A 144,179-nucleotide genomic window follows, 5' to 3' on the forward strand; every position below is an offset into this window, starting at 1 on the left:
ATGACAGAGTCTGATTGTCCCAGTTAAAGTCACTGCCTATTGGGTAAAATCAACGTTGTTTCCACGTCATTTAAAACCCAAAATTAAATGTGATGATGTTGAATCAACGTAGATACTGATTGGATATTAAAAAAAGTCATCAACTTTAAGGGAATTTTGTATTTTTTTCATCAACGTTGTTTCCACGTCATTTAAAACCCAAAATTAAATGTGATGATGTTGAATCAACGTAGATACTGATTGGATATTTAAAAAAGTCATCAACTTAAGGGAATTTTGTATTTTTTTCACCTAACTTTTAACCTAAATCCAATGACATGTTTAATTCACATTAGTTACCAAATGTAAGTCAAACTGACATCTGTGCCCAGTGGGTGGTCCCTGAGGACAGGTTAAAACAGGATATTCATGTGACTGGGCAGAGCCAGAGTTTAACAGGCTTTTAAAGTACTCTCTGGGTTGTATTTGGGAAGGTTCCCTGGGGAGTGAGGGAGGTGAAGATTTAGCCTAATCTAACTGACTCTGATGGGAACACATATTTTCACATGCACAGACTAAAAAACATCAACTCTCAGCATCAAATGCCATAATAATAACTCCCAGTTGCTGGAATTCTTCTCAGAGCTCTCTGACCAAAAGTCATCCTGGCTTTCATGGAAAGTGTATTAATCTATCCGTTCAATTTTGCTCTCAAATTAGAGAAATAAATAAGCCAATCAAACTGAACTTTCAGTCAAATCATTCTCAGGATGTTTTCTGTTACAGTTTCATGTTTGTAATCAACACAATCAAAAACATTTTATTCTGTTTTGTGGTATAGTGTTGACTGTATGAGAATAGTGTCACAAGCCACATATGCTTCAGAGTGCTTCCTTTAGAAGGTTATCTCAACCTTGACCCTCTCCACTTCACGTGTACCGCATGTGCTCTAAATTGAGTTCACCCTGCCGTTGGAAAGGGGTCTCTGTCTGCTTTTTTTGTTTCCATGTTTTTTTCTCCCCACCAACTCAGGGTGGAGGACTTAGTACCTACTCAGTGTGGGTTCGCTGCATTGTTGTTGTTGTCCTGCCAGGTTGTAAATACCCCAGACCAGCAGAAGTAGTGCTTTGACCTCTGTGAAGTAACCTTCTATCCCAGAGGGTCCTCGTCATACTCATCTCACTGTTGGCAGTTAGCATGGGGCTTTCTAATGTAGTGATATGGACTTAATGGGCCTCTGATCATAGTGGAATTATCTCCAGATTTCAAAACACATTAGAAATTTCACTTTGGGGTGATTTTGTAAAAACATTTTTGAGGCATCACGTGGTATTGACAGTTTTTTCATGATTGTTTGGGGCGATGGATCGAGTAGGTACAGTTTATAATCCAGGATATACAATGCAATTGTATAGTTAGTTGTGAACGCCTCTCCAGACATCTTATTGGCATGTGAAAAGTTTTGTGTCTGTAATGGCCATCAACACTGGTACTGGTACTCCCTGTATATAGCTCCACATTGATCTGGTACTGGTACTCCCTGTATATAGCTCCACATTGATCTGGTACTTGTACTCCCTGTATATAGCTCCACATTGATCTGGTACTGGTACTCCCTGTATATAGCTCCACATTGATCTGGTACTGGTACTCCCTGTATATAGCTCCACATTGATCTGGTACTGGTACTCCCTGTATATAGCTCCACATTGATCTGGTACTGGTACTCCCTGTATATAGCTCCACATTGATCTGGTACTGGTACTCCCTGTATATAGCTCCACATTGATCTAGTACTGGTACTCCCTGTATATAGCTCCACATTGATCTGGTACTGGTACTCCCTGTATATAGCTCCACATTGATCTGGTACTGGTACTCCCTGTATATAGCTCCACATTGATCTGGTACTGGTACTCCCTGTATATAGCTCCACATTGATCTGGTACTGGTACTCCCTGTAAATAGCTCCACATTGATCTGGTACTGGTACTCCCTGTATATAGCTCCACATAGATCTGGTACTGGTACTCCCTGTATATAGCTTCATTATTGTGTATTTTATTCCTCTTGTGTTACTATTTTTTTTTATTCTAATTTTTCTACTCGGTTAAGTCTACACCCATTGTATTCGGCACATGTGACAAATAAAATGTGTTTTGATTTGAACAGTCATTACCTCAGCGCCCAGTAAACCCTGGAGTTAACCCTGTCTGTCAGCAGCTCAATATCTCTACCTCAGCTGACTATTATATACTGGCAACGAATAGGAATGAGGCACATTGCAGGATATGCAGGATGTTTAGAAGAGGATCGTAGTAAACACATTTTTAAAATTCTACTTGTCCACTGGATGTCTACTGGAGTCATAAAGTATGCATGGCACTGCATACACTGTGTATCCTTCTGGCTGGTGAAGTCTATTAGGAGTGTGTGTTAATGTGCTTCTCGTGTATTTTGCTAGTCATAAAAGGTAGCCTCTTTCCTTTCACAAGGACAGTTATGATAGGGTTTATAGACTACTGTCATTTAAAGATGCACTATGCAGAAATCGCTCCGGTTTTTCCTGGTTGCTAAAATTCAAATGGTTCGCCTAATTTCAGTTTATGTGACAAAACAAGAAAGTGTAGTGTAGAAAATCATAGTACATCTGAATTGCTGTGAACTATCTTTTCCATAACCAAAAATATTGTCTTTTCAGCTGTTTGAAGCTGGGGTACGAAACCAAAAGTAAAAGACACAAAAACAAAACTTAAGAACGGGAAGCATAGAAATAACGCAAATAGCCTTTATTCACTGTATATAATACATACATTTTGAAAGCTTTTATTTGTATCTAAACTGTGCTACTTTAACGGCAATCAATTAGGTCACACACAAGCATTCAGAAATAGAACTAAGCAAAGTCTGGTCTCACGTGCGACAGAGAGCTCCTGCTTTTGAGTAGGCCATTTTACGCCAGGCTATATGTCTGTGTTTATTTTAAGCAAATTTTCCTTGTCAAGCAATGCTTTTTAAATTCACCTGTCAAGTGTTAACGGGGTCAACATACAAAGGGATGCATTTATTTCAGTATGAAGAATGCCTTTGACAAAGTGAACCAACTCGGCTCCTGAGTCTATTTTTAGGGATGGCACACATATTTGGTGCCTTAGGGACAGATCTAAATTTATTGGAGGGAGGGGTGGTCCAAAATAGGGGAGTGTTGTCAAGCTTTTTTTTTTTTTGCTTTGGGGAGGGTTGTGTGTGTTTTTTTATTGGGCACAGGGGAGGGTAGCGCATTTTTTCCCTGATTTACATTTGCTCTTCTGCTCATATTTTCCCTTTAAACAATGGCTTGACTTTTGATATTACCCTATTAAAGTTTAGAAACATTTGTGAAGGTTTGGTATGGTGTGGCTATTATTAAGCTTTAGCTACTGAAGGCCTATAATACTGTAAGTCCCTGACTTTATTGTGCAAACCCGGTCACTTAAAATCTTTGGGTATAAATGTATTTTTTTTAACTGACAAAATCAATAAATTCAAACTGTGCAGTGGCCAATTGATGAATGGAGAGAGACATCGTTTACAAAACACCAAAAAGTTTAATGACATTCGGAGATTGTCAAGCCAAGCCTTCGATACTGGGTAAACCTAAAATAGGGAAGAATGTATTTTCTTTTTGTTGAGATCGACAGTCTATTTGTGGTTTTGATAACACAAACCATGATATTGAAGTGCCCAAAGTTGGTATGCTTTGTTTATTGGTTGTGTGGTGCATTGGCACAGAAACCGGTTGGTGGACACCTTGAGTTGGAACAGCCCCCCCCCCCCCAGTAAATTTAAATCCATCCCTTACAGAATCAGATACCCAAAATAACTGACACATCAACAGACAAAAAGACTGCAGTAGAATGCCCAGATATTATAACCCAAAATAACTGACACAACATTGACAAACAAAAGACTGCAGTAGAATACCCAGATATTATAGTCCAAGCCTTCACAGAGACTATGATTTGAGCTATCTGTTTAGAATGTTGGTGATGAGCCTGTTACTTGCTGAGGTCACATTCAGGAGCCATAAAAAAAATAAAACACATTGCAGTTAAGCCTGGCGACAACAACATTTCTGACGCTACAACTGACTTAATACCTTTGACAACTGAGCCTGATCCTTCACCTATATAAATAGACAGCAAGGCCCTGCAGTTCATTCAGGCTGAGAAGATGTTCTACGAGGTTTCTCTAATTGAGCTCACTGCTGTTCAGGGGAGAACAGGCAAGTATATTTACATCTGTAAAATGGGGGCATTAAGGTGGCATCCACAAGTTCAGCTTCTCACCATCTGACAAAAATGTCAGAAGGGGGTAATCGTCAGTAGAGTTCGGTCATGGATAGTAGTCGTGGATCTGGGTTGGCCGCCCACTCATCGCCCACCATTGTGCATAGGTACAAGGAGTGACGAAGGATGCCGTTTAAGTACTATGAGGGTGGTTGATGAAGCAATTGGACTCAGGTGAGTGAGGCAGGCTTGTGGCTAATGAAGATTGGATGCAGGTGAGCAAATTGGCATGGGTACTGCTCTACGTCCATATATGGATTTCCTTGCCGCTCTGCCGCCTTCCATTGTGGATGTCTGGACCCATATATGGAGTTCCTGCTACAGGGCCGCATTCCAATATGAATGTCGTTACCCATGTATGGAATTCTGCATTCCAATATGGAAGTCTGAGTCCATATATGGAGTTCCTGCTCTAAGGCTGCATTCCAATACCGAAGAACAAGCCCATATATGGAAGTTCCTGTTGTGGATTAGGTATGTCATCTGAAGCCTAAAGCTGTCCTCCCAAAACTGTGTTATAAACTACACTTAGCACTCTAACTGGGTGATTAGGGGGTGCCCTAACGAAATGCCATTGCTGTAAGCTATCAATTGTGCTATACAGTATGGTATGCAGTGTATTTTTAGGACCTTTTTATTGTAATATACCAATCTGAAATGATACCAGTGCAATGTGTGATTCTGTACAATAGAGAAACAAACCTCAGCCAGAGAGCCTGGTGTATCCCTTACAACCCAACAGGGTTGGCCAGTCATCTATCACCTGCTGCCTCTCCTCTCCAGACGTCTGTCTGTCTGTCTGTCTGTCTGTCTGTCTGTCTGTCTGTCTGTCTGTCTGTCTGTCTGTCTGTGTCTGTCTGTCTGTCTGTCTGTCTGTCTGTCTGTCTGTCTGTCTGTCTGTCTGTCTGTCTGTCTGTCTGTCTGTCTGTCTGGAGGCTGCTGATTCAGCAGCAGTTCAGTGTCGCATGGGCAGGAGGTAGCAGGAGTTATGGGATGGACAGGGAAGACAAATGGCCATGTTAGGCATTATCTCATAAGGAGTTGTGTGGCGCCATGGAATACCGAGGCCCCTGATTCAGCACTGTGCCAGCTGCTTTGTTTCTCTCTCCTGGGTCAATGCTGGCATCACAATCACTCCACCAGCCTTCTCTCTCTCTTCAATCTCCTGTTTAAACCTCGGCCCATTTCCATCTCATTTTGATTATCTGACAGATATTGGACCTATCCTATTTTCTATGCTTTCTATTCTTTTCCCTCATCCTGTTAAAAGTTTCTGTCCCCTTATTGCCATTTCTGAACCACTTTACTTTTCAGTTTACCTCTCTCCAACGTTAGGCTGGAAAAGCTTTTATGGAGGCTAATCTCCACTCCCACCAGGGTCAGCTCAGGTGTTTGTGTCTGTGTGAACAGGTAGCTGTGCCACTGCTCTTGTGGGTGTGGTGAGTGCGCTGTTTGCACTCACAGTATCCTCTCCCTTCCCTTTTCCCTCTGCTCTCTATCTGACGTCTCTTGCTCACTATCCTGTTGGCTCCACTGTACCCTGCTGTTCAGACTCCACTCTCATCTCCACACTGCCAGCCCTGCCAGAGACCACATCGCCAGCATTTTGGATTCTGTTTACTTGCTATGTAGAGAGACAGAGGGAGTTAAAGGGATATAAAGAGCGAGAGAAGGATAGAGCATGAGCAAGATGGATCGAGACAGACGTTAGCGGGCGGCTGATTACATGCCCTGTGTGTGTGTAACAGGCCCCCAGGAGGAGGCTTTGCTGGGCTCGTCTGGGACAGGATGGGCATCCCCAGAGGAGCTATCGGATCAGGCCTCCCAGGCACAGCATTTTGAGCGGCTGGCCCAGCTTTGCATCATGAGTAAAAGGTACGTAGAGTTAACAAGAATAACGCTAATGTCCTCTCTTGCAGTAAGGGCAGTGCTGTTTAGTATTGTTGGTCTTCCTCTCATTAAATGAGACATCTTTGCTGTTTCTGTTCTGCTGGCTTTTCTGAACTGGTGTTGGTAATTACTGGGTTTGAAGTAAGGATGGGATGAGAAAGTAGATATTAATATTATGCCTGATATAGACAGCATAATATATACTGATACTGTAGGTGTTTTTGTTTGCTGTTAAAGGCTCCAAAAGGCTGTAGTTATATTTAATAGATGCTGTATTTTGATATTTTGGCTAGCTCTGTTCCCCAGTAAATTACTTTTGAAAGGATGTATGAGTGTATAATATCTTTACAAAATGAAAAACAGTGATACTGTCATTCAGACATGAGGCTATTTCATTGAGGCATTGTATTTCAACTGTATGCTGTCTCACATCTTAAAGTGATACTCAGTTCCATATTGCCCCTCCCCCAGATTGTTAGTGAAAGATGGGTTTATATGTTCATAGTGCTTTGAAAATATGTCATCAGGATGAAAATGTACCTCGCCCAATAAACCAGTGCAGGAAGAAGTGTTTGCATCTGTGGCCCTCATGCAAAAACCACCGAGGTGAATTTACCTGTGGATATGGAGCAAAGGGACAACATCCCTAATGGGAGTTTCAAGTGTTACCAGAACACATTGATCTGATGTCCTTGATGCTGGGGTATTCTGGTAGGCCACAAAGACAGGAACATACACATTTATTTGCCCCTCCTGTCAATGTTTGGAAGATTAGAGAATTTAGCCTGATTGGCTTGAGAGGGTGGAAGGGGGTAACAGGTATCCTGACTACTCAAGCTAAAGTCTTCTGCTGCTCCGTCGATCACTACATACTAGTCTGAGACTGCCGTCATTGAAGTCGTTTTTGGTGATGAGGTGCACGAGGGGTGTTGTTCAAAACAAAGTAATCAGCGATTGAATCGTCTCTAACCAATCACAGTATCAAAGCCAATGACTAATTTTCAAACCATCGCTTTACCCACGTGCGTTCTGGCTCTGGCCTAACCCATCGATTTCTGGACCAATCAGACGGCCCCGAATGTGTTCACATTTTTGGTAACCTAACCTAGCAGGCTACAAATATGGCTGACTGGAGTACCCAAATCCATTTTGCAGGGGAAACTGAAGTTAGGTTGAAAATACTGTATCCTTGAAAACCGGAAACATCCGCTTTCTTGGTTTCTGCTGTTTGATGTCTCATTCTTCTACAATACTTTTAGTTTAAGGTATCTCTTGTACTCTACTTTTAGTTTAGTTGTCACGACTTCCTCCGAAGTCGGCTCCTCTCCTTGTTCGGGCGGCATTCGGCGATCAACGTCACCGGCTTTCTAGCCATCACCGCTCCATTTTTCATATATCCATTTGTCTTGTCTTGTTTCCATACACACCTGGGTTTCATTTCCCCAATCAATCTACTTGTGTTTAACCCTCTGTTTCCCATCATGCTTTGTGTGAAATTGTTTCATGTTATGTGGTGTTAGTTTATGCGCTTCACTTTTATGTTCCGTTTTTTGAGCGCGTTTGATTTATGTAGTGCTCTCGTTTTTGGAACTTTAAAAGTGCCCCTGTTCATTACACGGACCCCAAACTGGCTGCGTGTGTGCGCTATCGTGCATACATTTATTTTGTCCCCCCACACCAAACGCGATCATGACACGCAGGTTAAAATATCAAAACAAACTATGAACCAATGACATTCATTTGGAGACAGGTCGAAAAGCATTAAACATGTATGGCAATTTAGCTAGTTAGCTTGCACTTGCTAGCTAATGTTAATTTGTCCTATTTAGCTAGCTTGCTGTTGCTAGCTAATTTGTCCTGGGATATAAACATTGAGTTGTTATTTTACCTGAAATGCACAAGGACCTCTACTCCGACAATTAATCCACACATAAAACGGCCAACCGACTCGTTTCTAGTCATCTCTCCTCCTTCCAGGCTTTTTCATCTTTGAACTTATATGGTGATCGCATCTAAACTTTCATTGTATTACCACGACAACCGGCAACAAAGTTCGTCTTTCAATCACCCACGTGGGTATAACCAATGAGGAGATGGCATGTGGGTACCTGCTTCTGTAAACCAATGAGGAGATGGGAGAGGCAGGACTCAGCGCGATCTGCATCAGAAATAGGAATGACTTCTACTTTAGCCCTTGTCATCGCAGACGCTCGCGAGCAGTGTGGGTGCAATAATTGAATAACATGGATTTCTAAATTTATTTTGCGATGATCGCGCACGCGACGTCCGGTCTGGTCAGCATGTTATACTCTGCTCTCCTGCACCTGACTTCGCCTCTAATACACCAATGACCTTAGTGTGTCTCTAGTACTATAATTTTAGTTTAGTGTGTCACTAGTAGTATACTTTTAGTTTAGGCTGTCTCTAGTAGTATACTTTTAGTTTAGGGTGTCTCTAGTACTATACGTTTAGTGTAGCGTGTCTCTAGTACTATATGTTTAGTGTAGCGTGTCTCTAGTACTATTTGTTTAGTTTAGGGTGTCTCTAGTACTATACGTTTAGTTTAGCGTGTCTCTAGTACTATACGTTTAGTTTAGCGTGTCTCTAGTACTATATGTTTAGTGTAGCGTGTCTCTAGTACTATATGTTTAGTGTAGCGTGTCTCTAGTACTATTTGTTTAGTTTAGTGTGTCTCTAGTACTATATGTTTAGTGTAGCGTGTCTCTAGTACTATTTGTTTAGTTTAGGGTGTCTCTAGTACTATACTTTTAGTTTAGGGTGTCTCTAGTACTATACTTTTAGTTTAGGGTGTCTCTAGTACCATACTTTTAGTTTAGGGTGTCTCTAGTACTATACTTTTAGTTTAGGGTGTCTCTAGTACTATACTTTTAGTTTAGGGTGTCTCTAGTACTATTTGTTTAGTTTAGCGTGTCTCTAGTACTATATGTTTAGTTTAGCGTGTCTCTAGTACTATACGTTTAGTTTAGGGTGTCTCTAGTACTATACTTTTAGTTTAGGGTGTCTCTAGTACCATATGTTTAGTTTAGGGTGTCTCTAGTACTATACATAATGTTTAGGGTGTCTCTAGTACCATTTATTTAGTTTAGGGTGTCTCTAGTACCATTTGTTTAGTTTAGGGTGTCTCTAGTACTATGCATAATGTTTAGGGTGTCTCTAGTACTATACGTTTAGTTTAGCGTGTCTCTAGTACTATACGTTTAGTTTAGCGTGTCTCTAGTACTATACATAATGTTTAGGGTGTCTCAAGTACTATATGTTTAGTTTAGCGTGTCTCTAGTACTATACGTTTAGTTTAGCGTGTCTCTAGTACTATACATAATGTTTAGGGTGTCTCAAGTACTATACGTTTAGTTTAGCGTGTCTCTAGTACTATACTTTTTGTTTAGTGTGTCTCTAGTACTATACGTTTAGTTTAGCGTGTCTCTAGTACTATACGTTTAGTTTAGCGTGTCTCTAGTACTATACATAATGTTTAGGGTGTCTCAAGTACTATACGTTTAGTTTAGCGTGTCTCTAGTACTATACTTTTTGTTTAGTGTGTCTCTAGTACTATACGTTTAGTTTAGCGTGTCTCTAGTACTATACGTTTAGTTTAGCGTGTCTCTAGTACTATACATAATGTTTAGGGTGTCTCAAGTACTATACGTTTAGTTTAGCGTGTCTCTAGTACTATACTTTTTGTTTAGTGTGTCTCTAGTACTATACGTTTAGTTTAGCGTGTCTCTAGTACTATACGTTTAGTTTAGCATGTCTCTAGTACTATACATAATGTTCAGGGTGTCTCAAGTACTATACGTTTAGTTTAGCGTGTCTCTAGTACTATACTTTTTGTTTAGTGTGTCTCTAGTACTATTTGTTTAGTTTAGCGTGTCTCTAGTACTATACGTTTAGTTTAGCGTGTCTCTAGTACTATACATAATGTTTAGGGTGTCTCAAGTACTATACGTTTAGTTTAGCGTGTCTCTAGTACTATACGTTTAGTTTAGCGTGTCTCTAGTACTATACATAATGTTTAGGGTGTCTCAAGTACTATACGTTTAGTTTAGTGTGTCTCTAGTACTATACGTTTAGTTTAGCGTGTCTCTAGTACTATACATAATGTTTAGGGTGTCTCAAGTACTATACGTTTAGTTTAGCGTGTCTCTAGTACTATACTTTTTGTTTAGTGTGTCTGTAGCAATATAATTTTAGTTTAGTGTGTCTGTAGTACTTTTAGTTTAGCGTGTCTCTAGAACCATTCGTTTAGTTTAGTGTGTCTCTAATACTATGCTTTTCACCCTAAAGAAATGTACAGAATGCCCCAAATTCATCCACCCATTAGAGGCCTCCCAATCCAATGGACTTGTTTGGGTGCAATATTTTATTTACAGGGTTTTAGAAGACTCACATCCTACTACAGCACTAGAGCACTGGAGCTTGTGGCAGTTTGGAATTGGGAGGATGGCAGCCTCTTCATCTTTACTGGGTCATAGACATTTTTGTAGGTGTTTATGAACGGTCTACGAGATGAACGTTAACCTTGGACACTGATGGAGTAATGAGGACTACCAAGAGAAAACTGGAAGTGATGGACTCATATAACTGTCTTTAGTAGTCAGTGCTAAGTCAATGCCAGCCCCCGTCTTCTCTCTTGGACAGAAAGTTATGGTGCTTCCTGAATCTTTCAGGGCTGTGGCAGGAAGTCCTTCGGCCGTTGAAGGGCTTCGCTGTACTTTGGCGACCGGATGTCCTCAAGTTACATTCTAAAACAGTGCAAACAGACACCTGGCCATTACTAATTGAAGGGAAGCGTGGTTTTGGAACAGCGATCGTGACATCTGTGACACTACACAGGACTTGCTCTACATCTATTGGCACACGTAAGGGCCGGAATCTGCTTGCCATGCTATGAACACCTAGCTCCATGCCAGAGCAGTATAGCTGTGGAAGGGTGCACAGTAATCCAACCGGTGGGAGCCATGGCAAAATGGAAAATAAAATATATTTTATTTGTATGTTCGTTTGAGGTTGCTTTCTATGGGTTGGAGGTTGTTTTAATTGGTGTTGGTTGTTTGTCTGGATTTTCTATTGACACAGCCCACTGGGGAAAATGACTTTTCCACGTCATTTCAACAACATCAATCTGATGACGTTGAATCAACATGGAAAACGGATTTCATTTGCAAAAAGTTTTGTCTTTCTTTCACCCTCCTTTAACCTAAATCCAATGACATGGTGACATTTTTTGTTGATTTCACATTGAATTTACGTTAGTTTAAATCTCAACCAAATGTAAATCCAACTAGACATTTAAATGTCGTCTGTGCCCAGTGGGAGAAATAATCCATAAAATGTTAATTATCTCTGCGTTCCTGTCCTTCGTCTTTTAGACCTCATCTCGCTTTAGAGTACAGTGGGAAAGCCACTAAGATCCATCAGAGAGCCTTTGGCAACGACCACCCCATCACAGACAAGAGTCTGGAGCTGCTGGCCACCGTCTACGCAGAAATTGGAAAAACAGAATACTCAGGTAAAACCCCTGAATAAAGACAGAACACTTTAAAAGCCAGTGTCATGCTGAAATAAACATGGATGAATACTTACAGTAGATTAACTCAATAGTCGTGAGTGTTCCATCATGGCTGAGTGTGTCAGCATGTTCTTCTCAGTGTGACAGGCGTGCACAGGCAGCGGAGAGTTTATAGTTGACAGTTTGTAGTTAAACTGGACCCTGAGAGGTGATTTGGTGTAGACCTTGTCACTAGGTTGACATAAAGCACTCTCTTGTGGCATGACAAACCGGAAAACAGCTGTTAAGCCCAAGAACAACTTAACTGCTTTGCTTCAGCGCACACATCGCACTATAAGTGGCTTACATAATTCCAGTTAGCCCTCCTACTGTATGATGTCTGCTCAATGAATTGTTAAATGAATAAACACACCCACTCAGAGTGGTTTTATATAGAGCTGAACAGAAAATACTTATTGTGAAATTGACAGTTTGAGGCCACTGTATTGGTGTGCTCATACTTCACTCGCATGAAGAGGAAGTGATTTTCTACTGTTTTCCAAAGTTGCCGTTTTTTGGGTAGAGAGGTCTGCTGAAGAAGGCACGGGGTAAAATGTGCCCTAGATGTTGAGAACAGCTGTTGAGTCAGTGTTCACAGACAGGGGTGCTCAGTAGAGCAGGCTATGTGTAGGACCTGGGGTGCTAAGAGAACGGTTCCTATTCATGCCAGTTGACCTTCTTGGCCATATCCTTGGTAAAATGATTGTCAATAAGTAAAGAGAACAGCTGAAGCATGGACACAGTTTGTCCTTGCAATAGAAGCCTGTCAGGGTACACATTTCATTCACGTGCTTCTGCAAGCGGTACCAGAGCACCAAGTCTAGGTCCAAAAGGCTCCTTAACAGCTTCTACCCCCAAGCCGTAAGACCGCTGAACAATTAATCAAATGGCCACCCGGACTATTTGCATTGACCCCCTCCTTCCCCCTTGTTTTTACACTGCTGCTACTCACTGTTTATTATCTATGCATAGTCACTTTACCCCTACCTACATGTACAAATTGCCTCGACTAAACTGTACCCCCGCATATTGACTCGGTACCGGTACCCCCTGTATATAGCCTCATTATTGTTATTTAATTGTGTTCTTTAAAAAAAAATAGCTTTAGTTTATTTAGTAAATATTTTCTTAACCCTATTTTCTTAACTTCTTTGTTGGTTAAGGGCTTGTAAAGCGTTTCACTGTATTCGGCGCATGTGACAAATAAGATTAGATTTTATTTGATTTATTTTGTACACAAAGCGTGATTCCTCTGTGACCTAAAATGGCTGTCATAGAGTTATCATTGTGGGTGTGAGCTGCACGCCTCCTATAAACCCATGTATTGATAGTTGGACGGTCTACATGTTGCTTGTGCAGTCTATTCCACATCTTTCATAGTACAAAGCCAGTGCAGTGCTTTTGTGATCTGGAAATGTGTGTGTTGTAAGTACCACTGCACTGTAACTGTGTATATAGTAAATGGCCATGATGGAGTCAACCCTGATGTTTTTCACAGAAATGTTTGTTTTTGTATTTTGAACTTTCATCTTCAACTCTATCTACACAGTAGTTGTCTGCATGTTTATTGGTACCTTGGATCCAGGTTCCATCTGTGGTCAGAGACTAATGTTTACTCATGGTTAATCCCTTAGATTCCCTAGGCCAGTGTGTGTCAGCGCTTTCCAAGAGGTTTGCTGCTGCCGAGTCCTTCAGAGACACACTCAACAACGGTCTTTCCCACTCCCATTCCCACCGGGATAAACGCTCCGAGGTCCGGCACAGGAAAGACCCCCGCCCACTGGTGGACACACCAAAACCCAAGGTGACACTTTTATTTCAATGACTGAAATGTCCTCAAAACTGGTGTCCATTGTGTCCTCACTTCTAATGATATCTCACCCTCTCCTCAGGTCATCAACGGTAAAACCCCCATGTCCATACTGAAGAGGTCTGGCTCAGGATCAGACTCAGAGCCCAGCCACAGACGGAAAGGCGAGCGGCGGGTCCGGTTCAGGGAGCCTGAAACCACTGTGCATGGTGAGAGACATCAGGATCAGAGATCAAATACCAAACATATGGAGGCCATGAGGACTAGATCTTTCCAAACGTTCAAAGTTTGAGCCCCTTCAGTGCATGTAACGAGCCAAGGAGAGATGGCGTTGCCCTCTGGTGCATTCTCACCTCTACCCAGTCACTCTCACTCCTCTCTACTGCACTGGAAGGCCTTGGTCTGCAGAAACAAGAAACACATTTGTTATTGGACTGACTCAGCTCTATACCACTGGGTTTAAGAGAATTAAACACTCACTATATCAAAACGTATTAAACAATGCTTAGTAATACATTGGTGAGTTATACTGCTAAATCTACTGTTCTCCTAATTCTCTATGGGCCACTACTACTGAACCTTACACAGGGATCTGCGTTGTTATGGCTTAGCTGTAAAAGAAAATGAACAAGATACAGTAAAATCCTGTGATTAGATTGTAAAACATTGTCCCTTGTGGATACTGTAGTATTTAATGTAACGCTGAATTTACAAAAAGAACAAACATGAGCAAGCTATTTACACTTCATGATTAATTATGCATGCAAATAAGGTAGCCTTTTCTTTCTTTATTTACTTGCTTCTTGTCTATCGGTTTCGCAGACATTCCATACTATGACCGTTTAGTTGGTAAGTCTGTCTGACAGTTGTCCCACATAATAGCACACTAAGAACATGGAGCAAGTGTCACCCTCATTGACTGGTCATTACTGAATTGTTATACTAAATCTGTGTAAGGAAGACTGTTGAGTGGTGCTTAATATGAGAATTTGCAATCATAGACATTTTAATATTGTACTGTGATGCATGGGTATTCCTCCCTCAATTGTACCCACTTTTGATATTGCATATTCCAGTCCAGTATCTGGTGTATGGCACTTTTTATACTGTTAATAAAGAGACTGAAAATCAGGCCTTTAACTACAATGGGGTGGAGAAAAGTGATTTTGGCATCAGGAAAACGACATGCCCCTCACTCCTGAACATGCAGACTGGATGAGCCTTTACAAATCATAAATAATTCAACAGTTTGTTGTTGGTCTCTTTTGGTTCACAGCCTATGACACGTCACCGCCCAGCCCCCACCTGGCCCTGTTCACCTGCCTGTTCCTGCTGATGTCACTGCTGGGCGTGGCCATGTTCTGCACGGACCGCCGGCGCCCACAGCGTGTCTGTGAGGAGCTGGAGGCCTCGCTGGCTGTCTACCTGATACACATAAAACAGCTGCTGTGGGGCTGCTGGATCTGGCTAACCATGCAGTGACTGGGTCCCACCAGAGGGGGAGACGTGGAGGACTGCATTCACTCTCTTCATTACATGTCCCTTGAGGTGCCCTACCTAGCCTGGTCCACGAGCACCTCAGTCATACACACTGACTATCTATCTATGGTGTTGAGATGTGCACCCCTAATGCTATGCTCACACCCATATATGGAGAAATGTGTAATCCCAGAGATATTTAGCCTCCATGCCTGTATACTGTATGTACCTAGGTGGTGGGTATGCTACCATGTTCGTTTTGTTGATAAGACATTTTGCACATCAGCAATGTCGATGCTCACTGGTATGCTCACTTAATTGCTACAATAATTTACATGTTCCTTTCTTGGCACAATCTATTGTGAGTGAATGTTTCATGGAATGCCAAATTAATTATATTTATTGAATTACAATGCTATGTCATTTGTGTACTTAAAAGCTAACTACAGATATGAATGTGTATATACCGTATACTAAGGACTATCACAATATTACGCCTTGTTATTGCACATAATTGAATGTATAAAGTGTGAAAAACTGCTTAGAGTTGGCACAAAACACCCTTACCGTCTAAAATAAGGATTATGGATTGAGTCAAGCACAATGTGACCACCTTCTGAAAAGGATTGCTGACACAGGCACAGGACTGCTTCACTTCACAGTGCCAGGTTAAACTAGCAAATTGACAAAGCCATCTTTCTTTTACAGCATAAATACTGCAGTCCGGTGTTTCCTACCTCGGTCCTCGGGACCCCAAGGGGTGCACGTTTAGTTTTTTGCCCTAGCACTACACAGCTGATTCAAATAATCAGAGCTTGGTGATTAGTTGATTATTTGAATCAGCTGTGTAGTGCTAGGGCAACAACCAAAACGTGCACCCCTTGGGATCCCGAGGACCGAGTTTGGAAAACCCTGCTGTAGTCAGACTATTTTTAGGTCAGATCAATTTTGGGTTCCAAGTTGGACAATGATGATAAAACCTTCACCACAATAATATGAATACTCACTTTCCTGGGAATGTACTCAAATTCAATGAGTGCTTATGATTTTGACAGTGTACCTCTTGGTAAATGCTAAAATGCCTCAAATAATATCCTCTATCCTCTAAATTGTATTTATTCTTCCATACTGCATATCTGCATCTACTCAAATATCAAATACTTTTATTTTCTTTAGAGTACATTTTGTAAGGGCTTTTGTTACATTTCTATTTTTTGATTGTGCCAATATTCAGATTTTAATCTTGATGTCAAATGCTTTTAAAGTTAAGGATTATTTGGGAATTGAAAAGTACCTTAAATTAGAGCAAATGTTAATGATGCAAAGTAAAGAAAGGAATCTACATTAATTGTACGGTCCAATGGTCTGTGGTAAGATGCAGCAACATTATGACACTAATTGAATCATCACTGTGGGACCTTCAGTAATTGGAACCATTCAAATATAGAAATTAAAGTCTCTTCTATAAAAAGGTCGAGCTTTAAAGGACAATTTGATGCTTATCATATACCTCTTGATCCGAGCAATAAAACACAAGACGTTGTTTCCACTAATACATATTCTTTAAACAGTATAACAGGTTTCAGGGAACACAACTATAAGAAAGAGTCGGTGTTGGAAAAATCTGAGCAATATGATGCAACCAATGTCTGAATGGAGGAGCTACTGAGACTGAAGGTTCCCTTTGCACCATCAAACGGAACTATTGTCATTAGCAATACAAATACCCAGCAAGTCAACATGGCCTGTTTCTGCACATTTTGGTTAGTAGCTGCATTTCACTGCTGACAATATGCCTGTGGTCACTTTGAAAGAAGTGCCTTTTAGAAGGATTTTGTAGTTTCTATATTTCGTTATTTATTTGAATTATTTGAAATAAAACTGTCATTGCATACCAAAATCTGTGAGGGTGGTTAGTAGTGAGGGTGGTGGGTAGTGAGGGTGATGAGTAGTGTGTGTGTGTGTGTGTGTGTGTGTGTGTGTGTGTGTGTGTGTGTGTGTGTGTGTGTGTGTGTGTGTGTGTGTGTGTGTGTGTGTGTGTGTGTGTGTGTGTGTGTGTGTGTGTGTGTGTGTGTGTGTGTGTGTGTGTGTGTGTGTGTGGACGGACATGGAGACACTCAGGAACACCATGGAGCAGATCTCACAGGTATGTAGATGCTTTTGGTGTGTGTGCGTGTGTGGGCACCATGGAGCAGGTGTGTGTGTGTGATAAGGTGATTATCCTTCTTTCCACACTGCGGACTACATTTCCTCACACACAACAGCACAGAACTGGCCTTGGATAATGAGTTATCCCATCTATGTTACTTATAATTTGTTCACTCACTGTCAATGTTTTTTGGGGGCGTGAGGGTTGAGGAATATCGGACCCTGTGCCTCATGACCAGCCTGAACTTTTATGATTATCAGGATGATCAGGTAGACTGATTTATCTAGCTATGTGACTCTCAGGCATTTCCTCCTGAGTTCTGTCCCAGTCAACTTAAGTTCATTGACCATACATGTCTCTTACATAGTACAGTTTTCATTTTTACAAAATACTGTTTGGTAATTGTAGATACTGTATAATACACCGCAAAATCACACATCATAGTCTGTTGCTGCATGTAGGCAAGGAAGTCACACATTACTGAAAGCCTGCACAATCTGAATGTATTGGATTGTTACAAAAAATATATTGCCCAACATCAACAACTACATCCTGCTCACACCGTCTAACGTTACATGCACACAGTAAAAATTTAAATAAAATAAAAAAGATCAATTTTCACCATCCTTTAACCACCCTGTGTTGAGTCATCATCTAAGTGCAGCTAAATAGGAAGTCATTTAAAAAAGAAGTCTCTATGTTCCATTTCTATCCTCATTAAATGGCCTTGATTCTCTGAGCCAATTTACGCTCCAGTGAGTGCCTTGAAGGGGAAGACATGTCAGCAGTAACTCATTAACAAATATAAATATAGCAAGTGGACAAGTGGATTGAATCAGCTCCACAATACAGCTGGAAACTCTTTACCCTACGCTTTGCTGTCAACAGCAGCGTTTTCAACTGGTAAATCAGACAGCATATATCTGAGGAGGAGTATATGTAAGCAAGGCATAACAATGCACTCTAATCACAGTTAATGGAATTTCAGTTGATGGTATATAGGTTGTCAGGGGCTGGCCTATCTATGATGGCAGTAAGGGTAGGATAAGAGGATATGTTTCAGTGATGTGCATGTGTCCTCTGGGTGTTAGACCATGCCACTCTTCATCTGATTGGCATCAGAACCCCGGCGGGACGAGCGTCCCAGCAGCAGCTCCTTCTCGTGGATCAGACTGTCCAGAAGGTCCTCCTGGCGGTAGTTGTGGTAGACCTTGAGGAAGGCCATGACCGTGATACCCATCCACGTCAGCCACGCTGCCCACAGACCAAACTGCAGGTAGGAGACATGTTTAACATATATAATATAGCCACAGGGTTCAACCGTGATACCCAGTCACGTCAACCACGCTGCCCACAGACCAAACTTCAGGCAGTAGACAGGTTTAACATATATAATATAGCCACAGGGTTCAACCAGAGCTGGGTCAAATTTGGACAGAAGACTCTGGTACAGTCTCAAGTATCAACACAGTGTATGAGTCTACACATTCGTCTGACCCTTACCTGAGCAATGGCAAACTGGTCATAGAACGAGGAGTTGTCAAGGCCCAACTCCAGATCAGTGTCCTGCAGGTCCTCACAGCTGAAATACAAGTAAAGAGTAAGGTGTGATCTTAGGAGAAGAACTGCTCATACTGTTACTTTGGTCACTAAGATTAGGGGACACGGCTAGTCACATGATCATAGGTATACGATTGGAACTCAATAGTATTTCTAAATCTTGCCACAGACAATTGAAGAGCTTGGGAGACATGTAAGACAGTGTGAGGTATAGACAGGGTGTTTTGAGTCTCACCTGCTGGACATGCTCCCTCCCTCTGTGATGGCGTCACACCACAAGTTGAAACCCACACTGACAATGGTGCTGGAGAGGAACACTGTGAACACCACCAGGGAGCTGATCACCAGATTCAGGAAGGCATTGAACAGGGAACTACACTCAGAGAGAGAGAATATACACTGAGTGTACAAAACATTAGATTGACCATGACAATTTTGAACATGAAAAGTTATTAATAAACAAATTAGGCACATTTGGGCAGTCTTGATACCAAATTTTGTACAGGAATGCAATGGTTCATTGGACCAGTCTAAAACTTTGCACATGCACCGCTGCCATCTAGTGGCCAAAATCCAAATTGCACTTGGGCTGGAATAATACATTCTGTTCTTTCTCTTGCATTTCAAAGATGATGGTACAAAAAAATACAAAAGAAAGGTTGTTTTTTTCTTTGTATTATCTTCTACCAGATCTATTGTTTTATATTCTCCTACATTCCATTCACATTTCCACAAACTTCAAAGGGTTTCCTTTCAAATGGTACCAAGAATATGCATATCCTTGCTTCATGGCCTGAGCTACAGGCAGTTAGATTTTCGCATGTCATTTTAGGTGAAAATTGAAAAAAAGTGGCAGATCCTTAAGAGCCTTGAGACAATTGAGACATGGATTGTGTATGTGTGCCATTCAGAGGGTGAATGGGCAAGACAAAAGATTTAAGTGCCTTTGAACGGGGTATGTTAGTAGGTGCCAGGCGCACCGGTTTGAGTGTGTCAAGAATTGCAATGCTGCTGTGTTTTTCACGCTCAACAATTTCCCGTGTGTATCAAGAATTACCCACTACCCAAAGGACATCCAACCAACTTGACACAACTGTGGGAAGCATTGGAGTCAACATGGGCCAGCATCCCTGTGCAACGCTTTTGACACCTTGTAGAGTCCATGCCCTGACGAATTGAGGCTGTTCTGAGGGCAAAAGGGGGTGCAACTCATTAGGAAGGTGTAGATTGTGATTTCTTTAATACCATCCTTGTCACATTTCCTTAGTGTTGAATTGGATTTGAATTGAAGATGTCAGTGGAGATTGTGGTGTTTTTTTCTTTTCTTATTCCAACCATCTTGTCAAATGATTGAGTGGTGGGCTTTAGTTTTATTGTGGCTATATTGCGTTTTTTTAATGGATGCTATGACCAATATAAAGAGATTGGTGGTGTAGCTGTATCACAATAATTCATTAATTCTTAGTTTTAGATAGGCCTTCATGTTTTTTTAAGTGGATGGTCTGTCACTGTTTCATTCTGACACCTAATGTCAGACCAATGAAATCGTCTGCATTGCACAGTAGTAAAACATGTTATTATAAAGATTGCAGACACATCTCTTTCAGATAGAGTAGCCTAATCCATAAATGCAGTTTATATGATTGCAAATCTGTTGAAAAGGCAGAAAATGGCATTTCTTCCCTCGGGCTGATTAAACATATTGATTATGGAGCTACGCAGGGTGATGGGCAAATTGTGCCATAGCAAAAACCTTTTTATAATTCTATGGGGCCTAGATCTGTAGAAAAGACTCCGAAAATATATTAAATGAATGGCTAGCGGGTTTTGTTTTTGCTGTATTTAGTCAAGCAGCATCACTGATCATTCGGGCGTGGGAGTGGATGGGCTGCTTGAAACACACCCCATCTCTTTATCTCTCTTTAAAAATAATTAAGATAAAATACACACGAAGAAAACATGCAAAGTAATGCAGAACAACCACAAATTATTAGGACACTCACTCGTCGTGACCTTTGCAAAGAAAGAACAGCAGTCTCCATGCCTGCACTGCGGAGAGGACGAGAGATGCTATCCCGACAAAAGTGATGAAACTGCAGGAAGACTCCGGTCCCCACTCCTCAACGATGAAGCGCTGCTTTGAGACTGTGATGTTCTCATTCTGCCACATACCACGCGTGAAAAGCAAGCATTTTCCATGAAAATCCTCCGTGTTTTCGGAGAGAGGCACTACGGAAATAAAGCCAAACACAAACGCCAAAAAATAGAGGATGCATTGCGCGAAAAGTACATTATCGAGGGCCATTTTCCCATATATTTTATCTTACTGCGTCCGTTGCATCGGCGACTGCGCAGTAGACACTTGAGCGTGGGCGCAGCATCAGCACCATTCACGCTGGAGCAGGCAGGAGTCTCAATGAGCCTAATTTATCTCATATTATACTAATCGGGTAATTCCATAAAACTGGTACGATTTGAGTCCCTCTGACCTTTTTAAGTATATTTTAAGTATTGGGTCACCAAAATCCAATGTAATATAATTTGAAATGTACCCTGTAAACATTACATTCATTTCAATTTTAATGTCAGAAAATTGCTTGTTTTCAACTGACACCAAGCATTTGTCATGTCCTCTGTAGCCTATAACTATTACAGTTGAATGTTTTAACTGCATGATTATTTATTAAAATCACCAACATTTTTTGCATACCTCAGTCTACCCCGTTACACCAACCATTGCCCTCAATGCACATTCCATGCCCGAACATTCCAAGCTCTCTTTACCTGGGAGCTGGTTTCCAGTGCGTTGTCAGGCATTGCCAACATGGAGGAGATCTCTTAAATATGTATCAAATTCGTTAAATTACAAATTACATTCTTATAATTTAAAAGCTACAGCAATGCAGTTGTGAGAAAAATTTAAGAACATTTGAAGACAAGTGTTTCAACATAGTATAACCACTACAAAGCTGATGCCTCTTCCATAGACTTGACTGCAGCTAGCTATCATCAGAGCCTTCTGGCTAATATCATAGACTGGATATAGCTTTGTTTTATAGAGAAGGTCTATGTACTTGTAATGTTAGTTGAAGCTAACATTAGTTTACAAAGTGATTGTTTGCTAAGATGTGTATTTGGTTGGCTTTGCTATCGCTCAAGTTGGTCCAATGTTTTGGAAACAGCTTGCAAGCCCCATCCACTACATAACATACTGTATGTATCTTGTGAGGGAAAAAATTATGTATTCACCTTATTTGTTGGCTATGTAACAATTATTTACTTAACGAACAGTAAGATATTTCTGTCCTGCTAATGCTGTGTTTTATGGTCTCCACTCTAGCACCCTGCAGCTAGTCTGGGTGTTGAGGACATGGGTTCTACTAGAGATAGCTTGAAGCTGACAATTGATTTGTGTTAGTGATAAAAACCTAAAAGCCGGCATTCTATAGACAAGATGTGGTGGTGTGTGACTCGAGATAGAGAGCCTGGAAGAGTTAAGAACAATGCCTCATTGTCTCATATTCATGGCATCTGGGAAACTAAGTAAAATACCATCCTGTGTAGATAACCAAGGTGGCTTATGGGAAGGTTAGAAGTGACTGACTAAGCAATCTTGGTATCAGCTATATAAAAACGGTGCATCGTCTGTAAAGGTCAGTCAGTCAAGACTGGTGGGTTGGCGGTCTCATTATTGCATTAATTAATCAATATTAAATAAAGATAATTGTTTGAAGAAATGACCAAGACCAAGTCTCTCTCAGTACTGAATTTCCACTACATTTTATCTACACTGAATACAAATATAAATGTTATATGTAAAGTGGTGGTCCCATGTCCATGAACTGAAATAAAAGATCCACAAAAAGCTTATGTCTCTCAAATTTTGCACACACATTTGTTTACATCCCTATTAGTGAGCATTTCTCCTTTGCCACCTGACAGGTGTGGAATATCAAGAAGCTGATTAAACAGCATAATCATTACATAGGTGCACCTTGTGCTGGGGACAATAAAAGGCCACTCTAAAATGTGCAGTTTTGTCACACAACACAATGCCACAGATGTCTCATTTTTGAGGGAACATGCAGTACAAGATAGTGCCAGCCACGTTCCGGCCCAGACGACATCCCTAGCTGCATCCTCAGAGCATGCACAGACCAGCTGGCTGGAGTGTTTACTATGCACATATTCAATCTCTCCCAATCCCAGTCTGCTGTCCCCACATGCTTCAAGATGTCCACCATTGTTCCTTTACCCCAGAAAGCAAAGGTAACTAAATGACTATCGCCCCGTAGCACTCACTTCTGACATTGTGGCTAATTAAGGATCATATCACCTCTACCTTACCTGACACTCTAGACCCACCACAATTTGCATACCGCCCCAATAGATCCTGACAGGCCGCCCCCAAGTGGTGAAGGTAGGAAACAACACCTCCACTTCGCTGATTCTCAACACAGGGGGCCCACAAGGGTGCATGTTCAGCTCCTTCCTGTACTCCCTGTTCACCCATGACTGCATGGCCACGCACACCTCCAACTCAATCAAGTTTGCAGACGACAGAACAGTAGCAGGCTTTACTACCAACAATGAAGAGACAGCCTACAGGGAGGAGGTGAGGGCCCTGGAGGAGTGGTTCCAGGAAAGTAACCTCTCCCTCAATGTCAACAAAACGTTGAGGGAGCTAATCGTGTATTTCAGGAAACAGCAAAGAGAGCACGCCCCTGTCCACATCGAAGGGGACCGTAGTGGAGAAGGTGAAAAGCTTCAAGTTCCTCAGCGTACACATCACTGACAAACTGAAATGGTCCACCCGCACAGACAGTGTGGTGAAGAAGGCGCAACAGCGCCTCTTCAACCTCAGGGGGCTGAAGAAATTTGGCTTGGACCCTAAGACCTTCACAAACTTTTACAGATGCACAATTGAGAGCATCCTGTCGGGCTGTATCACCGCCTGGTATTGCAACTGGTCTGCCCAACGCATCACCGGTGGCACACTGCCTGCCCTCCTGGACACCTACAGCACCCGATGTCACAGGAAGGCCAAAAAGATTATCAAAAACATCAACCACCCAAGCCACGGCTTATTCACCCTGCTACCATCCAGAAGGCGAGGTCAGTACAGGTGCATCAAAGCTGGGACCGAGAGACTGAAAAACAGCTTCTATCTCAAAGCCATCACTAGCCGGCTACCACCCGGTTGCTCAACCCTGCACCTTAGAGGCTGCTGCCCTGAGCTGACAAGGTAAAAAGCTGTAGTTCAGCCCCTGAGCAAGGCAGTTAACCCACTCTTCCCCGGGCGCCGATGACGTGGATGTCGATTAAGGCAGCCCCCCTCACTTCTCTGATTCAGAGGGGTTGGGTTGAATGCATTCAGTTGTACAACTAACTAGATATCCCCCTTTCCCTTTCCCCATATACATAGACATGGAATCACTGGTCACTTTAATAATGGAACACTAGTCATTTTAATAATGTTTACATACTGCTTTACTCATTTCATATGTATATACTGTATTCTATTCCACTGTATTTGAGTCAATACCACTCTGACATTGCTCGTCCTAATATGTATAGATTTCTTAATTCCATTATTTTACTTTTAGATTTGTGTGTGTTGTTGTGAATTGTTAGATACTACTGCACTGTTGGAGCTAGGAACACAAGCATTTCGCTACAACCGCAATAACATCGGCTAAATATGTGTATGTAACCAATACATTTGATTTTCAATTGGCATGCTGAATGCAGGAATGTCCAACAGAACTGTTGCCAGATAATTTAATGTTAATTTCTCTACTATAAGCCGCCTCCAACGTAATTTTAGAGAATTTCGCAGTATATCCAACCGGCCTCACAACCGCAGACCACGTGTATGGCTTTGTGTGACCGAGCGGTTTGCTGATGTCAGTGTTGTGAACAGAGTGCCCCATGGTGGCGGTGGGGTTATGGTATGGGTAGGCATAAGCAACGACAACGAACACAAATGCATTTTATCGATGGGAATTTGAATGCTTAGAGATACCGTGATGAGATCCTGAGGCCCATTGTCATGCCATTTCAGCATGGTAATGCACAGCCTCATGTCACAAGGATCTGTACACAATTCCTGGAAGCTGAAAATGTCCCAGTTCTTCCATGGCCTGCATACTCACCAAACACACATGGAGCATGTTTGGGATGCTCTGGATTGACGTGTACGACAGCGTGTTCCAGTTCCCACCAATATCCAGAAACTTCACACAGCCATTGAAGAGGAATGGGGACAACATTCCAAAAGGCCACAATCAACAGTCTGATCAACTCTATGCGAAGGAGATGTGCCGCGCTGCATGAGGCAAATGGTGGTCACACCAGATACTGACTGGTAATTTCACTCAACAACTAGTTTTAAAGGGTAGTAGACATTTACAGATCATAGTCTAGCACAAAACTAATGAGACCGTTTCAGAATCTACAAAGTAACAATACATAATTTTAGCAAACATTTAAAAAGGCAACATGTGTCGGAATATATATTTAATAAACATTCCAAAACAATACATTATTGACCTGCTAAATTACAGTAGAAACAAAATTAATTCTGTATTTATTTTAGAAGATGAAACAATTGTTCATGTAGCAAACATTGGATGACTTGGTGAAGGTGTGGTAGAGAGAAGCTGTCTGTTTTCCTCCCCTTCCTTCATGCGTGGTGCTCGTTCAACATAAGATTTGGAGAGTCCTGTGAACATCAACAGTTATGAACATGTCATTCTGAACAACACCATCTTCCTAATTGAGAACTTTGACATGTTGTCATTATAGGATGTTGTGTGTAGATTGATGAGGGGAAAAAACTATTGAATCACTTTTAGAATACGCTGTAATGTAACAAAATGTGGAAATAGTCAAGGGGTCTGAATACTTCCTAATGCATTGTACATGTTTGACATTAGAGAAGCTTCCATTAAAGAAAACCCCATGAGTTCTATTAGATAGATAGCTCTGAATCCACTATATGGCAGAGGTTGAAAAGCCATAACATATATGTTTTTTCAATAACAGGTTGAGGCGCACACACCTGCTCCATGGTGCCCACACACGCACACACACACACACCAAAAGCATCTACATACCTGTGAGATCTGCTCCATGGTGTTCCTGAGTGTCTACATGTCCGTCCACACACACACACACACACACACACACACACACACACACACACACACACACACACACACACACACACACACACACACACACACACACACACACACACACACACACACACACACACACACACACACACACACACAAAAAAAAAAAACTCAGGCTGCCAATAGGAAGTGTACACAGTGGGAACTCAGCCTGTGGTGTTTCTACAGGCAGGCCCAGGTCTCTTCAATGTTATTGATGTCTGCTATGTTAATTTTTTCATTTTTTTACTGCAGTTGGGTTAATAAATCTCAAATTCAACTTGATATCTATTGTCTTCATTACATGGTTATATCTATGAAATACAATGTGTATTGAAAATCTTGGAGTGAATTTGAGTAAACAAAACCAATTGTCACGTCCACTCCTCCTCCCCCTCTCCGGCGCTCGAAGTTGCCGGTCTACTAACCACCGGTCCTGGCAACCCATCCTTACGCACACCTGGCAACCTTCATTACGCACACCTACGCCTCATTAGGCCCACCTGGACTTTACCACCTCCCTGATTACTTCTCCTTAATATAGCACTCCGTTGTTATCACCCACCAGGCAATATTGTTTATGTTTCCATGTTTAGACGGTTTTCTTGTTTTGTATCGGTCAATGTTCTTCGTTGTTAAACTCACTAAATGCACTTGCTTCCTGACTCCCTGCGTCTACTTTACAGAATATTGCCTCACAGAATGGAAGCAAGCAGCCAACCGAGACATCTTCCAGATGGTCGGCGAACAGGGAGACCTACTTCGCCAACACCATAATCAGCAGGCGCAACTGCGGACGAAGATGAATGAGGTCCTCCGTGTTCGTCAATGTCTAAATATTCCGCAAGGGCATCACCCACAACGAGCGGAGGATCCTCTACTATGAGTCGACCTAGCATCCCAGCCCATTCAGCAGTCTGCCCAGGTCAGCGATGCCCGTTTGTACCTTCCAGACAAATATGACGGGAATCCATCCAACTGCCATGGCTTCCTCCTCCAGTGCTCCCTCGATTTTGCTCATCAAACGGGAACCCCCACCACCGAGAGGTCCAAGCTTGCCACGGTTATTTCCTTGTTGACCGGGCGGGCATTAGAATGGGCTATGGCCGTCTGGGAGAGAGGAGAGGAGGAGCTGGGTTCCTATGGGAGGTTCATGTTCAGAGGAGTCTTTGATAATCCAACAGAGGGCAGAAAGGGGGGTGAACGCCTACTCCAACTACAGAGGAAGGACCAGACCGCTGCAGAGTACGCATTCACCTTTCTTACAGTGGCAGCATCCAGCGGAAGGAATGAGCCGGCACTCCGCACCTTATTCAGAAGAGGATTGCGTGAGGAGGTCCAGATGGACTGGCGTGCCGAGACGACCCCCTCTCATTGGACACACTCATTCATCGCGTTGGCCATCCGTCTGGATAACCTCCTTCGGGAGTGTCGGCACTCCCATCGCCTCTTACCCTCCTTCGTTGACCAATCTGAGTCAGAGCCTCAACCCATGGAGATAGGGGCCACATGTCTCCCCGCGGCTGAGCAACACCGTTTGAGACAACCAGCTTCAACGGTGTCCACTACGTTCTAACCAGGGATTCACTAGATCAGAGGGACGATTCAGTGATCATCCGTCTCCTGGGGCAAGTGTAAGTATTCCATCTTCACTCTCCACTAAGCCTTTCTTAGTACCGATTTCACTAGCTGGCTGTCCCTCGTGTTTCCACAGCTCTAGTGGTGCTGTGATGTGTGTGTGTCTGTGCCAGATCCCAGTGGTCGGTTATCCAGTGCTCCCGGAGATCTGCTTTCCCTTACCTTGTGGTTCCACGTCAATTGAGGGTCCTTTGGTTGCCCTCCAGGCCGACATCCCGGAGGGTTACCAGGATCTCCGGGAGGTTTTCTCAAAGACTCGCGGCATCTGTCTCCCTCCTCATCGCCCCTGGGACTGTGCCATCGACCTGCTAACAGACTCTGCACCTCTGCGCAGCCAGATCTACCGCGTGTCAGTGGCTGAAACCAAGGCTATGGAGGAGTACATCCAGGAAGCTCTTCAACAGGGTTTCATCCACTCATCTACCTCCCATGCGTCGGCTGGTTTCTTTGTAGCCAAGAAGGAAGGGGGTCTTCGTTGTGTATTGGCTACAGAGGTCTCAGTGCTCCGTATGCGCCCAAACCAAGTCTCCCCGGAACGCACAAGCAGGGAAACTTCTTCCCCTCCCCGTGCCTCAGCGGCCTTGGACCCATCAGTTGATAGATTTTGTCACTGATCTTCCCGTCTGATGGTTTCACCACTGTTATGGTTGTTGTAGACAGATTCTCCCAATCCTGCCATTTTATCCCTCTCTATGGTCTCCCTACGGCTCTCCAGGTCACTGAGGCACTGTTTCAGCAGGTTTTCTGACACTATGGCCTACCGGAGGATATTGTCTCCGACCGTGGTCCCCGATTCAAGTCACATGTATGAAGAGCCTTCATGGAGGAGCTGGGGGTAACAGTTAGTCTCACATCCGGGTACCAGCCTCAGTCCAATGGGCATGTGAAGAGGACCAACCAGGAGCCGGGGAGATTCCTGAGGAGTCCCTGTCAGGACCGGCAGAGGGAGTGGGCCTGGTTTATTCCCTGGGCGGAGTACGCCCAGAACTCACTTCATCACTCCTCCACCGGGTTGTCTCCCTTCCAGTGCATCCTGGGGTACCCCGAGCCAGACCAAAGCCCCTGCGGTGGATGAGTGGTTCCGGCGTGCAGGGGAGGTTTGGGACGCTGCCCATGTGAGGCTCAAACGCGCTGTCCAGCTCCAGAAGGAGCAGGCGGACCACCACCGCAGTGAGGCACCCGTTTTTCATTCTGATGATCGCGTCTGGCTCTCCACCAGGAACCTCCCGCTCCACCTACCCTACCGGGAGCTGAGCCCCAGGTTTATGGAGACATTCAAAGTCCTCCAGAGGATCAATGAGGTAACTTACCAATTACAGCTTCCCAATGACTACCGGATACGGATCTCACCCTCTTTTCCCATTTCCCTCAGGCCGGTGGTTCCTAGTCCCCTGGCTGATGCCGTCCCCCACCGCCTCCCCTGGACATCGAGGGTAGTCCCGCCTATGCCGTCAGGTCCCTCCTGAACTCCAGACGTCGTGGGGGTCGGCTCCAGTACCTGGTGGACTGGGAGGGGTACAGTCCAGAGTAGCGGTGTTGGGTTCATCACCCACCAGGCAATATTGTTTATGTTTCCATGTTTAGACGCTTTTCTTGTTTTGTATCATTCTTCGTCATTAAACTCAATAACTGCACTTGCTTCCTGCGTCTACGTTACACCAATTTATATGGAAGCCTCTTCAATGTCTCTTCAACCGTTACCCTAGTCTCAATCCTGTTACGTGACAATTTTGTGAATTTGAGGGAAAGGTCAGCAAATATGAATTTTATGTTTGTTGAACTTTGAAGTGAACTCATACTTTTGATCAAAAAGGATGATGCCACTGACAGTGTCCATTTAATGCGTTAGAATAGCAAGTGTGAGATTTTAAATACATTTAATATTAGCAATTATTGAATTAGTTTGAGGGACACATGATTCATAGGGAAACGTTGCTTTTATTACAGGTGTCTGAATATGATTATAAAAGAGCTCCATAGTGTCCATAAGAAAACGGGCGATAACAGGGCTTTGATAACTGACATGGGAGAATGTTTTCTTGGAGGTTAAATATGTACTTCATATCGTGGGGTGTGCAGAAAAATAATTCATTTAAATAAATGTCAGTCCAAATCGTACCAGTTTGGCGAAGGACACAATCATCGATGTGCATCCACTTGATAATTATCGCTTTTATAATTGTTTTCCATTAGAATGAAGTAGCCTACGGAAATTGCATACAAGGCCGTCTTCAAGTCATACCTACCATTTGCGTTCATGTGGTATGCTTGGTTACCTAAATGTATGTACCTCTAACACACACACAAAATAGTTTCCTGATACATGGTGACAGCTCTCAAGTAGGTACAGGTAACTGTCTGACTCATTGGTCAACAGTGATGCCATCTGGTAAACAGTAAACCCACAGGCAGCCCAGCGAAACCCAGGTACTGCTCTGTCCTCATCTCCTTGTCAGCCACCAACCCAGCTCCATGTCCCTGCTTAGACATTGCCCTCCAGTGGGCATGGTACACTCTTAGACATTGCCCTCCAGTGGGCATGGTACACTCTTAGACAAAAGAGTTCTTCAGCTGTCCCCACAGAACCCTTTTTGGTTCCAGGTAAAACCCTTTTGGGTTCCATGTAGAACACTCTGTGGAAAGAGTTTTATATGGAATCCAAACATATTCTACCCAGAACCAAAAATGATTATTCAAAGGGTTCTCCTATGGGGACAGCCAAAGAACCCTTTTAGGTTCCAGCACTTTATTTCTAAGATTGTATCTGACGATTTGCCTCCTCTCTGACCCTAACCACTGCTTTGCCTTTGCCTTTACTGTACTCCACTAAACATCAAGTAGGATGCCCATAAAACTGTACTGTTTACTCTCCCCTCTACCTAGGCTACTGTTGAGGATGATTTCAAGCCCTTGATGACATATGAAGAGTTTCATTCCAGAAATGTTCAATTAGCTTTTATTGTTGAATGAAATTCTAAGCGATCGCTGTGTTTTGTTCACTATCTAACTATGGCATGGGGTTGTTCAATGACAGACATGTCTTTGTTAAAAATCTATCACTTGACGGTTTCATTTCAGAGATTGTTTTTTGATAAATGCTATATATCTGCCTCACTCAGAGAAATAAGTGGTACTGCTAGGTTTTACAGTCAAATGTAACAAATAACTACATTTTTAATAAAGACATTTACAAATTATACATTTGACATTAATATTATATATATATTGTTTAAAGTAATTCAACACAGTAATATGAGATCTATGTAAAACACTTACGTTTGGCATTTTAGTGATTTAGCAGATGCTCCAGAGCGACTTACAGTAAGTGCATTCATCTTAAGATAGCTAGGTGAGACAACCACATTTCAGTCAAATATACAGGATATATAATTGATATACAGCATTTTGTAAAACAAACTCATTTTCATACACATCTAAAATCGATGAATAAAAACATCTGAGAACAGTAACATTTTACACACACATGAAGGTACCCATAAGAAATCATTTCTGATGAAAAAACACCAAAATTGGTGGATATAGTGTTTTGAAAATAAGCTGCAAATTATTTCCATATTATGGAAAGTAGCAGCTGTTATATCTGCATTATTTTGTTTTATTCTTCTAAATCGATGGAATATTCTATATTAACCCCCTACAAAGATGGGGCTTACTGTGGCCTATATGAATCTACACTGGGGAAGGTTAAGGACGCTCGTTTTGAAGATGAAGAATAAGCAATAAAAAGTACATTATAGGGGTCAGAAGGGACCTCACATGGAGAGTTTTGCAATAGCAAGTATTAATCGCCCTGAATTTTCCAGAGCGTGCCTCCAGTCGCACACAGACAATTATTTATAAGAATGATTTACAAACATCAGACAGCAATTTATATCCATCATGTTTGGTTGGGATTTTTAACCTTGTCTGCTTTGCACATGATTTATGTGTAATTTTGTTGCAGTGCAGAGCCCAGGTTTCCACGATTGTTATCAGTATTCAAATTAGTGTGAGTTATTGGATGTGTGTGGTCAGAACATGTATTTATTTTCCAGACCGCGTGTCCTGATATGTTTTCGAGCATCATTACTTCCAGACAGGTTTTCGTCCCTTGAATATTTCCATTTGGAAGATCTTTATTTGTGCTCAAATCATGAATTACTATACTGCGCTGTAAGATGTGGATCACATTTATTTAGCCTTTATTTAACTAGGATGAAGATATTCTACTGTATGAAAGGTTCTTTGGATTCGAAAAACAAACTGTGCAGCCAATCCCAGTCATGATTGTTGAGGTGTAAACTAAAGCATCCAAAACACTGGCTGGTCCTGTTCCTCCAGCCCCATGCACCAACTGGGTATCAGAGGTGTTGTCACACCGGGTGAGGTCATGCAGGGAGGCCTAACAACTCCAGAAGATGACACACATATCTTTCGTAATAATGCAGTATGTGTGTGGGCCTGGCTCATGGACGGGAGACCCCAAGCAGAAATGTCATGCTGAAATGTGTTTTAAGTTATTCAACCCCCTCCACCTCCCAAATCGAGAGAGGGGGAGGGATGCTAACAGAAATGCAATCCCAGGGTACTGTGCAAATGTGAGGAGAGAAGGCATCAGCAGCTAGCATTGGGAGGTCATCCATTTTTCATGAGTTGGAATAGCAGCAAGGCAAATCCTTTTTAAAAAGGGGGAAAACTGACAGATAGATATCCAAGGACACCATATGGTGCTTTTAGAATGAGTTAGTCCAGAGTTGATCTGTATCCTTATAGTCAATCCAAATGACCTTGCGTCTATTCAGATCATTGAGACTATACGCAAATGACCCAGAATCCACTATTCTTAATCTCGACTGGGTTCGTGAAGTATTAAATAATTCAACCCATGTCAATAATTACTGAGAGATTAACTATTGATGAGCTGTTCCTGGTGTGTGTGTGTGTGTGTGGGTGTGTGTGTGTGTGTGTGTGTGTGTGTGCGTGTTGTATAACTGTATAAGGAGGAGGATGTGTCCACAGAACACACCAGCAGCCTATAGGAGCGGAGAGGTCGCCAAAGGAATCAGGAGCTGTCACAACAAATCTGACTAGTCAGATGAAGAGCTCAGAGAGGTGACAGGAGAGGTGATGATGTGAGGTGACCGTATAGGTGATGTGGTGTAGTAAGGTCACTGCACCAAAGGTCATCCATGACAGCCATGGTGACGATCACCTCCATGCTCAAAATTGAATATTTTTTTAGATAAAAAGAGAAACGTCATGTGTTTAGATGCAACCACACCATTTGGATCATCTGTCCATGCATACTGTGGAGCCATTACTGTGACAAATCAACAAATCTTTTCTGTGAGAAATATTTATTTGTATCTGCCAAGTAAAAAACATTTAATAACAGTCTGCACCTGACTAGATTTACAGTGGTTTGAAGTGTAGCACAACAGTAATACCATACAGGATTTTGTCAATTTAGATCTTACACACATACACTGATTGTTCGTCACTCTACAGAACGACAGTATAGATGTGTAACGGGATGTCCTCATGCCTTCTTCACCCGTTTGCCCTTCTTCACTCTGGCTCCCCTATGGCTCGCCACGCCCTGCTCCACTCGCTGGTGGGGCAACTTCCCAGAGCCCCTGCGTTCCATCAGCTCCTCTTTCTCCGCCTGGAACACAGGGAACAGAACACCAGACAACAGACACAATTAGGCCCTCATATCCTGAGTTGGGAAATGGAGGGTGTGATGAAATATCCTGTGGTGATTATTCATTCCCCGGGGGTTGAGGGGGACTGAAACCACAGGGCTCAGGCATTGATGAAATGTTCCTAATAGAGGCCATTCATCTCCATGTGTCACCACAACCCAACAAGCTATCTTCATTCAGACTGCCTCTCTCCATACAAACATCAAGATTTTCAGAAAGATCCACACAAGTTGATCAACAAGCTAAAATCTTCCAGTAATGTCTTTACATCTGTGAGTAGTACCAGTGTCATCCACATTGTTTGATGAGCATCCCTTTCAATGAACATCGCAACCTTACTTCACCAAAACCAATCTGATCATGAGGTCACATGGGACAAAAACAGTGAAAATGTATAGTAGTCAACCTAATATCCGGCACTCTGATTATCCATAGCTGCTGTGTTTTAATTGGAGATGTTTGGATAATATGCTACTTAGTGTGACTTTTATTTTCACACATTTGTCATCAATATCTCCCAATCTGCCAATTTATCAAATCCCAACCACTTTGTTCTCTTTGAAATACAGATGTGGGTTGGTCATACATAGTGAAAAAATTGGATAAAACATTGAATAAATCCTCCAGGTAATCATATCTTTATAACATCAATCTAAGCAGTGTTTTAACAAGTTAATGTAATGGAATAAATCAGTATCTTTCATGATGGGTGCTAATTTAGAATTGTGCAATATCAGCATTCAATGCGCCAAAGAACATCAACCATTCCCACTGACGGTCCATCCACCAGTCAGCATCCCAAAGGTATAATTATCAACTACGTCATCATGAATTAGCTTTGTGTAATTACATTTCACCTGCCAGGCTCCATATGGTTCCCTTGACTCCAACCAAACAATAAGATAATTACATCCCAATTAAACAATTACATAATTACATCTCAATTGAACAACTGCCTAATCGTATCAGTGCAGCAACATTGCAGTACACATGCTGTACATCCACTGCTGACATCATGGTGTCAAACGCACCAACTGTTAGATCCGTCAATGCATTAGACAAAAGCAACTTTATACCTTGTTTTAACATACACCCGTTGTCCTGATCTTGTCCTCATTCTGTTTGTGCACACATTTTTACACGGGTGTAGATAATTAAAAGACACGTTGTGAAAGTGTAAAGTATCAGAGGAAGGCCCAAAGAATTGTCAAAGACTCCAGGCACCCAATTCATAGACTGTTCTCTCTGCTACCACATGGCAAGCGTTACCGGAGCGCCAAGTCTAGGTCCAAAAGTCTCCTTAACAGCTTCTACCCCCAAGCCATAAGACTGCTGAACAACTAATCAAATGGCCACCGGACTATTTACATTGACACCCCCCCTCCATTTGTTTTATACACTGCTGCTACTCGCTGTTTATTATCTATGCATAGTCACTTTATCCCTTCCTACTGTACGTGTACAAATGACCTCGATTAACCTGTACCCCCGCACATTGACTCGGTACCGGTACCCCCTGTATATAGCCTCGTTATTGTTATTCTTATTGTGTTACTTTTTATTATATTTTTTTTAACTTTAGTCTATTTGGTAAATCTTTTCTTAACTCTATTTCTTGAACTGCATTGTTGGTTTAAGGGCTCGTAAGTATTGTATTTGGCACATGTGACAAATAACATTTGATTTGATTTTAAACTGGCAAGCTCAGCGCAAGATCAGGACAAGATCAGGACAAAGGACCCATGTAAGCGACAGGTATAAACGGGGCTAGAGAGATTAGAAGGAGCCAAGAAAGCAGTCTACAACTTTTGTCAGAGAAACACAAAGTGAATGTAGTACCTATAGCATGCATGTCGCATCAAAGTAGTCCGGAAATCATTTAGTCATTATCTCTATTCATTACCAATTAAATGTAAAAAACGTATAAAAAAATGTTTTATCAAAGCCCGAATATGATTCCACCATGTTTTTATATGACATTACTGAGTCTGATGAGGAAGATGTGTAGGTTGTGACAGGGGGAAGGGAGAAGGAGAGGAGAGGGTACCTGCTGGGATGGGATGGGCTGGCTCTTTGGGGTAGGTATGAGGTCATTCAAATCAGAGACAAAATAAAAAACTTCCAAGTTGGGACAACACTGCCCCCCATTGGCCAACCATAGCATATTTCCCCCTATACTGACACTCTCCATGTGAGGCCAAATCAAATCAAATGTATTTGTCACATACACGTGTTTAGCAGATGTTATTGTGGGTGTAGTAAAATAGGGACCACAGAGAGAGAAATTACCTGTACCTGTTTGACCTCCCACTTGTCTCCTCGCTGCTTGGCCGGAGACTCCTGGAAGTTGATCGTACTGTGGGAGTAGAGTTGCCCTGGGATGAGAGAGGCCCTCTTTTCTGTGGATGAAGAGAGAGGGGACAGGGAGGACAGGAAAGGATTCAAACTAGATCACTCAGAGGTGTTACAACTGTCAGGGTGTAACATTAAAACATCACAGAGACCTCCTATGTCAATATGGCCAGCCACTTGAACGGTCTCTGCCACTTCCTCATTGGCAGGCTAACAAACGCACTTCATTTTCTGAGAAGCACGAAAAAAAATATCAAGGTCACCTGTTTTCTGAAACTATTGATTTTATTTAACAAACGGAGCTTTAATTAAATGTCACATTTGGCCCCTGCTGTGTGTTGGTCTCCTAAGCCCTGGTCCCAGTGATGAGGTAGGGAATTAGTGTGGTGTGTGGGGCTGTGAGGCGTGGTTCCCCCAGGCCCAGCGGTGATCAGCAAGGCCCAGCAGAGCTCCATCTGCTCTGGGTAACATCAGTGGAAGGCCCCTACCACGGAGAGCAGGGGGTGGTGGTCACAGATGAGTAACTGTGGCAAGGTTGAGAGAGTACTAGTCTGACACTACAGTACACAACCTCCTCTCTGTACTTCATCACCCCTCTCTGAGCAGTACCTGGGTCCCATTCCGGACATAGACTCCTCACTGGGTGACAGCAACAGGCCAGCTATGGCCCCACACACACACACACACACACACACACAAACATTCACATTCACACACACTACAGTCTCCAGCCAGCTGCTGTTTCTAATGCTCCATCGGTGTAAAGTTCCAAAGAAAAGGCTCTCTCAACATTCCCCATCACAATGACAAAGGGAGATAATATAGTATAGCCTCTAATATCAAGTAATAATATTAATATTGTTATACAGGCAAATCGGAGCAAAATTACCAACTTTGGTAGCTGTGACACTAAATGGGTTTTCTAAACGCAAGATAGAGTACGTTGTCATTTCTATCCAACACACACACAAACACACTACCTCGTGAGATGGTGGACACCTGCTCTATGGCAGGGAGTAGGCCAGTGGATGCCCTCCGGGTCTCCAGGGCTTGTTTCCACCAGCTGCCCAGCTTACAGTGGCCTAGCCTATCCTCTGGGGTGCTTCTGAAGCATGATGCGTCCTCCTTGTGCGAGGCCTTCCCCCCTCCAGGTAACCTGTCCCTGGATGTCTCTAGGGCCGAGGAGGGGCTGAGCTGGGGGGTGCAGCTGGGGCTAGTCCTAGAGGACAAAGACACTCCAGGAACATGTAGCTGTCTGGAGCGTGTGGACCTCCGCAGGGGGATGAGCAGAGAGGAGTCCTGGAGAGAGAAGGGCCTGATGTACCTCCCGGAAGCACCACTGTCTTGCTCCCCCACCAGGGTAGAGCCTCTCTCTGTCTCTGGGCCACTGGACCCTGTGTCTCCCAGCTCCTCCAGGAAGCAGAAGGTCTGGTGAAGCTCAGAGAGCAGATCCTGGGTGGTCTCAGTGAGGGCACAGGAGGTCAGGATCTCCGGTTGGTCCACTGCATCCTGGGAGTCCCGGCGGAAACATTCCACTGAATCCTCAAGCGGTGGAGGGTCGAATGCCCTCTGAACAAACACAGATATACAGAAACCCAGTTGAGTTGGCAAATACTGTAGGTTGTCTGCATAGTATGTACAGTATGTATGTAATTGGACAGTAGAGAGGTCTGTCACCTGTAAGGGCTCCAGCTCCAGGAAGCAGTGAGATGAGGCAGCAACAGCCCCAGAGAAGGTGGAGGTCTGGGGGAGGATGTTCCCTGATTTGTCCCCTCCAGGCATGATGCTCCACACGTCACTCACACTTGGTGCATGCATGATTTTGTCAGTAACCTCCTTGTAGTAGTCCATTTTCTCTGGATTAACATAAACAAAAGCAGTTAGTTAAAGGGCCAATTATTACATTATTTCTCAGTCAAATCATACAGTAGATATAGTGAAAACACAGCCACAACACTGAGATTGTATTAACAGTTGAAACACACCATAGTCAGGTGTCAGGAAGTTGTGACTCTCCACTTGGATCTCAGGTACAGAGGGCACTGATTGGTTGTCCTCATTACTGTAGAACTGAGGATGGAGGTTCAGTCTGCTCAGACTATGCCTGACAAACAAATGATCACATAAAGAACATGTCCTTTATCTTATTGTACTGCATAACACAATGCTGGCCACAGCAAAGAGTGGAATTATGGTCTGTTAATGAAATTATAAAGTAAACATTGAGGATTGAGAAGGGTCACCTTCTGTCGAACGTTACATCTACAGGAGGAACTGCCTCCTCTTCCACATTGAAGACGTCGTCTCCTGGTATATCACAGGTCATTATGTCCTCCACTCCCCCTAAAGGAAACAGAAAACACTTTCAACAACAGATGACCAGAACATGGATTTCCGTTGGGTTAATACTCAAGAACATTACTTCAAAAGGAGCCGACAACTTAAATGTTGAGTATAAAACACCTCTAGTCTGTGCATCTGAACTCACACTCAGTGGAGAACACCAGCTCCTCCACCTCCATGCTGTCTTTACTGAGGCTGTTGAAGGAGACAGGGTCTGTGGCACCCTCTAGTGTCAGAGTCCGGTCAGGGTAGTCTGGGAGGAGTATGTCTGCTGGGGGGGAAGGGCTGTCGCCCTGACTGTTCTGGTACCGTCCTCTATCACTGAGCAGGGATGAGATCCGCTGCAGCATTACTGTGCTCCCATACACATATGGGATGCCCGGTCTCAGGCAGGGCAGTGAGGGGGGAGATGTGAAAGAGAACATAGATTCAGAGCTCTCCTTGGACAGGGATTGAGAGGAGAGGTGTGCCGGGGTCCAGGGTTTCTCCTGCATTGAGACAACGAAATTCATTATTTTCATATTCATCAATGCCAAAGTATTATTCCTCAGCACACTCACTCTCAGACAGAGCCACAGTAGTAAAGTACCGCAGCTATAAGAGGCAGGTCATGATCAGGTGGCTCTGTGTCTCCCTGCTCTCCCAGCCTGTCAGTCATCATACCCGCTGGGGAGGGTCTAGGGAGGTGGTGCCTAAGGGCCTGGATGGTCAGACTCAGGTTCCGACAGCTCCCTCTCCTCTCTTGGTGCTCCCCTGGCCATGTCACCTCCTCACTGGGCCAGGGAAAAACAGATTATACCAAAAACACACTTACATTGGGTATTTTTGTAAACAACATTTTAGTCATTTTGTATTGAATAATGTACCTTGCTGTTGGCTGGGGTTGTCTCAGTTCAACCATAGATTCCCTGAGGAGTCTGATGAAATCCTCTGAAGAGAGCGTGTTGATGTTCTGAGACTGATACAGCAGAGCAGATAACGGATGAATGGGACCCCCTGCAATTCACAACACTTCACTGACTTTCAGAATACTTGATAGTGGTGATATTTCTCAAATCAGTATGAGTCACAATCAGTGATCCATACCTGGCTCTTTCACTGCCATAGAGATCCCTGTGGTCCTCCTACGCTGAGGAAGCCCCTCTACTCCACACTGACCCTCAGCCTCTTCCGACTGAGTAGTACAATGGCCCACATCCTAATAAAGGTACCGTTGTTCAATAGAAAATGTGATTACTGACAACAAACAACCTGCATGTACATGCCTAAGTATTTACATGTATTTTATGATAGTGTTACAAAGAGGTTCACCTTCCATATTGCTTCCATGCAGTCGGAAGCCGCCACACATAGGCCAAGCCTCTCACATCCATGGAGGAAGTACCTGACCATGTCATTACTTCCTGTGTGACCTTTCTTCAGAAGGGCCCAGGCGTCTGAGACATGGCTTAGGGGCAGAGAAAACAAGATGCAATATGAAAACCGTGAGCCATACAGAGCCAGAGTACATGGTATATATACAGTAGTCCGTTTGATATAGCACATGCTAGTGTATTTAACCCGACCTGTTCTGTAGGAGTATGTCCACACAGAGCTTAAGGTCGTGGGGGGTGTCTGTGGCTAGTCTGGTCCAGTAGATGTACTTCAGCGCCAAGCGGAGCTGCTTTCTCCTCAGCAGGCTGTGGATGATGCAGCGGTGCTGCCAGGAGAACCAGGGTGGTTCAGACCTGGGGCTAAGCAGCAGCTCCATGGAGCCCTACACAGAGGCAATGACAGCCATAGGAAAACCTGCTAAATCCAGGAAGACATACACATCGATAGACTAAACGTTATAGTGAGAGCAAAGGTACCGATAAGTGTCCATGGTCGAGGAGCCAGAAGGCCCGGATCTGCTGGGAGAAGCTGGGAGGGATGATGAAGGCGTGGCAAAAGGACTGCAGGAGGTCATCTTTGCACTGCAGGAAATGTGCCATGTCCAGGATGAAGTACATGAGCTGTGCACAGGCTGTGTTAAGTGTAGTGTACATAATCAAGAATACTGTATATTCAGTTCAGTTCACATGACAGTCATATTAACACAGTCATATCTTTGAGGACACTTTATGGATTCTCCATGTTCGGATACAATGGCCTGAACAGACATGTGTTTGATGCAAGGCACCAGCACCAGCTTCAGAAGAGCCTGCAGGTTAGGGGGCGGATAGCCCTGGTCTGTGCAGTCCTCAGAAGTCCATATGGGCCCATGTTGTTTGTCCAACTGAGCCACCATACCCTGGATCAGTGAATTCCACCTTTCCCTTCCCTCCTCCTCCCATCTAATCAAATAAAGAGAAAGAAGATGTGGAGAATAGATTTTTAAAAGATTGATTAGGGAGTAAAGGAAGAAAACAGAAATAGAGCAAGAGAGACCTATCAGTGATTTAAGAGTTACCCAAAAGTGTGGAGGGAAGCCCTGCGGTGGTTCTGATCCATCTCTCTCCACATCTGAGAGATCCGCTTCATTTCTTGAGCCTCTGCGAGGAGGAGAGGAAAAGTCAGTGTACCTATAAATACTAGTCCAGGGATCATCAACTAGATTCAGACGCGGGCCGATTTTTTCTGGAGCGGATGGAGGCCGGAACAAAATTACAAATAATTTGTAGACTGCAAATTGACCACAAGAAGCCAAAACAGATATGTTTGACTAAAACAAACCATTTCAAACCTTGCTTACATTTGTATACTATCACGCTTCTCTCTATTATGCATGGGAATACTTGGGAATAGATTTATTTTTCAAAATCACTTGGAGCTGATTTCCTGGTGTTTTTACAGTCTTATGCCCAAAAATGTAAATAAATAATAAATAATTGTCTTAAAAAAATGTTGCTTAGAAAACTTGGGGGCGAAATAAAACAACCCGCGGGACAAATTTGGCCCGCAGGCCGCCAGTTGGGGAACCCTGTACTGGACTAACCCTAACTTCAACCCTAACACTACAATAATACTACAACATACAACACTTGTTACACTGTATTTATAAGAATAGTTACACAGTAGTAACAACTCTGTGATGCAAAGAGTGACCGGTTTGTACAGTTTGACTGTTTGTCCTTCTATAACGTTAACGTATGCATCCTTACCAGGGTACTTGGGCAGGAGTCCAGTGATGCCCCACCACTGTACAAGCCGACCCAGCCAGATGTGTTGCTTCAGAGCTCTGTGTTCCCGATTCCAGTAGTCCTGCCTCACAGCTGAGGATCCACACCCGGCCCTGCAGACCACACACGGGATCCCCAATCCTACATACAGATGGAGGACAGACAGCCACCATTTAATCATGATCAGAAAACAGCTCTCTTGATAGAAACTACAATTCCAATCCTGTTTTTACCTATATTGTTACAACCATACCAAATGCTAGCACTAGGTGTCTAGGTAAGATCATTGTGTTAAACAAACTAGCCAGTTGATATCATTCATGCAACAATCTGATCATTGTGAGAGGGGGGCCATTGTTGGAATAGTACTGTACCATGCCAGAAGTGTGTCAGGCCGCTCTGCCTCCTCCCCCACTGGGCCAGGGTAAGCAGGTTCCTCAGCCGCTGCAGCAGCAGGTGCACCCTGGTGAAGCAGCTGTGGTCCAGGAACATCCACAGGCCCTGGCAACGGCTGAAGCCTAGAAACAGGGGAAGGGTGGGGGAGAGGGGGACCCAGAGAGAGGCGACAGTGGAAGACCTTTGTAATAAAGCTGTGGAAAGAGCTGGGATCGATAGCCTTTGGCTCTGTTTGGGATAGCTGGTGCTGTGGTGCATCTCTCCTTACAAAGGGTGAGTAACTCCTTCTTTGAAACTTCAGCCGTCCTCTGGACCCAGCTGCTGAAAGTAGCAAGGCTGTCCTCCACATCAGCATTTCCCACTGAGAGACAAACAAATTAATGGAATGAGACAAATTCATGCAGTTACATAATGGGTCATAATCAAAAGCAGCATGAACTGAGAAGAAATGTTACTAATGATGATCACATATTATAATCATTGAATCATTACAGTATGTTAAAGTATCCAACCATTCTTAGACACAGTAAGTGGCTGTAAGTACTGTATGCTGCATGTGATTTTAATCTTGCCAGTCCAGTGATCTGACCTTCAGCTGAAAGGCTACATATCCAGCGCAGGATGGCCTTCACGTTGTTGCTAGCCAAGTCCTGTGTCCACTGGTCCTCCGTGTCCATCATAGTCCTGCTGTTGCACCCTCTCACACCCTGAGGATGTTAACAGTGAATGTACCAAACACATACAGTACATTTGGAAAGTATTTAGACCCTTTGACTTTTTCCACATTTTGTGACGTTACAGCCTTTTTCTAAAATTAATTAAATAGTTTCCCCCCCCCCATCAATCTACACATAATACCTCATAATGACAAAGCAAAAACAGGTCTAAAAAATGTTTTGCAAAAAAAATTACAAATACAAATGAAATATCACATTTACATAAACATTCAGACCTTTAACACAGTACTTTGTTGAAGCATCTTTGGCAGCGATTACAGCCTCAAGTCTTCTTGGGTATGACGCTACAAGCTTGGCACACCTGTATTTGGGGAGTTTCTCCCATTCTTCTCTGCAGATCCTCTCAAGCTCTGTCAGGTTGGATGGGGAGCATCGCTGCACAGCTATTTTCAGGTCTCCAGAGATGTTCAATCAGTTCAAGTCCGGGCTCTGGCTGGGCCATTCGAGGACATTCAGAGACTTGTCCCGAAGCCACTCATGCATTGTCTTGGCTGTGTGCTTAGGGTCGTTGCCCTGTTGGAAGGTGAACATTTGCCCCAATCTGAAGTCCTGAGTGCTCTGGAGCAGGTATCATCAAGGATCTCTCTCCACTTTGCTCTGTTCATCTTTCCCTCGATCCTGACTAGTCTCCCAGTCCCTGCTGCTGAAAAACATCCCCACAGCATGATGCTGTCACCACCATGCTTCACCGTAGGGATGGTGACAGGTTTCCTCCAGACGTGACGCTTGGCATTCAGGCCAAAGAGTTCAATCTTGGTTTCATCAGACCAGAGAATCTGGTCCATTAGGTGCCTTTTAGCAAACTCCAAGCGTGCTGTCATGTGCCTTTTACTGTGGAGTGGCTTCTGTCTGGCCACTCTACCATAAATGCCTGATTGGTGGAGTGCTGCAGAGATGCTTGTCCTTGGTCACCTCCCTGACCAAGGCCCTTCTCCAGCAGTTGTTCAGTTTGGCTGGGCGGACGGCTCTAGGAAGAGTCTTGGTGGTTCTAAACTTCTTCCATTTAAGAATGATGGAGGCTATTCATTCGGCAGAAATGTTTTGGTACCCCAGATCTGTGCTTCGACACAATCCTGTCTCGGAGCTCTACGGACAATTCCTTCAACCTCATGGCTTGGTATTTGCTCTGACATGCACTGTCAACTGTGGGACTTTATATAAACTGGTTTGTGCCTTTCCAAATCATGTTCAATCATTTAAAAATTTACCAGAGGTGGACTTCAATCAAGTTGTGGAAATATCTCAAGGATGATCAAGGGAAACAGGATGCACCTGAGCTCAATTTCAAGTGTCATAGCATTAGGTCTGAATACTGATTACGTTTTTTTTAAATAAATGAGCAAAAATGTCTAAAAACCTGTTTTCGCCTTGTCATTATGGGCTATTTTGTGTAGATTGATGAGGGAAAAAATATTTAATAAATTTTACAGTAAGGCTGTAACATAAAATGTGGAAAAAGTCAAGGGGTCTGAAAAAATCCTGAATGCACTGCAAGTCATTGTTTTAAACGAGAACATGTTCTCAAATCCCTCAAAGTCTGGTCAAATTAAAGTTCTGGATGAAAAACTTTACGTACAAATTCACAGCTACGGTACAACATACTGGGGGTGAAGTCAATCAGACAGTACTATGCAGTCATGCGATCCTTCTCTGTTGTAATTCATACACACAGTGGCTACACATCAATGTAATCTCTTTTTCAATAGGCCATTATTGAACATAATCCCTCATATCCATAGATGGTTTTAATCCCATTCCAAAGGAAATGCATTAAAAAAATTAACATTAAGTCATGTTGCTGTATTAACATTGGAACTACAAACCACAAGCATCAGAGAGGATAATTGGTGTTTAGATAAAGTACAATACTGCATAGAATATAACATCCTTTACAGAATTGAAGGCCAATGTTATGTATATGGCTTTAAGAATGTAGTTAACTTGCAGTGCCGTAAAGCCTAGAGGGCTTTGATATTGATATATTGATATTTCCGATCAGCTGGAATCACAGTATGAGAGTATACTGCAAGTGATAGCCATTTTACTGAAGAACCATGATTGACTAAACTGGGAACTCCAGAACTTACCTGCCACATTGTTCCGGTGCTCCTGGGATCGCTGTGGATGTGCTGACTGGGCCAGTGTGTGTCCACAGTGGAACTCTCCTCTTACACAAGCTCCTTTGGGACATGGTAATCCAGTAATCTCGATCTCACTCGAGATCTCATTGGCTGATTGGCTGTGTGGATGTGTATGGACGTGTGCGTGAGAGACGGAGAGAAAAAAAGAGCTCAGGAATGGGAAAGAGTGAGTGGGGGAGGGAGGGGGGGCTGGTGAAAGTGATTTGTTGCAAATACAATAACACCATGAGGATAATGGAGTCTGTATTAAGAGATCTGGAGCTTTCAATACTCATTCTTGACTCTTTCTTGGTCCATTTACTTTCCGCTGACACATGCATAGTGTCATCAAAGCACCAGAGGGCAGCACAAACTTTGTTAATTGTATCACATTAGGGCAAATTATCAAACAATCTGACACATGTTCCGTATTTTCTTGTAAGCATAATATTGTCATAATAAAATTGATTTAGACTTGATATATTGCCTTACTTGGCCTCATCCTGTTGACTTGGAGACTAAGACTCAAAGGAGAGCTGACTGGACACAAACGTACAAACACCCAAACGGCCTTTGGCCATTACAACTCTTTGTGGTGCTGCAGTCAGATTTGCGCAGGTGGCAGAAGGTACGTCCAAATCCTACAGGGCAGATTAGAGGGGATTATTAGGAGGGTCAGGGGGCTTGGCCAGCGGACTGGACTCACTCTGACGCTGCCACGGGCTGGTGTCTGTTACTCCACCGGAGTCACTACGGCTAAACTACCTCCAGGCCAAGCCTTAAGATGACTGTCACTGAAGAGAAAAACAAACAGCGATGGGAGCCAGATCAGACAGATAACAAACTCAGCAAAAAAAGAAACGTCCTCTCACTGTCAACTGCATTTATTTTCAGCGAACTTAACATGTGTAAATATTTGTATGAACATAAGTTTCAACAACTGAGTTCCACAGACATGTGACTAACAGAAATTGAATAATGTGTCCCTGAACAAAGGGGGGGTCAAAATCAAAAGTAACAGTCAGTATCTGGTGTGGCCACCAGCTGCATTAAGTACTGCAGTGCATCTCCTCATGGACTGCACCAGGTTTGCTAGCTCTTGCCGTGAGATGTTACCCCACTCTTCCACCAAGGCACCTGCAAGTTCCCGGACATTTCTGGGGGGAATGGCCCTAGCCCTCACCCAACGATCCAACAGGTCCCAGACGTGCTCAATGGGATTGAGATCCGGGCTCTTCCCTGGCCATGGCAGAACACTGACATTCCTGTCTTGCAGGAAATCACACACAGAACGAGCAGTATGGCTGGTGGCATTGTCATGCTGGAGGGTCATGTCAGGATGAGCCTGCAGGAAGGGTTCCACATGAGGGAGGAGGATGTCTTCCCTGTAACGCACAGCGTTGAGATTGCATGCAATGGCAACAAGCTCAGTCCGATGATGCTGTGACACACCGCCCCAGACCATGACGGACCCTCCACCTCCAAATGCGAATCCGACCATCACCACTGGTGAGACAAAACCGCGACTCGTCAGTGAAGAGCACTTTTTGCCAGTTCTGTCTGGTCCAGCGACGGTGGGTTTGTGCCCATAGACGACGTTGTTGCCGGTGATGTCTGGTGAGGACTTGCCTTACAACAGGCCTACAAGCCCTCAGTCCAGCCTCTCTCAGCCTATTGCGAGCACTGATGGAGGGAATGTGCGTTCCTGGTGTAACTCGGGCAGTTGTTACCATCCTGTACCTGTCCCGCAGGTGTGATGTTCGGATGTACCGAACCTGTGCAGGTGTTGTTACACATAGTCTGCCACTGAGGACGATCAGCTGTCCGTTCTGTCTCCCTGTAGCTCTGTTTTAGGCGTCTCACGGTACGGACATTTCAATTTATTGCCCTGGCCACATCTGCAGTCCTCATGCCTCCTTGCAGCATGCCTAAGGCATGTTCACGCAGATAAGCAGGGACCCTGAGCATCTTTCTTTTGGTGTTTTTCAGAGTCAGTAGAAAGGCCTCTTTAGTGTCCTAAGTATTCATAACTGTGACCTTAATTGCATACCGTCTGTAAGCTGTTAGTGTCTTAACGACCATTCCACAGGTACATGTTCATTAATTGTTTATGGTTCATTGAACAAGCATGGGAAACAGTGTTTAAACCGTTTACAATGAAGATCTGTGAAGTTAATTGGATTTTTACGAATTATCTGTGAAAGACAGGGTCCTGAAAAAGGGGCGTTTCTTTTTTTGCTGAGTTTATGAATCCTGCAGAGATAAGGTAGGTCCTTCTGTATGGTGCTCTCTCCTGATATTCCCAGTCTGTAGGGATGACCTGTGACTGTGTTCAAGACAGACAGCTGAAGCATGGGGTTTCTCTTTTTGAACTCTGTATTGATAAAGGTGCATGGGGCATCACACTGTTATGTGAAACCTCTGAGGTGGTAAACAAAATGATTGAGACATCAGATGCTATAAAACCATATTTGTAGTCTATTATGTTTGTAGTTTAATGTATTCTATTTCTTCTGAATAATTGCTTAGCAAATTAGCTTGGAAAAGCTTGCCCAAGTGCTGTGGATCCTCAACTGGGTTTCCGTGGTGACAGTGGTGATTCTGTTCAGTTTGGGAATATTCCTGAAGGTGGAGATCAACAAGCTGATGGCAGAGGGACCTCCACTACGTCCCCAACATGCTCATCGCAACAGGCCCGGAAGCTGCTGATGCTACCATACATCATCTGCACCTTCTTCTGCATCCTGGTGGGGGCGCACATGTGCTACGGCATGTGAAGTGAGCTGAACGAGGCTCTGAACCTGGGGCTGGGGGACGGCATTCGCTACTATAAAAAAAAAACACACCAGGGCAGGCTGCTGCTTTCTGAAGCACACTGTGGACCTGCTACAGATCAAGTCCGAGTGCTGCGGCAACGCCGGCTTCAGAGACGGGTTCCAGACACCGCCGGCTTCATAGACTGGTTCCAGATACCGCCGGCTTCATAGACGGGTTCCAGATACCGCCGGCTTCAGAGACGGGTTCCAGATACCGCCGGCTTCATAGACGGGTTCCAGATACCGCCGGCTTCAGAGACGGGTTCCAGATACCGCCGGCTTCAGAGACGGGTTCCAGATACCACCGGCATCAGAGACTGGTTCCAGATACCGCCGGCATCAGAGACTGGTTCCAGATACCGCCGGCTTCAGAGACTGGTTCCAGATACCACCGGCATCAGAGACTGGTTCCAGATACCGCCGGCTTCAGAGACTGGTTCCAGATACCACCGGCATCAGAGACTGGTTCCAGATACCGCCGGCTTCAGAGACTGGTTCCAGATACCGCCGGCATCAGAGACTGGTTCCAGATACCGCCGGCATCAGAGACTGGTTCCAGATACCGCCGGCATCAGAGACTGGTTCCAGATACCGCCGGCTTCATAGACTGGTTCCAGATACCGCCGGCTTCAGAGACTGGTTCCAGATACCGCCGGCTTCAGAGACTGGTTCCAGATACCGCTGGCTTCAGCCCACCCCAACATTGATGTCCCCTCCACAGCCCACTATGGACCAGACAACGTGCCCTCAAAGCAGATACCTGTGGCCAGTTAACCCCTGCTCTAACACTTACCTTGAAGAGTCCACTCCACAGGGTCCTAAAAAGGTGAACGACCAGGCAATACACATCAAGTCAGTTTGTCCAAAGGGCAGGAAGTGCCTCGAGCAATAAAAGCGACATAAATGCTTGCCTGAAAGAAACATTGTGGCAGCATATGACTGGCTAACATTATTTTGCAAACCAAGCATTGTTCGTAAGAGGGAGGATTATCATTTCAAGAGGGATTTGGTGACAGTCTGCAAATGTGTTTGCAAAAGGAGACATCCAATAGCAGATTGGTACAGAACACAATACCATAATTGATAACATGGAAATGTACAGCAGAGATCGTTTAGCAATAACATACAAACAAAATCCATGTGTCATTGATTCTATGCCATGATGTAATGCCTTGTTACCTCTTTACATATACCCATATCAACAAATTAACTTACGAGTGAAAGCCAAACTGTGCTTATATCGCATTAAACTTCACTCAACCCTTAACAGTGGCGTGTATTTATGGATGCCAAGGGAAGCCAGGCTTCCCCCAAAATTGTACCAATAAAACCTCCCAAAAACATAAAATAATTGATCTTTTGTCTCGCTGTGTTTCATAATTTCCCTTCAATTCACAAGAGGCTAAATGTTTCTCACCGGAGAAAGCATCCGAGTGAGCAAAACAGCGCCCCTCTGTATCTATATGTGTAGCCCATATATCTGACGCTGTCTGGTCAAAAAGAGTATGATATTGTTGCCGCCCGTAGCATCGAATGCAAGGGAAGCCAGCAAGAATTTGGCCTCCCTTTAGATTTTATTATATAAAATAATAGCCAATCAGCGTTGAGCTAAACTGAGTGAGCTCAACTGTGAACAGTCGTGGTGCACCAAAAGTGTCAAGGGAAGCCAGTTTGTATTTGGCTTCACACCAATCACATCACATCAAAAGCCAAATATCACTGACAGAAAAAAAATGGAATTGTTTCATCTCATTGTGTGTTGTCCCCTGGGGGCTAGCTAGCTAGCTAAAATTGACCCTTTCCTAAATTAGCCATGGATGGAGATAGGGATTTGGACTAGTGATTATTATTATAGCCAATTATTATAATGGTGATTCTGATCCAACCATAAATGCATACATTGTGCCCCTTGGCTGCGAGGATGTTAGTTCAATATGTAGCTAGATGTAGTAGGCTAATGTTAACTAGCTGCCTCATTGTTGCCCATGAAAGGAAGTTAGGCTAGCGAGCAACCATTTTAGCCAGGTAGCCTAGGACAACAAAAACTAAAAGTGTGTAGGCTACTGTATGAAAGAGTCATAGACTGTTTCGGCAACATGAGAGGAGGATAGCATTGGCATTTCTCTACAAGTAGGCGGAGTTTAAAAAAAACATGTTGGGCAATATCGGTCCACTAATACAGGCCCAGTGGACTACTTTTGTGAGAAACACATTTTTTCCTATTATATTATCACCCCTTCTTCCAGCGGCTATACATGTATGTACCCAGAACTTAATCGAGCAGCTGCCCAATTACACAAGACTTTCGTTCTGAGTTAATCGAGATTAGCCGAATGGCATTGGTCCAGGTCAAAATGTGCAGACCTTTTCCCACAGCAATGGGACAAGCTTTCCCACAGACATGGCAATTAAGTGTGTGCTGTCTTAACAAAATTATTTAGGCTTTTATAAATATGCTCCCTAGTTTTGCTGAAGCTATAGACCAATGCAACTGAGTATGTCTCATTTCAAGAAATCTTACATATAGTGGAACGCATACAGATGAAGAGCCTAACGGAAAGAGTTAGAAACTTGTAAACACTAAATCATTTTGGAACTTAGACATTACCAAGGTTTTGCTGATAGTTGTTCTTGTTGGGTTTGTTCAGTACAATATTGTTTACGATTAGCAAGAAATTCTGTAGGAGAAAAGTGAAGACCAAGCACAGACAAGTGTTGGCACTTAAAATAAATATCACTAGTGCTATTTTTGTACTGTAGACGATTTACAGGAGCAATTAGGGTTAAGTGCCTTGCTCTAGGGCATACACAGATTTTTCACCTAGTCGGCTCATCAAAAAAGCAACCTTTCGGTTACTGGCCCAGTGCTTTTAACCACTAGGCTACCTGCCATCCTAATCCTCTGCAGCAAGTCTGTATGCATATAGCCAAGTGTGTGACGAACAAGATTGAGATTTCTAAGCAATAGCAGAATTGTCCCAAGGACCCCCACTGCCTCAAATTACCCCTAATCTATGTCAGAACGGAATCTCACCTCCAATCAATCTGATGACACATCCTATTATGGCCACACACACCATACAAAGGAGGGAGAGACTACTTAAGGCCCTGCTTAAACTACTGAGGACTACAGATACTACCAATCAACACAATATGCTATCTTATTTCAGACTATAAACAAAACTGTGTAGGTTCTTTGTCAGCCTTGATTCGCCGTGGAATTAAACAGGGAAATATTAGCAAATCTGATTTATTATACAACACAGGTGCTGCTAAGCAACAATCGACAGTATCATTCCTGCAAGATACATCCTTACAACAGCCTCAAGTGCTGCCAGGAAGTAGTAGTTATTAAAGCTAACTAGTATAGTGTGTAATATAAATGATGGTAATTAATGTAGGAAACATGAGGTGCTAAGGGCACTGTATAATAAGGACATGGGATTTGATGTCAATGTGCATGTCACTGTACTGACATATGATGCAATGAGGGTGATGAGAAATACTTAAGTATCTTCTCTTTCATTACATTTTTTTGTTTTTTTATTTACTCTCTTTTCAGACACTGAAGAGTAAGTGCAAAATGAACAAACATGACATTTGTGTTGATATTCCCAGTCAGACAAAGAGGGCACAAGAACTCGTCTAGATCATGTCTTTATTCAGACAGCCTGGTTATCATACAGCACTGTCAAGCAACGCAAATGAGGAAAAACAAAACCATACAGTATATGCACAAAACTTCATTTTCCTGAAAAGTTTGATGTAATATCAAGTGTATTTTTATAGCGATTATTCTTTTTCCATGTAGATACTCTCCCATAAAATGTACATAATTGTTGTCATAAATACACTAAATGTAGTAGTGATGTGCTCTTATTTACTTGTTTGATTAGTCGTGTACAGAATATATTTTGCATTGCTGGTATGAACCTTTTTGTCCCCATTAGCTACAATATGATCTATTTGAATGTCATTTTCACAGCACAAATAATAATTTCAAGAGCAGATGACAATGTTCCCATACACAATTATTTAAAGGAGTTACAACAAAAGATGCCTCTAATAAGTGTATCAGGTTGGCAAAATATGGAATTTCAGTGAAGACCGACTCTTTTACATGTACATATATTGAACACTTTAGTAACTTTATTTCAAAGTGCTTTCAGATTAACATTTAATTGCTATCTAATTCATTCAGATTACAATAAGCAATGTTTGTACAGTAAAATAGTTAATTATCTCTTCATATACTTTTGCATTTGACCAGTATAGAAATTGCTTGTATATCTATTCATACAGTGCCTTCAGAAAGTATTCACACCCCTTGACTTTTTCAAAATGTTCTGTTACAGCCTGAACTTAAAATTGACTAAATTGAGATTTTTTTGGTCACTGGCCTACACACAATACCCCATAATGTCAAAGTGGAATTATGGTTTAGAACTGTTTATTAAAAAATGAAAAGCTGAAATGTCTTGAGTCAAAGTATTCAACCCCTTAGTTATGGTAAGCCTAAATAAGTTCAGGAGTAAACATTTTCTTAACAAGACATAGAAGTTGCATGGACTCACTGTGTGCAATAATAGTGTTTAGCGTGATTTTTTTTATGACTACCTCATCTCTGTACCCCACAAATACAATTATCTGTAAAGTCCCTCAGTCGAGGAGTGAATTTCAAACACAAATTCAACCACAAAGACCAGGGAGGTTTTCCAATGCCTCGCAAAGCAGGGCACATATTGTCAGATGGGTAAAAACTTTTTTTTTTAAAGCAGACATTAAATATCACTGAGCATAGTGAAGTTATTAAATTAAACTTTGGATGGTGTATCAATACACCCAGTCACTACAAAGATACAGGTGTCCTTCCTAACTCAGTTGCCAGAGAGGCCAATGGTGACTTTCAAACAGTTAGAGTTTAAAGGCTGTGATAGGAGAAAACTAAGAAAGGATCAACAACATTGTAATTACTCCACAATACTAACCTAATTGACAGAGTGATAAGGAAGCATGTACAGAATAAAAATATTCAAAAACATGCATCCTGTTTGCAACAAGGCACTAAATTAGTACTGCAAACATATTTGAAAACCTAGACGAAAATCTGGTTCAGTCTACTTTTCACCAGACACTAGGAGAGGAATTCACCTGTAAGCAGGACAAGAACCTAAAACCTAAGGCCAAATATACACTGGAGTTGCTTACCAAGACAACACTGAATGTTCCTGAGTAGCTTAGTTACAATATTCTGCTTGAAAATCTATGGCAAGACTTGAAAATGGCTGTCTAGTAATGATGAACAAACAACTTGCGAGTTTGAAGACTGAAAAACAATGTGCAAATTTAAAGGCTGTGTGCAAAGGTCTTAGAGACTTATCCAGAAAGACGCACAGCTTTAATTGCTGCCAAAGGTGATTCTAACATGTATTGATTCAGGGGTGTGAATACTTATGTAAATTATATATTTCTGTATTTAATTTACAAAAACAATTGTTAAATAAATACATATATTTTTTTACTTTGTCAATATGGGGTATTGTGTGTAGATGGGTGAGAAAAAACTACTTAATCCCTTTTGAATTCAGGCTGTAACAACCAAATGTGTAATAAGTCAAGGGGTATGAATACTTTGAAGGCACTGTACATTATCTGGGTCATTCCACGAATAGAGTACCTTTTGCATCCCTTTAATATTTAAACAGAAATTGTGCACCAATAATGAATTTTAGAAGCCCATTACATTAAAATGATATGCCATTTAATATAGACCACATAGAAAATTCAAGAAATCTGATTTTTTATATGAAGAAAGACTTGCTAAAGTCACAAGTCACAATTTTCACATGTCCCTCGTCATGTTTTCCGACTTCTAGGAAGGTTTTAACCCACTTAACACCACAACGTCTCCAAGTTCACCATCATTGTAAAGCCCTAGTTATTTTGTTGTTTTGACAAAGTCAATTCTGAAGATAATTATTTATTTTATGTGATAAGTGATTAAATCACGTCCCTCATTTTAATGTCAACCATGGTGAATGAACATAACTCTCGTTTTAATATGGTGAATCAATTCCTTTTAAAAATATTTTTTCAAAAGAAACATTGAACATCTAATAGTGAAATCATAGTGTAAAAACAGGTGAGCTGGATCTACTATTTTTGGCAATTTTCTGGTGTTTTGTGGTGGAAAACTGAGTCTGTTGAGCATACCATGTCAACCCCGTTACCCGTAGATAGATAGGCTTGAAATGCTTTAACAATTTGTTTTTTAATGTCTGTAGCTTGCATTCAATTGCCCCTCCATTTTGCTTTCATTCCCCCAGTCACAGGGAGATGCATGACTGATTTAAGATGAAAACCTCAACCCTGTTACTTTAATGCCACTTTACTGGCCCTTACTAGGCCTTTTTTTAAATTTAACTCCTTGAGATGGAAAACATGTTTTTCATTAAGTTGAACATGTTCTTTATGTCAATGTTAAAATGAGGTGAAATTTGTATTTTTTTTTAACCAAGTTACACTACCCAAAATGTACTCTATTTGTGGAAAGAAATCTATTTATACCATTTTAAAAGGGTGATGGTCAGTAACATGGGCTAGGTGCCATGCAAACGGTCTACTGTGACAGAAAGCAAAAAATATAGAAACAGGAAGCATGATCCCAAAGACATTTGCAAAAGAGTAAACAACTCCCACACTGCAAGACTCACTAAAGCCATTGTTTATCATCTCTATAAAGTCTTAAAACAAAAAGGAGATGGCAGATAATTCACAGCATCACTTGGGAGAGATTTTATATACACAAGCTGACGGCATAAAGATACTTGGGTGTTTGATAGATGTATTTTCCTTTAATAAGCTTTTCTATGGAGAAGGGGAACGTTATTCCTAGCATTACTCATAGCCCTCTCACAGCAGATAAATTCAAACAAGGCGACTTCAGTTCCCGACCCCCTCCTCATCGCTCTCTGTCCTATCTGCACTCCCTTTGGGATCCTGGGGAGGAATGGCTGCACAGGGGCGCACCGCTCCCGGCCAGGACATATGTAGATGGGCGTGTGTGTGTATGTATGTATGTATGTATGTATGTATGTATGTATGTATGTATGTATGTATACACACACACACACACGTGTGTGGGCTGTGCCCCCTGGCTGTGGCCTCCAGACCGTGGCCCTACCCAGCAGCACACATAACCTGGTCTTGGGCTCATAGCATCTGCCATTCGAAAGCAAACATGACGTTGACAACCTCCAGGCTACGGGCGATCTCCTCCAGGATACAGTGCTGCTGCCACAGCTGGTGGAGCTTCCGGTACCTCTCAGGGCACAGGTGCAGGGGGTTCCCCCTCCTAATCTCACATTCACAAACAATCCGTCAGTGACACAGGTTTGCTTTACAAATATAACATTTTTCTACAGAACGACATCAGAGATGGATGTAATGAATGTTTCAAAAGCAAAGAGAGGAGATGTGGCCAGCTTACCCCAGCTGTGGGTCAGTCTCTCCGTAGTCATCAAGATAAGGGGCTGGGTAGGTGCTTCCTCGTGTCTTACTGGCCATCAGGACCATCTCACACTCTCTTATCCTAATCAGCGGGGGGGGGGGGGGGGGGGGGGGGGGGGGGCAAAGCAATCAGTAGAAGCTTTATAGAACATATGAACATGTTTATAACCACATGCCCACCCTGTCCCTACAGGAGCCCTTGTCCCCGACCCACCTGAGGAACATGTCCACCCTGTCCCTACAGGAGCCCTTGTCCCCGACCCACCTGAGGAACATGTCCACCCTGTCCCTACAGGAGCCCTTGTCCCCGACCCACCTGGGGAACATGCCCACCCTGTCCCTACAGGAGCCCTTGTCCCCGACCCCCCTGAGGAACATGCCCCCCCTGTCCCTACAGGAGCCCTTGTCCCCGACCCACCTGAGGAACATGCCCACCCTGTCCCTACAGGAGCCCTTGTCCCCGACCCACCTGAGGAACATGCCCCCCCTGTCCCTACAGGAGCCCTTGTCCCCGACCCACCTGAGGAACATGCCCCCCCTGTCCCTACAGGAGCCCTTGTCCCCGACCCACCTGAGGAACATGCCCCCCCTGTCCCTACAGGAGCCCTTGTCCCCGACCCACCTGAGGAACATGCCCACTCCAGCCCCACAGGTGGCAGCGTGTGCGGTGCAGGCGCCCACCTCCTCCCCATCAAGCTGGCTATGACAGCAGGTGCTCTGGGAGCACAAGATGGTCCCACAGAAGAGGCACAGGGTGGGGTGCTTCCTCTCATCGTCTGTGGAGTTAGGACACCTGGACAGGAGGGTAGAGAGAAAGAGGACTCAGTCTCCACTGGAACTCAACAGCTCTCCAATCACTTAACCAGCGTATATGATAATCCAAGTTAGACAGTGGTGGCTACTTACTGAAAGTGACTGGCTTGATTGAGGAGCGCGCTGTAATCCTCAGGAAGCTCAATTAACCGATTCCTTTTCCTGGGATAACTGCAATAATCATGTTATCAAAGATTCAGTTATTCATAGGGAAGAAAGGAAAATAAAATCTGAAATATTTAATTCTGTTGCAAAGTGAATTTGAGCTTACCTGATTGTCTGCATTTCCCCTTTTAGGGCTTTGGTTACAGCTGGGTGCCCACACCACCTGAGAGACAGAGGCCATCAGTGAAAAATATATCTTAAGTGCCTCAAACAATTACATTAGAAACATAGCTACCATCACACATCTGGTAAGAACATCAGTTAGTAAATGTTCTATTCATTTCAATGTATTTTGGCTGTGACTAACAGGTTATTGATATTACCTCTGTAATAAGGGAAAGACAGTCCCACGGTGCTCCTGAAAGAGCTGGAACACATCGCAGGGCAATGCCAGATAACTGCACAGTGCCTCCATCTGGCCTTGAGATGTAACTGCAGTCGAGACAGCATGAACGGTTCAGTCAGTAAAACCCTAACCCATTCAATCCCCGTACACACCACAGTAGTCTGAGCCCGGGGATACCTACCTGTAGTACTGGAGAGCTCCTCTGGAGGGGGCACCCCTGTAAGGCAATTGAAGAAGAGGGCAGCGCAGCGCAGGAAGGGCGTGACCCCTCTCCTCACTCTGTCTGCCACTGAGCTCCCAGACACATCTGACCTCATTCTAGTCAATAAAACACAGTCACACAATCTGCTTGGGAAAATAATTGACCTTTGACTGGATGAACATGAACAGAAAAATGTCCAAAAATGACCCACTGCACAATTTACAGAAAGTACACTACCAGTCAAAAGTTTTAGAACTACTTATTCAAGGGTTTGTCTTAATTTTCAAAAATGTTCTGCATTGTAGAATAATAGTGAAGACATAAAAACTAGGAAATAACACATTAAATCATGTAGTAACCAAAAAAGTGTTAAAAAAATATAAATCTATTTTATATTTGAGATTCTTCAAATAGCCACCCTTTGCCTTGATGACAGCTTTGCACACACATGGCATTCTCTCAACCAGCTTCAGCTGGAACGCTATTCCAAAAGTCGTGTTGGCTGCTTTTCCTTCACTCCGCAGTCTAACTCATCCAAACCATATCAATTTGGTTGAGGTCAGGGGATTGTGGAGGCCAGGTCATCTGATGCAGCACTCCATCACTCTCCTTCTTGGTCAAATAGCCCACAGCCTAGAGGTGTGTTGGGTCACTATCTTGTTGAAAAACAAATTATAGTCCCACTAAGCCTAAACCAGATGGGATGGCGTATCGCTGCAGAATGCTAAGTGTGCCTTGAAATCTAAATAAAAATCACAGACAGTGTAACCAGCAAAGCACCCCCACACCATAACACCTCCTCCTCCATGCTTTACGATGGGAAATACACATGCGGAGATCATCCGTTCACCCACACCGCGTCTCACAAAGACAGCAGTTGGAACAAAAAATCTCCAATTTCGACTCCAGACCAAAGGACACATTTCCACCGGACTAATGTCCATTGCTCATGTAGTGGTTTCTTGCAGCAATACAACCATGAAGGCCTGTTTCACACAGTCACCTCTGAACAGGAAATGTTGATATGTCTGTTACTTTAACATGCTGACCAGACCGGACACGTCTGCGACGCCAAGGGCTAAAATAGAACTCATTCCTATTTCTGACGCAGTTCGCGCTGCAAGTCCTGCCTCTCCCATCTCCTCATTGGTTTATAGAAGCAGGTACCCACGTGTCATCTCCTCATTGGTTATACCCACGTGGGTGATTGAAAGACGAACTGTTTTGCCGGTAGTCGTGGTAATACAATGAATGTTTAGATGCCATCACCATATAAGTTAAACGATGAAAAAGCCTGGAAGGAGGAGAGATTAGAAACAATTCGGTTGGCCGTTTTATGTGTGGATTAATTGTTGGAGTAGAGGTCCTTGTGCATTTCAGGTAAAATAACAACTCAATGTTTATATCCCAGGACAAATTAGCTAGCAACAGCAAGCTAGCTAAATAGGACAAATTAACGTTAGCTAGCAAGTGCAAGCTAACTAGCTAAATTGCCATACATGTTTAATGCTTTTCGACCTGTCCCCAAATTAATGTAATTGGTTCAGAGTTTGTTTTGATATTTTAACCTGCGTGTCGTGATCGCGTTTGGTGTGGGGGGGCAAAATACATTTATGCACGATAGCGCACGCGCGCAGCTGGTTTGGGTTGCAATTTCTGAGGCTGGTAACTCTAATGAACTTATCCTCTGCAGCAGAGGTAACTCTGGGTCTTCCATTCCTGTGGCGGTCCTCGTGAGAGCCAGTTTCATCATAACGCTTGATGGTTTTTGTGACTGCACTTGAAGAAACCTTCAAAGTTCTTGAAATGTTCTGTATTGACTGACCTTCATGTCTTAAAGTAATGATGGACTGTCATTTCTCTTTGCTTATTTGAGCTGTTCTTGGCATAATATGGACTTGGTCTTTTACCAAATAGGGCTATCTTCTGTATACCACACCTACCTTGTCACAACACAACTGATTGATTCAAATGCATTAAGGAAAGAAATTCCACAAATTAACAGGGCACACCTGTTAATTGAAATGCATTCCAGGTGACTACCTCATGAAGCTGGGTGAGAGAACGCCAAGAGTGTGCAAAGCTGTCATCAAGGGAAAGGGTGGCTATTTGAAGAATCTCAAATATTAAATAGATTTTGATTTGTTTAACACTTTGTTTTGTTTCTACATGATTCCATGTGTTATTTCATAGTTTTGATGTCTCCACTATTATTCTACAAAGTAGAAAATAGTAGAAGTAAAGAAAAACCCTTGAATGAGTAATTGTTCTAAAACTTTTGACCAGTAGCGTATATAAAAAAAAAAAAAAAATTTTTTTTTTTAAATACAGAGAAAAGACAGCATTTCTTCTTACCCGCCGGTACACTGTGACACAGCGGCATAGAGCTCTGCTGCTGCCCTCTCCGCCTCTCCCTCCTCTCCCCCAAACATTGCAGTGTCATTTGTGGAGGAGAGGAGGACCTGCACCACGTGGGCCATGGTGACCAGGTGCAGGATGTAAAGGTGGTTGTAGGCAGAGCTGACAGCAGAGGGCTGCAGGTCTACCGCCTCCTCCTGGTAGAGCGCTGGAATGGCAAGCACCAGCCCCACCTGCCAACACACAAAGAAAGGTTGGTTATCCCCAGAGCGTGTGGAAAACCTACTGTATGCATCAAACAGAACACTAACTTCCTTCACTAAAGGTAACCTGCCTAAAAGGCTACTGACCCGTAGAACTCACGTCTGTAGCCATGAAGTGCTTTGAAATGCTGGACATGCTCACATCAACACCATCATCCCAGAAACCCTAGACTCACTCCAATTTGCATACCGCCCCAAAAGATCCACAGATGATACAGTCTCTATTGCACTCCACACTGCCCATTCCCACCTGGACAAAAGGAACACCTATGTGAGAATGCTATTCATTGACTACAGCTCAGCATTTAACATCATAGTGCCCTCAAAGCTCATCAATAAGCTAAGGACCCTGGGACTTAACACCTCCCTCTGCAACTGGATCCTGGACTTCCTGACAGGACACCCCCAGGTGGTAAGGGTAGGTAACAACACATCTGCCACGCTGATCCTCAACACAGGGGCCCCTCAGGGGTGTGTGCTCAGCCCCCTCCTGTACTCCCGGTTCACTCATGACTGCACGGCCAGGCACGCATCCAACACCATCATTACATTTGCAGATGACACAACAGTGGTAGGCCTGATCACCGACAACAATGAGACAGCCTTTAGGGAGGAGGTCAGAGACCTGGCCGTGTGGTGCCAGGACAACAACCTCTCCCTCAACGTGATCAAGACAAAGGAGATGATTGTGGACTACAGGAAAGCGAGGACCAAGCACACCCCCATTCTCATCGACAGGGCTGCAGTGGAGCAGGTTGAGAGCTTCAAGTTCCTTGGTGTCCACATCCCCAACAAACTAACATGGTCCAAGCACACCATGACAGTCGTGAAGCAGGCACGACAAAACTTATTCCCCCTCGAGACTGAAAAGATTTGTCATGGTTCCTCAGATCCTCAAAAGGTTCTACAGCTGCACCATCGAGAGCATTCCTGACTGGTATGGCAACAGCTCAGCCTCCGACCGCAAGGCACTACAGAGGGTAGTGCGAACGGCCCAGTACATCACTGAGGCCAAGCTTCCTACCATCCAGAACGTCTATACCAGGCGGTGTCAGAGGAAGGCCCTGAAAATTGTCCAAGACTTCAGCCACCCTAGTCATAGACTGTTCTCTGCTACCACAAGGCAAGCGGTACCAGAGTGCCAAATCTAGGTCCAAGAGGCTAGGTCCAAGCCATAAGACTCCTGAACACCTAGTCAAATGGCTACCCAGACTATTCACATTGCCCCCCCCTCCCGCCCCTCTCCACACCACTGCCACTCTCCGTCATCTATGCATAGTCACTTTAATTAACTCTACCTACATGTACATACTACCTCAACTAACCGGTGCCCCTGCACATTGACTCTGTACCTGCACCCCCCCTGTATATATTGTTATTTTTTTACTGCGCCGCTTTAATCTTTTTTTTTTTTTTTACTTTACTGTCGGTTAAACGGCACTCTAGCTCAGAAACCAGATTGCATAGCGGTCACGGGTGCACCTGAGCCACGCTTGAGGTCCTAAACGATATCATAACCATCATCGATAAAAGACAGTACTGTGCAGCCGTCTTCATCGACCTGGCCAAGGCTTTCGACTCTGTCAATCACCACATTCTTATCGGCAGACTCAACAGCCTTGGTTTCTCTAATGACTGCCTCGCCTGGTTCACTAACTACTTCTCAGATAGAGTTCAGTGTGTCAAATTGGAAGGCCTGTTGTCCGTACCTCTGGCAATCTCTATGGGGGTGCCACAGGGTTCAATTCCCGGGCCAACTTTTTTCTCTGTATATATATCAATGATGTCGTTCTTTGATTCTTTGATCCACCTCTACGCAGACGACACCATTCTGAATACATCTGGCCCCTCTTTGGACACTGTGTTAACTAACCTCCAGACGAGCTTCAATGCCATACAACACTCCTTCCGTGGCCTCCAACTGCTCTTAAATGCAAGTAAAACTAAATGCATGCTCTTCAACTGATCGCTGCCCGCACCCGCCCGCGCAGCATCACTACTCTGGACAGTTCTGACTTGGGTATTCTAGGTGTCTGGCTAGACTGTAAACTCTCCTTCGACTCACATGAAGCATCTCCAATTCAAAATTAAATCTAGAATTGGCAACAAAGCCTATTTCGCAACAAAGCCTCCTTCACTAATGCTGCCAAACATACCCTCGTAAAACTGACTATCCTACCGATCCTCGACTTCGGCGATGTCATTTACAAAATAGCCTCCAACACTCTGCTCAGCAAACTGGACGCAGTCTATCAGTGCCATCCGTTTTGTCACAAAGCCCCATATACTACCCACCACTGCGACTTGTATGCTCTCGTTGGCTGGCCCTCGCTTAACTTTCGACGCAAAACCCACTGGCTCCAGGTCATCTGTAAGTCTTTGCTAGGTAAAGCTCCGCCTTATCTCAGCTCACTTGTCACCATAGCAACACACACCCGTAGCACGTACTCCAGCAGGTATATTTCACTGGTCATCCCCAAAGCCAACACCTCCTCTTGCTGCCTTTCCTTCCAGTTCTCTGCTGCCAATGACTGGAACGAATTGCTTAAAAAAAAAAAAAATCACTGGAGTTGGAGTCTTATATCTCCCTCACTAACTTTAAGTGGCAGTTGTCAGAGCAGCCTAACGATCGCTGCAGCTGTACACAGCCCATCTATAAATAGCCCATCCAACCAACTACCTACCTCATCCCCATATTTCTTTTTCTGCTCTTTTGCACACCAGTATTTCTACTTGCACATCCTCATCTGCACATTTATTACTCCAGTGTAAATTGCTAAATTGTAATTACTTCGCCACTATTGGCCTATTTATTGCCTTACCTCCTTACTTCATTTGCACACACTGTATACAGATTTTTCTATTGTGTTATTGACTGTACGTTTGTTTATCCCATGTGTAACTCTTATTTTTGTCACACTGCTTTGCTTTATCTTGGCCAGGTCGCAGTTGTAAATGAGAAGTTGTTCTCAACTGGCCTACCTGGTTAAATAAAGGTGAAATGAATAATTAAAAAAGGGGCTCGTAAGTAAGCATTTCCCTGTAAGGTCTACACCTGTTGTATTAGGCGTATGTGACTAATAAAATTTGATTTGATGGGTGACTTACCAGAAGGTGGAAGAAGTCTACTTCTAGAATAGAAGGTGTGCTCTCTGAACTCATGGTGGGTAGCAAGGCTGTAGAGAGGCAACCAAATCAAATATTACATAAAATACCAAATCACACAAAATGAATGTTAGGTGGATTGATATCGTGTGCTGAGTGGTGTTTGAACATGTACCTCCTAACATGTCTGTGAAGTGCTTCTGAATGACAGCCTGGGAGCTCTTGAGGCGTTGGGTTGCAGAAAACTGAACCACAGCCTTCAGACCCGCAAGCTGAAAAAGAAAGAGTTACTGTGAAGGTGAAAACTGGTCAAACACAGTCCCTCCTCTGTAATCTATCTGACCTACCTGTCTGTTTTGTAAAGAGCCGAACAGTGTCTTATCCTCTTCCTGTAGCAAGTTCTCTGTTAGGAGAAGAAGAAAAAAAAAAAACATACTGAGTAATGGTAAAATGAGTTCAGCTAGAAAAAGGATGGAGATAGAGAGTCGGTGGGACTGACCAATGGCCTGGATGGTGAAGGCACAGGTGTTCCAGGACATGACGGGCACGGCGGGACACAGCTCGTTAGGGCCCGTCTGCAGCCCCACCCTGTGCACCGTGGTGGCACATACCACCAGCATCTCCGCTATGCTGTCAGAGTACTTCCTCCTGAAGATCAACAAGTACTGATTACATTACAGAGCATGTAGTGAGTGGATACATAATATAGTACACTGTCAATAACATGGAAATGATGTCAGTGTGTGTCGTGCGCTATAGAATCATTTGAATAAACCATTAAGAGCAGATGGGTGTGTGTGTATGTGAGTGAGTGAGTGAGTGAGTGAGTGAGTGAGTGAGTGAGTGAGTGAGTGAGTGAGTGAGTGAGTGAGTGAGTGAGTGAGTGAGTGAGTGAGTGAGTGAGTGAGTGTGGACTCACGGCTCTTTTACTCCAAAGCTGAGGATGGAGCGGAAGTCTGGCTCGCCTTCCCCGCAGAGGGCAGTGTCTCCGTCACTGATAGTTTCACCGCTGCTTTCTGGACCACAAACACAATGGAGTCACACCTGCAAAAGCACTGGGCTCTCTCCACTAAGATGACTTTGTGAGATCACACAGCTGTCTTTACCTGGTCCACGAGTGACAGACTTGAGTCCTTTGATCCTGGCAGAGAGGATCTGGATCCAGCGAGGGAGGGTGAGGAGCTGTCCCACCAGCTCTGCATTCTCACTGCAGACAGGACATAAGGGACAGGTCGGTTACAACTGATATGTTCACTACTGGGCCATAAACCAGATTTAGTTTTATGGATACTCCAAAAACTTATCTAAACTCAGTCATTTAGGAAGTGGCAATAAAGTCTAAAAGGAAGACATACTAGTTGAGTGTGAGTGGTTCCAAGGGGATGAGAGGAACCACAGTGTTGCACAGGGACTTGCAGAGCGGGCACATGTACTCCCCGTTCTCCAGGTCAATGATGAGCTCAGCATGGAGCCGGTTCCGAGTGGTGTTCTGGACTGCCTCAAAGTACCTAGAACACACAGAACAAAAAAAAAATCTATCTTTAGGTCTTCAGGCTCAAGATAGTATGTTAGAATCATCATCCCTATGATTCATTGATACACGTGACTGCAGTGACTCACTTCTGCCAGCAGGTGGCGTGCATGACATGGCCACAGCTGCCAGTGTGAGTCCCCACAGCCAGGTCAGGTGGCATGAAGAGGGGGTACATGGTCTCTGTCACACAGAACAACACATTAACATCTTTAATAATTTCAACAGTAACGCAAAAAGAGATGACAGTGGTCAGAGAGTATTGTGTACAACACGAGATCAAATGGAGGAGACTGAAAAGGGAACTAACCATTGTTGGCCAGAGTCTTCCCCCGGCACTGTGTGAGCACGGTTGACCTCTGGACACAGGCAGTCAGCACCATGGCTGGAGATCGGGCCTGGACCTCCTGCTCCTCCTGACATAGTATGCAGGTCAGCACCTCCCTCTCAGCCGGGGTGGAGCCCCGTTGAGGCCCCACAGCCACGCACAACTCTCCCAGCTCCATGGCACAGCTACAGGACAGGAGGAAGAAACATGACAGCACAATTACTCATTTAAATCAGTTATAGATATCCTCCTAATCACTAACCTTCAATCAAGCAATCAACCCAATTCAAATTTGAATTCACTCTCCCTCCTGCAGTAAACTTGAGGTACTACTAGGCAAGCTAGAGTATATTATTAAAAGAGATTCTCCAGTACTTTGTATACTTTTCAGCCAGTAGTTCTGAACGTAGCGCTCACGAGCCAAAAGTGGTCACCAAAAACCCCTTTTCATTGCTCTCTCTCGCTCTGCTACGTATGCATCTTGCTAGCTGTCACTCAAATTGCGAGGGGCTGAAGGTCATTGGCTAGAACTCAAATTGCTAGGGGGCTGGACCACGTGAGAGAAAATGTAGGGAAAATGGCGCAACGCAGCTTTCAGAAAAACTATAGCTTTCAAACTAGGGATTTCATGGCTAATTGAGGTAAGAAGGTAATTATGCATGTATGAATTACACATGGACACATCCAGCCCAAAGCGAGAGGTTTAAAAAATACTTTGTAGTCGCCAAAGTTCCGGAGCATGTCTTTAAAGGAAAGGCAAGACTCTATAGTCTCCCTCACGGCCAACAGCTCCCCCTACATCCTCCTCACCTCTCTCTGGAGGCCACAGGCTCCCCCTGGGAACTCTCTGGCATGTTGTCATATAGCATCTTGTGTGACTCAATGAAGTTCTTCTGCATGGCCGACATCTGAGCCATGATCTTCTGGCGATGGAGCTTGGCTGCCTCCGCCTTCCTCTTCCGCTCGGCTTTGTCTTTGTCAGGGACGATCTGAGTCAACCAATCAGACATAGACAGAGGGTGAGGATTCTTCAATGCAGAAATGTTGCATGACAAAGGTGTAAAAATGACCCATGTTCTGTTTTTACCTCTTCTGGCTTGGTCTGCTCCACGCTCATAGAGGCTGCTGGACTGGACTTCTCCCTAAGGCACTTCACCATCTCAAACATCTACCAGAAAGAGAAATATGATCATTTAAACAAAAAGCTGTACTGTAAACTGTCTAAAATCTCCTTTGAAAAAAGATGATCAAATCTCTTAACAAGACAATGAAGTTAACCCACCTGCAGTGTCCACTTAATCATATCCTTCTGGGCTTCCAAGGAAGGAAGAGCCGTCATCTTGGACAGGAGGTGGAACACAGATTTGCTATGCTCGGAGCCGATCGCTGAGCGAGTAGAGAAACAGAAAATGTCTCAAGAACAAATGTATATGAACTGTACCCTAAACCAAGAATAATCCAAGTGATATATTTAAAGACAAAAAGTAGTATCTCTAGGACACTCACTGCGAGCTTTGAGGCTGAAGTCAAAGGTGACCTGCTCCACAGTGTTGGCTCCCAACTGGGCCTTCTCCTCCAACAGACCCTGGCCTATAAGGTGCAGGGACTGTGGGGGGCACACACAGTTACAGTTAATATGGTTCATATAAAAAAAGAAAGAGAGAGCACGAGAGAGAGCGCGAGCGGGAGAGAAATACATGCGAAAGGTACCCTCTGGATCATGGCCTCTGTCCAGTAGGTGGCCCGGTCCTCCACAGCTCTCTGCAGGACTCGTCTGAGGATGTGGATGAGGATGTCACAACACAGCAGCTGCACTATGCTGGAGAAGGCTGGGCAAAAGGGAGGGGGGACAGGGGGACGCAGGGCTGGGCATGGACAGAGAGACAGTGATGAATCATAAGCAAATAGTGAATCACCTGCAGGGATTGGCTCATAATAACACTGTTCCTTTGTATGAACATATGATTATGAGTTCCATCTCACCTTTGTCACTGCCCTCCTGAGTTCTTCTCTTCTTCTGAGCATCTTCTGCCTGGAGCACAGAGTTCAGGGGTCACAAGGTTATACATTAGCAAATGCCAGCAGCCAAGGGAAAAATGGCTTTGGAAAAACAAATATAAATGTGTATGTAGCCTCTGTACCAACATATACCTTGCTATGCTGAGATTTAGAATAGTGAAAGAAGAAGGGATTGAATTCCGGCAGGCACTCCTTTTTCACTTCATACAAGCCGTGTCCAGAAACACCTGGCTTCCTAAATGGGAGGATCAACAGGTCAGTGAAAAAGCTTGTCAAACGTTATTCTCTGCTGAAAACATTATTTATTATTTTGATTTGTATTATTATGGTCAAGATGACCTTAGTGTTACACTTACTTGAAGGTGGCAACTTTTGGAATGACAGTTTCCAGGCCAGTTTCATGGCTCTCCTATAAACAAAAAAAGTACATTGTTGCAGTATAAAAGTGGTAACAGCATTTGTGGTGAAGGCCTTCCCAGACTGTACATCGGATCAAGTCTTTTATGACTATTACATATGATTCAAAATTCGAAAGGCGCCCGCACATCTGAGCCATCTTTGTTGCATGGTAACAATTGAATAACATGAGAAAAAAAGAAGAAACCTGCACACTGCTCTTACTAAGCTTTTTTTTTTATTTTTTTTTTTATCCCATTTTCTCCCCAATTTTCGTGGTATCCAATCGCTAGTAATTACCATCTTGTCTCATCGCTACAACTCCCGTACGGGCTCGGGAGAGACGAAGGTCGAAAGCCATGCGTCCTCCGAAGCACAACCCAACCAAGCCGCACTGCTTCTTAACACAGCGCGCCTCCAACCCGGAAGCCAGCCGCACCAATGTGTCGGAGGAAACACCGTGTACCTGGCCCCCTTGGTTAGCGCGCACTGCGCCCGGCCCGCCACAGGCGTCGCTGGAGCGCGATGAGACAAGGATATCCCTACCGGCCAAACCCTCCCTAACCCGGACGACGCTATGCCAATTGTGCGTCGCCCCACGGACCTCCCGGTCGCGGCCGGCTGCGACAGAGCCTGGGCGCGAACCCAGAGACTCTGGTGGCGCAGTTAGCACTGCGATGCAGTGCCCTAGACCACTGCGCCACCCGGGAGGCCCTTTACTAAGCTTTATAAGAGCTCTGGCGAAGGCCTTCAGGCCGATACGTAAAGCTTATTAAAGAGCAGTGATACTAGCAAGAGCAGTGTGCCGGTTTCTTCTTTTTTCTCAGGATTATTACATGTCACACTGTGCGACGTTACCAAATTATTAATCTTGATATCAACTTGGCCAGATAGTACCATTTGCTTAAGTGTAGTCATTACATTCTGCGATTGGCTTGTTAGGCTATGTCAGCCGACATAGGTTACATCAACTGCAGTGGTGTATTTGATCTGCGTATGTGTCAGAACCAGTAGCTCAAGCCTTCCTCTTATTGTGGTCGTCACTAGTTAACACAGCCACAAAGTCATAAACCCTGCCTATACAATATATCTTTTAAAAGTCAGATTTGAATCTCAATCCTAGCCTTAACCTTACTGCTAACATTATGTCTAAACCTAACCTTAAATTAAGACTTCAAAGCTGTATTACCTAGTGGGAACTTCTTATGCGCGAGTGAAGTGAGTTCGGAAAAACTGAAAGTATGCATCTTAGAAATAGTTCACATACAAACGTTGCATGTCCGAAATCAGAATAAAACATGCTTCCCAAAGATAACATGGCCGCTGTGGTAGAACGTATACTTTGATTGGCGATTGTGCATTTATCAAAATTCCATCAGGTAGCTTGACTTCATGTGTCATGTAAAGATTATTAGGGAAATCGGTATTCTTGCAAAGCATGTAAACGTTTAAATTGAGATATTATATGAATCTGACTATTCAATCGTATTACTCTGTGCATACTCAGGGTCAACCGTGTTCCTATTGGTCAAGTCACCGAGATCGGCTCGTAATAGCAGCCACAAAAGACAATAAAAGCTCAACATTTCTGACATTGACAGAACTTTGTCGGAGCCTACGACTGCACGTAGTGGTACTTAAATCGGCAGACCTAGACCCTGTCACACTGAATGGCCCAAGACGTCCAACAATCGTTTACAACCTAAGAATTTGCCCGCGACGTGGACATTTTGTCTGGGACGGCAAAATCCTGGTATAAGATGGCTAAAATAGTACAGTCTGTGTGAGGCTTTAGAAGAGTAGTATAGGTCCACATTCTCACATTCTCTGGCAGGCCCTTGACCAGGCTGCTGTGAGCCATGGGCTGAATACACAACAGGTGGATCACCTCCCTCATAGTCACATCGTCTTTGGTCACATGACTGATCCCTGGGACATACCGCTCCCCTGGGGACACAGGGGGCATGACATACAGAATGAGACACCCTTCAACATAATCAATAACTGCTAGATCATCTAGCCAACGAGATGTCACTATACAGTCAACTTACTAACTACATATTAGGATTTCGCCAGACATTTACTTAAGTAGATATGTTATTTAGAAAGCAGCTTAGGGACATACCAACAATGATGATGAGGAGGTAGAGCATCTCTTCTGTTAACCGGTTCCACTGTTTCAGCAGTTCCTGAACAGGACCATTGGTATTTTATTAATTTACGATTTTTCCAAAATGTAATAATTATTTATTTGAACCAATAGTCGATGATCTCTCTTACTTGGTCTTTGCTTGCGAGACTTCCATTGAACACATCAAAGAGCTCAAATCTCTGCAAGATCAGCATGATGAAGTGGTTGGGGTCCATTTTGGAAGCGGCAATCTGTAAAAAGTTTTGAGAGGAGACTTCCGATTATGTAGTGGTAGTCAGGAGACTCAATAGAATAAAAAGGGAGGGGAGCGCAGAACAATGTTGCTGTTAAAACACTAACCTGTAGCATGATGACATCCTTGTCAAACATCTCATCCCTGCATTTTACATCGTGGTAATAATACACCTGGAAATGACAAATCATCTTACATTGAAACACTGACATTTAAGCAATCACAAAATGTGAAATCAATTCTTGAAAAGTTCCAGTTTTAGCAACAGTTGACACCATCAGCCCATCCAAGCCATCACATCCCGCCTTTCACCTGGCTGACGAGCGAGAGGCCGTTCCTGCGCCACATCTCAGCTGAGACTTGGGCAGCCAGCACCACACAGCGCAGAGGGTGCTCCGCAAACCAGGTGAAGTCACAGCTCTCCTGTAACACATAGACGGCCCTGTCATTTAGCAACAGCAGTGGGAAGAAGATAGTCTGCAGATACAAAGCTGATTCTTACTGACTACCGACAGATGAAACACAAGAAAACCGATGGAAAGATTTAAAGTGAGTTTTCACTTGTCACAGATACTTACTGGATCCAGGAATTCATGGAGGCGTTTGACTGCCCCTGTATAACACAGCTGTACATACAGGCCTGGGGATCATAAGGAACTGGTATTAGAGGTTCCGTAAAACTCAAGATGCACCAAAGAACATTAGCGTGAAGGTGGAATGACAGCATAACCAATAGGGCTGGGACGATACCAGTATCGCAATAACTTATTTAGGAAATGTTACTTCTTTAGGAAAACAGCCCTAATGTTGTAAACAAACATTATGCTGTCATCCAAAGTCACATGTATTTATTTTCCAAGCTATAGTACACAATATTTTACATACAGCAGGTTTTTAAAGGATCAAAGAGTTGTCTGCTTTGTGTTTTCATTTTTTCTACGGAAAAAAAATATTGCAGTAATGGTCTCGTCCCGGCCCAAATACCCAATAGCCATGCTGTATGATCTTCATTTCCATAACGCCATCTTCATTTACACAACCCCAACTACTGTCCCAACACAGAGCAATTTCCCAAGGCCCATAGGGGCAGACAGATGGACAGTATGGTTCTCCTCACCAGCGAGCGCCCTGGAGATGGGCAGGTGTATGCTGACAGGCTCCTGGGACACCTTGTATGGGCTGACATGGAGGATGTGTTTACACATGTAGTAGTCTGTGGCCTCGCTTTGAAAGGGTTGGTTATTGCAGCGCATCAGCGCCCTGTGGCACTCCCTGAAGGACAGGAGGAGAACAGTCTCCTGGGAGCGGGGGGGGGGCATGGGCAGAGATGCCAGTCAAGTACACAGAAACATACACTTTTCCATATTTATCAGAGATTGAGGGATTTGGGGATTTTAAAAAGCATTGCGTGAGGACTTACATCAGATGAACACCAGTCCTGGAACATGACGAGGATGTGTCGTAGCTGTCTCTGGATAGAAAACCCAGCCTCCCATTCAGGTTCGACCTCGATGTGCTGACCAAACTGCCGCTTCACCTCCTCCATACCCTACCAAGAGAACAACCATCTGATGCATTTCATGATGGAGGCAAAGGCTGCAAGTCAATACGAAAGCTGTAACGCCCGACGGTTACTCCAGAGTGTAAAGCGACTGAGTGTACCTGCATGCAGTGGAGGAGCCCCAGGAAGACCCTGAACCCCTCCAGGAACTGGGTCCTCAGCTCCTCAGTCCACACAGAGGGCTTGCTGATCAGAATGTACCTGTGGAATAGAACACTTTCATATTACGGATAAGCATCAGGCAGCTATAGCAAGAGACATATTCCTAATGTCAGAGATTAAGCTGAGTAGTATGTCACACCCACCTGAGGTCGTGGAAGATCACCTGGATCCGGAAGAACTTGTCTGAGTTGTACCCCTGGAAGTGGAAGCGATGGTTGGCATCCAGGTGCTCCGAAAGCAGCTCCATGACGGTGTCAACGATCACCTTGATCACATTCCCTTCCTCAATCAGCTGCCTGGCCTGAACAGAGAGAGAGAGAGAGAAGGATACAGTGGTATGTGAGCTAAGCCTGGCAAATGTTTATTTTATATTACATGGATGGCCATCGCTCTCACCAGAGTGGGTACGGTGAAGATCTGCACAGATAGAGCTGTAATGGATATGCTCCTCTCATGGTCATCAAGTGTGTAGTCCTTCTGCAGTTGTTTGTAATGCTGAAAGACAGTTAGGGCAAAAGGGTTGGATGTACAGTATAGGTTAGCCACATAATTGTAATGTAAAGGTTGCATTTATTTTAAACATATCAGTGTACTACTGACTTCTGACATACCTTGGTGAACTCAATGGCAAAGCGCCTCTTGTACTCAGTCTCCATCAGCAGGCTACAGAAGATCAACTCATGGATGAACTTGCGGGCTCCTGGTGGAAAGAAGAGAATGGGCTTGAATGTGATGGACTGGAGGCAAAACAGAGGTGCATCTTAATGTAGAGATAGATTGGAGTATGGATCAAGGTCTTCTTGCCTTTGTACAGCCTGGAGTCGTGCAGCATGAGTCGGCTGATGAGGCTGGGCTGGTCCCCCTCTGAGCTGGGCTCCAGAGCCACCTGGCAGAACACCTGCCTGAACCCCACTGAGTAGCCGATGATCTGCTGAAACCAGGCGCCCAATCGCATGGCAAAGCTCTGGTGGGCCATGACCGCAGAGTGGAGGATCTCCACACGCAAGGGCTGCAGGGAGATGTGCTCCGAGTGGGACTAAAAGAACAACACAGAATACAACATAGGTTAGAGGTCAGTGGCTGCAGGGAGATGTAGTCCAACGTGGGACTACAACAACACAGCATATAGCAGGGGTAAGATGTCTGACTCAGAACACTGGAGGTGATTAAGTTCTATGGCAAAATTAGCATTTTGCAGTTTTATAAAAGGCTATGATTTACCCTGATGAGGTCCTTGGCTTGTTGGCAAGACCGGAGCTTCCCTCGCTTCACTGCCCGGCGACCCTGCATTCAAAAGAGAATGATCAATTTCAAGTGCATAGCTATAATAACAACGAGAGTTCAACATTGCAGCAGAAGACATTTGTTTTCCGTTTTCCCCCCTTTATTGACATATCTAGATGCTATAAATTAAAGAAAGTAATGAAGAATGCCAGATGGCAGAGAATGCCTGCAGACAGTACCTCTTTGTCGATGAGGGCTGTGTGAGTATGTGCCTCACTGTGGTCACACTGAACAGAGCGCTGCAGGGTGTAGATCACATGATCATATGAGTGGTGCTCATCGTTGTACAGTACACAGTAGTATGTGTCCTCCTTCACCCTATGAGAAATCACATTGAATGTCATTCTGGATTTAAAACTACTGGTGTAATGTGGATAAGTTTAGTGCTATGGTTATCATTAGAAATAGGCTAGTACCTGGGCTGCAGTTCTGCTGCTAGCTCATAGCTCTCCTCCCACACCAGCAGATCTGTAGCGTAGCGCAGGAGAACCTGGAAGAGCTTCTGGGCACGCTCACGTAAACCAGGCTCTAACACACACTCATCCTACAGAGACAAAAAGTATCAGTCACACACATTTTTACATTTGAGTCATTTAGCAGACGCTCTTAACCAGAGTGACTTACAGCAGCAATTAGGGTTATGTGCCTTGATCAAGGGAACAGACAGATTTTTCACCTAGTCGGCTCGGGGATTCAAACCTAAAATCTTTCAGTTACTGGATCAACGCTCTTAACTGCTAGGCTAGCTGCCGCCCTATGGTATGGTGCCATCTGATACACACAATCATGTCTTGCACATGTAGGGCCCTATAGAATCGGTTTAAATGTTCTCCATTTTGTTTTCTTAGGTTTCAGATTTCATTTATTTTAGATTTTCACTCTCAAAATCACAGTTTTTAAATAGAAAAACAACACAATTGGATGTTCTAAGTCCACAACCATGCTTAAACTACATCAGGAGACAACATTTGGAGGTCTGGCAAAAATCTAAGAAATGTTGGGTGTACATACCCTTTAATTGAAGTGCACACCAGCAAGAGACTTGCTTGGTTATTGGTCTTTCTGTAGCAGACAAGTGGTTACAGAGTTTGCTAAACAAATCACTACTGGATTGACGCAAATAATCATGATACACTATATGACCAAAAGTATGCTTTCCACTAGATGTTGGAACATTGCTGCAGGGACTTGCTTCCATTCAGCCACAAGAGCATTAGTGAGGTCGGGCACCAATGTTGGGCGATTAGGCCTGGCTTGCAGTCAGCGTTTCAATTCATCCCAAAGGTGTTTGATGGAGCTGAGGTCATGAAATTACTTGTTGAAGGGTGCCATGTTGAAAGTCACTGAGCTCTTCAGTACAGGCCATTCTACTGCCAATGTTTGTCTATGGAAAATGCATGGCTGTGTGCTCGATTTTATACACCTGTCAGCAACGGGTGTGGATGAAATAGCCGAATCCACTAATTTGAAGGGGTGTCCACATACTTTTGTATATATAGTGGATATTATTATGTTAGGTAGGCATAGACTACTTTGTAGTTAACATTTCATTGAGAAGGTTTTTGGGATAACCTTTCCCTCTACCAGAAGACGGTTGTCTTAACATCATCACTAACGGCGACACAAAGTAGAGAGACAAAGCCTTGTAAGGTATTGGTCGGTCACATGCATGAACCAAACGTTAGAAATAATATGAATAATTAATCATGCAAATATAACTTGTCTGTGTAAGCAGTATATAAAATAACTAACGGGACTGCCCCGGGGGAACTCCTGACAGACGTGTAGTACTTGGTGCATTAAGTTTGTTGGAACCTCTCCAGCTTGTCGATAATAAAGAATGATTCATTTAATATTGACTTCAGGTGTCCCTGGTGGTAAATTCCATGACAATATTAATCATTTATGCATTTGACTTTGTTCATGTCTTATCATAATCTTGGGCAAATTAAACCATTTACTAATAAATTCAATATATTTAGTTGATTTCCTACTAAGTTCAATATATTTTTGAATATTGTTGAACGTTGTTTTAATGTCTGGATTCTGTGATTCCGTCCACATAGCAGATTTTATAGGGCCCTACACATGCATAACTAAGACAGTTCAGACATATACAAATGTATACAATACCTAATTCAACAAAAGTTATTTAGAAAACTCAAATGAGACAGAGCTCATTGTTTTTCTTCACATAATCTCTATTTTTTTCCCTTTTTTGGTGGATCAGCATAATATTCCCATATCTTTTTTTTGTAAATATATATATCCATATACAGACATACATACTTTTTTTTAGAATATACCTTTATTATTCTCCGCAAAACCTACCACCCTTCCCCCAAGTGGAGTAAACTAATAAACAATAACACTTAGACTTACAGACAATTTTACAATAGTTATATTTTGTTTGTTTTAGTCCTTCCTCTATTTCTGATGTCCATCCAGTTTTATTTATATTTGTAACTGTGCTATTTCACAACATTTCTGAACCTATATACATTTTACAGACCCTGTATGTTTTACATTGGTTATCTTATTATTAATCCCACCCTTCAGCTCCATTCAACCCCTCCCATCAAGGTCTTAACACCATCCATTTTGGATCTCTATTTGCCATATATTTTTCAACTGTGCTGTGATGCTTCACAAAAGCACTGAACCTTTCTATTCTCATAGCTTCTACAGATTGTAAATTAAAAATATATTTTTTTGCTAAAATAAATATTATATTATTGATTGATTGACTATGGCTTTTCAAATCACCCAGTATTGCTATCTGTAGCGTTAGTTCTAGGCAAATGTTGCAATTCTTCAGCCATTCCTGGACCTGTGACCAAAAATTAGCTACATATGTTTCTAATAATAATTTATGTTTTTAATAATTGCGCCAACAGTTGTTGCCTTCTCACCAAGCTGCTTGCCTATTGTCCTGTACCCCATCCCAGCCTTGTGCAGGTCTACAATTTTATCCCTGATGTTCTTACACAGCTCTCTGGTCTTGGCCATTGTGGAAAGGTTGGAGTCTCTTTGATTGAGTGTGTGGACAGGTGTCTTTTATACAGGTAACGAGTTCAAACAGGTGCAGTTAATACAGGTAATGAGTGGAGAACAGGAGGGCTTCTTAAAGAAAAACTAACAGGTCTGTGAGAGATGGAATTCTTACTAGTTGGTAGGTGATCAAATACTTATGTCATGCAATAAAATGCAAATTAATTACTTAAAAATCATACAATGTGATTTTCTGGATTTTTGTTTTAGATTCCGTCTCTCACAGTTGAAGTGTACCTATGATAATTACAAACCTCTACATGCTTTGTAAGTTGGAAAACCTGCAAAATCAGCAGTGTATCAAATTCTTGTTCTCCCCACTGTATATATAAACTCCAGTCATACTTTATCAAAAGCCTTTTTCAAAATCAGCTATGAAAACCAGGCCTGGAGTCCCTGATATTTCATAGTATTCTATTGTTTCCAGTACTTGTCTTATATTATCTCCAATGTATCGTCCATGTAAAAAACCTGTCTGATTAGGATGAATAATATCTGACATTACTTTTTAATTCTATGCGCCAAGCATCTTGCTAGGATTTTTTAATCACAACACTGAAGTGTAAGAGGCCTCCAATTTTTGAAATGGACTGGATCTTTATATGTCCTAGCTGTGTCTGAATCCTGGCTTAGAAGACCACCAAAAACCCTGAAATGTCCATCCCTAACTATAACATTTTCCGACAAGATAGAACTGCCAAAGGGGGCGGAGTTGCAATCTACTACAAAGATAGCCTGCAGAGCTCTGTCTTACTATCCAGGTCTGTGCCCAAACAATTTGAGCTCCTACTTTAAAAAATCCACCTTTCCAGAAACAATTCTCTCACCGTTGCCACTTGCTATAGACCACCTTCTGCCCCCAGCTGTGCCCTGGACACCATATGTGAATTGATTGGCCCCAATCTTACTTCAGAGCTCGTGCTGTTAGGTGACCTAAACTGGGACATGCTTAACACCAAGGCCATCCTACAATCTAAGCTTGATGCCCCCAATCTCACACAAATTATCAATGAACCTACCAGGTACAACCCCAAATCCATAAACACGGGCACCCTCATAGATATTATCCTAACCAACCTGCCCTCCAAATACACCTCTGCTGTCTTCAACCAGGATCTCAGCGATCACTGCCTCATTGCCTGCATCCGTAATGGGTCTGCGATCAAACAACCACCCCTCATCACTGTCAAACTCTCCCTAAAACACTTCAGCGAGCAGGCCTTTCTAATCGACCTGGCCCGGGTATCCTGGAAGGACATTGACCTTATTCCGTCAGTCGAGGATGCCTGGTCATTCTTTAAAAGTAATTTCCTCACAACCTTAAATAAGCATGCCCCATTCAAAAAATGAAGAACAAGGAACAGATATAGCCCCTGGTTCACTCCAGACCTGACTGCCCTTAACCAGCACAAAAACATCCTGTGGCGTACTGCATTAGCATTGAACAGCCCCCGCGATATGCGACTTTTCAGGGAAGTTAGGAACCAATATACACAGGCAGTTAGGAAAGCAAAGGCTAGCTTTTTCAAACAGAAATTTGCATCCTGTAGCACAATCTCAAAAACATTTTGGCACACTAAAATCCATGGAGAATAAGAGCACCTCCTCCCAGCTGCCCACTGCACTGAGTCTAGGAAACACCGTCACCACCGATAAATCCACGATAATTGAGAATTTCAATAAGCATTTTTCTACGGCTGGCCATGCTTCCACCTGGCTAACCCTACCCCAGTCAACAGTCCTGCATCCCCCACAGCAACTTGCCCAAGCCTCCACCATTTCTCCTTCACCCAAATCCAGATAGCTGATGTTCTGAAAGAGCGGCAAAATCTGGAACTCTACAAATCAGCCGGGCTAGACAATCTGGACCCTCTCTAAAATTATCAGCCGAAATTGTTGAAACCCCTATTACTAGCCTGTTGAACCTCTCTTTCGTATCGTCTGAGATCCCCAAAGATTGGAAAGCTGCCACGGTCATCCCCCTCTTCAAAGGGGGAGACACTCTAGACCCAAACTGCTATAGACCTATATCTATCCAACCCTGCCTATCTAAGGTCTTCGAAAGCCAAGTTAACAAACAGATCACCGACCATTTCGAATCCCACCGTACCTTCTCCGCTATGCAATCTGGTTTCCGAGCTGGTCATGGGTGCACCTCTGCCACGCTCAAGGTCCTAAACGATATCATAACCGCCATTGATAAGAGACATTACTGTGCAGCTGTATTCATCGACCTGGCCAAAGCTTTCGACTCTGTCATTCACCACATTCTTAGCGGCAGACTCAACAGCCTTGGATTCTCAAATGACTGCCTCACCTGGTTCACAAACTACTTCTCAGACAGAATTCAGTGTGTCAAATCGGAGGGCCTGTTGTCCAGACTTCTGTCAGTCTCTATGGGGGTGCCACAGTGTTCAATTCTCGTGCCAACTTTCTCTGTAAACATCGATGATGTCGCTCTTGCTGCTGGTGATTCTCTGATCCCCCTCCACGCAGACGACACCATTCCGTATACATCTGGCCCATCTTTGGACACTGTGTTAACCTGTTATGGCTGCAAGGGGCAGTATTGAGTAGCCAGTTAAATAGTGCCCATTTCAAACGGCCTCGTACTCAATTCTTGCTCGTACAATATGCATATTATTATTACTATTGGATAGAAAACACTCTCTAGTTTCTAAAACCGTTTGAATTATTTCTCTGAGTGAAACAGAACTCATTCTGCAGCACTTTTCCTGACCAGGAAGTGGAATGTCAGAAATATATGCTCTGTTCAACTTCCTGCCTATACATGGTCATGATACGTAAGAGTCTACGTACACTTCATACGCCTTCCTCTGGGTGTCAAGAGGCTGTGAGAGAAGAAATTTTGTGTTTATCTTGGTCTGAGGTGGAATAAAAGCTATTTCTTTGACGTGACCGTCCACTTCCTGTTTCTGGAGCGCGCGAAAGAGGACATGGATATGCCTTCTGTTTTGCTCCCGTTATGGACGACTAACATCTCCGTCTTAGATTTTATTTGATACATGTGACCATATCATCGTAACGTATGTTTTTTCAATATAGTTTAATCAGATTATTGAAATTTTTTCGGGAGTTTTGCCGTGTTCCGTTCTCTGACTTTGTTGACGTTGGAGAGATCCGTAGCACTTGGCAAGTGCCCATGCTAAATGAAGAGGGATATTTGCCGTTCCAGATCAAAACAACGACTGTTCTGGACAAAGGACACCTTGTCCAACATTCTGACGGAAGATCACCAAAAGTAAGAAACATTTTATGATGCTATTTCTAATATCTGTCGTGCATGTGAACTGGTCGTGGGCGCCCAAGTGTTTCTGGCTATTGTGGCTACGCTAATATAGCGCTACATTTTGTTTTCGCTGTAAAACATTTAATAAATCGGAAATATTGTCTGGAATCACAAGATGCCTGTCTTTCAATTGCTGTACACTATGTATTTTTCAGAAATGTTTTATGATGAGTAATTAGGTATTTGACGTTGGTGTCTGTAAATATTATGGCTGCTTTCGGTGCAATTTCTGATTGTAGCTGAAATGTAAACTATGATTTATACCTGAAATATGCAAATTCTTCGAACAAAACATATGCTATACAATAAATATGTTATCAGACTGTCCTCTGATGAAGTTGTTTCTTGGTTAGTGGCTATTTATATCTTTATTTGGTCGAATTTGTGATAGCTACTGATGGAGTAAAAACTGATGGAGTAAGAATAGTGGTGTCTTTTGCTAACGTGGTTAGCTAATAGATTTACATAGTGTCTTCCCTGTAAAACATTTTAAAAATCGGACATGTTGGCTTGATTCACAAGATGTGTACCTTTCATCTGGTGTCTTGGACTTGTTAATGTGTGAAAGTTAAATATTTTAAAAAAATATCTTTTGAATTTCGCGCCCTGCACTTGAGCTGGATGTTGTCATAAGTGTACCGGTGTCGGGCTGCAGCCATAAGAAGTTAACTAACCTCCAGACGAGCTTCAATGCCATACAACTCTCCTTCCGTGGCCTCCAACTGCTCTTAAATGCAAGTAAAACTAAATGCATGCTCTTCAACTGATCGCTGCCCACCTGCAACAAAGCATCCTTCACTCATGCTGCCAAACATACCCTCGTAAAACTGACTATCCTACCGATCCTTGACTTTGTCATTTGCAAAGTAGCCTCCAACACTCTACTCAGCAAATAGGATGCAATCTATCACAATGCCATCCGTTTTGCCACCAAAGCCCCATATACTACCCACCATTGCGACCTGTATGCTCTCGTTGGCTGGCCCTCGCTTCATATTCGTCGCCAAACCCACTGGCTCCAGGTCATCTATAAGTCTTTGCTAGGTAAAGCCCCGCCTTATCGCAGCTCACTGGTCAACATAGCAGCACCCACCCGTAGCACGCGCTCCAGCAGGTATATTTCACTGGTCACCCCCAAAGCCAATTCCTTCTTCGGCCACCTTTCCTTCCAGTTCTCTGCTGCCAATGACTGGAACGAACTGCAAAAATCACTGAAGCTGGAGACTCATATCTCCCTCACTAGCTTTAAGCACCAGCTGTCAGAGCAGCTCACAGATCACTGCACCTGTACATAGCCCACCCAACTACCTCATCCCCATACTGTTAACTATTTTGCTCCTTTGCACCCCAGTATCTCTACTTGTACACTCATCTACTGCACATCTATAACTCCACTGTTTAATTGCTATATTGTAATAATTTCGCCACTATGGCCTATTTATTGCCTTACCTCCGTTATCCTACCTCATTTGCACACACTGTATATAGACTTTTTCTCTATTGTGTTGTTGACTGTATGTTTGTTTATTCCATGTGTAACTGTGTTGTTGGTGTCGCACTGCTTTGCTTTATCTTGGCCAGGTCGCAGTTGTAAATGAGAACTTATTCTCAACTAGCCTACCTGGTTAAATAAAGATGAAATATATATATATATATATATATATATATATATACACTGCTCAAAAAAATAAAGGGAACACTTAAACAACACAGTGTAACTCCAAGTCAATCACACTTCTGTGAAATCAAACTGTCCACTTAGGAAGCAACACTGATTGACAATAAATTTCACATGCTGTTGTGCAAATGGAATAGACAAAAGGTGGAAATTATAGGCAATTAGCAAGACACCCCCAAAAAAGGAGTGATTCTGCAGGTGGTGACCACAGACCACTTCTCAGTTCCTATGCTTCCTGGCTGATGTTTTGGTCACTTTTGAATGCTGGCGGTGCTCTCACTCTAGTGGTAGCATGAGACAGAGTCTACAACCCACACAAGTGGCTCAGGTAGTGCAGTTCATCCAGGATGGCACATCAATGCGAGCTGTGGCAAAAAGGTTTGCTGTGTCTGTCAGCGTAGTGTCCAGAGCATGGAGGCGCTACCAGGAGATAGGCCAGTACATCAGGAGACGTGGAGGAGGCCGTAGGAGGGCAACAACCCAGCAGCAGGACCGCTACCTCCGCCTTTGTGCAAGGAGGTGCACTGCCAGAGCCCTGCAAAATGACCTCCAGCAGGCCACAAATGTGCATGTGTCAGCATATGGTCTCACAAGGGGTCTGAGGATCTCATCTCGGTACCTATTGGCAGTCAGGCTACCTCTGGCGAGCACATGGAGGGCTGTGCGGCCCCACAAAGAAATGCCACCCCACACCATGACTGACCCATCGCCAAACCGGTCATGCTGGAGGATGTTGCAGGCAGCAGAACGTTCTCCACGGCGTCTCCAGACTCTGTCACGTCTGTCACATGTGCTCATGTGCTCAGTGTGAACCTGCTTTCATCTGTGAAGAGCACAGGGCGCCAGTGGCGAATTTGCCAATCTTGGTGTTCTCTGGCAAATGCCAAACGTCCTGCACGGTGTTGGGCTGTAAGCACAACCCCCACCTGTGGACGTCGGGCCCTCATACCACCCTCATGGAGTCTGTTTCTGACCGTTTGAGCAGACACATGCACATTTGTGGCCTGCTGGAGGTCATTTTGCAGGGCGCTGGCAGTGCACCTCCTTGCACAAAGGCGGAGGTAGCGGTCCTGCTGCTGGGTTGTTGCCCTCCTACGGCCTCCTCCACGTCTCCTGATGTACTGGCCTGTCTCCTGGTAGCGCCTCCATGCTCTGGACACTACGCTGACAGACACAGCAAACCTTTTTGCCACAGCTCGCATTGATGTGCCATCCTGGATGAACTGCACTACCTGAGCCACTTGTGTGGGTTGTAGACTCTGTCTCATGCTACCACTAGAGTGAGAGCACCGCCAGCATTCAAAAGTGACCAAAACATCAGCCAGGAAGCATAGGAACTGAGAAGTGGTCTGTGGTCACCACCTGCAGAATCACTCCTTTTTTGGGGGTGTCTTGCTAATTGCCTATAATTTCCACCTTTTGTCTATTCCATTTGCACAACAGCATGTGAAATTTATTGTCAATCAGTGTTGCTTCCTAAGTGGACAGTTTGATTTCACAGAAGTGTGATTGACTTGGAGTTACATTGTGTTGTTTAAGTGTTCCCTTTATTTTTTTGAGCAGTGTAATATATATATATATATATACATACATACACACACACCACTTGGGTCCTGTTTCATTAATAATGATATCAGACCTTCTTGTTGCGTGTCTGATAATCTACCATTTATATAGGAGTGGTTAAAACATGCTAATAATGGTCCTTTGAGTATATCAAAAACAGTTTGGTATACTTCCACTGGTATAACATCCAGCCCTGGAGTTCTCAGCCTTAAAGGCTTTAATTGCATCAAGAAGTTCCTCTGTAATTTGGCCTTCACATGAGTGTTTCTGTACAGATGTTAATTTTACATTATTATTAGGGAAAAAATCCATTCAATTAGCTTCGGTTAGTGGAGATGGAGACTGAAACGAAAACATATTCTTAAAGTACTTTACTTCCTCTTTCAAAATATCATTCAGTGAATCATGCGTGACTCCATCATTTGTAACAAGTTTCAGTAAATTATTTTTGATAGCATTTCTATGTTGAAGATTTTAAAATAATTTGGTGCATTTTCCCACATATTTTATCCAGTTCGCTTTATTTTTTACAAAATATTACACTGGGTCTTTCTTGAATAAGTTCTTCCATTTCTTTTTGTTTTTCCTCTAACTTATTATGTGCCTCTATGGTACAGTTTTTATTGCTATCTAACTGTATTGTTAGTGCTTCAAGTTCCTTTGTTAATATGGACTCTTTTGATCTAAATTGCTTTTGTTTTATAGATGAGTACTGAATTGCATGGCCTCTAAAGGCACACTTAAAAGTGTCCAATACAATACGGGGATCTGCTGTACCTATGTTATGTCTGCAAAAGTCAGTTATAAATTCTTCTGTCCTAGTTCTAAACAATTTATCATCTAGTAGGCTTTGATTCAATTTCCAATATCCTCACCCACGTGGAAATTCTGTAAGAGTAATATATATGCCAATTATGTGATGATCCGACCGCATTCTGTCCCCTATCAACACTTTTTAAACTTTTGGTGCCAGAGAGATGGCATAAGAAAGTAGTCAAGACGACTAGCTTGATTAAGCCTCCGCCATGTATATCTCACTAGGTCAGGGTATTTAAGTCTCCATATAGTATCCACTAATTCCAATATATCCATGACATTCATGATTTCCTTAAGTGCCTGAGGGTGATAGTTTGTAGTGTGATTTCCTTTCCGGTCCATAGAGGTATTTAAGACCGTATTAAATCATAATAATAGAGTCTAGTGTTGCTTGTAGAGTTGCTAAATTCTTATATATATTTTCAAAGAAGCTTGGATCATCATTATTCGGACCGTATAGGTTAATAAGCCATATCTGTTTATTGTCCAATAACATATTTAAAAGAATCCATCTACCTTGATGATCTGTTTGGACAATTTGCACATTTAGATCAAAATTACTATTAATTAAAACCATCACCCCTTTTGAATTTCTTTGCCCATGGGAGAAATATATTTCGCCCCCCCAGTCCTTTTTCCACAAAACTTGATCGAAAATTGTTGAATGAGTTTCCTGTAAACAATAGATATTATATTCCTTCTCTTTTAGCCAGGTAAATACTGATTGTCTTTTCTTATTATCTACTAAAAAAGCCATTACAATTGTAACTGGCTATACTTATTTCACCACTTACCATAATGGAGACAACTTTCAATTCTATTTATCAAAATATATGTTTGTAAACATACCATTAAAAAGTAACATGATGATTGAGTGTCTATATAGCTGTACCATGATATTTGCATTGCTACTAAGTAAACCTCCAATTGGTCCCCACTATTCCACCCGCTAAAAGCCCTCCTCAGCCCGAGTTGGGTTGTCATCCCAATGCCCGGCAGACCACCCCCGACTGGGAAAAGACTGGGATCCATCCTTCGGAAAGAGCACACAGTGCCATTTACAGAACAGAAGTAGATCAACCGCCAAATGCATTTCCATCGCCCTCACCTCGATTTGTATTATATATTTTTTTTTTGATAGCTATATATTTTTAAAATCCCGTTTCTTATTTTCCATAATTAGCCATTAATATTTGTAGTAATGTAGGCAATTTATGCAAAGGATTTTACCTCTCACCAGTCTCGCCATTACCAAAATTACATTATTGCAAGCAATTATTATATTAGCAAACAATTATTGTGAATCATCCTATATTGTCCCTAACATCTTTTACTCCTTCGCAACAGTTGTGGGATACGCACCTACACACTCAAACCTTTTCCCCCACATAACTATAGGCTCACATTCTCAACAGTTGCACCATCCCAGAGCCCAACTCAAGAAAGATCTTGATTTACGACTGCATATACAGGTGCAGCTGTATGAGAAGGCCTGCAAGACTGTGCAAAAAAAATGGGCAGAAATGGGGAGATTTTATTAACCATTGTCATGTCCAGGATGATGGGAGGTCAAATGTACCCCTTTTCCCTGAAAGAACCACAACACTGTCCCCCGTATTGACCATATTCTCAAGCATCTCCATGCAGTCAGACTTTTGATTTTGTGCCACCAGTGCCAAAATAATATACCCCCTCTGAATGTCCGAGTGTGACCCCCTCCCCATGGGTTACTGCAGCTAGTGTTGCCAGCACTGCAGCTAGTGTTGCCAGCACTGCCACTGCCTGGGTGGGGGGCACCCCACCGGAATCCCCACCGGCTAGGTACAAGGTCGTCAAGGTTCTCATAAGCAGCTTTGAGAATTTCCTTGTATAGAATGCTCTCCCTTTAGGGGGCTTTGGCTTTGCAGGACCAACCCTGCTTTTGTGTTCCAATTAGTTATATTTGAAGAAATATAGAAAAGCTATATTTTTTGTTGTATTATTACAATCCATAACCAGGCTAGAATTGTGTTTCATTATTTTCCTCGTCTATAAGAACTTCGTAATTTTTTAAAAATAGACATGGAGTAGTCTTTGTGTCTCTGAACAACTGGTTATCAATATATAGTTTATCGATGACGAAAGCTACTCGTTTCCATTTTAATCTATTTTCCGTGAAAATTGGACACAGAACTTTACGTCGTTCTGCAATTTCCTTCGGGAACTGGTCATTCATGCCAATTTTGGTCCCAGCAAGTCTTTTACCCAGGCTTTTAACCATTATTTTATCTTTAAAAGAAGCAAATTTGGCAACGATTGGGCGTTCATACCTCTGCCCGAAGCGGTGTGCACGTTTGAGTTGGATTTTGTTGATAGCTTCGCGTGGAATGTGAAGCTCTCTAAGGAGGAACTCTAACTACAGATTCAGGAACTTCTCATTTTTTCTCTTGGATACCTGTAAGTACGAGATTCTCTCTCATGGATCTAGTCTGTAGGTCAAGTAAGGCTTCTCTCAGAACAGTGTACTCCTTTTTAAGTTCATTCATTTCGATTTCAATCTTATTGACTGTCCCTTTTAGTTTGTTTGTATCTGTCTCCAATGTCGCAGCTTTTTCATCACACATCTCGAGGCTTGCCTTCAACTCTTTTATATCCTTACTGACTAATTCAAGCATACCCAGTTTGTAATTTATTGATTTTAACAAATCGGTTTCGACCTTTACCATTCCCGGTGGTGAAAATATTAAAATTGTCTGTGTCTGTAGAAGGGTCACATTTTCATTTTGAAATAGGTTCCCCTGTCTTACTCTCCATCATGTTTAGGTGTTGCTTGTTTTCGTAATATTTGTCGATACATTTCTCTAGTCTTAAGATTTGTTTTGTTATCCAGATTGAAGGTTATCACCCACCAGATTGTGTAGTGCTAATATTTAGTCTAACTTTCCGATATTGAATATTACGTTTTTATCTTGAGGTGCTCTACATAACTACGTTCAGTCTGCCATCTTCAGTCCGCCATTACCTACAACTCTGGTTGGACGTAGTGCCAAATTGACTAATCTCTTAACAAAAGAAGAAGACAAGACTAACTTCTAAACTGTACACTACATAATATGGCATAGACTAGGTTGGACGATATACCGTTTCGTAATAGAGACGTTAAGGCCGCACGATTAATCGAATTCAGATCGAAATTGCAATACCCATATCACAAGAGACTGCGATTATCTCCTTTCTTTGACACTACGTTAAAAATAAACTATGGTACCTCCTCCAAATGCGCTAGCCTCATTCAATCTCTACATGCACAGAGGATGCTGACCAATAACAAGCGGGCTCTCTTACTCTGCATGGCATGCACACGCTTGCCAATCACAAGCTTCCCCGCTTAGAGCGCGCAGTTAGACGCTGGAAAGGGCTTTACATTGTGTCGGAAACACGAGTGCTGCTAGTGCCAACGAGACCACCGATTTGGTGACAGAGCATCTTCAGTGGTATGGCAGCATTTCGGCCACAGGCAAACCGATGTCAACCAAATACAAGTGTTATGGAGACAACACCACACATGTATTCAATAATTTGAAGAACCATTCCCTACTTTATGACAATTGTATGGTGAAATGTTTTTTTTTTAAATTAATTGACAGCAGAAAAGCCTCTCAGCCACCTATGTTAAGCAGGCATTGACTGCTGATGTGTTTTTAAGTTTAACACCCTACAAAAAAACCATCCCGCCTACACATAGGTGATATCTTCTGGGATTTCTATCACAAACAAAGATATGATTCCTATTTATACAGTCAGGAAAGACGGCTTCAAGAACATGATAAACATTGCTCATTTGGCTTGTCAACTAAAACCCTCAAACGTTTAGATGCACAATTGAGCGCATCCTGTCGGGCTGTATCACTGCCTGGTACGGCAACTGCACCGCCCACAACCGCAGGGTTCTCTAGAGGGTGGTGTGGTCTGCACAACGCATCACCGGGGGCAAACTACCTGCCCTCCAGGACATCTACAGCACCCGATGTCACAATATGGCCAAAAAGATCATCCAGGACAGCAACCACCCGAGCCACTGCCTGTACACCCCGCTATCATCCAGAAGGCGAGGTCAGTACAGCTGCATCAAAGCTGGGACCGAGAGATTGAAAAACAGCTTCTATCTCAAGGCCATCAGACTTAAATAGCTATCACTAGTACAGAGAGGCTGCAGCCTAGGTACACAGACTTGAAATCATTGGCCACTTTAATAAATGGAACACTATAGTCACTGTAATAAATGTTTACATATCTTGCATCACCCATCTCATATGTACATCCTGTATTATAAACTGGGTGGGTCGAGCCCTGAATGCTGATTGGCTGACAGCCGTGGTATATCAGACCGTATACCACAAAACATTTATTTTTATTACGTTGGTAACCAGTTTATAATAGCAATAAGTCACCTTGGGGATTTGTGGTATATGGCCAATATAACACGGCTAAGGGCTGTGTCCAGGCACTCCGCGATGCATCGTGCATAAGAACAGCCCTTAGCCGTGGTATAGTGGCCAAATACCACACCTCCTCATGCCTTATTGCTTAATTCTATACTATCTACTGTATCTTAGTCTATGCCACTCTGACATTGCTCATCCATATATTTATATATTCTTAATTCCATTCCTTTACTTAGATTTGTGTGTATTTGGCATTCGTTGTGAAATTGTTAGATATTACTTATTAGATATTGCTATACTGATGGAACTAGAAGCACAAGCATTTCGCTAAACCTGCAATAACATCTGCTAAAAACGTGTATGTGATCAATAAAATGTGATTTGATAAACAAGCTGGACAGGAGATACAAAAGTATTGGGACTAGGGCTGACCCCAATTAGTCGACTGGTCAATTGTTTGGTCATTAGCCTGTTGGTCGACTGAGATTGTTTAAGTCAAGCAGCTCTCATGAGGACCGCCACAGGAAAGGAAGACCCAGAGTTACCTCTGCTGCAGAGGATAAGTTCATTAGTTACCAGCCTCAGAAATTGCAGCCCAAATAAATGCTTCAGAGTTCAACTAACAGACACATTAACATTAACTGTTCAGAGGAGACTGTGTATCAGGCCTTCATGGTCGAATTGCTGCAATGAAACCACTACTAAAGGACACAAACAAGAAGAAGAAACTTGCTTGGGCCAAGAAACACGAGCTATGGACATTAGACCGATGGAAATCTGTCCTTTGGTCTGATGAGTCCAAATTCGATATGTTTGGTTCCAACCGCTGTGTCTTTGTGAGATGCAAAGTAGGCGAACGGATGATCTCTGCATGTGTGGTTCCACCGTGAAGCATGGAGGAGGAGGTGTGATGGTGTGGGGCTGCTTTGCTGGTGACACTGTCTGTGATTATTTTGAATTCAAGACAGACAACCAGCGTGGCTATCACAATATTCTGTAGCGATACGCCATCCCATCTGGTTTGCGCTTAGTGGGACTATCATTTGTTTTTTAACAGGACAATGACCCACAACACACCTCCAGGCTGTGTAAGGTACTATTTGATCAAGAAGGAGAGTGATGGTGCTGCATCAGATGACCTTGCCTCCACAATCACCCGACCTAAAACCAATTGAGATAGTTTGGGATGAGTTGGACCACAGCCAACAAGTGCTCACCATATGCTGGAAAAGCATTCCAGGTGATGCTTGTTGAGAGAATAACAAGAGTGTGCAAAGCTGTCAAGGTAAAGGGTGGCTACATTGAAAAACAAATAAAAATATATTTTAGATTTAACACTTTTTTGGTTACTACATGATTCCTTATGTGTCATTTCATAGTTTTGATGTCTTCACTATTACTCTACAATGAAGAAAAACTTTTTTACTAAGAAAAACACTTGAATGAGTAGGTGTGTCCAAACTTTTGACTGGTACTGTACATGGAAAAATGCACGTTTAAAAAATACACGCTTAAGAACACGACTATCAGTCGACCAAGATTTGTTTTTTGTCAGGGACAGCCCTAATTGGGACAGTGACATATTCTGTTTTTTTTGGCTCTGTACTCTAGCACTTTGGATTTGAAATGATACAAATGACTATGAGGTTAAGGTGCAGCCCGTCAGCTTTAAGGGTATTTTCCATCCATATTGTGTGAACCGTTTAGAAATTACAGCACTTTTTGTACATAGTCCCCCCATTTTAGGGGACCAAAATTATTGGGACAAATTCACTTGTGTATTAAAGTAGTCAAAGGTTTAGTATTTGGTTCCATATTCCAAGCACGCAATGATTACATCAAGCTTGTGACTTGACAAACTTGTTGGATGCATTTGCTGTTTGTTTTGGTAGTGTTTCAGATTATTTTGGGCCTAATATAAATGAATGGTAAAAAATGTAGAGTCATTTGAGTCACTTTTATTGTAAATAATAATATAGTATGTTTTGTGATGGTGAGAGGTTAGCATGTCTTGGGGGTATAATATTTGTGCTTCTGTAACTTTCCTCATTATTCACGAATCATTCAGGACTATCTGTAATCCGACAGTAGGCTACGTGTTACATGTTAAGGCACTGACTTATATTTCAATTATAATAATGATTGAGCCTACTTATACAATCATACGCTTCCTAATTGGAGCGGCAGGGTAAGCGGCAGGGTAGCCTAGTGGTTAGAGCGTTGGACTAGTAACCGAAAGGTTGCAAACTCAAATCCCTGAGCTGACAAGGTACAAATCTGTCGTTCTGCCCCTGAACAGGCAGTTAACCCACTGTTCCTAGGCTGTCATTGAAAATAAGAATGTGTTCTTAACTGACTTGCCTAGTTAAATAAAGGTTAAAAAAAATTAATACAAAAATATTTAAAAATTACAAAATCCATCTGCAGTCTATGGCTGCCTGAATAAATAATTAACTTAGGTTATTTAATAACTCAATAGTAAAATAAGAAATCAGAACTAATGTTATTAATTAAATGAATAAGTGCTGTGCTTATAGCACACTATATTATGTTAAAAATGAATCATGTTTCATATGTAGGTGTAATAATCATATCTATTATCATATGTGTAACAATGTTAGAAAATATTTGTTTAATTTGGTTTTGTATTCAGTTAGCACAGAATCTATTCAGTTAGCACAGAATGTAGTAATTCATATGATCTCATTTTAGAAGTGATGTTCTCCACCCTGACACCCAAGAAGACTCAAGGCTGCAATCGCTGCCAAAGGTGCTTCAAGAAAGTACTGAGTAAAGGATCTGAATACTTATGTAAATGTAATATTTAAGTAATATTTTTGTTTTATATAAATTTGCCATTATGGGGTATTGTGTGTAGATTGATGAGGGGGAAAAAAAGTATTAATCAATTTTAGAACAAGCCTGTAACGTAACAAAATATGGGAAAAAGTCAAGGGGTCTGAATACTTTCCAAATGCACTGTAAGACCACAATCAGAAGTGTACAGACTATCAAAAAGAACACAAACATTATTCAACACATAGGCAAAATAACACATAGGTAGAGCTACAGTCAGTTTGTCTGTTTATCTATTCTAGACACCATGTCACACTACCATGTCAAAACAGGGGATGTAATCTATCACTAGACATTAGGTCTGGGACATCACCCGCCTGAGAGCTTCCTTGTTTGAAACCCAGACAGTGTTGTCATGTGATGTGTCACTAAAAAGCAGCCTACAGGGCAGCGGCCAGCCTTCAATAGAGGCACCTGCTGTTTACGGATAGAGGCAATGAGCCACATGGGCCTTCTGTGTTTGCTCACCGCTCCTGATCTTATCAGAGGAAGGCCCAGTAATCTCAACACACTGGGTAAGGAAAGCCAGACAACACCTGGGCTGGGCTGCATAAGTAATCAGTACTCAACCACTTTTGTTTCATGACTGTTCACCACACTGTTCAATGACTTGAATGCCCCTCCATTTAGGCCTATTTATAATTGTTTCTTATCAAGATTATCAGCAAAAACCATTCCATGTTGATATGGAAACATTGTTGATGGATGATAATATAACATAAGTGGACCAAATTAAATAGAACGTCAGTAGACTGCCTTTATCTCATCCCCTAATTTTCCATAAGGCCTCTCTGCAACCACCCTCCCTCTGTCATTCCAGCTCTAATTTGTTTTGTGATGGAGGCTGACCAAGTGTCAATTTCCCAGACACTTTCTTGTTGAAGGCCAAAAGTGCATTCTCCAACTCAAGACAGGAAAAGAAGCACACTGAGGTCATCAACACAGAATGGAAAAATAAAATGTGACCCCCCCCCCTTCTCTCTTCCGGCTGTTATGAAACGCACCGTTTCCATGGCAGTGGCAGCCCCTGGGTCGTGTTTGGAGCAGCAGGGCCCAGTCTTCCAGGCCTCCAGATCCCCACAGTCACAGAACCCCCCTCCTGATGAAGCGTGCATCTATAAGAATCACACAACATCAAGGATCAGTAATGGACACGGACAGCAGGTGAGATTTCACGAGATGTTATCAACACTTATGTTAAACACTAAAACCATCCAAAAAAACACATTTTAAACGGGAACTTACTTTATAACGATGGCCCTTGTGCACACTGTCCTGGAAGCAGTCCATGCACAGTACGCATGTGGGATCTATCGCACAGTCCCTGTAATCAGACCCGCAGGAGGTTAGAGTCGTAATTTGATCACACACATCTCAACAGTTGGCTCGAAAACACAGTCACACACTAAAATCTGATACAGAATTAACTTAACTATTAATTAGAGCCAGTTAGGCTAAGTACTGTAGTGTTGTAGTGTGTGAGGTGACCAAAAGGTAGGCCAATTAGGTAATACTAGAACTGCAGCTTTTGCAAATCAATTCTAAATAACTATTTTGGATATATTTACATTGATCTTTGAACCACATTACTAGTCGAGTTGAGGGGGAGAATATATCTATATATTTTTTAAATAACTCACCTTCAGAGCTTATATCTAATCGGGTTGCTAAAAATGTCATCACCTTACAGTACGTTCATATGGTCAACAGATTCTTCATATTTCTGTTTCTTGACATGCCATCGCCTTACAACTACTGACTGAGTTGGTTCAAAAGTTATGAAATCTCTGTCTGATAAGCAGGTGTCTTAATGAGCATTGATGCATGACAATTAGTAAGCTGGTTCTGACCTGCAGGAGTAGACAGTCTCCCCCTCCTTGAAGACACGTCCACAAAGCTGTGATGAGGCACTGCCCTGCTGGAGCTTCTCCAGGCCAGCCTGAGGGTCCTCGCCGAACAGGAAACACTCCAGTGGCTGCAGAAGACGGCTCTGCACCACTTCCTCCTCCTCCTGAGAGTTGGACTCCACCTCCAGGCAGTAGATCTGTGGCACCTGCTCCACCACGAAGCGGAGCATCTCTGCCCCGCAGTCCGCAGCATCCCGCCATCTCTGCAAGACATGAGAGGGAGAAGAGCAACATCCGGGTTAAATGCACACTAATCGAGACTCTTTCTACTTGAGGCAGCATATATATATTTATATATAGGTGATAGTACATCAAAAGGCGGTCTTGAACCACCTTCTTCTTGAATGATAAAAACATCTTTGTTATACAGTGTTCTGACAAAAAGCATTAACCTAGCAAGCTCAAATTAAAACACACAAACACTTTTTTAAATAGGCAGTGTTTAGCCATAATTATGACTTTGTGGCTGTGGTAACTCGTGATGACAGAGGCGAGATGGTCATGGCTAGAAAACAGTTTGTCAAATTAACGTCTCCCACACACACACGCTATAAACTAACGTTAGTCACAGATCCTGACAACCAAGATTATCCGTTGCTGTGTGACAACGTAGCTAGCTAACTAACTACCACCAAGAACATCTGAACTAACGTTAGCTGTATGAACACAATTCATAATTAAAGTACCAGACATATCTTAACTAGCTAGCTAGATAGGTAATGCGATGCCCACCAAAATAGTATTCTTGCAACATTAGCTAGCTAGCTACAGTAGCTAGTAAATGTTGCTAGCGTTAGCAGGTTAGCAAACTTGAAAGGGGGTGCGTAGAAGAGCGTCCACCAAGTAAAACGGGAACTGACTCAAATATAGTGTAAAACCATATCATCAGTAAAATATAAGATAGATCAAGACAAAATACGCGTGTAATTTACAGAAATTATATTTAGAGCATACCATACCTTACTGAGCTCCAGTCCGTTTAACGATGTTTCACCTTCCGCCATATTCCATTTGCCGTAAAACTGTTGATGTCAGGGAGTGAGACTGTGGGGAGACGTTTGAGTTATTTTTGCGACTGTCCTCGACCTCGCCTAGTCATGGCTAGAAGGGATTCAGCTTTTGTGAGATGTTACTTTTTGTAGCAGGTTAGGATAATTAACATAGCAGGATGCTTCGGTTAGGGAAGAGGGTAGATTTAGCTCAAATGCAACACTTTTCAACGTTCGACGTTAATTTGACAAACGTTGTATTCTTTCTATCCGTGACCACCTCGCCTCTGTCGTCACTACTTACCACAGCCACAAAGTCATACTTATGTCTAAACCACGCCTATTAAAAAAAACGGTATTCTTAAAATCCGATTTTAAACTTAACCTTAAATTAAGACCAAAAAGCAAAGGTTGCTTTCATGAAATGTTACTATATATTTAGCCATTTTGACTGTGGTAACTAGTGACAACCCTTCACCTCTGAAACTGTGCTATGAAAATAAAGGCTAACTAGATATAATACACAGATTGTATTCATGAATCGAATTGTACACTAAGACGTTGATATTCTTGTTCATACCTATCTGTATCACAAAACTTTAGCTAGCCAGTTAGGCAATTTGGCAAGTGTCAACAATAACAAACGAATACTGAGAGTTGATTGGCTGTTTCGTCCTGAACCCAGCAGGGTCGAAGGTAAGATCACATTCTTTGGTCAGAGTATGACGTTTAGTAGGACAATTAAACATGGAGTCCATCTTTCATGAGAAAGTAAGCTTGTCTGTTTTCTTTCGATTATTAAGTTCACCCTATGTGCATTCCGACCGTTTTAAAATAACTACGTTTGTTATCTAGCTAAATTGCACCAATTTACAGCTGAAGTATATCGACGGGTTTGCCTTCTTTCTAGCCAGCTTGTTAAATTATAGCTAGCTAACGTTAGTTAGTTGAATTATCTTTTTGTCCCAGTTTCCAACTTGTCTCAACTTTTAGTAGAGCTGACTAGGGAACGTGATAACGTTAAACGTACATTAGCGAATTACAAAATGCGCCCTCGATGCTTTGAACTGCTATAAATGTGTGGATAAGCTAGCTAGCTACATGGTCTAATTATAGCTAGCTAGCTATAGTTTGCGTTGTTTCACTGGCGTAATTTCTGTAAATTAGCTGGCTAGTTAACGTTAGTTAATAAGCTAGGTTACATATCTAGCTTCAGTAGCTGCTGTTGACACATTTTCTAGCAGTCTGTGGTACAATTTTGATTTATGTATTCATTCTCATTTACAGCAAGAGGGCTCCCTGTGTGCTCAGCATTGCCTTAACAACCTTCTGCAAGGCGAGTATTTCACCCCCGTGGACCTGTCGTCCATCGCCCATCAACTGGATGAAGAGGAAAGGATGAGGATGGCGGAGGGTGGTATGGGTAGTGAGGAATACAGAACCTTTTTACAGGTATGGGAGGGGTCTGGGGTTTATGGTACATACAGTAGTTGTTTATTAGTAGCTTTTAGAATGTTCATGCTCTTTATTTGTGTGTATTTGCAGCAGCCATCTGGTAACATGGATGACAGTGGTTTCTTTTCTATACAAGTGAGTAACAAAGCGAACTATCATGTAGTATAAGGTGAAATAATGTATTCTAATCCTCATGATTACACTGTGTGTGTACACACACAATACCAGGCAAAAGTTTGGACACACCTACTCATTCCAGGGTTTGTTTATTTTTGCTATTTTCCACATTGTAGAATAATAGTGAAGACATCAAATCTATGAAACAACACGCATGGAATTATGTAGTAACCAAAAAAAGTGTTAAACAAATCAAAATATATGAGGTTCTTCAAAGTAGCCACCCTTTGCCTTGATGACAGCTTTGCACACTCTTGGCATTCTCTCAACCAGCTTCATGAGGTAGTCACCTGGAATGCATTTCAATGAACAGGTGTGCCTTGTTAAAAGGTAATTTGTGTAATCTCTTTCCTTCTTAATACGTTTGAGCCAATCACTTGTGTTGTGACAAGGTAGGGGTGGTATACAGAAAATATCCCTATTTGGTAAAAGACTAGGTTCATATTATGGCATGATGTCATGAGAATTTTCAATCACAATGATAATAACTAACAATCAATAGCTTTGACCAATCCCCGAGGTTTGTAAGACCATGGGTTTAATAATTATTAGGCAAAGACTCAGCTTATGCAAAAGGTTAGTACAGTTTATTCACGAGAACGTTCTGAAGTCCATAATACAAAGACATCCATTTTATAACTTGCTCCCCACATACACACATACCTCCACACAAACAGTAGATATCCTACGCATATACATACACACGAACAGTAGGTGAGTTGTATCCTTCCCCAGAGTTCTCACCACTGTTTATCACTACCCAGCCAACAGTTCCATTCCCCCGAGATTAGAGGAACCTTGAGAAGGACTCCCTGTCCTATCATAAGTTTCTCAGAGTTCTAGCCAGGTCGGGTCAAACACAGTTCAATTGTTCTCGATATTTTCTTAGGTCGGTATTTTCTTAGGCACACACATACACACACATTTCTCTCCCTCACAGGTCTCTTCTGAACCTTGTTGGACTTACGTTTAATACTTTAATTATTCATTATACATGCTACATAAACTAATAATCACTAATTAGTTACGTTTCAGGGTGGGATCCTTTAATCATTACCTTTAAGCATATAATTCCCTTTTCACATGAACAGCTCAAATAAGCAAAGAGAAACGACAGTCCATTATTACTTCACGACACGAAGGTCAGTCAATCTGGAACATTTCAAGAAATGTAAACATTTCTTCAAGTGCACTCTTAAAAACAATCAAGTGCTATGATGAAACTGGCTCTCATGCAGACCACCACAGGAAAGTAAGACCCAGAGTTACCTCTGCTGCAGAGGATAAGTTCATTAGTTACCAGCCTCAGAAATTACAGCCCAAATAAATGCTTCAGAGTTCAAGTAACAGACACATCAACACTAACTGTTCAGAGGAGACTGCGTGAATCAGGCCTTCGTGGTCGAATTGCTGCAAAGAAACCACTACTAAAGGACACCAATAAGAAGAAGATACTTTTTGGGCCAAGAAACACGAGCAATGGACATTAGACTGGTGGAAATCTGTCCTTTGGTCTGATGAGTCCAAATGTGATATTTTTGGTTCCAACCGCCGTGTCTTTGTGAGACACAGAGTAGGGAACGGATTATCTCCGCATGTGTGGTTCCCACCGTGAAGCATGGAGATGGTGTGGAGGTGCTTTGCTGGTGACACTGTCAATGATTTATTTACAATTCAAGACACACTTAACCAGCGTGGCTACCACAGTATTCTGCAGCAATACGCCATCCCATCTGGTTTGGGCTTAGTGGGACTGTCATTTGTTTTTCAACAGGACAATCACCCAAAAGACCCCTCCAGGCTGTGTAAGGGCTATTTGACCAAGAAGGAGAGTGGAGTGCTGCATCAGATGACCTGGCCTCCACAATCACTCAACCCAATTGAGATGTTTTGGAATGTGTTGGACCGCAGATTGAAGGAAAAGCAGCCAACAAGTGCTTAGCATATGTAGGAACTGCTTCAAGACTGTTGGAAAAGCATTCCAGGTGAAGCTGGTTGAGAGAATGTCAAGAGTGTTTAAAGCTGTCAAGGTAAAGGGTGGCTACTTTGAAGAATCTAAAATATATTTTAAATTAACACTTTTTAGGTTACTATATGATAACATATGTGTTATTTCATAGTTGTCTTCACTAATATTCTACAATGTAGAAAATAATACAAATAAAGAAAAAACCTTGAATGAGTAGGTGTGTGTCAACTTTTGACTGGTACCACATATATGCTCCCAACAATTTAATGTGTAAATCTAACCAATGTTTCGGCAGGCAGTGCCTTCAGGGTTACATAATGAATGCTTGAACCAGGTTAGTGCAATTAGTGCAACCAATCAAATAACTTTTTTATTTGTCACATGCGCCGAATACCACCGGTGTAGACCTTACCGTAAAATGCTTACTTACAAGCCCTTAACCAACAATGCAGTTCAAGAAATAGAGTTAAGAAAATATTTACTAAATAATCTAAAGTTAAAATAAGTAACAATATAATAAGAAGGATTACTTTTAAATTCAGAAAGGATGTCTGTGGGGAAAAATCTGACACTTCTGTTTTTCTCAATGACATTAAAATCAGCATTGGGGAAAAAGGCGCAAGTTTAAGTTTGTTCCACCTGAGAGAGTCTGACCACAAGTCAGAGACCACTATGATGACACACCAAATGAGTTTGATGGATTGCGGGAAAAGAGCAGGAATAGCTTGGACTGTAACCTACAAAAGCCTATGTCTTCTAATGGTGCATCCAAAGATTATCCAACTTGAATAAACTCTTGGAGGTAAGGATGACAGCAGTGGTGTAGTCTAAGGCGATATGGATTTCACTTATTATTGATTTCTAAACAGCGCATTGTGAATCACACTGCTGCTCTACAGTATCATATAGCTATTTGCGCCTTACGGATTGTGGTTGTGGATGGCTGTTCACAAATCTAAATGTGTATTTGAACCCATTAATGGTTGAATTCAGAAGTTTAAGCTGCCTATTAGTCCGTTTTTTTTTTTTTTAAACCAGTGGACAGCCAGCGAAAAATGCGCTCTTTCAACAGCTGCATAGTGTGGATCCAAGTCTATGGAATAAAAGTGGGGCTTTTATTGCTCAATCTAATGCTGATTTTTTTTTATTTTTTTTTATGAAGGCCTAATAGACACATGCTAAACTTGCACACTTTTGATAGACTTAAAGGGGCAATCTGTAGTTTCTACATCCATTTTTGGACTTGAATTATATATCCTTTGGTTCTTGAAGAATATAGTTCAACTATCACACTCCATGAGAACCCAAAATATAAGCTTGTTTTATTTCAATGTTTGTAAACATTGTACATGTAAATGAACACCATATAGCCTCATAACATGGTTAAAACAATTTTATATCATGGATGGTCAGTCCTCGCAGCGTAGCTCTGTCTATTTAATCTGAGAGTAGTTACATTTCTCCAGGCCGATCCCTCAGCTTTTTATCCAAACCAGGTGGGGCGACCGTTTTTGTTTCATCTGTGGATTTGCCCTTTAAACAGCTGCATATATTCAAGATATCAAAATGTCACCATCAAAAAGGTAAACAATAGGCCTAAAGCAAATGCCGCATATGGCATTCATTTTTCACATGTAAATAGCACTTTTCAGTAGCGCTCAAAGCATGCCATTCCATGAGCGCAGCATTTATTTTTCAACTCGAATCAATGAGCTCAATCAGTTCTCCATGACAACAAAATCATAAACAATGAGGGGTGGCTAGTAAGTCCTTACTTTTGGGGTCATGCTTAGGTAAAACAGTTAGGTTAATCTATATTTCCAAGTCCTATTCTTGAAGATCTACGGTTATAACATTTATTGGAATGACTGGAATTCTGATTGACTTTGGTTTTTAATGTAAAGATATAATTTATTTGTATTATACAGTTGAAGTCGAAGTTTACATACACTTAGGTTGGAGTCATTAAAACTAGTTTTTCAACCACTCCACAAATGTCTTGCTAACAAACTATAGTTTTGGCAAGTTGGTTAGGAAATCTACTTTGTGCATGACACAAGTAATTTTTCCAACAATTGTTTACAGACAGATTATTTCACTTATAATTCACTGCATCACAATTCCAGTGGGTTAGAAGTTTATATACACTATGTTGACTGTGCCTTTAAACAGCTTGGGAAATGATGTCATGGCTTTAGAAGCTTCTGATGGGCAAAATTACATCATTTGAGTCAATTGGAGGTTTATCTGTGGATGTATTTCAAGGCCTACCTTGCCTCTTTGCTTGACATCATGGGAAAATCAGAAGAAATTAGCCAAGACATCAGGAAAAAAATTGTAGACCTCCACGAGTCTGGTTCATCCTTGGGAGCAATTTCCAAACGCCTGAAGGTACCACGTTCATCTGTACAAACAACAGTACACAAGTATAAACACCATGGGACCACGCAGCCATCATACCGCCCAGAAAGGAGACGCATTCTGTCTCCTAGAGATGAATGTACTTTGGTGCAAAAAGTGCAAATCAATCCCAGAACAACAGCAAAGGACCTTGTGGAGATGCTGGAGGAAACGGGTACAAAAGTATCTATATCCACAGTCAAACGAGTCCTATATTGACATAACCCGAAAGGCCGCATAGCAAGGAAGAAGCCACTGCTCCAAAACCGCCGTAAAAAAAGCCAGACTACGGTTTGCAACTGCACATGGGGACAAAGATCGTACTTTTTGGAGAAATGTCCTCTGGTCTGATGAAACAAAAATAGAACTGTTTGGCCATAATGACCATCTTTGTTTGGAGGAAAAAGGGGGAGGCTTGCAAGCCAAAGAACACCATCCCAACCGTGAAGGTTGTGGCAGCATCATGTTGTGGGGGTGCTTTGCTGCAGGAGGGACTGGCGCACTTCACAAAATAGATGGCATCATGAGGATGGAAAATTATGTGGATATATTGAAGCAACATCTCAGGACAGTCAGGAAGTTAAAGCTTGGTCGCAAATGGGTCTTCCAACTGGACAATGACCCCAAGCATACTTCCAAAGTTGTGGCAAAATGGCTTAAGGACAACAAAGTCAAGGTATTTTTAGTGGCCATCATAAAGCCCTGACCTCAATCCTATAGAAAATGTGTGGGCAAAACTGAAAAAGCGTGTGCGAGCAAGGAGGCCTACAAGCCTGACTCAGTTACACCAGCCCTGTCAGGAGGAATGGGCCAAAATTCACCCAACTTATTGTGGGAAGCTTGTGGAAGGCTACCCAAAAAGTTTGACCCGAGTTAAACAATTTAAAGGCAATTTTAGTAGTAGTTGTTTCTTTGCAGCAATTCAACGATGAAGGCCTGATTCACGCAGTCTCCTCTGAACAGTTGTGTCTGATACTTGAACTCTGTAAAGCAGCAGAGGTAACTCTGGGTCTTCCTTTCCTGTGCTTTCTTCATGAGAGGCAGTTTCATCATAGCGCTTGATGGTTTTTGCGACTGTACTTGAAGAAACTTTCAAAGTTCTTGACATTTTCCGGATTGACTGACCTTCATGTCTTAAAGTAATGATGGACTGTTGTTTCTCCTTGCTTATTTGAGCTGTTCTTGCCACAATATGGACTTGGTCTTTTACTAAATTGGGCTATCTTCTGTATACCACACCTACCTTTTTTCACGACACAACAGATTGGCTCAAACGCATTAAGGAAAGAAATTCCATAAATTTACTTTTAACAATGCATACCTGTTAATTGAAATGCATTCCAGGTGACTACCTCATGACGCTAGTTGAGAGAATGCCAAGAGTGCAAAGCTGTCAAGGCAAAGGGTGGCTACTTTGAAGAATCTCAAATATAAAATATATTTTAATTTAACACTTTTTTTTGGTTACTACATGATTCCATATGTGTTATTTAATAGTTTTGATGTCTTCACTATTCTACAATGTAGAAAATAGCAAAAATAAAGGAAAACACTGGAATGAGTAGCTGTGTCCTAACTTTAGACTGGTACGGTAGGTCCTGGATGGCAGGAACCTTGGCCCCGGTAATGTATTGGGCAGTACACACTACCCTCTGTAGTGTCTTACGGTCAGATGCCGAGCAGTTGCCATACCAGGTGGTTATGCAACCGGCCAGGATAATCTCAATGGTGCAGCTGTACAACTTTTTAGGATCTGGGGACCCAAGCCAAATCTTTTCAGTCTCCTGAGGGGGATAAGGTGTTGTCATGCCTTCATGACTGTCTTGGTGTTTTTGGACCATGATAGTTTGTTGGTGATGTGGACATCAAGGAACTTGAAACTCTTGACCCGCTCCACTACAGCCCGTTGATGTGAATGGGTGCGTGTTCACGGTCCTCCTTTTCCTGTAATCCACAATCAGCTCCTTTGTCTTGCTCACGTTGAGGGAGAGTTTGTTGGCCTGGCACCAAACTGCCAGGTCTCTGTGATCTCCTCCCAAATAACACCGTGAGGGGGGTGTCATAGTAATTGGGGTAGTGAGCGATGAAATATATATATTTTTTTTTTGAACTGTTACAAAATAAATAGATTACAATATGTCAAGATAACCTCTTGATGACACTGACAACTTTATTATGTGGTCTCACCATCAGGTTATCAGCAATGCATTATCAGTGTGGGGTTTGGAGCTGATCCTCTTCAACAGCCGAGAGTACCAGAGCCTTATGATAAACCCAATGTAAGAACCCTGTGGATGTGATACAAATCATCATAACCTTTGTATGAAGTTGTTTGTTTTCTATCTTGAAATTTCACTTTTCTCACATTTTTCATATGGTCTATCAAATTTGAAATAATGTTCTTTCCTGTTTCAGAAATGAAAAGGCATTCATATGCAACTACAAGGAGCACTGGTTTACAATACGAAAACTTGGGCAACAGGTATAAGTTGCGATTTTACTATTTATAATTGATTTCCCTTCAGACATTTTGGGCCAGTTGATATAGCCAGCTGATTTAACCCTATTTGTCATTGCAGTGGTTTAATTTGAATTCATTGTTGACTGGACCAGAGCTGATATCAGACACATACCTAGCCCTCTTCCTTGCACAGTTACAACAAGAAGGTAAAACAACCTGATATGTTCATATCTTTTTGTGTTTACATTTTTGTGGTCTTAATTTATCAAAGTTAGCTAGTTGGTCAAAGGCCTGTCTTCTTTCAGGGTATTCCATATTTGTGATCCGAGGAAATCTCCCGGAGTGTGATGCAGAGCAGATTCTGGGGATCATGAAGGTGCAGCAGCAACAGAGACCCAAGCTGATTGGAGAGGATGAGGCTCAGTCGAGTAGTGGCATGGGGTAAGAGGAAGAGGCCTCCAGAGTGACAGTAGTTTTCGCCAAACCACAAATTACCACCATTCCCTCATACTGTCAGATTCATGCAGCATCTTGAACTTTAACCTCTAGAGTCATTAGTTGGTAAGGGGAGAGAATGAACCTCTTTGAGACACTGACAATGCTTTTCACCCTGAGCAGCAGATCATCAGGGCAGAGTAGTGTGCTGGAGGCAGGCCCTGGTGTGGTAGAGGGGGTGGTGGATGAGGATGAGGAGGAGTTGAGGAAGGCCCTGGCCCTGAGTAGACAGGGAATGGAGGTGGAGGATGAAGAGGCTGATCTTCGCAGGGCCATACAGCTCAGCATGCAGGGTAAGGCTTTATTGGGTAAGCAACCGTAACAAAATCACACACACACAACCACTTTGATACATATCCTGGTTTAGACCTGTGTATATAAACAGACTGCTAACAAATTCATTATGCAATTTGCACCATGTATGGCAATATGATAAAAGTATCCCCAAACTAACACTAAAATGAGTAATTTGTCTGTGTGTCTGCCTAGGGGCAGTAATGAGCAATATGTCAATGCCAAAAGGGGGACTTGTTGCTAAAACGACATCGTCCGGCCAGGCACCAGGGAGTACTACAGGAGGAGCACCTCTGAGTGAGAAACTCTCAGCTGAGGAACTGCGACGGAGGAGACAAGTCTACTTTGACAGGTAAGCGCTGCACCATCTGGCATATTTATTATTCTGTGGGTGTTTATATGTTCATGGCTGTGTGTGGTAACAAAAAAATAACCAGACTAGACAACGCTAACCTGTAGATCCACTGTTTACCATACAGACAGTCCCAACAGCTGGCTCAGCCCACTTCACCTCAACAACCAACAGAAAGCATAGGTAAGGGGGAAATGAGCTCATACAGTAATACTTGCATTGCTGAATAATATTAATAGGTTGAGACTTAAACTCCGAGCATCTTCCCTTCCCTCACATTTTTCAGGATCCGGGAAGAGTGGCACAGAGGAAGATGCACAAGCCAAACGCAGCCAGTGAGGTGGAGGGTGCTCCAGCAAAAGCCTACGTTGACTACTACCTGCCTCGACTGGTACCTCCTTCATGGGGCAGCCTCACCCCCTCCTCTAACCCTTCCCATAAGCGAACGTATAGCCGGCCAGAAGGCTGGCACACCTCCCTTGGCTAGTTCGCTGACAGGTTGTAGAGAAGAGAATAACAACAAAGAATAAAGAAAAGGTGCTAGTCTACTCTAACACAGACTTGAACCTGAGGCCGGGAAGAGCGACGATAAAGAATTAAAATGCAGTTATTCCAAGTCTGTGATGGCTTTTCTGCCACAGCGCCTTGTATTTCTAATTTGTGGTTTGTTTTTTATTCCTACGCTTATTGTTTTCCGCTGGGAGGGGTCTTAATGGAGCCTACCGTGCCGAGGTGTGTTTGGTGGGTGGATGGGCAAAATGGTGAGGTGTGTTACGAGAGAGGAAACCAAGAATTACCTAGGATAATCCTCTAGCCTTCAGTATGGGAGTGCTACATGGGACCACTAGTTCAATAGAGGTAGAGGTTTGGTAGAGACCATGATAGTCTCTTGCCTTCTTTCACTTGGGTCTTGTAAGTGGTCACCCCCCCAAATCATAAAATAATAGATTTATATCCAGTAGTGAGGTGAATTTATTTTTAGCTGTATTACTGCATCTTCTAAAGAAACATATAAGCAGAATTTTAAAGGGCTGATCCAACTTGCCCTAGCTAGTTAATTAACCACCACCCTGGTTTAAACTCCTTAGTCATATGTTTTTGTAACTTTTATTTTGTCTTTTGAAGTAGTATAGACAAATGCTATTTTAATACAGTGATAACATGATCAATGCTGTTTACAATTATCGTATTTACGTGGAATTATCCGGTTTGGATACGCTAATCCAAAGCATGTATTACACATCCCATGTAGAGTTTGAGCTGTGCTCAAAGTTGACTTCACTGGAAATTCCATGATTTCATTCCCTTTTTCTTGAAATTGTTCTTGTTTTGTTTGAGAGCAAAATTTGAACTAGAGTTGCGGTGCCACAATGCTTTTAGTTTTTTAAATGATTGCATCAATTTCACTTCTTGATATTCTTCAATAGGCACTAAACAATCAGATGTTTGTTATACTCCACATCACCATTTTATTAAATCATTTTCTTTCATTTGCTGTATCTAAACGTTTTCTTTCCAGGAATAAAATATTTGCTCCTACTGAAATCTTCTGGAATCTTGCTTCATTGATCTATGGCTGAATTGTTTAATTACATCATTGTCCTAATTTAAGTTGAATCATTTCCACCTTTCAAAGTGGGTACATCAATTGTCAGTACCAAATTTGCTTTCATTTGGAAATAAACTAAAATAAGACTACCAGTTTGAGTAAACCTAACCCATGGTTAATAGATAACCCTGAAGGCACACTTGCACTTTGTCTCCCCAAATAGTAGATGGAGTGTTTTGACAAAATACCTTTCTGATACCCAGGCTGAAAGGTAGGTCTATTTTTGAGATGTATGCAACTGTTTGTAAGAATATATGTATATACAGTGTTGCTTTTATTGTTGATGTGATACTCATATTTGCGAGTTGTGATGTTGAAGCCCCATAAATAGCTAACAAAATTAGCTGACATTTGTTCTGAAATGACTAAATATAAGTTTTTCCTTTCTGTCTTATGCAATGCATTGATAAGTCATTGATCACCAAACAAATATCTTGCCATTTGTCTAGAAGACTTGTAAACATGACATACTATGAAGTCCAAAAGTATTTGAACAGTGACACATTTGTTGTTTTGGCTCTGTACTCCATCCAGCACTTTCGATTTGAAATAAATAATACTTTGAGGTTATACTGCAGACTGTCAGCTTTAATTTGAGGGTATTTGTCTATATTGGGTGGGCAGCACTTTTTTTTTACATAGTCACCCCCCATTTTAGGGAACAAAAAGTGTTTGGACAAATTCACATGTATGAAATTAGTCTAAAGTTAAGTATTTGGTCCCATATTCCTAGCACGCAATGACTACATCAAGCTTGTGACTCTACAAACTTGTTGGATGCATTTGCAGTTTGTTTTGGTTGTGTTTCAGATTATTTTGTGCTCAATGGAAATGAATGGTAAATAATGTATTGTGTCATTTTGTAGTCTATTTTATTGTAAATAAGAATAGAATATGTTTCTGAACACCTAATTGTGAATAATGAGTGAGAAAGTTAGAGGCACAAAGATCATACCCCCAAGACATGCTATCCTCTAACCATTATCAATAATGGGATGTTAGAATTTTGGGGGTGGGTTATGAAAATAATGCTTCTGTCACACAATGTTATTCACGATTCATTCATGATTATCCGTAATCAAGGTAGCATCCACATTAAAGTAGAAGTGTTTATAAACCTATTCTATTATGAAAGTGACTCAAATGACACAATACATTAGGGGAGAGTGGGGTAAGTTGAGACACCCTTGTTTCTAGGAAACCATGTACAAAAATATAGGAAGAGGTCGTTTTATGGAATCTGTGGAAGAAAGCAAGTTAGGTAAAAAGTTAGGTTATTCAAATACATTTCATGATGCTGGTATCTAAATCAAAGTAGATCATTTAAAGATGTTTCTATACGTCAGTTGGGGTTTCTATAAGCTTCAATATGAGGTCCTAAACCTAACATGAAAGTGCATCCTTAAAGCTGTGGGCTAATATAGTCAAAATGTTTGCCTTGGGGTAAGTTGAGCCAAGGGCTATGTGGTAAGTTGAAGTGTTTTCTTCCCAGGCCTAATGCAAGGCATTATCACTGGGATACAACAGGGCCTGGTCTATATTAAAAGTGTTTAAAAAGTACAAAGTATTTGTTAGGTGTTAAGCCTGTGTTAAAAGATGCTTAAATGATTAAAAGACACAAAGTGATTCTGATTGTGTTGAATTGTATTTGGGAAATAAAGATAGACATGGTTTTAAAAAGGTAGTGGTAATATTTAGTTCAGTACGGAAATGTGTAGGTAGCTGAATTTACCATACCCGGGGTAAATTGTGCCAAGAGACCACTTTTTTTGGACAAGCTATGTTTTCAAAATGAATGTTTACATTAATTCTGATTATTTTAAGGGATACACAACATCCTGAAATATATGTAGATATTTGTTATGAAGAATACTATATTTACCTTGATGGAGTGATGTTGAACGTAAAAAATGGTTCAGCTTACCCCACCCCTATTTACCATTAATTTCTATTGAGCACAAAATAATCTGAAACACAACCAAAACAAACTGCAAATGCACCCAACAAGTATGTAGTCACAATCTTGATGTAGTCATTGCGTACTAGGAATATGAGACCAAATTCTAAATGTTTTACTACTTTAATGCACATATAAGTGAATTTGTTCAAATATGTTTAGTTCTCTAAAATGGGAGGACTATGTACAAAAGTGCTGTAGTTTCTAAATGGTTTATTCATATAATATAAACTTCAATGTGGTGGAATACAGAGCAAAAACAAAAACAACATTTCACTGTCAAAATTATTTTGGACCTCACTATAAATACTATTGCAGGTTGTGATCACATAACTCATCAAAGAACTATGATGAGGAAGGTGGGACTCCTTTTCCTCCTGACCCATGTCTGGTCCCTCTTCCCTGTCTACCAAACTCAAGAGCAGAGCCCCAACATCACAGACCTGACCTTCAAGAACATGGACTTTGCCATGACTCTCTACAGGAAGATTGCTGGTTACCATGATAATAACATATTTTTCTCACCCCTGAGCATATCCACAGCTTTTGCCACCCTCTCCATGGCAGCACAGGGTCCCACACGAGACCAGATACTGAAGGGGCTCAACCTAGCCCACCTAGATCGGGACAAGCAATCAGACATCATTCCAGAACTCTTCCAACAACTCCAAGGGAACATCACACAAGATGAATCATTGAAACTGGACCAGAGCACCACCTTCTTTGTTTGCCTAAAGTTTGAGGTAGAGAGTGACTACAGTGACCAGATCAAGAAATTCTTCAACGCTGATATCAACAATGTGGACTTTGCAAATACAAAAGCTAGCGTTGCCATGATCAATGACTACATAATGAGAAAGACTGATAACAGAGTCAAGGAGATGGTGTCTGACTTGGATCCACTTACCCAACTTATGCTCATCAACACCATTTTCTTTCGGGGTGAGCAGCTATGTCATGCATTCTCTGATTTTAGCAGTTCCACTGTAACACTTAAAAACGTTACATTTGACTTGTTTACTTTTAGTTTTCACTTGTGTCTACCATAATTGCATCCCATCAGTATATCTTATTTCAAGATGTTGTGTTTTACATTTCACTTTCAAAGTTTAATTGCATTGCCTAAAATGCAACAATAACACTTCCCACTGGGCAAAAACTGGTTGAGTCAACTTTGTTTCCATGTCATTTCAACAACAACAAAAAATGCAATATGATGACATTGAATCAACGTGGAAAACTGATTGGATTTACAAAAAGGCTCCTTTTTTTTACCTAATCTATTGGCATTGTGATTTTTTGTTGTTGTTGATTTCACATTAAATTCACATTAGTTGACACCTCAACCAAATGTAAATCAAAAATAGACATTGAACTGACGTCTGTGCCCAGTGGATTTTGCTTTCCAATAAATATGCGTTGTCATATTTGGAATTTAGGTGAATGGCAGATGCCCTTCAATCCCAATCACACAGAAATTCAACGCTTCTATATTGACAACTACAATATTGTCCAGGTGCCTATGATGTTAATGGACGACTTTCCCCTGAATGCCAAGGTGCTGAAGCTGCCGTACCGAGATGGTGTTTCAATGCTTATCCTGCTACCCAACAAAGGCCTGGATTATACCACAATAGATGATGGAATCACAGCTGAGAGATTCCTCAACTGGATTAACAATCTGAAAGAAAGGTAAATAGAAAGCGTCAAGTGTATTTTGTGGTGAAACATTGCAAAATTCCATAGGTTTTCTAAGAGGTGTTTCGTATTGAATACCAGTTCTCCTATGTATGAAAGTTCCTTGTTTTTTAAAGGAAACTAGAAGTTCAACTGCCCAAGTTCAAGATGGAGCAATCCTACGCCATGCACAACATCCTACCAGATTTGGGTATATCCAGTATCTTCCATGACACCGCTAACCTCACTAAATTGAGCAAAGACCCAGGCCTGAAGGTGTCAGAGGTCAGTTCTTGGATTAACAGGCCAAACTTGCCTTAACCAATTTCCATCTGTATCAATTGAGAAATGTGCAACTTTATTACCCACTGTGGATAAATAACAAATAACATATTATTGCAATGATAATGTGGTTCCAGGTTTTGCACAAGGCAGTGATCGAGGTGGATGAGAGAGGCACCACTGCAGCCGCTGCCACAGAAAGCGGCATTATTGGATACGCCTTACCCTCTTCCTTCATCGTCAACCGACCCTTCTTCTTTTTTATCTACCATGAGGCCACTAACAGCTTGTTGTTCATGGGCCGAGTGACTGACCCCACCAAAAACGGAGTCTAATGAGTACAGTGCATTTGGTGCCTGGAGAGGTGTTGTACATGTAATATGTTTCATTTGTATGTATTAAAGGTGAACAGATATTCATTCAGCTGGTTTGGTGATCTTCCTAATATAGACTAACAATAACATGAACATTTCAATCCTGAATCCATGAATCACATATTGTCCTAGAAATTAAGCAAATATGACCAACATTCCATAACTCAGACTCACATTCCAGCAAGAATCTCTGCTCAAGCTGAGTGGTTACCAATGACTGTATATGACCCTGGTGGTTACTAATAATGTTTTTCAAACCATGTCACAATGTGGGGTGGCAGGAAACTTATTACAGACTACCTGGCTGGCTGTACTGTTGGGCCTTGCAGTCGGTGGAGGAAATCAAGCTGAACAGAGTAGTTATTTGCTCTGACTCGTGCAGATATGATGAGACCTGCTGTCCTATAGCTCATGTAGCAGACAAGACCTGCTGTATGAGGTACTACAAACCCATGGCTGGGTGAGACAGATGGGTATACAGATGAGGATTAGTTGGGTCCCAGCCCATGTGGGGGTGGAGGGGAACGAGGCAGCTGACGTTCTGGCTAAACAGGCCCTTAGCAGTGAGGAGGTGGACGTTGAAGTTTCAATGAGGCAAACGGCATGATATGGACGGTGGTGGTGCAGAGATGGCAGGAGCAGTGGGATAGAGACATTAACAGCATGCGCCTTTTCCCTGCCTGGTCTCATAAACTAGATGTAACATAGTAAAATGTAAATCCGAGACCCTCAAATTAGTATGAAATGTTACATTTGGAATGGGTACATAAGACAGAAGGTCACCTAACGTGAACGTCTAGCTACCCAAAGGTTGTGTGTTCGAATCTAATCACGGACAACTTTAGCAATTTAGCTAATTAGCAACTTTGCAACTACTTACTACTTGTTAGATAACACTTCCCTTAACAGTAACCTTAAAACCCTTTAACCTAACTCCTATTCTTAACCCTTAACCCCAGCTAACGTCAACCACCAAGCTAATGTTAGCAACAACAAATTGGAATTCGTACCATATCATATGTTTTGCAAATGTGTAACATATTGTACCAACTGCAATTCGTAACATATCATATGAATTGTAATTCGTACAATATCATACGAAATGGATGATGGACATCCACAAACTAATACATACCATACGAAACGTAACATATCATACTGATTGGAGTGTCCCGATTTATGTTTACTATGTTACATCTACCCCTGAGTCCAGGTTGCTTCTCCAAATACATAGAAAAGTCCGGGATGGGAGGAAGACAGCACAAGACAGAAGAGAGGAGGACGCCTTTACTAGACTTAGGGTGGGACACAGACGGCTGAAAAAGTCATTACATCTCAATCAATCAATCAAATGTATTTATAAAACCCTTTTTACATAAGCAGATGTCACAAAGTGCTTATACAGAAACCCAGCCTAAAACCCCAAACAGCAAGAAATGCCGATATAGAAGCACGGTGGCTAGGAATAACTCCCTAGAAAAGGCAGGAACCAACGAAGAAACCTAGAGAGGAACCAGGCTCTGAGGGGTGGCCAGTCCTCTCTGGCTGTGCTGGGTGGAGATTAGAAGAGTGCATGGCCATTAAGGCCAGATAGTTCTTCAAAATGTTCAAACGTTCATAGACGACCAGCAGGGTCAAATAATAATCACAGTGGTTGTAGAGGGTGCAACAAGTCAGCACCTCAGGAGTAAATGTCAGTTTGTTTTTCATAGCCGAGTGTTCAGAGGTCGAGACAGCAGTTGCGATAGAGAGAGAGAGAGAGAGAGAGAGCAGGAGAGGGTTGAAAACATCAGGTCCGGGACAAGGTAGCACGTCCAGTAAACAGGACAGGGTTCCATAGCCGCAGGCAGAACAGTTGAAACTGGAGCAGCAGCACGACAAGGTAGCACGTCTGATGAACAGGTCAGTGTTCCATAGCCACAGGCAAAACAGAAGAAACTGGAGCAGTAGCACGACCAGGTGGACTGGGGACGGGGACATCCGAGAGTCATCAGGCCAGGTAGTCCTGAAGCATGGTCCAGGGACTCAGGTCCTCCGCGAGGGGAGAGATGGAGAGAGAGAGATGGAATAATTAGAGGGAGCATACTGAAGTTCACACAGAACACCAGGTAAGACCGGAGAATTTCACCAGGTATAAATGTGACTGACCCTAGCCCCCGGCACATAAACTATTGCAGCATAGATACTGGAAGCTGAGACAGGGGGGGTCGGGGGACACTGTGGCCCTGTCTGACGATACCCCCGGACAGGGCCAACCAGGCAGGATATAACCCCACCCACTTTGCCAAAGCACAGCTCCCAGACCACTAAAGGGATATCAACAGACCACCAACTTACTACCCTGAGACAAGGCTGAGTATAGCAAAACCAAACAGGAAGAACACTTCAGTGACTCAACCAACTCAAGTCGAGTATAGCGACAAAAGCCTGGCATTACGTGACTCACCCTTCCTAGGGACAGCATCGAAGAGCACTAGTAAGCCAGTGACCCAGTCCACCTAATAGGCACAGAGGCAGAGCATCAAGTGGAGAGAGGGGAGCTAGCCAGAGACAGCAAGGGAGATTTGTTACTCCAGTGCCTGGCCGTTCACCTTCGCACCCCTGGGCAAGACTACACTCAATCGTCGGACCTACTGAAGAGATGAGTCTTCAGTAAAGACTTAAAGGTCGAGACCGAGTCTGCGTCTCTCACATGGATAGGCAGACCATTCCATAAAAATGTATCTCTATAGGAGAAGCCCTGCCTCCAGCTCTTTGCTTAAAAATTCTAGGGACAATAAGAAGGCCTGCATCTTGTGACCGTAGCGAACGTGTAGGTATGTACGGCAGGACCAAATCGGAGAGATAGGTAGGAGCAAGTCCATGTAATGCTTTGTAGGTTAAAAGTAAAACCTTGAAATCAGCTCTAGCCTTAACAGGAAGCCAGTGTAGAGAGGCTAGCACTGGAGTCATATGATCGAATTTTGGGGTTCTAGTCAAGATTCTAGCAGCCATATTTAGCACTAACTGAAGTTAATTTAGTGCTTTATCCAGGTAGCCAGAGAGTACAGCATTGCAGTAGTCTAATCTAGAAGTGACAAAAGCATGGATTAGCATTCCTGACAATTTTTTTTACAAAAAGCTTCTGATTTTTGCAATGTTACAACAATAGAAAAAAGCTGCCCTTGAAATATTCTTGATATGTCAAAAGAGAGATCAGGGTCCAGAGTAACACCGAGGTCATTCACAGTTTTATTTGACTGTACAACCATCAACATTAATTGTCAGATCAAACAGCAGATCTCTTTGTTTCTTGGGACCTAGAACTAGCATCTCTGTTTTGTCCGAGTTTAAAAGTAAAACATTTGCAGCCATCCACTTCCTTATGTCTGAAACACACGCTACCAGGGTAGGCAATTTTAGGGCTTCACCATGTTTCATCGAAATGTAGATACATCTGATAGGAAACATCCAACAGGAAGATGTGATTATTGTCAGGAAATAGAAAGAGGAAACAATTTGTTGATACATATGCATGAGAGAAAATGGGATACACGATTTGAGTGTAAAGAGTTTATTGAGTAGAACATCAATAGATACAGTATCCAATATTTTGTTTTATTTTCTTAGAGGAAAGGGGCTGGCAGGTAGGATTTAGGTCCTCCCTGTCTCACACGCTATTCAGCACAGTAGATGACGGTAATACGCCAATAATTTTGGTTGCCGACCGCCGAAAAAACCCACCGAAGACGAAGAACGTGACCACAACTGCAATGGCTGCATACTCGTGTCATGCATTAGTCCAGTCAAGTCGTGTGATTTATCAGAGGAAAGTCCTGTAAGCAGTCAAATGTAGTTTATATTTATTTGTCAATATTTTTTATGCAGCTATATTTCATGACACTATTGAATATGAATTCATGTGTGATGCTGGCTGCGGGCAGCTCTACAGTTTCTAACATGCTGATGTGTTTTTCTTGCTAGTTACGTTACACCTGTTAGCGAATTAGATCATGAATAGTTCCCTTTTATTCCATTTGTTATAATCAAATAGAGTACGTACAATGCATGTGTTTAAAAAAATCAGAACTAGATATGATTTAACCAAAGTTGTTTGGTATCATTAGTAAGTACTGGGAGTTACAGGTTTGCCTATACAAAACATTGCCAGAGATTTTAACTAACCCGGTATTGGTGATACTATTGTAATGAAACAGGCAGGGAGCAGGTCTCGAACCCTCGACCTTCTAGCCCGAAGTCCAGCGCGCTATCAAGTGTGCACCAAAAGCATGCTCGAGCTGCTGAGTCGATATCCGCGCTTATAAACCCAGGGCCGTTACACTATCTTCATTCTCGCTTCGGCCAAACATGTATCTAAAATGTCTGTCCACAATGTGTACGCGGCCATATTGTCTATTTCAAAGCTTCTCTCATTGATCAAGACAGGTGAGTTTCATCATGACATGGGGCCCTTTGGGGTGGACCCACCTGTCTCAATCAATGAGGGAAAATGTGCATTGTTGGATTATGCATATGCATATGCATTGTTGGATTACTTCATGTAGAAAAACAATTTATTTTAAAGGAGCATTTTCTAAATTGAAACGCACCACTTGCAACTGGACATGTACATTTTAGGAGATACATGTTTGGCTGAATCGAGAATGAAGATATATACCAGGCCTATACCAGGTTAGTTAAGTTAGGCGTCCCGTCAACGGGACAGTGGTAAATCATTCAGCTCGTTTTGTCAAGATCGCAGATTTTAGAGAAACAACAAATGTCTGTACATAGAAGTGTCTTATATCGGCTGAAAACTTACATTCTTGTTAATATAACTGCACTGTCCAATTTTACAGTAGCTATTACTGCGAAAAAATGCCATGCTATTGTTTGAGAGCTCCTAAAAACATTTTTTTTTCACCGTGATAGGTTTGAAGGTGACAAATGTATTTACATTCTGAAATCTTGCTCTGATTTATCATCCAAATGGTCCGAGATAACATGAAGTATCGTTTTGTTAGATATAATCCTTTTTCATATCCTAAAAAGGTCCATATAGCATGAACGATTGATTTTGTATTTCCATTCGTTCAATTTGCAATGAAAGGAATCTGTGAAAATCTCACCCTAAACGTTGTTTCAAGGAGTCAAATCACGTTCGTATCTATTCCTCAGAGATCCTATAAGTTAACAAGACTTCACTATTTCATTAGGGGTGTAGTATATCCTATAGGACACCATATTTGGTCAGAGAGCGATGCCTTCGTGGCACGCCGATGACGCGGGCGGCCATCACTTGAACGACTTGTATCTTTGTCAAATAAGCACCAATCGGGGTCAAACAAAGTTAGCTAGATAGCCAATGAGCTGGGCTTTATGGGAGTATCCGGTATATGTCGTAAAATGTAGCTTCTAACCTTGTACGACAGCATGCCTTTTCAAACAAAAATGTATTATTATTATTTTGCAAATGTTGAACTTATAATACGGCTGCTAATACTTGGAAGCTAAATCAAAGTCCAAGTATACAGATTTGACGATATTCTTGCAGAAAAATGGAATATGAATCCGAACGTCTCCTTCACGATTTGCCGAAATGTACCTGGGGACTTCACACTAAAAGGCTTGAGAATCAGTCATACTCCAAGTCATCCATCTGAAACTTTGCACATACACTGCCATCTTGTGGACACTATCGGAATTACAACCAGAGTGATGGCTATAAGTGACCATTCTCTTGCATTTCAAAGATGGTGGTAAAAAAACAGTTGTTTTTTATCTTTGTATTTTCTTCTACCAGATCTATTGTTATATTCTCCTACATTCAATTCACATTTCCACAAACTTCAAAGTGTTTCCTTTCAAATGGTACCAAGGATATGCATATCCTTGCTTCAGGGCCTGAGCTACAGGCAGTTAGATTTGGTTATGTCATTTAGGTGAACATTAAAGGGGGCTATCCCTAAGAAGGTAAAAAATCTCTGACGTTTTGCATAGGCAAACCTGTAACTCCCGGTAATGGAGTATGCTTAATGACTGAAATGTATAGACACTTTTTGTAACAATCTAGCCTGTTCCGAGTACTGTACTAAGATCAAAATATCTCATTGGAATACACCGCAATTTTTTACATTGTACTGTTCATCATTAATGTAGTCATCATGTCAACAGTGGAACTGTTCTTATCTATTCATAGGAAAATTAAGTCCAACAGGAGTCAGATTAAAAATGCACGCTCTTTCTCCCGGCCGAAGTCAGCCAAACGGGGGATCCATGTGAAGGGCAGTTGGAAAGCAGTAGAGCTGGACCCCAGTCTCTTCTCTGAAGAGGGCATGGGGGGGACTGGTCTGTTTTGAGGAGCTGACAGACTACAGACTGATAGATTCTGCCAAGGAAGAAGCTAAAGCAGAAAAAGGCCAAAAGAAGAAAGGAAAGAGAAGAAAAAAAGCTAAGAAAAGCAAGTGAGAAAGATAAGGATGGAGGGAAATGGGAAGAGGTATATAAGGGAGGTAGTGACAAAAATGAAACGTCTGAAAAACCAGCTAAGAGGAAGGAGAATAAGAAGAAAACAGCCCAACAAAATGACACAACCACACAGGATGACCTCTGAGGACAGTGAAGTGAGGAGGTGAGTAACGAGGTCCAAAACCTTGGAAATGGTTCAGAGAAAGTTGTCAAGGAGGAAGAAGCCCCTGAAGAAACTGTGTCACAGAATGCTGTTATGTGTCCTTAGGATGCTTAGCCACAATCAAACAATCCAAAAACTGATGGCAAACAGAGGAAAAATAAAAGAGTGGTGGAAAAGAAGACTGTCCCAGAGTCCCAGATAAAACATGAGCAACAGACAGAGTTACCCACTCAATGCAAAGTGGCTAAACTCTCCAAAAAGAAAGCAAAGAATTGGACCAATGCGGCACACTCTGGTTCTGACCAAAACTCAGATGTGACAGCGTGGAAGGATCTGTTTGTCCCTGATCAAGTGTTGAAGGCACTGAGCAGTCTAGGATTTGGATCACCCACGGCCATTCAAGCTCTGGCATTGCCACATGCTATCAGAGACCATATGGACATTGTTGGGGCCGCCGAGACGGGTAGTGGTAAGACACTGTCTTTCGCCATCCCCATGATCCATCACATCCTGGAGTGGAAGGAGATGCAGATGAAAGTGAGGGGATGATAGATGGCCAGACTGAGCCAGGAACACAGGTGGAAAGCCTGTACCTGCCGACGATGGAGGAATCTGTACACACTGAGAAAAGTATTTCCATGGACACCAGCACAGAGGTCGCTGAGGCAGCTCCAGAGACCCTTGCTGAGTCTAAAGAGGCCTGCACTGAGTCTGCTGGAGATGCTGAACACTGTCCAGTTTAACCTAAAGAGGCAGACATTTGTGTTCTCCGCCATCCTGACCATGGCCCAGAGCTTGCCCACCCGCGTCTTGCAGAAAAAGGGCAAGAAGGTGGACCAGCGAAGCAAGCTGGAGGTCCTTATGGAAAAAGTGGGAATCAGGTCCAAGCCTAAAGTCATTGATCTGACCCGGAAGGAGGCTACAGTCGAGACCCTGACTGAGACACGGATACACTGAAAAGGAAGAGAAGGATTTCTTCCTGCTCCAGTATCCAGGCCGGACTATGGTGTTTGCCAACAGTATTGACTGCATCAAGCGGCTTAACTCTCTGCTGGTTATCCTGGACCATACTCCATTGTCACTGCATGCCAACATGCACCAGAAGCAGCGCCTAAAGAACCTTAAGCGGTTTGCTGAGAGGGAGAGGTGAGTCATAGAAGAAGTACATGTATATGCTGCAGGCTAGTTATTATCCATATCTGTTTTGAGGTATGCATTGGATTAGACTTGCATGGATCAGCAACTCTTTGTCTGTACCATAAACTGTTGACTACAATAAACATTGCTCTTTACAGCTGTGTAATCCTGACAACAGATGTGGCGGCAAGAGGGCTTGATATTCCAAATGTTCAACACGTCATTCATTACCAGGTGTGCCTTTTGACACCTTTGGTGGCTTCCTGTCATTCTTTGTCTCTGACAGTTATTCCTCAAATAATAACTTTCTTGTGTGTCCCAGGACATCAGAGACTTATGTCCACCGCAGTGGAAGGACTGCACGAGCCACCAGAGGGTCTCAGTTTGCTCCTGGTTGGGCCAGATGACATGATGAACTTCAAGAAAATCTACAGAGCTCTGGGAAAGGACGAGGAGGTTCCCATGTTTCCCATACAGAGCAAGTCTATGGCTGCCATCAAGGTAGGCACATAGCCATGCCATTGATCACATAATGGTCGATCTAAACTAGGAGCTGTACAGATTTACTTATCTTTAATGACATAAAACAACATTGTACCATATTTCATATCTGCCTTGACAGGAGCGAGTCAACATGGCCAGGAAGGTAGAGAAGATTGAATTCCACAACAGCAGAGAGAAGCAGCACAACTCTTGATTTAAGCAAGCAGCAGAAGCTCTGGAGGTGGACCTGGATGATGATGTTTTGCTTGTTAAAACTACATTAAATGAGTTATCTAGGAGTGGGAGGTTGCCCCATGAGAAACCTAGAAATAAGAGGGACTTACATAAATAGATCAGAGTAAACTGACATTTAGTTTTTTTTTTAGGGGGGGGGGGGGGGGGGGGGGATGAGGAGGATGACAGGCAGCAGCAGAAGATGGTGAAGGGCATGAAGAAGCACCTGAAATACCTGATTTCTCAGTGTATTCAAGAATGTGATGAAGACCAAGTACCCCACACAGATGGGAAAGTTCTCCCTGCCCAACATGCCCCTACATGCTTTGGAAACGGCCTTGACCAGTGTCTCCAATCAGAAGAAAAGACGGAAACAAAAGAAAAAGCAGCAGCAGCAGTGTTAAAAATCATTGTAGTCTCAATTAGAATGTTTGAGATTGAATTTATATAAATGGAAATACAGTGCAATTATTGTAACATTTTCACAAATGATTTTAGAAGATATCAGTCGTGTTTTTGAATAAATACTTTTTTTTTGGGACATTCAAGAAAGTCGAGCGGAGTCTACCGCATATGCGTTCACTGTAAATTACAAAACAATGCTAAACATTTTTGTTTGAGAAACTTCTTAATCACAATGTACATTTATTTGAACACTTAACTACCGGTAAACCTGAGATAAGTGGAGGCCTTCATCAGGCCCCTCAATGGCAATGTGGGTAGAGAATATCATAGTGGGCTGTTTTGTATAGGAGGTGTAGGCAGGGCTCTGCTCCCTCTGGAATCGTGTGGTGGGCCAGGCGGTGTCCGTCTCCCCCCTCCACGGAAGCAATGTGGATGCTAACTCCTAAGGCCTCCGACAGAGCCAGAATATCTACGTGATCACACTCCATCGCCATGGTTTCCACTTCCTGGATAAGGCAAGAATGGACATTGTAAGTATATACCTAAGCAGAAACAGAAGCTACAACAAAAATGTAATGTCCTTGATTGGTCCCTAAAACACCCCAATTATTTTCCATTAATTGCACCACCACTAGAGAGCAGCAGAATACTTTCAGACATTAGTTTTGAGTGGTGAGACTTCTTGACAAGAGGTCTGATTGTATTTGGAGAAAAGTATCAGCAGCATCTGGCATACTTCCATAGCACATTAATAAAACAGAAGTTAACTGCAATATGGTCTTGAACGCAACTCATACTGACCCGAGTGCAGTAAACCTTGAGACTGGGTGCCTCCACAAAGTGGCTGAAGAAGTCGGCATGGTTTTGCAGGTAGGCTGAGGTGAGCAGCCTGAGGTATTGCACCATACTGTCGGAGGTAGTTTGCTCATTAAAGAGCTGGAGCAACGCGTCACCCTGCTCATCAGCTTCACATTGTTCTAGAACACCTACAAACTAAAAGATGAATTGTCCAATAATTAAAACAGGCTTCAATTACATGTCTGACAGTTAAAGAAAATGTGACTAGTCATCTTTATTGTGAAGGTGCATTATTAGATTATTTTTTAAATAAGTACAAAGTTAAATGTAAACTTACCATGTCAAGCATGTCTTTGAAAGAGCTCTCATCAAAGCCTGCAGCCAATAACTCTTTGCTACTTTGTTTCACTGTTTCTTTGAATCTGAGATATGGAGAGAAAATTATACATTTTCCTCCATTATTTTGAAGTGGCAAAGCCACACAAAGGTAAAGGCACATTCATGGAGTCCAACACATGGAAAAATGTATGCATACTAGGAAGGAATTTACCTTTGCAAAGCTCTATCATTTTGTAACAATGATTCCAGGTGTCCAAAGCAGAGGGCTCTGTAAAAGCAATTACCATCGCCCCTGATTTTCCTCATGTACTTATACTGGCTGCAAATCTCCTGCAAAATAAATAAGAGATGTCAGTGAATTTGACAAATTCAAGTACTTTAATTTCACTAGCATATCTTACATTTACGATGTATTTGAGTAACTAGTTAGTCCATTATGCAATTTGTTAAAACTACTTTACACTAAACAAATATATAAATGCAACATGTAAAGTGTTGGTCCCATGTTTCATGAGCTGAAATAAAAGACCCCCCCCCCAAAAAAAAAAAACATCATATGCACAATTAGCTTATTTCTCTCAAATTGAGCACACATTTGTTGACATGCCTGTTTGTGAGCATTTCTCCTTTGCCAAGATAATACAGCCACTTGACAGGTGTGGCATATTAAAAAGCTGATTAAACAGAATGATCATTACACAGGTGCACCTTGTGCTGGGGACAAAAGGCCACACTAAAATGTGCAGTTCTTGTCACACAACACAATGCCACAGATGTCTCAAGTTTTGAGGGAGCGTGCAATTGGCATGCTGACTGCAGGAATGTCCACATCTGTTGCCAGAGAATGCAGACCATCTGTATGGTGTCGTGTGGGCGAGCAGTTTGCTGATGTCAACGTTGTGAACACAGTGCCCCATGATGGCGGTGGGGTTATGGTATGAGCAGACATAAACTACGGACAACGAACGCAATTGCATTTTATTGACGGCAATTTGAATGCACAGAGATACCGTGACGAGAGGCTCCTTGTTGTGCCATTCATCCATCACTGCATGTTTCAGCATGATAATGCATAGCCCCATGTCGAAAGGATCTGTCCGCAATTCCTGGAAGCTGAAAATGTCCAAGTTCTTCCATGACCTGCACACTCCCCACGTCACCCAATGAGCATGTTTGGGTTTGGGATCCTCTGGATCGACGCGTAAGACAGTATTATAAGGAAATTGAAATACAACTCAGTAAAATCATTGAAATGGTTACATGTTGTGTTTTTATATTTTTGTTCAGTATAATTCCATTTGTTTTGAAATATCCAAGGAATATCTATCCAAAGATGTCAGAGATCCCACAGCAGCCATGTAACGTTAAGCTTTGTGTGTTTAATAGCCTAATTTAGTCCAAACTTGAATTCACATGCTCTTGTGAGCCTTTTTCAATAGCTATATGAATAGGCATTATTACCCGATACTTTGCAGCTTCCACCTCCAGCAGATATGTAGATATTTCCTCTCTACTTGAAACAAACTGTCCTGGTTCCGTCTGTGAAGAACAGTCATTGGCTAAATTAAATCGTGTAGTGACAATAGTAAAACACAATGCTTTGTTAATTCCTACGTTAAATCATTTTTTTGTTGCTTAAAGATAACATTACCATACTTGAGGCGTCTCAAAGAATAGTCGAATTATTTTCTTTCCACCTTGATGAGGCTAGGTTAGCATGCTACAAAGATAAACATGGTTAGAGAGCTAGCTAGCTAAGTAGAAACAGATGTAAATGTTTTCAGATTTGTCATCCTGTCTCGCGGGCTAATTGCGTGGTAAGACAGAACACGACAGTTGTACGCAACAAAGAGACAATGGAATGAAAAGTAACATCGAGAGACATTCTAAAATTCTTTCATTTTCGAGCATCATTCTTCTTCGATGAGGTTTAACGGCGATAGGCATCCAATAAATGTTGCATTACCGCCACCTACTAGACAGGAGTAAAACTTCCTTATACTTCGCTTAAAAAATAAATAATAATAAATTAATATTTGAGCAACATTAACAACCGGATATTTAGAACTGCCATAGGTAGTCCATTCAGTAGTCTTCATTTTTAAAACAGCAACCACAACTCATATTTATCTGTTTTTATTCATTTCAAAGAGACCGGTTCAAAGACATTATGTCAGATGAACATTTGTAATATTTTTTTTTATGAATAAAGCAAACTAATGAACATTTGAATTCATCCTAACAATTTTTGAACATCAATCTTTGATTAGGGTATATGAGTAATGCATGTACAACTGCATGGTATAACCCCAACAATTTCCTTAATCTTTAAACGCCGTGTCGCCCGCGTGCTAGCGTAGTAGCGACTACTCCGCGGCTTCCCTGTTCCTTCTATTGCTGCCCCCTGGACCCTATGATCACTTGGCTACATAGCTGATGCCCATTAATCACGGTACTCCATTCTGTTTATTTTTTTTGCTTTGTTTATCTGTCGGCCCCAGCCGCGAACTCAGGCTCTGTGTGTAGTTAACCGACCCTCTCTGCCCAGTCATCGCCATTTTACCTGTTGTTGTTTTAGCTGATTCGCTGTTGTTGTCTCACCCGTTGTTGTCTTAGCTAGCTCTACAAATCAACACCTGTGATTACTTATGCCTCGCTGTATGTCTCTCTCATATGTCAATATGCCTTGTATACTGTTGTTTAGGTTAGTTATCATTGTTTTAGTTTACAATGGAGCCCCTAGTTCCACTCATTATACCTCTGATACCTCCTTTGTCCCACCTCCCACCTTTCGGTGACCTCACCCATTATAACCAGCTTATCGAGAGATACAACCTCTCTTATCATCACTCAGTGCCTAGGATTACCTCCGCTGTACCCGCACCCCACCATACCCCTGTCTGCACATTATGCCCTGAATCTATTCTACCACGCCCAGAAATCTGCTCCTTTTATTCTTTGTCCCCAACGCTCTAGGCAACCAGTTTTGATAGCCTTCAGCCTTACCCTCATCCTACTCCTCCTCTGTTCCTCGGGTGATGTGGAGGTAAACCCAGGCCCCGCGTGTCCCCAGGCACCCTCATTTGTTGACTTCTGTGAAAGCAAAAACCTTGGTTTCATGCATGTCAACATCAGAAGCCTCCCCCCTAAGTTTGTTTTACTCACTGCTTTAGCACACTCCGCCAACCCTGATGTCTTTGCCGTGTCTGAATCCTGGCTTAGGAAGGCCACCAACAATTCTGAGATTTCCATATGTAACAGTTTAACTTTAGTACGTCCCCTCGCCCCGACCCGGGCGCGAACCAGGGACCCTCTGCACACATCAACAACAGTCACCCACGAAGCATCGTTACCCATCGCTCCACAAAAGACGCGGCCCTTGCAGAGCAAGGGGAACCACTACTTCAAGGTCTCAAAGCGAGTGACGTAACCGATTGAAACGCTATTAGCGCGGACCACCGCTAACTAGCTAGCCATTTCACATCCGTTACACATACTCAGCTATAACATTTTCCGTCAAGATAGAACTGCAAAAGGGGGAGGAGTTGCAGGGTAGCCTAGTGGTTAGAGTGTTGGCCTAGTAACCTAAAGGTTGCAAGTTCAAATCCCCGAGCTGACAAGGTACAAATCTGTCGTTCTGCTCCTGAACAGGCATTTAACCCACTATTCCTAGGCCGTCATTGAAAATAAGAATTTGTTCTTAACTGACTTGCCTAGTTAAATAAAGGTAAAATAAAATTGCAGAGATAGCCTGCAAAGTTCTGTCATACTTTCCAGGTCTATACCTAAACAGTTTGAACTTCTAATTTAAAAAATTAACCTGTCCAGAAATAAGTCTCTCACTGTTGCCGCCTGCTATCGACCCCCCTCCGCTCCCAGGTGTGCCCTGGACACCATTTGTGAATTGTTTGCCCCCCATCTAGCTTCAGAGTTCGTTCTGTTAGGTGACCTAAACTGGGATATGCTTAACACCCCAGCAGTCCTACAATCTAAGTTAGATGACCTCAATCTCACACAAATCATCAAGGAACCCACCAGATACAACCCACATAGACATTATCCTGACCAACTTGCCCTCCAAATACACCTCCACTGTTTTCAATCAGGAACTCGGCGATCACTGCCTCATTGCCTGTATCCGCTATGGGTCCGCGGTCAAACGACCACCCCTCATCACTGTCAAACGCTCCCTAAAACACTTCTGCGAGCAGGCCTTTCTAATCGACCTGGCCCGGGTATCCTGGAAGGATATCGACCTCATCCCGTCAGTCGAGGATGCCTGGTCATTCTTTAAAAGTAATTTACTCACCATCTTAGATAAGCATGCCCCGTTCAAAAAATGCAGAACTAAGAACAGATATAGCCCTTGGTTCACTCCAGACCTGACTGCCCTTGACCAGCACAAAAACATCCTGTGGCGGACTGCAATAGCATCGAATAGTCCCCACGATATGCAACTTTTCAGGGAAGTCAGGAACCAATACACGCAGTCAGTCAGGAAAGCAAAGGCTAGCTTTTTCAAGCAGAAATTCGCATCCTATAGCTCTAACTCCAAAAAGTTTTGGGACACTGTAAAGTCCATGGAGAACAAGAGCACCTCCTCCCAGCTGCCCACTGCACTGAGGCTAGGTAACACGGTCACCACTGATAAATCCATGATAATCGAAAATTTCAATAAGCATTTCTCAACGTCTGGCCATGCCTTCCTCCTGGCTACTCCAACCCCGGCCAACAGCTTCGCCTCCCCCGCAGCTACTCGCCCAAGCCTCCCCAGCTTCTCCTTCACCCAAATCCAGACAGCAGATGTTCTGAAAGAGCTGCAAAACCTGGACCCGTACAAATCAGCTGGGCTAGACAATCTGGACCCTCTCTTTCTAAAACTATCCGCCGCCATTGTTGCAACCCCTATTACCAGCCTGTTCAACCTCTCTTTCGTAACGTCCGAGATCCCTAAAGATTGGAAAGCTGCCGCGGTCATCCCCCTCTTCAAAGTGGTTGACACCCTAGACCCAAACTGTTACAGACCTATATCCATCCTGCCCTGCCTATTTAAAGTCTTCGAAAGCCAAGATAATAAACAGATCACTGACCATTTCGAATCCCACCGTACCTTCTCCGCTGTGCAATCTGGTTTCCGAGCCGGTCACGGGTGCACCTCAGCCACGCTCAAGGTACTAAACAATATCATAACCGCCATCGATAAAAGACAGTACTGTGCAGCCGTCTTCATCGACCTGGCCAAGGCTTTCGACTCTGTCAATCACCTTATTCTTATCGGCAGACTCAATAGCCTTGGTTTTTCTAATGACTGCCTCGCCTAGTTCACCAACTACTTTGCAGACAAAGTTCAGTGTGTCAAATCGGAGGGCATGTTGTCCGGACCTCTGGCAGTCTCTATGGGGGTACCACAGGGTTCAATGCTCGGGCCGACTCTTTTCTCTGTATATATCAATGATGTCGCTCTTGCTGCGGGTGATTCCCTGATCCACCTCTACGCAGACGACACCATTCTGTATACTTCTGGCCCTTCCTTAGACACTGTGCTAACTAACCTCCAAACGAGCTTCAATGCCATACAACACTCCTTCCGTGGCCTCCAACTGCTCTTAAACGCTAGTAAAACCAAATGCATGCTTTTCAACCGTTTGCTGCCCGCACCCGCCCGCCCAACTAGCATCACCACCCTGGACAGTTCCGACCTAGAATATGTGGACAACTATAAATAGCTAGGTGTCTGGCTAGACTGTAAACTCTCCTTCCAGACTCATATTAAACATCTCCAATCCAAAATCAAATCTAGAATCGGCTTTCTATTTCGCAACAAAGCCTCCTTCACTCACGCTGCCAAACTTACCCTAGTAAAACTGACTATCCTACCGATCCTCGACTTCGGCGATGTCATCTACAAAATAGCTTCCAACACTCTACTCAGCAAACTGGATGCAGTCTATCACAGTGCCATCCGTTTTGTTACCAAATCACCTTATACCACCCACCACTGCGACCTGTATGCTCTAGTCGGCTGGCCCTTGCTACATATTCGTCGCCAGACCCACTGGCTCCAGGTCATCTATAAGTCTATGCTAGGTAAAGCTCCGCCTTATCTCAGTTCACTGGTCACGATAACAACACCCACCCGTAGCACACGTTCCAGCATGTATATATCACTGATCATCCCCAAAGCCAACACCTCATTTGGCCGCCTTTCCTTCCAGTTCTCTGCTGCCAGTGACTAGAACGAATTGCAAAAATCGCTGACGTTGGAGACTTTTATTTCCCTCACCAACTTTAAAAATCAACTATCTGAGCAGCTAACCGATCGCTGCAGCTGTACATAGTCCATCTGTAAATAGCCCACCCAATCTACCTACCTCATCCCCATACTGTTTTTATCTTATTTACTTTTCTGTTCTTTTGCACACCAGTATCTCTACTTGCACATCATCATCTGCTCATTTATCACTCCAGTGTTAATCTGCTAAATTGTAATTATTCGCTCCTATGGCCTATTTATTGCCTAACTCCTCATGCCTTTTGCACACACTGTATATAGACTTTATTTTTTCTACTGTGTCATTGACTTGTTTATTGTGTTATTGGCTTGTTTATTGTTTACTCCATGTGTGTTGTTGTCTGTGTCACACTGCTTTGCTTTATCTTGACCAGGTCGCAAGTTGCAAATGAGAACTTGTTCTCAACTAGCCTACCTGGTTAAATAAAGGTGAAATAAATAAATAAATAAAAATCAGCAACTTATCACCACAAACTATACTATTATAACAGTATTACAACAACCTTAAATACAAATGTAAAGCAACTTTTTAGTTGTGTTTTACTGTTAATGTTTTTCAGGGATCCTCCGTTCTCTGGCACTCGTCTATCAGTCATGTTGCTCTCTTCTCTGTCTGCCCTCTCCTGAATGTATTCCTGGAAATATGGTAAGTAATATAATAAATTGTTAGTTGCAATCTTGCTTTGTGAAATATAATATGATTAAACTATACAAAATCTTTATTTTGGAAGAAATCATGGATAATAATAAATTCTAAATAAAGTGTAAGTATACTTTATAAATGAGAACAAATGGGATCTCGGTCAAGGTAATTACTAATACATAACAATGCAACTAGACATTACCTTTACCATATCCATCATTGTCAGCATGTTCATTTCTTCCAGAGGCCCATAGTGGTGTAAGTAGCACTGTTCTACAAGGTTTTTCACAGCTATAAGCAAGCTACCCACTTCCTCAACCTGACGAGAGAGGTGGAGTGGAGGTTATTGTGACATTATTATTGGTTATTATTGAATTAATGTCAAATGGTGGTGGTGCTCAGACCTGGACTGGCCTTGGTGCATCATCAGGTTAATCTCAGTCTGTTTGTTTTTCTCATTGGCTCTATCCCACTGGGTAAATAGTTCAGACAGCTCCCTGTTCCTCATCTCATCTGCCTCAGAGGGAAAGAAGACAACACAGTCTAACCTGGCCGCAGACAATTCATGAACCAAAACAAAATGGTTTATCATTAGCACATATAGAGCACAATGTACATGCATTTCTAAGCATGTATTTGTATGTCTGACCAGCTTGTTGGTGTTGTGCTCCTGCTTCAGACTGTCCAGGCTGTGCTGGCCCTGCTCCAGCTCCTCCATCAGCTGGCCCAGGTGCTCCACCAGATCCTGATGGGTGAGGGACAGGGTCTCAAGGCGTTGGATGATGGGCATCACCAGGGAGTCTGCCCCTTACTCCAGGTGATCTACATTCACAGTCAGGTAAGGAAACAAACATACTTATTGTATTGTACCTCACAACATACACTGTATACTTTGTTTATTAATTGGAAAGAGCACTCAAATGTCTCAATATTTCTTCCAAACAATAGATTTCCAGATCCAATGCCCCTGTGTGAAAAAAGTAATGGCCCCCTTACACTCAATAACTGATTGTGCCAACTTTAGCTGAAATTACTTCAACCAAACGCTTTCTGTAGTTGTTGATCAGTCTCTCACATCGCTGTGGAGGAATTTTGGCCCACTCTTCCATGCAGAACTGCTTTATCTTAGCGATGTGTGAGTTTTCACACATGAACTGTTTGTTTCAACTCTTGCCACAACATCTCAATTGGAATTACAGTAGGTCTGGACTTTGCTAGGCATAATGGGACCCATCTCATCCAAAAAGGTATACTTTTGACTCATCTGTCCATAACATTCTTCCAAGAGTCTTGATGATCTTCCAGGTGCTTTTTGGCAAACTTTAGTCAACTTTTTGAACGAGATGGGTCCCGTTATATCTGGCAAAAACCAAACACTGCATTCCACAGTAAGAACCTCATACCAACGGTTAAGCATGGTGGTGGTAGTGCGATGGTTTGGGGATTATTTTCTGCCTCAGGACCTGGACAACTTGCCTTACAGAGCAGAATTCATGGTTAATTCTAGTATCAGAGTATTCTACAGGAGAATGTCAGGCCATTCGACTGTGAGCTGAAGCTGATGCGCAACTGGGTCATGCAGCAATACAATGATCCAAAACATACAATCAAGTCTACATGAAAATGTGTAGTGTAGTGTTAGCTAGCTACTTAGTTGTCTTTGCTGTCCTTGTATCTAAGATAATTGTGTAGTTTAGAGTAATTATCTAGCCAGTTATCGAGGTTACCTAGCCAGTTATCGAGGCTACCTAGCCAGCAACACTTTCAAACAAAGTCAACAACGCAGCCACTGCTAGCTAGCCTACTTCACCAGTCAGCAGTACTGCATCATTTTAATCATTTTAGTCAATAAGATTTTTGCTACGTAAGCTTAACTTTCTGTACATTCGAGACGTGTAGTCCACTTGTCATTCCAATCTCCTTTGCATTAGCGTAGCCTCTTCTGTAGCCTGTCAACTATGTGTCTGTCTATCCCTGTTCTCTCCTCTCTGCACAGACCATACAAACGCTTCACACCGCGTGGCCGCTGCCACCCTAACCTGGTGGTCCCAGCGCGCACGACCCACGTGGAGTTCCAGGTCTCCGGCAGCCTCTGGAACTGCCGATCTGGCCAACAAGGCAGAGTTCATCTCATTCCGTCTTCAAGAGAGCGAGAGTTGCACCCCTTCTGAAAAAACCTACACTCGATCCCTCCGATGTCAACAACTACAGACCAGTATCCCTTCTTTCTTTTCTCTCCAAAACTCTTGAACGTGCCGTCCTTGGCCAGCTCTCCTGCTATCTCTCTCAGAATGACCTTCTTGATCCAAATCAGTCAGGTTTCAAGACTAGTCATTCAACTGAGACTGCTCTTCTCTGTGTCACGGAGGCGCTCCGCACTGCTAAAGCTAACTCTCTCTCCTCTGCTCTCATCCTTCTAGACCTATCGGCTGCCTTTGATACTGTGAACCATCAGATCCTCCTCTCCACCCTCTCCGAGTTGGGCATCTCCGGCGCGGCCCACGCTTGGATTGCGTCCTACCTGACAGGTCGCTCCTACCAGGTGGCGTGGCGAGAATCTGTCTCCTCACCACGTGCTCTCACCACTGGTGTCCCCCAGGGCTCTGTTCTAGGCCCTCTCCTATTCTCGCTATACACCAAGTCACTTGGCTCTGTCATAACCTCACATGGTCTCTCCTATCATTGCTATGCAGACGACACACAATTAATCTTCTCCTTTCCCCCTTCTGATAACCAGGTGGCAAATCGCATCTCTGCATGTCTGGCAGACATATCAGTGTGGATGACGGATCACCACCTCAAGCTGAACCTCGGCAAGACGGAGCTGCTCTTCCTCCCGGGGAAGGACTGCCCGTTCCATGATCTCGCCATCACGGTTGACAACTCCATTGTGTCCTCCTCCCAGAGCGCTAAGAACCTTGGCGTGATCCTGGACAACACCCTGTCGTTCTCAACTAACATCAAGGCGGTGGCCCGTTCCTGTAGGTTCATGCTCTACAACATTCGCAGAGTACGACCCTGCCTCACACAGGAAGCGGCGCAGGTCCTAATCCAGGCACTTGTCATCTCCCGTCTGGATTACTGCAACTCGCTGTTGGCTGGGCTCCCTGCCTGTGCCATTAAACCCCTACAACTCATCCAGAACGCCGCAGCCCGTCTGGTGTTCAACCTTCCCAAGTTCTCTCACGTCACCCCGCTCCTCCGCTCTCTCCACTGGCTTCCAGTTGAAGCTCGCATCCGCTACAAGACCATGGTGCTTGCCTACGGAGCTGTGAGGGGAACGGCACCTCCGTACCTTCAGGCTCTGATCAGGCCCTACACCCAAACAAGGGCACTGCGTTCATCCACCTCTGGCCTGCTCGCCTCCCTACCTCTGAGGAAGTACAGTTCCCGCTCAGCCCAGTCAAAACTGTTCGCTGCTCTGGCACCCCAATGGTGGAACAAACTCCCTCACGACGCCAGGACAGCGGAGTCAATCACCACCTTCCGGAGACACCTGAAACCCCACCTCTTTAAGGAATACCTAGGATAGGATAAAGTAATCCTTCTAACCCCCCCCCCCTCCCCCCTCCCCCCTTAAAAGATTTAGATGCACTATTGTAAAGTGGCTGTTCCACTGGATATCATAAGGTGAATGCACCAATTTGTAAGTCGCTCTGGATAAGAGCGTCTGCTAAATGACTTAAATGTAAATGTAAATGTAAAATTGTTAAAAAGCAACACATTTGATGTTTTGGAATGGCCTAGTCACATTCATGACCTAATCCCATTTGAGATGTGGCAGGACTTTAAACGAGCAGTTCGTGCTTGAAAACTTTGCTGAGTTAAAGCAGTTCTGCATGCAAGAGTGGGCCAAAATTCCTCCACAGTGATGTGAGAGACTGATCAACAACTACAGGAAGCATTTGGTTGCAGTCATTGCAGCTAAATATGGCACAACCAGTTATTGTAAGGGGCAATTATTTTTTTACACAGGGGAATTGGGTGTTGCATAACTTTGTTAATTAAATTAATGAAATAAGTATGCATTTTGTTTTTATTTGTAAACTCAGGTTCCCTTTCTCTAATAATAGGCTTTGGTTGAAGATCTGATACCATTCAGTATCCAAAATATGCAAAAATAGAGAAAATCACAAAAGGGCAAATACTGTTTCATGGTACTGGCTTATGTTTTGTGTGCAAATAAGATCTAATTAGAAATACTTACCTCTTATAACAGGTGTGTGATTGACATTTTCATCTCTATTTCAGGGGGAATATATAATTCAAATGTTTAATGGCAGTGTAGTGCTAAAATTCTTATTCCATTACAAACTTAACTTAAGCTGCATAATTGTGCAATATAATTTAAATGCAAATCATGATACATCCAATTCTCATGGGCCTACGATATGATGAGGCCTATTCAATAAAAGTTTATCATGACATAAGGATTGTGGCCCAATGGTAGGCAAACCTCTAAGGGATTTGCAAAGCTGAACAGATGAGCTATCATGCGTAATGCATACGATTATAAAAGTTGATTGTTACATACCTAGTTTACTCAAATTGCGTTACAAAAATGTTTTTCATTCTATTTTCCACTTGCAGTTTAATAGGAGGGTAGTCTTTATTTATAAAAGGAAGAGTCCGTATTTGTAGGTGTTGCAACTGAACTTCAATAAGTTTATAAAACTTAGCACTTGCACTTGTTGTGTTCCTGAAAGAATGGTTCCATGCACACGAACAAGAGAGCGACAAAGGTCTTTCCGGATTTGGGTGTACAACTGAACTTGTGTTACATGTTGCCCGGGAACCAGAGGGGAGGCAAGAGGGAATGCGAGGGGAGCGTTCTCCGTTGTCATAGCAACTGCGGGGAGGCGTTCAATTCCACAGATGGAAAGCAAGTGAAATGTACTCTATAAAATGCATACTTGCCTTGATAAGTTGTTGACTGACATTGAGAAATAGTTTGTCTTTGCAATCTAGATAGAACAATTATTGTACATTTCATTTTGAAAATATAGATGTCCGCATGCATGGTCAATAATTGTTAGGTATCCAATCAACTTGATCAGCACCAGCATTTTTCTTGATCCTGTTTTGACTTCAGATAATTTTCCAGATACAGTAAGTATGGGTCTAGTTCATTTGACACCAAAAAAATGAGACGCATTTAATATATGTCAGTAGGCTACAGTTTCAGTTTCAATGAAACAAAGTATCAACTGAATATCATTTTGGGTTGCAATTAATGATATGTATTACACCTAGATGACTAGGGGCACTGTTTTGCACTGTTTTGAAGCCTCCACACAGCCATTTTGGTACACTCCATTGTAATAACAAATATATACGATTTTGGAAGCTACACCACCGGTCAAAAGTTTTAGAACACCTACTTATTGAAGGGTTTTTCTTTATTTTTACTATTTTCTACATTGCAGAATAATAGTGAAGACATCAAAACTATGAAATAACACACATGGAATCATGTAGTAACCAAAAAAGTGTTAAACAAATCAAAATATATTTGAGATTCTTCAAATAGCCTCATTTTGTCTTGATGACATCTTTGCACACTCTGGGCATTTTCTCAACCAGCTTCACCTGGAATGCTTTACAACAGTCTTGAAGGAGTTCCCACATATGCTGAGCACTTGCTGGCTGCTATTCCTTCACTCTGCGTTCCAACTCATCCCAAACCATCTCAATTTGGTTGAGGTCAGGGGGATTCTGGAGGCTAGGTCATCTGATGCAGCACTCCATCACTCTCCTTCTTGGGAAAATAACCCTTACACAGCATGGAGGTGTGTTGGGTCATTGTCCTGTTGAAAAACAAATGATAGTCCCACGGGGGCGGCAGGTAGCCTAGTGGTTAGACCATTGGGCCATTAACCGAAATGTTGGTGGATCGAATCCCCGAGCTGACAAGGTAAAAATCTGTCGTAATGCCCACTGTTCCTAGGTTGTCATTGCAAATAATAATTTGTTCTTAACTGACTTGCCTAGTTAAATACAATAAAACAAAAAAAATGTTTAAAGCCCAAAACATATGGGATGGCAAATCGCTGCAGAATGCTGTGGTAGACAAGCTGGTTAAGTGATTTGAGTTCTAAATAAATCACAGACATTGTAACCAGCAAAGCACCCCCACACCATAATACCTCCTCCTCCATGCTTTACGGTGGGAAATACACATGCATCTCACAAAGACACGGTGGTTGGAAGGAAAAATCTTCAATTTGGACTCCAGACCAAAAGACACATTTCCACCGGTCTAATGTCCATTGCTCGTGTTTCTCAGCCCAAGGAAGTGTCTTCTTCTTATTGGTGTCCTTAAGTAGTGGTTTCTTTGCAGCAATTCGACCATGAAGGCCTGATTCACACAGTCTCCTCTGAACAGTTGATGTTGAGATGTCTGTTACTTTAACTCTGTGAAGCATTTATTTGGGCTGCAATTTCTGAGGCTGGTAACTCTAATGAACTTATCCTCTGCAGCAGAGGTAACTGGGTCTTCCATTCCTGTGGGGGTCCTCATGAGAGCCAGTTTCATCATAGCGCTTTATGGTTTTTGTGACTGCACTTGAAGAAACCTTCAAAGTTCTTGAAATGTCCGTATTGACTGACCTTCATGTCTTAAAGTATTGATGGACTATCGTTTCTCTTTGCTTATTTGAGCTGTTCTTGCCATAATATGGACTTGGTCTTTTACCAAATAGGGCTATCTTCTGTATACCCCCACCCCCTTGCCTTGTCACAACACAACTGATTGGCTCAAACACATTGAGAAGGAAAGAAATTCTACAAATTAAGTTTTAAGAAGGCACACCTGTTAATTGAAATGCATTCCAGGTGACTACATCATTAAGCTGGTTGAGAGAATGCCAAGAGTGTGCAAAGCTGTCATCAAGGCTAAGAGTGGCTACTTGAAGAATCTCAAATATAAAATATTTTGTTTAACACTTTTTTGGTTACTACATGATAACATATGTGTTATTTCATAGTTTTGATGTCTTCACTATTATTCTACAATGTAGAAAATAGTAAAAATAAAGAAAACACTGATGGCCTCGAGATAGAAGCTGTTTTTCAGTCTCTCAGTCCCAGCTGATTCTCTGCAATTTTCAGCAAATATAATTTAGCAAGTTGCTAAGCCTGTTGTAAGGAGATATGTTGATAAACCTGTTGTTCAGAAAGGCCATACATGTGACATTTAGAACTTGAAGCCAGGATTTTCCCAATCAAGTGAACATTATGCTAGTTACCGTGGTGTTGGTATGTTTTAGGACGTAGGCCTAGTGGTAATGGTATGAGGTTGGATTACATTTACTTGACTGTAAAGTTAGACAGAAAATAGAAATCAATCTAAAATGAACCCACAGCCTCAACCAGTGTTATTGTCTAAAAATAACAGATCTTGGAAATATGCTTTGCGGAGCTTTGGAAACCGAGCAGAGTAGAAATGGTGTACTGAGACTGTCAGAAAGAGCTTTGGGAATTACATAGATGGAAAAATTCTGCATTACCTGCATAATACTTATGTTAATCCATAAATATGTTTTAGCCTATATGCTTTTTTTAATATACTGTAGAAGGCTTTTGACTTCCCCATAAATAGATTTGTAAAATTTCTAATCAAAGTCATTTCATTTTGGCTGAGTTTGAGTTAATCTTGTTATTTCTGGATGGTGACTGTTTATTTTCTTAAGATTGAGTGATTTATCTTATGTCACAAAAGTTGATGTATATCACCGGGGACTGTAATTCAAGCTGTTCTATGGGTGATTATAATACTCCTTCATAACCTCTGCCGTAACCATGCAAGCCTTCAAGACAGAGAGAGGCTTTTAGTGCAGCAGAATCAAGTAGAACCAAACAAAGCTAAAAAATGTCCTTAAAAGGCATCACCACTGCTGGGGCTGCTTGCTCTCTGTCGTCTGGCAGCACAGATAGCTGTTTTCTCTCACATCAACACAGGAGTGACTGGCCCTGAGTTTACTCCACATGCGGAAAACGTATGACTGTATGTTGATGCTGCTTAAGTTTGATACTGCATAAGTTTGTTGTGAGCTCTATCTCTCCCATCTTATTTCGTGACTGTAGGATTTTAAAGGGAAATTCTCACTTCTATGTTTGATGACTGAGTGGAATATTTTGTTTAATGATGAATTCATTCATGCTGTTAACTACCTTCCAGGTCCCTGTGTTGCAACTCCAGGACCAACAGGCTCATCACTGGGCTACGAGGACAACAGGGAAGTGTTGCATAACCTAGTTGTTGAATGCAACATGGTGACCACCAATGGGACCATCCCAGCCAGCCTGTCCAGAACACTATTCCAAAGACAAAATATCGATAACACGGATACCTCTAACTCTCAGACTCACCCCACTGCAATCCACTCATCCTTCAACTCTTTGAGGTGAGCCCAGAAAATGAAGATGTCTTTTTAATGCCTCTGTTGTTCAAAATAATTGAGTGCATTATACTATATCAGATGTGTAACAATCTGCAGGATCAGGTACATGTTATTTCTAGTTAAATAAAGGTTAAATACAATTTTTAAAATTCACGTAGTTACATCAAAGATAAAGGAAGTACAATTCTGAACCCCTGTCACTATATGGTGGGTTATACAACAGCTGTAGGCATCAAACTCTGAAGGGCATTATGTTGTATTCTAAAGCTGCAGTGTTCAAAGCTTAGACAATAGTCACTTATGCTCATATTGTTAAGATTTCCATGCTGTCAGCATTTTTGCACAAAAGCCATATATATGGTAAAGAAGGTGCCATTTGACTTCTTTACCAAATGGGATTGGGTTTATAATTTTGTTATAATAACCATAGCATTTTTTTTACATTCTCACGTTATTGACAATTCCAGTAGCATTAACATAATAACTATTTTAAATGTATCATAATATAAAAACACCTGCCAGTTCAGTTAGGAAATGCCATAATAAAAAACTAATGGGGTGGAGAACAGATGCCCAAGGTATCCTGATGCAATTTGCTTTTTATCTTTGAGCGACTGATTCTGGAGTGCCTTGACATATATGGTATAGTAGCCACCACCCCCAACACACACATGTCAATGCAGTCCTAAAATAATCTCTGAAAGCACAGCTGGGCCCTGGCTTTCCTCCCCCCGCTGTTGTCATTGCTCGACCGCTGCTCTGCCCCGTGTGTTCTCTACAACGCGTGTGGATCCGCTAAAATAATGACTAGATTTTGTTATTCTGAGTATCTATCGCAATTTCGTTATGGTGGGAACAAGGGCAACACGTCTTTAAGCAAATTATCGAGCGATGATAAACGATGCGTTGAGCGGCGACGGCAGAACGACATTACGTCAGTGTCAGCGGAGTGAGTATTTTGCTACTTGTGAAGCGCTGGGCAATCGGCCTATCAGTGATTTTATTTTAGTTGCCAGTGGTTAGATATAATGGCCATAATGTATCCTTGTAAATGAAAATATATTATCATTGATGATATAAGACCGACATTTTTCCTTGTTGTTTTTTTTATACACTGAAACAGACTACACAAATTTAGTCCAGGGGGATTCTACTCATTATTTATAAACATTAAAAACGAATTTTATGAGAGAACTTGGTATCATAAACCTGCATCTATTAACCTAGATTCTGCATTGTCTCTTCAAGTAATTTGCCTTCCCTCTGTTGTAGGGATGTAGAGCCAATAGTGTTTGCCATCCAGAGAGGAGATGCTCAAACTGTGAATGAGCTGTCAGTGGCTGCACCACTCAGCCTGGTGAAAGAGAACAAAGAAGGATGGATACCTTTGCATGAGGCTGCATATTATGGCCAAGCTGAATGCATTAAGGCACTGATGAAAGGTACATGTTGAAAGCATAATTTTTACAGTCTATCAATGCCTTGCCTTTATTGTTGCGGTTGAATTAAATAGACTGGAGGATCATGAAATGGTGGAAAGAAGACAACATATGTTTATATATTATCAAAGCGGTAAATGATGTTTAAGCATTGTGTGTTTACATTTGTGCATTGTAGCCTATGCATATATTTCTCCTCCAGCCCAACCAGGGTCCGTTGACAAGCGCACCCTTCAGGAACAGACTGCTCTGCTCCTGTCAGTTTCCGGTCAGCACTTGTCCTGTGTGCAGTGCCTTCTACAGGCAGGGGCAGACCCCGACATCAGCTGCAAGAACAAAGAGACCCCCCTATACAAAGGTACATCTCTCCACATAGGCTATAGCCTGAGAGTGTAAGATAATGATACCTCTGTTTTTAGATAGATGTAGGCCTATTCTAAAGCATGGTATCTTCTGCCAGGCTAACCTAATGTCCTCTGATGCCTTCTAGCATGTGAGCGGGAGAACGTGGAAATAGTGAGCCTCATCCTGTCATTCGGGGCCACAGTGAACCAGAGGTGTAACCGGGGCTGGACAGCACTCCATGAGGCAGTGTGCAGGGACAACATGGAGATCTGTGAGATGCTGGTTAGGGCAGGAGCCACCATTAACCCTCCTAATACCTACAGCATCACACCATTAATAGTAGCAGTCCAGCAAGGACGTGTAGAGGCCCTACGGTACCTCATTAGGAAAGGTAGGGTTCACTGTATGTAGTTCTGTATTGTCTGAGATGACATGTATGGCCACATAATGCATCCATGCTATATGGCTGTTAATGATCACCTTATTGAGACAGACAATGGCCTCTTAAAGTGAATAAGTGATGTGTTCTTATAACAGTCAATCAGTTCTTTGCCATGTCTCTGACGTTGTTCTTTTCCTCAGGTGCTGACGTTAACATGCAGACGTGTGACGGTGCTACAGCCCTGTATGAGGCCAGTAGAGATGGCCACAGGGAGATAGTGGAGCTGCTACTATCTCACAACACAGACGCCAACAAACCCACCAAGACAGGACTCCTGCCTCTACACATTGCTGCTCAGTATGGACACCATGAGTAAGTTAGAATGCACTATATTTCTCTTGTCATGTCTGGATTTTGTATTACTCTTATGTACAGTACTAATGTCCACTTGTTCCAGGATTGTGTCCCTGCTTGTCCCGGTCACCAGTCGGGCCAGAGTTCGCCACAGTGGGATCAGCCCCCTCCACCTGGCTGCAGAGCACAACAGGGACATGGTCACAGCCATACTGCTCAAGACAGGAGCCGACGTCAATGCCACACTATCCCACAATCGCTCCATGCGGTATTCGGATCACCGCACCACACCACTTTACTTTGCCATTGCCAATGGGAGTAGTAAGACAGTAGAAATGTTACTGAAAGCTGGTGCTAATCTGAGCCTGGACCCAGTCAACCCTCTACTAGCAGCTGTAAGACACGGTTGTGCCAGGACTGTCTCTCTACTGCTGGAGCATGGAGCCGATATTAACACAAGTGTCCCAGCCTGTCCTACCACCTTCCCTGGTGCTATTGTACTCTGCATGAATAACCTACCACTTCTCAAGTGCCTTTTGGATAAGGGCTGTGATGCCCAGGCCTGCTTCAGATGTGCTTATGGTTGCGGCCCACACCCAGCACAGGACAGCATGAGCAGCATAGGCGTTGACATCAGCAAATGCACCAATGACATGTCTCTTCTAACCTGTACAGAACCTGCTGTCAGCAAAGTACAGGTAAGGCAAAGTAGGCTCCTATTGCCGTGATCACAATTATTATGGGAACTTGATTTTTCAAGAAGGCATGATGCTCATTATCTTTTCTTTCTGTTCATCCTAATATCCCTTAGTTTTGTGAGTTGATCTCATCACCATCCATGTGTAACTGGGAAGGGCCCATCGTAGACTTGCTGCTGGACTATGTTGGTAATGTTCAACTGTGTGCCAGACTCACCGAGGTCCTGGGCAGCCGGCGGGAATGGCCCAGCATCAAGGCCAAGTCATGTGAGTACATCTAGACATACACACACACACACACACACACACACACACACACACACACACACACACACACACACACACACACACACTCACACTCACACTCACACTCAAACGGGAGGGACAATCTAACACAATTTCCCATGCTGTTTCCTCAGTGTCATCCCGTCCACTGATGCATCTATGTAGGTTAAGGATCCGTGAGCAGGTGGGTGTGTCCAGACTCAGGTCTTTGGACAGACTACCCCTCCCAGACAGACTGCTGCAGTACCTCAGCTTGCCCAGACACAGCTTTGATGACTTCTGCCCTGATGGCAAATAAGGCTTATCAGTGTCCTGTGTTGTGCCTTATAGTATATTACCTGTTTACAGGAGTTTGGGCTGTATTTATGGGTTAGTAATTATTACTTGATAGGGTAAAATGTGTGTAATGGCAAAATATGTGTGTGTGTGTTGTTTGAACATAGCGTGTGTGTATGGAAGTGAGCTGCAGTTCTGAGTGGATGGGTGACAAATGACAACAGATAGCCTAAAGCCACAGCAGTTGATAATCTTTGAAGAAGTGCAACGAAACTGATCTTAAATGAAACTCAAGGTAAGCTTTTAAAATACCTGTGTCATTTAGATGTTTAGGCCCAGGCAAACAAATGCAGACAATCAGTTTGGTGGTTTATGGAATGTACTTGTATATTCAGCACTAATTTTGTAATATGCTTTTAAAGTGGGTTTTCAACAGACCTTGTGCAATGAGTGTAGGCCTATATAATAGTCCAGTTGTTGTTGTAATGTACTGTAAATGTCAGTGCCAAAATGTATGATCCTGTATTGGAAAAGGTGCTGGAACCAAAGAAAAAAAATCGAAACATCTGCATTTTATTTAAAAAAATAAATGTAATTTCTCCATTTCACAAGTATTATTTACAACAGAAAATATCCAGAAATTCTGGGGGGGAAACGTCACTGTCAGTCTGTTTACCTTTTGTGGAAAAATATCAGTGAACTACAACAAGTCATTTAGATCAATTCGTTTTTAAATCAGTGTATTTAAGAAATATATAGCCTACACAAACACCATGAGGTAATCAACACACAAGCAGACCTTTCCCTCAGCATAGCTGATCACAAATAATCAAAGAATGGACAACCTCGAATGTCACTCCAATCCTATACCAACACATGTGAAGTATAGAATTAGAGAGAAGGATGATGAAGTATAGTCTGCATTTTTCAGTTTTATACAGTGCTATGATTTTATCATGAATTCCTCTTAGATTTTATGGAAGCCAAGTGGTAGGTAGGCTAAAGTTGCAGGTCTTCCAAGCAGAAATAGCCTATTTGGTCTGAAAGACTTAAGTGCTTATGACTGACTACTCTTAAAAAAAGAGAAATACCAAGTTTTAAATAGAAACATATGGCATTGCAAAGTCAACTAATTCATATTTACATCTTCATTGTTGCTTATATTTATACGTGCATAATTGTGTTTAAATGAAGCCAAACACGCTGAAAATTGATGAGGGGACCGTGGGTTTAGTCGGTATGGGTTTGACCACGACATGCGTTTGGTTATTATGTCCGTGTGCCATATCAGGCGTTTCAATTTCAGCCACTGTGGCTTTTCCCCAGAGTCCCACAGTTGAGTGGGGAACAACTATGTGACTCTGGAAGACGTGGTGTCCATGGTACTGAAACGGACAGCAACCGCACACACTGACGTTGTGAGAGACCAAGTCCACGTTGAGCGGTTCTTTTTCGACAGAGCCAAGTCGATTGGATTGAAACAAAGTCGGTTTTGGTTCCTGGTGATTTTTTTTTTTTTTTTCAACCCTATTGATTCGGGTCACACCGTGGCTCTTTTTCCATCCATACAGTGAAGGTTTTGTATTGGTTTGGGCTAAACGGGGTTCCTCCCAAAACGATGCAGGGAGTTGACGTTTCCTCATGGGTACCTGATCTTGCTTGCTGTTAGCACTGTCTGCAATTGGGTTCTGACCCATCCTTACGTTCTCCTCGTCTTGCGCACCCGAACCCCCTTTTTCATTGATGGGCGTCATGCTCTGATGAATTGTCTCCAAAGAATACGCGCTAGACTTGTCCACCAGGGCTTTGACGATGCCAGACTCCGCGGACCTGTGTGTGTGGCATCTGGGCATCCGAGAGTATTTCTGAGAAAAACGCTTGAGCTGTTTCTGCAGGTATTTCCTGTGGTCCACAGAGCGCCTGCAAGGGGCTGACTTGTCTAGAGCCGCTTTGATGTCACTGGATGCCAAGTTTACAAAGTTCAGTAACGTTTTCACTTCACTGTCTGCACTTGCCATTTTAAACAGTGTGAAAGTGTAAATCGTTTAATCCATACTACCAAAAAAGTCCATGCAAATGATATTCTTCATCTTAAAAATCTGAGGAAAAAGTGAATGACATAAGACTTTAGAAGCATGCGCAACCAAATTTGTTAGGGTAAATGGAAAACATATTAAGAACTTAATATAGCCTACTTACATTATTCGTTGTTCATGAAGAATCCCTCAATAATTACACAATTACGCATGATAAAACAATAATTCGCCTACACAATTGCGCATAGCCTAAAAAAACGTCGGTTGCAAGTTATCCATTCATATCCACAAATAGAACGTACCATGTCCCCTGTTGAGGATTCCCATTCCTGTCTCTATCCCAGACGCAGTCTGACTGCTTCAACAAGTTGAATGAATATAAACTGCTTGTAGTTATGGTGCTTTCCTTGAACCAATCAGCGACCCCAGGCCCCTCACAATGCTCCCCAATCAGCCTCCAAGCGCCCCAGTATTGAATTCTTTGCCATCACAAATTGTTGTCATGGAGATCCCTCAAGAAAAGCAGCTAATATATGCAATATTTCTGCCCGGTCTTCCGCGCGCTCATGGAACACCCATACAATAGTTTATCCAAAAGTTTACATATTTCCCGTAGCATTATTATTCTGACTAGGCTGAAATGGACATGCATCATCACTGCGAGACAACATTGGTTACATTCAACTGTTTTGTTCTAGACTCCCACCTCCTAGAGTGATGTCAGATGTAGGATTTGGTTAGGGGGTGATCTAAAGAGCACATATCCATGGAAAGGGGGCTTGAGCGCTCAAGAATCTTGTCTTTCTATTTTCCCCCTCAATTGAGCGACACAAAAGCTGAATTACTCATTCAAACCTCGCGGGACAAAGGGAAAGGAGCTGGATAGCACTCCTGCATTTGTAGTCAAACATTTAGAGACTTAAATCGAGTCGTCATGAAGGAGAAAGAGTTGGACAAAGCCCATAGAATTGCCATCAGCAAACATTTTCCTGTGTCATATTAGTGGGTCTCCATAGCTCCTTCTGGCCGGCGAACAATAGCACAAGTTTGCACACTCGAATACTGTCACCCTGCCAACGGCAACAAGCGCCCAAAACAGGACAATCCCTGGAGAAAGCAGGCTCCGCGGGGAAGGTTGCAATAGAGGAGGAAAAAGGGACTTGTGAAATGCTAATTGAGCTCCATCCCCCTATTGAAGAAAAAATATTACCTTTCGTTCCATTGAACTAGCTCCTCTTGGCAGCAGTGTGGCATGAGATGTGAGGAAACCGTTTGTCTGGTAAGTAACCAACACCACACGCCTATATCCACCATACCGCTTCGCTGCCCTCAGCCCTGACCGCAAGACGTTGTTTAAGCGCACCTGTAAAGGACTATAATATTCATATTTATTGACTTTTCAGAGTCAAATGCACTGTGTATCTATTACATGTTATATGCGTATCATGTTTTATAACTAATAATATACTAACGTGTTATTTCTCTCAGAATATGTAGCCTGAACTACTTCTATAATGTCTGAATTACATATATCTTAACTAGTCCAGCCCCTGGTATGAAGGGTTGATCTGCTCGTGCTGTCGGCACTTGGAGGCAACAGGACCCTATTTTCCATCTCCTCTTCTTCGTTCACCTTTCTGTTAATCTCAAAGGCCAATTAACAATGGTGCACCCCTCCCCTGCCCTGTCGACCTACTCCTGTGCTTTTGAAGTGACTGAGAAAGAGAGAGAAAGAGGAAGTATAGTGGCACCAATAAATCCTACTGTGTCCCTGTATCCATGCCAGTTTGAATAAAAAAGATTAAGGCGAGGTTTGTATTTTCAGATTGTATGTGTGTCTAATGGGATACAGGCAAGAGTAGATTGTAGAATAATAAAGTTCTGAACCCCATCAGACATGGGCTCCCGGGAGCGCAGCAGTCTAAGGCACTGCATCTCAGTTCTAGAGGCGTCACTACAGACCCTGGTTCGATCCCGGGCTGTATCACAACCGGCCGTGATCGGGAGTCCCATAGGGCGGCGCACAATTGGCCCAGCGTCGTCCGGGTCAGGGGAGGGCTTGGCCAGGGTAGGCCGTCATTGTAAAATAAGAATTTGTTCTCTTAAGGATAGTACCCTTTTTTTCAACTTTCGCCTAACATGACATACCCAAATCTAACTGCCTGTAGCTCAGGACATGAAGCAAGGATATGCATGTTCTTGATACCATTTGAAAGGAAACACTTTGAAGTTTGTGGAAATGTGAAATTAATGTAATTAATATAACACATTAGATCTGGTAAAAGATAATACAAACAAAATATTTTTGTTGTTGTTGTTCCTTCATCTTTGAAATGCAAAAGAAAGGCCACACTTTCAGAGGTCTAGGTGTAGTTTAGAGTTTGGCCACCAGATGGCAACAGTATGTGTGCAACGTTTCAGACTGATCCAGTGAAGAATTACATTACTGCACAATATTTGTATCAAGTCTGTCAGGAGTTTACCAAAATGTGCCGAATTGGTCAATTGATTCATTTTCAAGTACATAACTATAGAGAACATACAAAAACGCTATGGTAATAAAAAAATAATGTTTACACACTCCCAGGAATGTCATACATGATGGATCATTAGCTTATACACTACACTTTCACACATCTAGATGGCTGGGTAGGGTGGGTGTGGAGCCAGACACAGCAGTGGGGGTCAAACTATAGACCCCAGTTCCTACATTTGAACATAAAAATGGATTCATCAAGCAAAACTATGCAACACTTTATCTCTGGGACCCTCAGGATGACACATCAGAGCAAGATTACTGAATGTAAGTACATTATTTACCTTCAGAGGTGAATGTATCAACCAGTTGCCATGATAAAAGTTTTTGTTGTTGTTGTGCACACTCCTCAAATTATAGTATGGTATTTGTTCACTGTAATAGCTACTGTTAATTGGACACTGCAGTTGGATTAACAATAGTTTAAGCTTTCTGCCCATATAAGATATATGATGTCCCGGAAAGTTGGCTGTTGTATACAACATCATTCTAGTCACATTCGCACACTTTGAAAACAACCGTCCCGGTTTAGGGACACCCATTCCGTAGAGGTTAACCACTTCAACCTCCCTGGTTCTTGGTTGCCAATAGGCCACTTTGTTGACAGCACAAGTCTCCCCCTTGCCCTCTGACCCCCAACCAGCTCTGCTCCCAGACCCAGCAGCTGTCTCTCTGGGACTCCCACCAGCACTCTAATTAGCATACGGCACATCCACGTCACACACTCCAGACTGAGGTACTTCCACACCCCAAAATCGCAAAAATATTACGGTAACAGTTTACATTATGACACGTTATGACACAATTACTTTAGTATTGACATTGTATTCACTTGTTATTTATGTTCATGATATCAAATCCAAACACATATTGTATCATATTAATATGGTGTTTTTAGTATTCAAGGCTCTAATTAGCCACTTAACCCCATCATTTTCATGTGTTGATGCACAAGTATTCATCTATTTTGGTAAGTTGGGGCGGCAGGTAGCCTAGTGGTTAGAGCATAGGACCAGTAACCGAAAGGTTGCGAGTTTGAATCCCCGAGCTGACAAGGTAAAACTCTGTCATTCTGCCCCTGAACAAGGCAGTTAACCCACTGTTTGTAGGCCATCATTATAAATAAGAATTTGTTCTTAACTGACTTGCCTAGTTAAATACAAGTAAATAAAAATCACATTATCCTTACATTATCATCTCTTTGCCACTAGATGGCAATAAACCTCTACACAGTCTAGAATACTGTAATGAGGACAAACAAGTCAAGGCTGTAAAAAAGCTTTGTTTAAAACAATAACACATTGGGGAACCATAGTTACTTTTGAAAGTGTTATAATTACTTAAGTTTATGTATCCTTACTTTATGTTATGCACAGGTGATTAAAAAGGATTAAAAATCTATTTTACAAGAAAGTCCTGTCACAAGATGACCAGTCTTTAGTGAGTATAAGTAATTCATTCTATAGTCTACACATTCTATAGTCTACACTGTAGACTACACTGTATGGCACTGTTATAAGATAATGATAACCAATCTATCCTGATTAGCAAAAGACAATCTATCCTGTGTGATGTTTGTCTCTATGGAGCATGTGGATGTGAAGGATGGTGTTATGGCAGGTTGCTGCAATCAAGTGGCGTCAGCAGGACAGGAAGTGGATGATGTACAGCTTCCTTCTTGTCAGTTAATCGATACAGGGATAGGATAGACTGGAGGAGAGGATAGAGGAGCAAAACTACTAAACAGCTCCCTCAGGAGAACTCTAACCATCCAGAGAAGACATGTTTATGCCAACAGTTAAGACTTCAGATTAAATGTAATCCTCTCTGGACATGCCCTCTTAATAGTAGCAAAACACAGTTACATACTGTAGGCTACAGTTGAAGTCGGAAGTTTACATACACCTTAGAAAAATACATTTAAACTCAGTTTTCACAATTCCTGACATTTAATCCTAGTAAAAATTCCCTGTCTTAGGTCAGTTAGGATCACCACTTTATTTTAAGAATGTGAAATGCCAGAATAATAGTAGAGAGAGTGATTTATTTCAGCTTTTATTTCTTTCATCACATTCCCAGTGGGTCAGAAGTTTACATACACTCAATTAGTATTTGGTAGCATTGCCTTTAAATTGTTTAACTTGGGTCAAACGTTTCAGGTAGCCTTCCACAAGCTTCCCACAATAAGTTGGGTGAATTTTGGCCCATTTCTCCTGACAGAGCTGGTGTAACTGAGTCAGGTTTGTAGGCCTCCTTGCTCGCACACGCTTTTCAGTTCTGCCCACAAATTTTCTATAGGATTGAGGTCAGGGCTTTGTGATGGCCACTCCAATACCTTGACTTTGTTGTCCTTAAGCCATTTTGCCACAACTTTGGAAGTATGCTTGTGGTCATTGTTAATTTTGAAGACCCATTTGTGACCAAGCTTTAACTTCCTGACTGATGTCTTGAGATGTTGCTTCAATATATCCACATAATTTTCCTAGCTCATGATGCCATCTATTTTATGTGCACCAGTCATCTATTTTAAGTGCACCAGTCCCTCCTGCAGCAAAGCACCCCCACAACATGATGCTGCTGTAACAGTATAACTTTAAACCGTCCCCTCGCCCCGACACGGGCACGAACCAGGGACCCTCTGCACACATCAACAACAGTCACCCACGAAGCGTCGTTACCCATCGCTCCACAAAAGCCGCGGCCCTTGCAGAGCAAGGGGCAACACTACTAATAGGTTTCAGAGCAAGTGACGTAACTGATTGAAACGCTAC

The 144,179-nt window shown here is 42.6% G+C and overlaps 7 protein-coding genes, 1 long non-coding RNA gene and 1 pseudogene across 12 annotated transcripts; 6 read left to right on the forward strand and 3 right to left on the reverse strand.

Moving 5' to 3' along the window:
• Window positions 1-5,687: 5,687 nt before the first annotated feature.
• On the forward strand, window positions 5,688-15,813 carry c15h14orf180 (chromosome 15 C14orf180 homolog). Its single transcript, XM_039008962.1, has 5 exons — window positions 5,688-6,182; window positions 11,588-11,727; window positions 13,401-13,570; window positions 13,659-13,785; window positions 14,853-15,813. Exons 1-5 carry the CDS (start codon window positions 6,034-6,036, stop codon window positions 15,056-15,058), a joined length of 792 nt encoding a protein of 263 aa, XP_038864890.1. The 5' UTR covers window positions 5,688-6,033; the 3' UTR covers window positions 15,059-15,813.
• A 2,478-nt stretch (window positions 15,814-18,291) lies between these two features.
• On the reverse strand, window positions 18,292-21,069 carry LOC120060002 (transmembrane protein 179). Its single transcript, XM_039009076.1, has 4 exons — window positions 20,768-21,069; window positions 19,000-19,137; window positions 18,708-18,786; window positions 18,292-18,474 (listed from the first exon to the last, which is right to left on the reverse strand). Exons 1-4 carry the CDS (start codon window positions 21,067-21,069, stop codon window positions 18,292-18,294), a joined length of 702 nt encoding a protein of 233 aa, XP_038865004.1.
• A 32,828-nt stretch (window positions 21,070-53,897) lies between these two features.
• ubr1 (ubiquitin protein ligase E3 component n-recognin 1) lies at window positions 53,898-92,497 on the reverse strand. The gene is made up of 45 exons (XM_039009539.1): window positions 92,183-92,497; window positions 91,167-91,426; window positions 90,562-90,640; window positions 90,321-90,431; window positions 72,032-72,159; window positions 71,795-71,933; window positions 71,553-71,615; window positions 71,136-71,367; window positions 70,943-71,031; window positions 70,728-70,826; window positions 70,475-70,632; window positions 70,271-70,370; window positions 70,029-70,157; window positions 69,726-69,906; window positions 69,187-69,248; window positions 68,921-69,031; window positions 68,716-68,781; window positions 68,505-68,606; window positions 68,350-68,413; window positions 68,047-68,171; window positions 66,185-66,237; window positions 65,961-66,063; window positions 65,793-65,841; window positions 65,520-65,674; window positions 65,316-65,415; window positions 65,092-65,195; window positions 64,897-64,977; window positions 64,620-64,798; window positions 63,792-63,994; window positions 63,571-63,664; window positions 63,306-63,458; window positions 63,057-63,157; window positions 62,870-62,966; window positions 62,450-62,598; window positions 62,298-62,353; window positions 62,126-62,222; window positions 61,954-62,021; window positions 58,580-58,815; window positions 56,204-56,340; window positions 56,000-56,108; window positions 55,783-55,839; window positions 55,605-55,682; window positions 55,321-55,491; window positions 54,679-54,780; window positions 53,898-54,543 (listed from the first exon to the last, which is right to left on the reverse strand). The coding sequence occupies exons 1-45, from the start codon at window positions 92,225-92,227 to the stop codon at window positions 54,402-54,404; spliced, it is 5,217 nt and encodes a 1,738-aa protein (XP_038865467.1). The 5' UTR covers window positions 92,228-92,497; the 3' UTR covers window positions 53,898-54,401.
• On the forward strand, window positions 92,361-103,360 carry LOC120060325 (ataxin-3-like). Of its 3 annotated transcripts, none has more exons than XM_039009538.1 (11): window positions 92,361-92,908; window positions 93,500-93,664; window positions 93,758-93,802; window positions 100,407-100,492; window positions 100,629-100,695; window positions 100,793-100,880; window positions 100,980-101,115; window positions 101,293-101,477; window positions 101,659-101,815; window positions 101,943-101,998; window positions 102,102-103,360. In XM_039009538.1, the coding sequence occupies exons 2-11, from the start codon at window positions 93,611-93,613 to the stop codon at window positions 102,152-102,154; spliced, it is 927 nt and encodes a 308-aa protein (XP_038865466.1). In that variant the 5' UTR covers window positions 92,361-92,908; window positions 93,500-93,610; the 3' UTR covers window positions 102,155-103,360. The 3 variants fall into 3 exon arrangements, with proteins under 3 accessions (XP_038865466.1, XP_038865464.1, XP_038865465.1); XM_039009536.1 differs by lacking the exon at window positions 92,361-92,908 and adding an exon at window positions 92,909-92,983; XM_039009537.1 differs by lacking the exon at window positions 92,361-92,908 and adding an exon at window positions 92,960-92,983 and having other exon boundaries at window positions 101,293-101,462.
• A 182-nt stretch (window positions 103,361-103,542) lies between these two features.
• Window positions 103,543-107,761, forward strand: LOC120060324 (protein Z-dependent protease inhibitor-like). 2 transcript variants are annotated; one of them, XM_039009535.1, is made up of 5 exons: window positions 103,543-103,635; window positions 105,700-106,323; window positions 106,821-107,073; window positions 107,196-107,343; window positions 107,478-107,761. In XM_039009535.1, the coding sequence occupies exons 2-5, from the start codon at window positions 105,729-105,731 to the stop codon at window positions 107,673-107,675; spliced, it is 1,194 nt and encodes a 397-aa protein (XP_038865463.1). In that variant the 5' UTR covers window positions 103,543-103,635; window positions 105,700-105,728; the 3' UTR covers window positions 107,676-107,761. The 2 variants fall into 2 exon arrangements, with proteins under 2 accessions (XP_038865463.1, XP_038865462.1); XM_039009534.1 differs by lacking the exon at window positions 103,543-103,635 and having other exon boundaries at window positions 105,459-106,323.
• A 6,089-nt stretch (window positions 107,762-113,850) lies between these two features.
• LOC120060003 lies at window positions 113,851-115,474 on the forward strand (annotated as a pseudogene).
• Window positions 115,475-115,617: 143 nt separating this feature from the next.
• On the forward strand, window positions 115,618-116,337 carry LOC120060328. Its single transcript, XR_005478217.1, has 3 exons — window positions 115,618-115,695; window positions 115,784-115,962; window positions 116,084-116,337. It is a non-coding gene; the product is annotated as an uncharacterized LOC120060328 (long non-coding RNA).
• LOC120060327 (ubiquitin thioesterase OTUB2-like) lies at window positions 116,016-119,649 on the reverse strand. Of its 2 annotated transcripts, XM_039009541.1 has the most exons (7): window positions 119,372-119,649; window positions 119,182-119,259; window positions 118,731-118,909; window positions 117,932-118,050; window positions 117,719-117,803; window positions 117,385-117,576; window positions 116,016-117,089 (listed from the first exon to the last, which is right to left on the reverse strand). In XM_039009541.1, exons 3-7 carry the CDS (start codon window positions 118,800-118,802, stop codon window positions 116,883-116,885), a joined length of 675 nt encoding a protein of 224 aa, XP_038865469.1. In that variant the 5' UTR covers window positions 118,803-118,909; window positions 119,182-119,259; window positions 119,372-119,649; the 3' UTR covers window positions 116,016-116,882. The 2 variants fall into 2 exon arrangements, with proteins under 2 accessions (XP_038865469.1, XP_038865468.1); XM_039009540.1 differs by lacking the exon at window positions 118,731-118,909.
• A 13,277-nt stretch (window positions 119,650-132,926) lies between these two features.
• Window positions 132,927-136,556, forward strand: LOC120060004 (ankyrin repeat and SOCS box protein 2-like). The gene is made up of 7 exons (XM_039009078.1): window positions 132,927-133,060; window positions 134,330-134,499; window positions 134,699-134,854; window positions 134,987-135,232; window positions 135,424-135,595; window positions 135,681-136,275; window positions 136,389-136,556. The coding sequence occupies exons 1-7, from the start codon at window positions 132,927-132,929 to the stop codon at window positions 136,554-136,556; spliced, it is 1,641 nt and encodes a 546-aa protein (XP_038865006.1).
• The last annotated feature ends 7,623 nt before the right edge of the window (window positions 136,557-144,179 follow it).

This window comes from Salvelinus namaycush, chromosome 15 (assembly GCF_016432855.1).
Source record: "Salvelinus namaycush isolate Seneca chromosome 15, SaNama_1.0, whole genome shotgun sequence".
Lineage (NCBI taxonomy): Eukaryota > Metazoa > Chordata > Actinopteri > Salmoniformes > Salmonidae > Salvelinus > Salvelinus namaycush.

Bases quoted from the DNA above. Each gene is read 5' to 3' on its own strand.
- LOC120060004 (XM_039009078.1), top strand. From the start codon at position 132,927: ATGGTGACCACCAATGGGACCATCCCAGCCAGCCTGTCCAGAACACTA. The intron at 134,500-134,698 runs GTACATGTTGAA...TTTCTCCTCCAG, and splicing joins CATTAAGGCACTGATGAAAG to CCCAACCAGGGTCCGTTGAC. The intron at 135,596-135,680 runs GTAAGTTAGAAT...CACTTGTTCCAG, and splicing joins GCTCAGTATGGACACCATGA to GATTGTGTCCCTGCTTGTCC.
- c15h14orf180 (XM_039008962.1), top strand. From the start codon at position 6,034: ATGCCCTGTGTGTGTGTAACAGGCCCCCAGGAGGAGGCTTTGCTGGGC. The intron at 11,728-13,400 runs GTAAAACCCCTG...TTAATCCCTTAG, and splicing joins TGGAAAAACAGAATACTCAG to ATTCCCTAGGCCAGTGTGTG. The intron at 13,786-14,852 runs GTGAGAGACATC...TTTGGTTCACAG, and splicing joins GCCTGAAACCACTGTGCATG to CCTATGACACGTCACCGCCC.
- ubr1 (XM_039009539.1), bottom strand. From the start codon at position 92,227: ATGGCGGAAGGTGAAACATCGTTAAACGGACTGGAGCTCAGTAAG. The intron at 55,840-55,999 runs GTAATATCAATA...TCTGTCTCTCAG, and splicing joins GTCTTTCCCTTATTACAGAG to GTGGTGTGGGCACCCAGCTG. The intron at 54,781-55,320 runs GTGGGTCGGGGA...CCCGCTGATTAG, and splicing joins GGAGTGGGCATGTTCCTCAG to GATAAGAGAGTGTGAGATGG.
- LOC120060324 (XM_039009534.1), top strand. From the start codon at position 105,618: ATGTGGTGGAATACAGAGCAAAAACAAAAACAACATTTCACTGTCAAA. The intron at 106,324-106,820 runs GTGAGCAGCTAT...TTTGGAATTTAG, and splicing joins CAACACCATTTTCTTTCGGG to GTGAATGGCAGATGCCCTTC. The intron at 107,344-107,477 runs GTCAGTTCTTGG...ATGTGGTTCCAG, and splicing joins CAGGCCTGAAGGTGTCAGAG to GTTTTGCACAAGGCAGTGAT.
- LOC120060325 (XM_039009536.1), top strand. From the start codon at position 92,960: ATGGAGTCCATCTTTCATGAGAAA. The intron at 92,984-93,499 runs GTAAGCTTGTCT...TCTCATTTACAG, and splicing joins AGTCCATCTTTCATGAGAAA to CAAGAGGGCTCCCTGTGTGC. The intron at 101,999-102,101 runs GTAAGGGGGAAA...CACATTTTTCAG, and splicing joins ACAACCAACAGAAAGCATAG to GATCCGGGAAGAGTGGCACA.
- LOC120060327 (XM_039009540.1), bottom strand. The intron at 117,804-117,931 runs GTAAATTCCTTC...TCCATATCTCAG, and splicing joins AATGATAGAGCTTTGCAAAG to ATTCAAAGAAACAGTGAAAC. The intron at 117,090-117,384 runs GTCAGTATGAGT...TGCCTTATCCAG, and splicing joins TCAAGGTTTACTGCACTCGG to GAAGTGGAAACCATGGCGAT.
- LOC120060002 (XM_039009076.1), bottom strand. From the start codon at position 21,069: ATGGCCCTCGATAATGTACTTTTCGCGCAATGCATCCTCTATTTTTTG. The intron at 19,138-20,767 runs GTGAGTGTCCTA...CTCTGAGTGTAG, and splicing joins CTTTGCAAAGGTCACGACGA to TTCCCTGTTCAATGCCTTCC. The intron at 18,475-18,707 runs GTAAGGGTCAGA...TCCTACCTGCAG, and splicing joins ACCAGTTTGCCATTGCTCAG to TTTGGTCTGTGGGCAGCGTG.